Raw genomic sequence first — 144,179 nt, 5'->3', positions numbered from 1 at the left:
AACACTCATGTAAATGTAAACAACTCTTTTTACCTTATTCCTAGTATATATCCTTTATAGTATAATAATAAGACATTATATCCTTTATAGTATAATAATAAGGTATTAAATGGACCCCAATGGAAATAAGTCACTCTGTTTAACATTTTTGGGTTATCCCAGGTTCTCTACACATATGCTGCTATGTATGATAATCTATGTAACTGTATTTGTACTTGAATAAACTTACTTACTTATAACCACCTTCCACCTTCTTGCATATCATTTTAATCAGTGTGGCGTGTGTCAAGTACGTCATTTTTATTCGCTATTCGTCACACATAAGTTCACATCCTGCATTCAGTCAGTACTCAGCTAGAAGCCTGGTAGTTTATTGTCAGTGTGAGTGAAGGGACTTCCGCTCACCTTGAATAATGACTACCACTTGTAAATGTCAACCAGAGTGAGTTGTAAATGTCAACCAGAGTTGAAAATATCAGCCAAGGTGAAGGGGAGGTTGGCCTGCAAGATAGTTCACTTTGTAGCTAAAATTCATCTTGAAGTTCAGTTCCTGTCTTGCTATCAGCTGATTAACACACACAAGAGTTGTGTCCTCGGTATGGTGGTATGAGTTATAACCTGTGAGAGTACTCTTCTTGCTCTCTCGTTTATTAACTTGTTTATAATATGGTATCTGTCAAAATCTCATGTACATACTGTATCATTGTTGGTGAGAATATTCGAGTACTTTGTGTATGCTTTTGTCCTTAACATTGTTCAATTGCTTTATTGACTGTTCCCTTGCTGTCTTTATTACTATGTGCAACAATCCATATATCAGTACATGTGTTAGTAACAACCATCCTTAAACACTGTTGAGCATTGCTTGTAGGGATGTTAGCACCATCGTGGTATGGGGTGCCCAAACCATGTGCTGGGCTGAGGGCTGTCTGCTGGTTTCAGAGTGAGGGAGTGGGGCTCAGGGAAAGCTACCTCACATGTAGAAACACCCTCGACCCTCAGACCCTCACTTACCTCATGCTGGCTTGCATCATACTAGAATCCATCCTTCTGAATGGATGTACAATGGCTACAGCGGCGAGAGTATTATTATGCTCCATCCAAACTCTATTCACAATTTAGCTTAACTGTTGTGAGGTTTGTAACATTGTGGTGCAGTTAGAGCAATACACAACTGCTCTGCCGGTGTTAATGGTAGAGTTGGTCGTGTCGTTATCCTCGCGTATCCTTCCAGCTAGACACCTACATCTTGACCGAGCTGTGCTCTGCGGGCGAGCTGAGTGTTGGATCTAGAGGTCAGCATCAGTGATTTTCACATTCCTAAGCCGTGATATGGTAACAGTTACATAGTTATTGAGGAAGAGTTGAGCTCCATGGAGCTCAGCTCTTCTTCAGGCTGAGGGACTGACTACCTCAAATACTTTTTCTCCAATGTTAATGGACGGATTACATCATCTTTACTTCACCACTTCTACTGCCTCTGTATTTGACTGAAGAAGCCTACTGTGTAGGCGAAACGTTTCAGCAATAAAGATAAGCAACTGTTGCACATGTGTCTTAAACTTCAGCTTGTCGGTATTTTATACCATTTTAAATAAAAGTTTTTTTTTATTTTTGATTACCATGTTGGCTGCTTTATAAGCTAGCCCCTGGCCGTGCTAGGTACTGCTAGGTACTGCTGACTCACTGGAACTACCTGTGCACCTGATGTTTTCTGTCATAACATCCTGACTGTAATCCTTCACAGGTACTTGTCAAGAGTAGTGATCCAGCTTACCTTTGAAAGCTTCTACATATGTTCACGCAGTGTCTCTTACACAGATAACTCCGCACATAGGACAAAGGAACTTCTGACAACGTTTCAGTCCGATTTGGCCCATTAGTTTCTCTCTCCTTTGTGCGGGTTATTTGTGTATCGTTCCAGTCGCGGTATTGCGCCTTCTTGTTCTTCAGTATCTGTTACATCTGCCGGTAGCAGGTTGAAGAGTCTTGGACCACGGATATTGGCACTCTTCTCTATTATTGTACTCGTAGCTCCCCTGTAAAGTTATAATTGATGACTTCAACACTATAAACGATTACCATGACATAACTTACTTCAGTTCGTTTGCCATCTTAACTGATGACTTAAAACACCACCTACAGTGGTACCCAGGCTATTGGGCATCCAGATACTTATAGCAGTAGCTGGGTAACAGTGCACTGGAACTGAGTGAGGGGTCAGTTTCTGGCACTGTGCAATACTGTCAGGTGCCTCCCTACACCTCTGCAATATGCAGGAAATGGCTATTGTTGTTATCATGGCTGGCATCTCTCTCTCTGTCTCTCTCTCTCTCTGTCTCTCTCTCTCTCTCTCTCTCTCTCTCTCTCTCTCTCTCTCTCTCTCTCTCTCTCTCTCTCTCTCTCTCTCTCTCTCTCTCTCTCTCTCTCTCTCTCTCTCTCTCTCTCTCTGTCTCTCTCTCTCTCTCTCTCTCTCTCTCTCTGTCTCTCTCCTCTCTCTCTCTTTCTCTCTCTCTCTCTCTATCTCTCTCTCTCTCTCTCTCTCTCTCTCTCTCTCTCTCTATCTCTCTCTCTCTCTCTCTCTCTCGCTCCTTCCCTCTCGACATTCCTGGCATGCAATAGAGACAGAAATGGGCCATACCTTCCCCCAATATAGCAACTTGCCGTGCAAATATAGACATTTGGCACGCGAATACAGCGAAGCGACATGCAAATGTATGCCAGATTTGGAGAGGACAGTGAACTACCTTCCTGGAGGTGACTGGCACTACTTACTACCTTCCTGGAGGTGACTGGCACTACTTACAACCTTCCTGGAGGTGACTGGCACTACTTACTACCTTCCTGGAGGTGACTGGCACTACTTACAACCTTCCTGGAGGTGACTGGCACTACTTACTACCTTCCTGGAGGTGACTGGCACTACTTACTACCTTCCTGGAGGTGACTGGCACTACTTACAACCTTCCTGGAGGTGACTGGCACTACTTACTACCTTCCTGGAGGTGACTGGCACTATTTATTACCTTCCAGGAGGTGACTGGCACTACTTACTACCTTCCTGGTGGTGACTGGCACTACTTACTACCTTCCTGGAGGTGACTGGCACTACTTGCAACCTTCCTGGAGGTGACTGGCACTACTTGCAACCTTCCTGGAGGTGACTGGTACTACTTGCAACCTTCCTGGAGGTGACTGGTACTACTTGCAACCTTCCTGGAGGTGACTGGTACTACTTGCAACCTTCCTGGAGGTGACTGGTACTACTTGCAATCTTCCTGGAGGTGACTGTCGCTATTTACTACCTCCCAGGAGGTCAATAGCACTACTTGTAAGACGGTGCTCTGCAAATCTCCAGTACTCTGGCAGCGAATATGCAGCAGTAGTCTGCAAATTTCCGTACAACGTGTGTGTGTGTGTGTGTGTGTGTGTGTGTGTGTGTGTGTGTGTGTGTGTGTGTGTGTGTGTGTGTGTGTGTGTGTGTGTGTGTGTGTGTGTGTGTGTGTGTGTGTGTGTGTGTGTGTGTGTGTGTGTGTGTGTGTGTGTGTGTGTGTGTGTGTGTGTGTGTGTGTGTGTGTGTGTGTGTGTACTCACGTCCGACAGCGTCAGTATCAATGTCTGACAGCGTCGGTATCAACGTCTGACAGCGTCAGTATCAGCGTCTGACACTGATAGATGTTCAGCTCTCCAGTAAACTTATTTTCCTATATCTCTTCCCCCTCTCTCCTCTCTCTTTCCCTCTCTCCTCTCTCTTCCCCCTCTCTCCTCTCTCTTCTCTCCCCCCTCTCTCCTCTCTTCCCCTCTGTCTTTCTTCCTTCCCTCTCCTCTTTTTTTTACACAAGGTTGGACAAGGTTAGGTTAAGTATCCCTAGCTTTATTGACAAGCTATTTACAAGTTAAGGATTCCTAACTTTATTGACAAGCTAAGAGCTGTTACCTACATCAGCTCATTTGAAAGCATTTTTATTGTTATAAAACATACAAGTAGGGAACAGGATGAAATTGGAGCCATTTGTGGGCCAGCATTTTCATCTGATCAACTGACTTTATCTCGTTGCCATCATAATGCTGTACGACGGTGTTCCAGACTCGAGTCATCCTGGGGATAAATGATCTCAGATGAAGTGATGTTCTGAAGAAGGGTACAGCCAGAGTGAAGTTGCTGCTTTCTGTCCGTCTTGTGGTATAGAAGCTTGCTTCATGCTGTCCTCGAAGTGGATCCAAGTGTGGTATTTTGACAATGTTGGCCTTGTACATAACAGTAAGGCCACCCACATCCCTCCTATGTTGAAGGCTCTGCTGAAATGACAGATCTATCCAGGATGGGTCCAGGCGAGAGATGAGACGTCTTGCTCCGTTCTCTACTCTGTCAAAGCAGTCGCAGATGAGAAGGAGAAAGGGCAGACAAAGTTGTGCCTCATACAGAATCTTGCAACCCCTACTGTCAGGCAGATGCGAGATACATCGAAGTGCTGTAAGCTTCCTGGCTGCCTTGTTTGCAATATTTACAACGTGGTTCTTAATGGTCAGTTTGGGGTTACATTTCACCCCAAAGTTATCAACTTCTTCCCCAGGTACCAACACTCTCCCATTCATACTTACTACTGCTCCGGCATTACCATTATGGTGCCTAGAGACCATCTTCATTTGTGTTTTCCCAGGTTCCAGTATTACTTGCCATCGGTTTCCCCAAGCTGATATAGCTCTTAGCTGGTGATTGATGTAGCTTAGAGCAGCTGGCATGTTTTATCTTGGATTAGTAAATGTCAGAGTACAGCCGTCTGCATATGCATGGGATTCGGGGATTAGATGAAGGAGGTCACTGAAGTAGACATTCCATAACAATGGTCCCAGCACACTTCCTTGTGGAACACTTGCCCCAATAGGATGTCTTGCTGATTCTGAGATCTATCATGAAGGTAATCACTGAGGAGACGTAACATAGAGCCTATAATTCCCAGAGCTTGCAGTTTTGCTAAGAGGCCCTGGTGCTACACTCGGTCGAAAGCGCCAGCAATGTTCAGTGCTGTCATACAGCTGACTTTGGATTCATCCAGTGACTGGTGCCATTTAGTGGAGAGGTTTAACAACAGATCAGCAGCAGAGTAACCTGTCCTGAAGCCATATTGGCGGTCACAAAGTAGTGAATGTTAGTTAAAAAATTCTGTCATTTGTCTTGAGATTATTGTCTCAAGGATCTTACCAGTGATTGACAGGAGTAACACTGGTCTGTAGTTGCTGATTTCTGCTCTGCTCTTCTTTTTGTAAACAGGGACTGTTCCCCCTCTCTCCTCTCTCTTCACCTCTCTCTTCCTCCTCTCTCTTCTCTCTTCTCCTCTCTCCACTCCCTCTCTCCTCCCCTCTCTCTTCTCCCTCTCCTCTCTTCCCCGTCTCTCCTCTCTTTTCCCCTTCTCTCCTCTCCCTCCCTCCTCTCTTCCCATCTCTCCTCCTCTCTCTTCCCCTCTCCTCTTTCTTCCCCTCTTTCCTCTCTCTTCAACCTCTCTTCTTCTCCTCTCTCCTCATTTTCATCGTCATCTTTCTCCTTTCCCTAACTCTTCTCCTCTTTCGCCTTTCCCTCCTTCTCTTCCTCTTTCTCATGCTCTTCTGTTTCCTCCTCCTCCTCGTCGTCTTCGTCGTCGTCTTCTTCCTGCTGTGCCACCTTGTGGTTGCCGACCCTTCATCACAGTTTTAGCACCTCCCCTTACTCAAGAATTTATTCTTTCTTCTTTTATCTCAAGGCAGACTCTCTCTCTCTCTCTCTCTTTCTCTCTCTCTCACTCTCTCTCTCTCTCTCTCTCTGCTCTAAATTTTCATTACAAGAGAGTACAGACGTTGTAGTATACGTTGTTCACAACACAGACGTAAAGAGTGAGCTTTACCTTTAGCGCCCGCGCGTTTTTCCTTCTGTTGTGAAGAGCGCTAAACCCGTGTGGGCCATTCAGTTGCAAGAAGGAGTGGTGGAGGGTCGATCCTCCGTTCGCCTCCGGCCAGCCGCTGCTCAGCCGAGTTCTCTCTCTCTCTCTCGGTCTGTATATATCACACCGAACACTGGAATACCTTAACATCTAATGTTGCAAGCCCAGGAATCATTTACTTTAAGAAACACTGAAAAATAATGAAAAAAACTGATTTTTTGTATTCTAAACCCAAAACCTACACGCAGAAAAATGCCCCAGTCACGGTATTGTGCCTTTTTTGGTCATGTTCAACGTGTCCTCGTTAGTGTCATCTGGACACAGTGGTGGACGGGGGAGAGTGTCATCTCCTGGACACAGTGGTGGACGGGGGATAGTATCATCTCCTGGACACAGTAGTGGACGGGGGAGAGTGTCATCTGGACACAGTAGTGGACGGGGGAGAGTGTCACCTCCTGGACACAGTAGTGGACGGGAGAGAGTGTCACCTCCTGGACACAGTAGTGGACGGGGGAGAGTGTCACCTCCTGGACACAGTAGTGGACGGGAGAGAGTGTCACCTCCTGGACACAGTAGTGGACGGGGGAGAGTGTCACCTCCTGGACACAGTAGTGGACAGGGAGAGGTGTCACCTCCTGGACACAGTAGTGGACGGGGAGAGTGTCACCTCCTGGACACAGTAGTGGACGGGAGAGAGTACTCCTGGACACAGTAGTGGACGGGGAGAGTGTCACCTCCTGGACAGTAGTGGACGGGAGAGTGTCACCTCACAGTAGTGGACGGGGAGAGTGTCACCTCCTGGACACAGTAGTGGACGGGAGAGTGTCACCTCCTGGACACAGTAGTGGACGGGAGTGTCACCTCCTGGACACAGTAGTGGACGGGAGAGTGTCACCTCCTGGACACAGTAGTGGACGGGGGAGAGTGTCACCTCCTGGACACAGTAGTGGACGGGAGAGAGTGTCACCTCCTGGACACAGTAGTGGACGGGGGAGAGTGTCACCTCCTGGACACAGTAGTGGACAGGAGAGAGTGTCACTTCCTGGACACAGTAGTGGACGGGGGAGAGTGTCGTCTCCTGGACACAGTGGTGGGCGGGGGAGAGTGCCACCTCCTGGACACAGTAGTGGACGGGAGAGAGTGTCACTTCCTGGACACAGTAGTGGACGGGGGAGAGTGTCACCTCCTGGACACTGTGGTGGACGGGAGAGAGTGCCACCTCCTGGACACAGTAGTGGACGGGAGAGAGTGTCACTTCCTGGACACAGTAGTGGACGGGGGAGAGTGCCACCTCCTGGACACAGTGGTGGACGGGAGAGAGTGCCACCTCCTGGACACAGTAGTGGACGGGAGAGAGTGTCACTTCCTGGACACAGTAGTGGACGGGAGAGAGTGTCACTTCCTGGACGCAGTAGTGGACGGGAGAGTGTCACTTCCTGGACACAGTAGTGGACGGGGGAGAGTGTCACCTCCTGGACACAGTAGTGGACGGGGGAGAGTGTCACCTCCTGGACACAGTAGTGGACGGGGGAGAGTGTCGTCTCCTGGACACAGTGGTGGGCGGGGAAGAGAAATTAATTCATTCCTTTGAAGACTTCACCAGTAGGCGCTAGTGCACCACCACCCACAGGAACGGCGGTATCGTGCACAATAAACTGACGCGCTTCGGCGGCAAACTCTTAAATGTAAATGTAATCAGTGAGCTGTTGGAGCTCTCAAGTTCGTCCATGCTACATTAAAGCGCTGACTTACTCTCTGGAGTCCAGTTCTCTAGTCCGTCCAGGCTGCATTACAACACTGACTTACTCTCTGGAGTCCAGTTCTCTAGTCCGTCCAGGCTGCATTACAACGCTGACTTACTCTCTGGAGTCCAGTTCTCTAGTCCGTCCAGGCTGCATTACAACACTGACTTACTCTCTGGAGTCCAGTTCTTAGGTCCGTCCAGGGTACATTAAAATGCTGACTTACTCTCTGGAGTCCAGCTCTTAAGTCTGTCCAGGCTACATTACAACATTGACTTACTCTCTGGAATCCAGTGTCGCAGTCTTCGTCAGCTTGAACTAACGCCAGCGTCATTATTACCAATGGCAGTTTGCAAGAGAAGAAAGAGGATTTGTGGATGCTACCTGATATTTTAGACATTAAAGGAGATTTAGATGGAGTTTCCAACTTCCCAGCGTGGGCTAAACGACACACGAGCGCACTAGATAACTTTATTAACCACCGCCACGCAGTGAATGGGTTTACCAAGGCGGTGATACCGTGTGGGCGAAACGTTCTCAGTAATGACTCGCATTATACTGCATTTATGTCTGTTTTGCCACTTAATAAAGGTATCTACTGCAATATACTGGTATGCGGAGTTACTAGTAATACTACTACTGCTGCTGTTATTACTACTACTATTATTATTATTACTACTGCTTCTACTACTATTATTATTATTACTACTACTTCTACTACTATTATTATTATTACTACTGCTGCTACTACATAACTGACCACCTATTCATTTCACCATTAACAGCACAACAATATGAAATTAGGTATCTTAGTGGTGAGAGTCATGGTTCTCATCAGTCAGTTCTGGGGTTCACTTCTTATGCCGAGAGAGATAAAAGAAAAACAGCATCACTCTTGAACGTGATAACATTGATAAGGTTATCTTGGTCATCCTCCTTCATCTTAGTTCTCATTCAGTGTTATTTTAAAGACGTTCAGTATTGTTTTTGTGTCTAGATTTTGGAGCTGGAATGGCAAGTTTATTATGCACCTCCATATCCATCCTGTGGTTGGTAATACAAGAACATATCCATCCAGTGGATGGTAGTACAAGAACATATCCATCCAGTGGATGGTAGTACAAGAACATATCCATCCAGTGGATGGTAGTACAAGAACATATCCATCCTGTGGATGGTAGTACAAGAACATATCCATCCAGTGGATGGTAGTACAAGAACATATCCATCCAGTGGATGGTAGTACAAGAACATATCCATCCAGTGGATGGTAGTACAAGAACATATCCATCCTGTGGATGGTAGTACAAGAACATATCCATCCTGTGGATGGTAGTACAAGAACATATCCATCCTGTGGATGGTAGTACAAGAACATATCCATCCTGTGGATGGTAGTACAAGAACATATCCATCCTGTGGATGGTAGTACAAGAACATATCCATCCAGTGGATGGTAGTACAAGAACATATCCATCCAGTGGATGGTAGTACAAGAACATATCCATCCAGTGGATGGTAGTACAAGAACATATACATTGTGTGGATGGTAATAAGAACATATACATTGTGTGGATGGTAATAAGGACATATACATTGTGTGGATGGTAATAAGGACATATACATTGTGTGGATGGTAATAAGAACATATACATTGTGTGGATGGTAATAAGAACATATACATTGTGTGGATGGTAATAAGAACATATACATCCAGTGGATGGTAGTATTAAGAACATATCCATCCAGTGGATGGTAGTAGCAAGAACATATCCATCCTGTGGATGGTAGTACAAGAACATATCCATCCAGTGGATGGTAGTACAAGAACATATCCATCCTGTGGATGGTAGTATTAAGAACATATCCATCCTGTGGATGGTAGTACAAGCATATCCATCCTGTGGATGGTAGTACAGAACATATCCATCCAGTGGATGGTAGTACAAGAACATATCCATCCAGTGGATGGTAGTATTAAGAACATATCCATCCTGTGGATGGTAGTACAAGAACATATCCATCCAGTGGATGGTAGTACAAGAACATATCCATCCTGTGGATGGTAGTACAAGAACATATCCATCCTGTGGATGGTAGTACAAGAACATATCCATCCTGTGGATGGTAGTACAAGAACATATCCATCCTGTGGATGGTAGTACAAGAACATATCCATCCAGTGGATGGTAGTACAAGAACATATCCATCCTGTGGATGGTAGTACAAGAACATATCCATCCTGTGGATGGTAGTACAAGAACATATCCATCCAGTGGATGGTAGTACAAGAACATATCCATCCAGTGGATGGTAGTACAAGAACATATCCATCCTGTGGATGGTAGTACAAGAACATATCCATCCTGTGGTTGGTAATACAAGAACATATCCATCCAGTGGATGGTAGTACAAGAACATATCCATCCAGTGGATGGTAGTACAAGAACATATCCATCCAGTGGATGGTAGTACAAGAACATATCCATCCTGTGGATGGTAGTACAAGAACATATCCATCCAGTGGATGGTAGTACAAGAACATATCCATCCTGTGGATGGTAGTACAAGAACATATCCATCCTGTGGATGGTAGTACAAGAACATCTGGATACATAAAACACCTGGTGATGATTATCTTCATCTACCTTGTCTGTTGTGGACAGTGGAACAGGAAGGAAGTGAAAAGGGGGGGAGAGAGCCTTTTGTTTTACTCTCCAGTCTTCTTCATTGGTCCAGACACAGCAGAGACAGTAATCCTTCACTCTCCCTTCTTCTCTTAACCTCCCTTCTCTTCCCTCATCCCACAGATCCCTCATTCCCCATCTCTCACCTCGTTCCGGTAATCCCTTTTCTCTTCTACACCTCATCTTCGCCAAACCTCCTCCTCCTCTCCACACACATCTTTATCTAAATTCTTTTTCCCAGCGTCTTTATCTTAAGCCTCCTACCCCTGCCTCGCACCCCTGCCTTCTATCCCTGCCTCCCACCCCTGCCTTCCACCCCTGCCCATGTACCCAATTTCCCTATCAAACTTTTACGCCTCCTCCCTAAACTTCCCTGCCTCTTCAAACTCCCCCTCCCTCCTATCCCTTTCCCCACACACCTGGTCCCATCTGGTCTGAAAAAGACTTTTAGCTGAGTGGGAGGGAGGGTGTGTGGCAGGGGAAAGAGGGGGAGATGCTGGGGTGTTGAGAGGAGGGGAGACTGGATGTGGGAGGTGATTGGGGACTAGAGGAGAGGAAGTAACATCCTCCCCTCCCCTCTCCTAAGGAAGTACTCCTGATTCTGGGAATTTCCGCTATGTCAACACCGGCGCTGCTGTTGATACCTTTTGTTATCGTGATTATCATGTCTGTTGGGGAGGGGTGCTCTCTCTCTCTCTCTCTCTCTCTCTCTCTCTCTCTCTCTCTCTCTCTCTCTCTCTCTCTCTCTCTCTCTCTCTCTCTCTCTCTCTCTCTCTCCCCTTCCTCTCCCTCTCCCTTCCCCACATCTTCCTCGTCTCCCTGACAGCCTGGTAGTATTAAGGTGTGGAGGATATGACTGTGTCTGGCCATATATACTGCTTATTGAGCCCGGGATTGTGTGTATACGTGTGTGTGTCTCAGTGTATGTATGAGTTCTTGAGTATACATGTGTATGTGCATGTATATATGTTTATGTACTCAGCTATCTGTGTTTACGGGGATTCGAGCACTATTGACCGGACCACACCTTATCAGTGTACCGGTTTGATGCAGAGTTGAAAGTCACGGATAAAAATAACAGGGTTTAGTAATAGTAGATTCTAATTTATATTTATATATATATATATGTATATATATATATATATATATATATATATATATATATATATATATATATTTATATATATATATATATATATATATTTATATATATATATATATATATATATATATATATATATATATATATATATATATATATATATATATATATATATATATATATATATATATATGATGTTCCTGGAACCTCACAGTTCACTTGAGGTGGAATGTAAGGGAAGAGGTATAACAAGAGTTCCCTGGTCCCTCCAGTACAAGTCATAGGGAAGTTCCCTCTAGTACAAGAAGCCATAGGAAAGTTCACCTCCGGTACAAGTCATAGGGAAGTATTCTTTTTAAGCTGATGATGGTAAACGCAATGCAGTAAATGAAGTGTTAATTGAGGTAAACACTACACACAGTTTCAAGAGTAGGTATAATGATGCTGTGAAGGTCAGGAATCATCACAAGTGGTCAGTTAAGAGGCTGGGCTAAGAGCTGAGGCTCTCCAGGAGTCAGTAAAATCGACCTCAAAGAACTAAGAAGCAGTGCCAAGAGGTGTGAGTCGACCCTGCAGTCAGAAATAGGTGATTACAAGAAGGTAAACACAGAAGTAGCCCCGTCAGTGTTACTTACATTACCAGTAGTCAGTTACTTACATTTCCAACATCGAGTTACTTACATTACCAACAGCGAGTTACTTCACCAACAGTGTGTTACATTACCAGCGGGTGCAGTACACTGCCGCTCTGGGAACCATCCCGCCGCTGCAAACCATCGTCGCCTCTTATTCCAAGATTTACCAGGTTTGAGATAAGCAGTCTTTGTTTTAGAGATAACGAGGCACGTACCTTCTGCCACGATAACCGGCATGTCGGAGCCTCGTGAGCCGTTATCTCGGTGTTTTGCACCATATTGCCGGGTTCTGAGATTTGTGAATAATTAACAAATACTCGAAAATTACTGGTGTATCACTTGACTTGCAGAGAGACACAGGGGGGGGGGATGGGAGTGTTAATATTATTGCATTTATATGGGTGCGGAGCGGCGTTACAATAGGGGTCACACAGCGCTTGGACTGAGTGAGAGGATTCCCGGAGGATACCTGAAGGACGTTTCCGGCCCCTGCGGCCCGGTCTTAGACCAGGCCTCCTGATGGATCAAGGCTGAATCATCCAGACTGTTACTGATGATCGCACAGCCTGGCTGGCCAGGAACTGATCTGAAGAACTTGTCCAGTTCCCACTTGAAGACATCCAGTTGTTTGTTGGTACTTCCCTTAATGCACGGACGAAGGACGTTAATGAGTCGGGGAGCTCTAATAACACTCTTCGAGTTTTCTCTTAATATACTCGTGGCGCCACCTGCTTAATATACTCGTGGCGCCACCTGCTTAATATACTCGTGGCGCCACCTGCTTAATATACTCGTGGCGCCACCTGCTTAATATACTCGTGGCGCCACCTGCTTAATATACTCGTGGCGCCACCTGCTTAATATACTCGTGGCACCACCTGCTTAATATACTCGTGGCACCACCTGCTTTATATTGTAAGTACTATACAACGTCTGCCACGTCTCTCGTGTTCATACTGAGTGAGTTCATTATTCAGCTTTGGGGCCAGTCTCTATAGGATTTTCCAGTTGCAAATTATTAGGTACCTTTCTCACCTACGTGCTTCCAGTTTATACAGCTGTTTCGAAAATTTGCAGCTAGGAGATCCTGTATGAGATTGATGATTTCGGATAATGCCACAAATTTTGTAGCAGGTGCTCAACATTTGATAGAATTAAATAATAGTAACGATGTTCAATCTCTGTTAACCCAACGAGGGTGTACCTGGAAATTTATTACTTCTAGAGCCCCTTGGCAGGGGGGGGGGGCTGTACGAAAGACTGATAGGCACAGTGAAGAGGTGTCTCCGTAAAGTACTACACCGGAAGAGATTATTTTGGAAGAATTCCGTGCAGTGTTAGTGGAGGCGGAGAATCGTATAAATAATAGTCCTCTCTCGTACATGAGTGATACACCTGATGCAGATGTATTAACACCTTCTCACCTAATATGTGGGAGGAAATTGGAAGCTGCCCCTGTCTATAGAGATAATCTGGAAGAAAGTGATGAAGATTACAATGATGCGGCAGTGTTGTGTGATAAATTTAAAATGTTAAATAAAGTAATTGATCATTGGTCTAATGTGTGGTGTGAGGAATATCTTCTTACACTACGTGAACACTTTTATGGTGCGACAGAGGCAGTAAATCGACAGACCATTCAACCAGGTGACATTGTGTTAATTGATACTGAACAACATTGAACATTGTGGCCTCTGGGCAAAGTATTGACATTGTACCCAGATGCACAAGGTGTTGTCAGGAATGTCAAAGTGTTGTGTCGTGGCCAGGAAAGTTTACACACAATTAATAAATTGATTCCCTTGGAATTAGGTGCTCAATCAAACGTAAATGAAAATCTGAGGGAAAGTGACACGAGTGATATGGAAGATAACGCAGACCAAGTGATGCCGGAAGATGAAATCGTAGTAAGATCTACTAGGAGAACAGCCACTCAAGCCAGAACTGGCTGGAATCGTCTCCTAAAGGAAGGAGTAATTTGAGTCGTTTAGCAACGAACTCCGCCCGGTCGCAGTGTGGAAAATACTGTATATTTTCCGGAAATACGGTAATTTATAGGTAAATAGATGCCCTATATTGTATTTAATAAAAGTGTATTTTTAAAAAGAGACAGTCGCCATTTTGGTTTTTGAATTGGATACAACGTTAGTGTAATGGGAAGAATTTTTCGTGCTCTAGAGGTTAAAATTGGACTGACACCTCTCAAATAGGAGACGAAATTGTTGGATGTGCATTCCTGCATAACTTGAGATATCAGGCGACAGGACAGGACAACTCCAGGAACCTCAGATAAGCTGTCTAATTTATGTTTAATTTCTGGCCAGTAAAATTTTCATAAATGTAGGCAAAAGGGGGGGTCCTGTACATGACACATTAATCTCCAGTCAAATTGGTGAGTGTTATGATTAAGATATATTCTCCTTCTGTTATGTATAAGTGTGTATATATAATTCTTTTTTAATTTTAATATACAGTCCACAAATTTATATATTTACCAGCATTCCTGGTGATGTATAATTCATTTAATTAATAGGTCCAGAGCAACTTGTGTATATGACAGTGGTAGGTATCGAAGGGGGACATTTTTTGCGACCTAGGTGTCCCAAATTCCTACTTGTCTAACTGATAAATAATAATTATCTATGTTCATTTACTGTTATGTATATAATGATACATTCAGATAAATGCAATTTTCCACAGTAGATGTACGTAGGTGAGCAGGATACACTGCATGGGACAAGTATCAGGAGAGATCCATGAAGCCTATCCTAACTATGTGAAGGCAGGTAGGACAGTTTTCATGGGACAGGCAGCAGGAGATCCATGAAGCCTATCCTAACTCTGTGAAGGCAGGTAGGACAGTTTTCATGGGACAGGCAGCAGGAGATCCATGAAGCCTATCCTAACTATATGTAGGTAAAGAAGATAGACATCATTGCATAAAGCAATCAACGTACTTAGTTTTATATTTAACAAAACAAACCATGGGAATAAACAGAATCGTAATTCTTGGATACAAAAACTACAATAACGTGTATATATATATATATATATATATATATATATATATATATATATATATATATATATATATATATATATATATATATATATATATATATATATATATGCAAAACAACCACTTGCATATTCTGAAATCACCTGTTTACTGTGATCTTATTGCATATATATATATATATATATATATATATATATATATATATATATATATATATATATATATATATATATATATATATATATATATATATATATATATATATATACAGCATTTAGCGTGAAAATGTTAAATACAAAAAAAAAGTTGTGCATTGAATTTTGTACCATGTTCACCAGCGTATTTATATATATATATATATATATATATATATATATATATATATATATATATATATATATATATATATATATATATATATATATATATGTATGTATGTATGTAGATAGCGAGAGAGAGAGAGAGAGAAGATAAAGAAAGAGCTAGAGGGTACAACAGTGACAGAGGACTCAGGAGGGACATAAGTAGAAAGGGAGCTGCCTGAGCACACGCCGACTGACACACTAATCAAATAAATGGCTGCCCGAGTCCCCGGCTTTGCGGCTTACGAGAGAGAGAGAGAGAGAGAGAGAGAGAGAGAGAGAGAGAGAGCAGTCGTGCAAGACGAAGAACAATAAGCTTAATCTAAGCAGTGATCAGAAGAGCCATGCATCACGAAGATAACATATAGAGACAAGATTAACTAGAAGGTTGGAAGGGTAGGCAAGATGTCTTGATAGGAAGAGTGCTGGCACTCAGGGTGAGAAACAGCAGTGCCAGGGGGCCCTATTACCAGGCACTCCTCACAAGGTTGTAATTAATGTGCGTCATCACTGAACGACAGGGCGCTGCTCACTGATTAAAGACCACCTCACCCTTACAGACCTTATTGCGCGCTGCGTTCAAGTTGCATTCTCACACCGCTTGAAGTTTTCTTTTTGCCGCTAAGGGGCTCTTGATCCGGGGAATTGACCCTGATCTCCTCTTTCTTGGATCGAACCTGAAGAAATACTCAAATGATTCAACAGAGTGAAAGTTCCATGTTCGAGACTTGGGAGTGATGATGTCAGAAGATCTCACATTCAAGGATCACAACACTGTTGCTACCACAAGGAAACCGATAGATTGGATAATTAGAACTTTCAAGAGAAGAGATGCTTAGCCAATGCTGACACTCTTGAAGTCAGTTGTTCTCTTCAGGCTGGAATACTGCTGTTGTATACTGACGACCACCTTCAAGGTACGAGAGATTGCTAAGCTGGAAAACGTACAGAGAACTTTTACTATTCGTATACACTCAATCAAGCATCTGAACTACTGGCAACACTTGAAGACCCTTCAACTGGAACGTCTACCTGGAGGTTATTCCGGGGATCAACGTCCCAGCGGCCCGGTCCACGACCAGGCCTCCCGGTGGATCAGGGCCTGATCAACTATAATGTTAGGTCTAGCTTTTTGTGAGAGTGGCAGGGAGTGGGCATCGACGAAGTGACGGTTCGGCGACCTACTCTAAGTTCCACCTACCCCATCCAAATTACTCGCAGGTAATAATTCAGGTAATACCCTGTAGACCTCCTGTAGGTAATTTACTCACATGGTAATTCACACCTATTCCTCATACCCAGTTGAGTTAGCGCTTCCCCGTGATAATAATAATAATAATAATAATAATAATAATAATAATAATAATATTAATAATAATAATAATAATAATAATAATAATAATAATAATAAAGCAATAACAATAATAATTCCTTGGAGGAGCCTGTTCAAGTGTTCCCATGATTATTATAGTCACTGAAGTCATAAATTTTGACTATTTAACCTAGGATGACCCCAGAGCCACACAAGTATAGTTAATTTCCCAGGAGGTCATTGATGGGTGTGGTCCAGCCACTTGCTACTTTATTCTCTTAGCCTGCGCCTGGTTACCTGCTCAATTCAATTTAAAGCATATCTACTGCATGAGGGTCATGAAGGCCGTATATAACCTGTACACCACCTGTCACAATAGTTTAATCCCTAAAATATGGATTAGTGTAAACTTAACATTACACACAGGATATATGCACTGGGAGATGTTTCATTGTATATATTCTCAGTTTCCTTTAATCCTTATTTTAGGGGTTAAAGTAGTCTTGTCTGGTGGTGAAAAAGTTGTATGCAGTCTTTAATGACCCTCATCCCAAAGATAGGCTTTTAAACCCCCGTTACTCAACACTATATCAGCAGCTAGCTGCTCGTTTTATGATATTATTTTATCTTTGGTTAACCGTTAACCCTACGTAGATATTGCTTATTTTACGCTAATTTAGCCTAATCTAGCCCAGAGTAACAGATATTCATTTCTATAGAGGCTTAGATTGTGCAGAAATCAACGAACTGTGTAAATGTGTATGAGAAGTGAAGTCAACGGGTTGAGGGAGGTGAAGCAGCAGTGTCGCCATGGTAGTTCCAGCAGAGGCCCACCACTCCACCAGGAGCTTAAGGTTTTCCTCTTTTACGGCGTATCTAAGCGCTTTATTAACCCAAGTTTCCGCTCAGAACGTAACGCGGGTGTTTTACGTTCTGCAAGATGTGTGTTATGAGTGCAGAGCGGCAAGAGGAGGACTGGGAAGGGTTATATCTGGCAGGAGTGGCTTGTTACCTCACACGTCGTGTATCAGGATGTAGCTTCGTTCATCTGTTGATTTTACATTAAATATGGATAGTTATTAGCTTTAACTGTGCGGGTGGATTTATTTTATTAGTGTTTAGTTATAGCATTGAACACATTTGTAATTACATATAATTATTGGATTGTAGCCAAATAATTCGAGTTATTAGGCTTAAAGCCTATCTACCATATGGGATATATATATATATATATATATATATATATATATATATATACACACACACACACACACACACACATTTTGTGTATATCTATGCTGAGGGTTAACTTCAATCCCTATTTTAGGCATTAAATTATTCTTGTCTGGTGGTGAAAAAAGTTACCTGCAGTCTTAATGACCCAGTTGCAGTCGATAGGCTTTAAACTGCAATTAACTAGCCAACGAGGATCGTTAAGGTTGCGTGTAATCTGTGAAGAAGTTAATGTTCTATACCCAAAATAGAAATTCAATTTAATGTAAATACCGAGATATATACAAAATATATTCATGGTGAAGCGCTGAACCCATAAGGCCATACAACTCTGGGAAATGGGGTGGAAATCCAGTTTGATCCGAGGAAGAGAAGGGTACCTGTTTCTTTGATCAATATATATATTTATATATTATATAAATTTATAATATATAAAAATATAGGGAAGTAGCACGTCTAGAACTTTACTGGGGACCCTCATCCTCAGAGAAGACAAACGTACCTCAGGGAAAACCTCAAGGTTCTCCCCGGAGCTGTCCCCTCAAGGAAGGTTCCTTGATGTTGGTGAGGGGCTCTTGATTTAGGGAATTGGATCTATGCTCCAGTTCCCCGAATTAAGCCTGAATGCCTTCCACATCCCCCCACCCCCAGGCGCTGTATAATCCTCCGGGTTTAGCGCTTCCCCCTTGATTATAATAATAATAATCCCCGGAGCTGTTTGAATATTTTCTTCTATCACTCCCCATATTTTATATTACATGTGAACTTTATTAATAGACAGAATATAATGTACATACACTGCATACACATCAAAAGGTATATTTCTCTGAACATACAAAGCGCATTATTATTCATATTAATTTGATATTTCGTTGAGCATTGCTGTGAAACCTTTTCGGGTTCAGCGCTTACCTTGATTAATAATAATGTTGGAGCATGTCAAGCGTCACTGAACGTAATGTGTGAATTTTACTTTTTATGCGTATTAAATATTAGGCATGTAAGTATTAAAATAGCAAGAATACGTATCAATAGATGTGTATATCTTTGTATAGTATATACACTTTAGTTTACTTCAGTTAACTCGTGTGGAGAGTGTTTACTTCAGTTAACTCGTGTGGAGAGTGTTTACTTCAGTTAACTCGTGTGGAGAGTGTTTACTTCAGTTAACTCGTGTGGAGAGTGTTTACTTCAGTTAACTCGTGTGGAGAGTGTTTACTTCAGTTAACTCGTGTGGAGAGTGTTTACTTCAGTTAACTCGTGTGGAGAGTGTTTACTTCAGTTAACTCGTGTGGAGAGTGTTTACTTCAGTTAACTCGTGTGGAGAGTGTTTACTTCAGTTAACTCGTGTGGAGAGTGTTTACTTCAGTTAACTCGTGTGGAGAGTGTTTACTTCAGTTAACTCATGTGGAGAGTAGGTCATTTTGAGAACTTAAGCAATATTTTTTTTCTAGTATTGAACAAGTTGCATGCACTCTTAATAACAACATTATAATGAACGAGCACTGCAGTATGAGACACTTGAGCGACATTTGGGTATCATTTTTGAGGAAACGTTTCACCAGCCAGTGACTTCTTCAGTCCAATACAGAGAAGACTTGGAGGAGTTTGAGGTAATCAGTCTTTCGGGCTGAGGGACTGATTATTTCAAATTCATCTTCTACCGTTTTTCTCTGTATTGGACTGAAGAAGTCACTAGCTGGCGAAACGTTTCCCCAATTAAGATAAGCAAATGTTGCACAAGTCTATCTTCAACTTGTAGGTTTTGTAAGCCATTACACAACAACACTGCAGTATGGTGAGTGGCCCATACTAGGCAGGTCAGCACCCACTCATGTACCACTCCAACATATATTTAAATCAGATTTACATTTAATTCGTAAGCTGGAGTTTGGAAATATTAATATTAAAGTTCACATCAACAACGTTAATGTTCTCTTTAATAACAAGGAAGTTTTTCCTTGGTGCAAAATTCAAATTTAAAGTTAGAGTAATATTCAGTGGAAAATAATAGTAATGGGCAGCGTATCAGGCAGGACTATTGCTAATAAATATCTAGATAAGTTTTTATGTATCAAATTATCATTAATAACATTAATGGCGTCGTAAATGAAGCTTTTTTTTTTTTCCTTGTAATACGGAATTCCAGTCTAGAAATTATGGTTTAGTATTCTGAGTAATAGTAATAATAATAAATAATTGTATATAAGAGGAAGAGATTGATAAATTATATGCTGTGAAATTATATTGCGTTCGCCTATTTTGATTTTTTCTATTCAGTATTTTGCAGAGGTGCTGGGTCCTTCAGCTAGGCTGTTTGATATTTGTTTCATTATTTGCGTGGAATTTCTTCATAGCAGCCTTTTACCCAACACTGGAATATTTCCAGCAGAACTGAGTTTTCTTGCACATTGGCAGTTTTGTCCAGGATATGACTCTCAGGTGGACTGGAGTTTCTAACACATTTGCATAGCAATTTTCCCCCGAATGCTAACAGGATTTAGGGAAACCGGGTAGCTGGACTTGTGTCCTGGAGGCGGAAAGTTCAGTGACTGCACTCTGGAGGAGGGGTGAGGATGTTACACTTCAGATAGTGATCTGAAGCGTCATGTTAGCATGCCTTTGGCAAGACAGTGGTTAAATGATGATGAAGTGTTTCCTATTTTCTTGGGTCTCCCTACCTCTGTGGGAGACGGCCGTAGCTCGGTTGGTAGTGCACTCGGCTCACGCATTGAGGTCCGTGGTTAGATCCCCGGTACAGGTGAAAACAATGGAGCGTGTTTCCTAAGACACCTGCTGTTCCTGTTCACTTAGCAGTAAAATAGGTATCTGGGTATTAGCCAACTGGTGTGAGTGGCATCCTTTGATATACCTTTGAAGAGTTTCGAGAGCTTCTCTACTCTGAGCCCGGCCATGGGCCAGGCTCGTCTGGTACGTGCCTGGTCAACCAGGCTGTTGCTGCTGGAGGCCCTCTGCCCCACATATCTATCACAGCCTGGTTGATCTGGCACCTGGTGAAGATACTTGTCCAGTTTCCTCTTGAAGACTTCTACACTTGTTCCAGCTGTGTTTCTGATATCTTCTGGTAAGATGTTGAATAGCTTGGGACTCTGGATGTTGATACAGTGTTCCCTTATTGTCCCCACCGCACTTCTGCTCCTCACTGGGTTTATTCTACACTTCCTCCCATATCTCTCACTCTAGTAGGTTAATTTTGTTTCCATACAACATAGTTGTGGGAAATGTTCTGCATAACCAGGGGCTTTTTATGTAGTATGTCACTGATGTTAGCTATTGCCTGTATAAGCTGTGTCATGTACTTATTATCTGTATGAAGAACTGGAAGCAATTGCACAGTTTCGAGTAAAGGTAGGATAGGTACATCAGGCCAGGAATAGTGTGCGTGTGACCATTCCTGAGCGAGAAACTGGACCAGGACTCGACCCCTGCAACCATATACAAATTACTTCACACACACACAATACTGATAGGCCAGCTGATCCTCTCTCCCAGTAATTTATTTGTGACCTCATTGATGAATATTTCAAGCATAGTCATGAATGTAAATAAAATATATACAGTTTACACTCGGCTATAAAACGTTAATTCTGTATGTTTGTGATGAGTGTATGTAGAAAATTAGATATAAAACTTTATGTTCGGTATTCATTTCGAAACTGGGTGCATTTTACATTTGCGGAGCATTTAAAACAAACTCTTAATTTTTTAAATCAATATTTTATATAGCCGTTAACATCGTTCTGACAAAAACTCATTTAGTGTCTGATTCTCTCTGGCCAATTTTTTTTTTTTCCATTTTGATAGAAAAAAAACACCGTGGTAAAAATTCTTGTTTCAATACCGCCCTCAAGAAAAAACCAGCAGGCACAGTTAGCTTAAGACCTTCCCGATCCTTAGAGCTAGCAAGAGTACAAAAATAAGTACGAATGAGTAATATCAAGAGTATGTTTGGCTTGGTGAGGGAACGCTGACCCGCGTTCATGTCAACACTATCTCTTCTAGACCAGAATGCCAAGTCTGTGTCTTTTCTTCAAGACTAGAATGTCCAGTCTGTCTCTCCTCCTAGACCACAATGTCCACGAAACTCATAAAAACTGTTGCTGTGCCATTGACGTTCTACTTGGAGAATAGCTGTATGACCCTTGTGGGTTTAACGCCTAGTTCTCACAGTAATAATAATACCGGAAAATAATCGACACAAACCTTTGCGCAAGTTTTTTTTTTTCTATATCCAGTAGGTGGACAAAAGTTATTCAGCCCCTTGAACAGCCATAAACTTGGACAGCTGTTCCATTCATTTAGCGCAGGTTTAATTTTGTTATTCTGACCGTTCAGGAATATTAATACATTTATTCTCTGTATTGTGTTATTGCTCTTGCGCCCTCTGGCGTTGAAGGCGGCAATTGCTTGCGAGGAGAAGTGAGAAAGGAGAGGGAAGAGTGAGAAAGAATATAGAAGTGAGATAAAAAAAAAACGTTAAAAGAAAATTTCATATTCAGTGGTGTAAATTCCCATTTGTATAGATTTTCTGAAGTTCATTACATAAAACATGCTGGTGGAGTGAGTAACTTAGCATCTTGGCTTACTAGGGCTTGGAATGAGAGCGAGCGACACACACACACACACACACACACACACACACACACACACACACACACACACACACACACACACACACACACACACACACAGACTGAAACTCAAGCTACCTGCAGCTACAGCATACAAGCTACCCTTAACTACCACAGCTAACACTACCAACTACCTCCAACTTTCAGAGCTAAAGGGTAAGCAGACCACTTCACTCTGGTTCAAATGGAGTGACCCGCATTGAAGTACACTTTACCCTGTCTGGCATTCGAATGGGATTTTGAGCAGGAACGGAAAAGCCTTTGGGAATTGGAATGGATATGGGCACTGGATTAGGAGCCGAAATGGTAATGGGAACAAAGCTGGGAATGGGAATGAAATTGACTGAGAAAAAGACTGCGCTGAGATTATCAGCCACTTTGCGCATACCACAAATAAATAAATGACTGTACTAGCCAGTTATTTGTGATCATTTATGGAGAAGTGTTAATGTTTCTTGTAGCAGTCATAAGTTACACTAATGCTTGTGCTCCTTCCCCTGCAGGTTGTTTAAAATACGTCTGCGTCGAGATGCGTCGCTCTTCACCGATGATGTCGTCTTCGAGTCCACGGAAGGGCCCGTCGACTTCGACCTCGGCAAAGTGTACTCTGGCAGCCTCGAAGGTCAGACACTCATTCTCTCCACAAGTTTTCTGGTGCTCTATTACGTTATTATATTCAAAGAGAAGCGCTAAACCCGTCTGGGTTGTTGATCTTTAATTAAGTGGACAAGTTAACACGTATCCTACAATGTTACGTTAAACATACCATACCACGGGTGGGATTTGAACCCGCGGTCAGAGAGTCTCAAAACTCCAGACCGTCACGTTAGTCACTGGACCAGCTAGCTTCAATAAGATTCGTCCAACTAGGTATATTTCTACACCATAGGAAGGTTAGCATAGGCACCACTGTGTCCACAAATGCAAGTTTTTACAGACGAATCTCCAGCTAGCATGGCCGTGACGAACTCGAGCTCAAGTCCCCTCAAAACCGTCAACATGACTCATGACCGCGGGTTCAAATCCCGCCCGTGGTATGGTTTGTTTGCAATCGTGTCATTACGATTTCGTGAGTCATGTTGCATTAAACATATTTGTAATGATCGTTTTATTATTTATATGATGTGGGTTTAGCGCTTAGTTATGATTATTATAATTTATATCATGCGATAAACCCTTATGGATAACTAATGTTGAAGGTATTACTGAAATATCTGTAATGTTATGGTGCAGAGGCGGTGGTAACGAAGTTAGTAAATTTGTAATTACTGTGTTAGATATTAGTTGTCAGAGGCACTTGTGTGTGTACTCGCCTAGTTGTGGTTGCAGGGGTCGATTCACAGCTCCTAGCCCCGCCTCTTCACTGGTCGCTACTAGGTCACTCTTCCTGCTCCATGAGCTTTATCATACCTCTTCTTAAAGCTGTGTATGGATCCTTCCTCCAAATCATTTCCCAGACTATTCCATTTCCTGATAACTCTGTGACTGAAGAAATACTTCCTAACATCCTGTGATTCATCCGAGTCTTCAACTTCCAACTGTGACCCCTTGTTACTGTGCCCAATCTCTGGAACATCCTGTCTCTGTCCACCTTGTCAGTTCCTCTCAGTATTTTATATCTTGTTATCATATCCACCCTCTCTCTCCTATCCTCCAGTGTTGTCAGGTCGATTTCCCTTAACCTCTCCTCGTAGGACATGCCCCTTAGCTCCGGGACTAGTTTTATTGCAAACCTTTGCACTTTCTCTAATTTCCTTACGTGCTTGGCTTATTGTGGATTCCAAACTGGTGTTGCGTACTCCAATATAGGCCTAACATACATGGTGTACAGGGTCCTGAACGATTCCTTATTGATATGTCGGAATGCTGTTCTTAGGTTTGCTAGGCGCCCGTATGCTGCAGCAGTTATTTGGTTGATGTGCGCCTCAGGAGATGTCTGGTGTTAAACTCGCCCCAAGATCTTTTTCCTTGAGTGAGGTTTGTAGTCTCTGGCGGTCTTCTTTGCCCTTCCCCGATCTTCATGACTTTGCACTTGGTGGGGTTGAACTTCAGGAGCCAGTTTCTGGAGCAGGCCTGCAGCCTGTCCAGATCCCTTTGTAGTTCTGCCTGGTCCTCATCATCTGCAAACAGGGATACTTTTTAAGTCTATTCCTTCCGTCATGTCGTTCACAAATACCAGAAACAGCACCGGTTCTAGGACTGACCCTGTGGAACCCCGCTAGTTACAGGCGCCCACTCTGACATCTCGCCACGTACCATGACTCGCTGTTGTCTTCCTGACAGGTATTCCCTGATCCATTGCAGTGCCTTCCCTATTATACCTGCCTGGGCCTCCAGCTTTTGCACTAATCTCTTGTGTTGAACTGTGTCAAACGCCTTCTTACAGTCAAGAAAACGCAATCTAACCCCCCCCCCCTCTCTTATCTTACTGCTTTCACCCTGTCATAGAACTCCAGTAGGTTTGTGACACAGGATTTTCCGTCCCTGAAACCGTGCTGGCTGTCTTTGATAACCTTATTCTTTTCTAGATGCTCCACCATTCTTCTGATAATCTTCTCCATGACTTTGAATAGTATACATGTCAGTGACACTGGTCTGTAGTGTATGCTTCGTGTCTGTCTCCTTTTTAAAAAATTGGGACTACGTCTTCTGTTTTCCATACCTTGGGTAGTCGCCTTGTTTCGATGTATTAGATGATTGTTGTTAGTGGTACACATAGCGTCTCTGCTCCCTCTATCAGGACCCATGGAGAGATGTTATCCGGCCCCATCGCCTTTGAAGTATCTAGCTAGCTTAGCAGCCTCTTCAGTGAACTTCTTCCTCGGTTGTATGTTTTGTGTCCAACAGTTGATGATGTACCCACTTCTCCGTCTCTCTGGAGTGTTTTCTGTCTCCTCTGTGAACACTTCTTTAAAGCTTTTGTTGAGCTCCTCACATACTTCACGGTTGTTTCTTGTGATCTTCCCTCCTTCCTTCCTCAGCCTGATTACCTGCTCTGTGTGTTAGTTACCATTTTGTCCTAGGCACCTGTTGATTAGACACTAGGCCTGTTGTATGTGTGTGTGTGTGTGTGTGTGTGTGTGTGTGTGTGTGTGTGTGTGTGTGTGTGTGTGTGTGTGTGTGTGTGTGTGTGTGTGTGTGTGTGTGTGTGTGTGTGTGTGTGTGTGTGTGTGTGTGTGTGCGCGCGTGTGTGCACATGGCCCATGCGGGCTTAGCACTTCATTTATATATTATGTTGCAGACGAGGAGTTAGCGAGGGTGGAGGGCGTGGTGACCAGAGAAGGGTTATTCGACGGTCACGTCTCCACGCCTAGCGAGCTCTACTATGTGGAGCCAGCCACCAGGTACCTGCCGGGGGCCGAGTTTCACTCCGTCATGTACAAGGCGTCGGACGTGGTCCATCCGTCGCTTTCTCGCTGTGCGTCGCAGAAGCTGCATCGACAGGGCCGCGTCCACTCTCCATGGGGGCCGCCCACCCCTCGCCCACAGGGGCGGGAGGGACCACCTGTACAAGTTCCCCACCGGAGTTCGACGACTTCGTCTCATTCTTCCATTTCGTCCAGCGCGGCAGCAACCAGGGGGGCCGCCGCCCCCTCACCTCCGCCACAAGGTGTCAACCCCAAACTTATGGCTGTGACTTATAGTAAAAGTTTGTATGGCCCTGGAAGGCCAGTGCCTGGCAGTGCAGCGTCTGGCGAATCTGGTACAGCTACCTCCTCCTCCCCCGCCGCCGAGGCTTCAAAGTCCTCAGCGTCACACAGACAACCTAGCCGTCTTAGTTATTCACCTACAAACAAAACTATTTTTGATAAAAAGCCGTCGTCTTTTGTAAACGAGTTCAAAGAGCGTGAGGGCGCAGCCGGGGCTGTTCCTGCCGGTGCTGATAGAGGGACACACTTTCCCCAGCACGCCTCCACAACCTCCGCCCCAAACAACAACACTTCGTCCACCTATTTCTCCACCATGCACCTCCACCACAGAGGGGCTCTCCAACACGATACCAACAATCACCACCATCAGCTGGACTTCCAGCTGGTGTACGAGCCAACGGGGGGAAGCGGGAACCCGCACCCGTACCACCATCCTGCTCCCTTCAACTTCACCAGGAAGAGTGGAGGAGCGGCCACACCTGCCCCTCTACGCCACACTCGGTACACCACCACCACCACACACAGGAGGAAGAGGTAAGGAATCTGCCAGTATTTATAACATATATTCACACTGTCTTGTGAACGCTTATCTCGTTATCAGAACTTTACTCTCAGAAACAACCAAAAGGCACAATACAGTGACTGGAACAATATACAAATAACCCACACGTAGGAACAAGAAGCTTATGACGACGTTTCGGTCCAGCGTCGGATCGAAATGTTGTCATAAGCTTCTTATGTGCGGGTTATTTGTGTACTTTCCTCTCAGACCGTCTGTGCTTTATTTTAACACAGTATGATATAACCTTTTTATACGTCCTAAAATAATGGTGTCGCAGGTCGAGCGTGGACCCGCAGAAGACCACGTGCATGTTGTACCTGCAGGCTGACCACCTCTTCTATGAGAAGATCGGCTCCGAAGAGGCTTGCATCGAGACTATCACACGACACGTACAACGGGTCAACAATATTTACCGCGTCACAGGTTAGTAGTAGCCTTGTACCCACCGCTTCATCCCTCGTTCACATAGCTCGCTCATGTATCATTCATTCTTGTAGCTTGTAGATGATTTCTGGGATCATTGCTCTCGCGGCCCAAATTCCCTTCCCTAGCGCTCTCTCTTATTTCCATTGACTTTGCCCTTACCTGTCCTAGCGCTCTCCCTTACCTATCCTAGCTCTTACCTTCCCCTGACTGCCTCCACATTTTCCCTCAACTGACTCGCTCTCGCGTTTCCTCATCACCGGTCATTTACTCCCCTCGCTCGCTTTCAGCCCTTCCCCTCATTCGCTTTTCTCCTTTACCCCCTGGCTGTTTCCATTTGCTAACTCTAGCTTTGTCGCTTCCCCAAACCAGTGAGTTGCATTCCCTGTCTCTGTCTCTTCTTTCTGTTGTCTTCCTACACCCTGTGTAGTGCGATGGTTTCTCTTACTATCATAAGAATTAATGCGGCAGTTCAAGGTGTGGGTTCCGCCCACATGTGACCTCGTCTTCAACTTACTGTCATCTTCTACCCTTCACACAGTAACTGCTTATTCTCTCGTCCTTGCCCCTAGGATCCTGTATACTTAAGGGTAAGTTCTACCCTCCTCTTTAACGCCTTTTGAGGATGATACAGCCAGAGGTGGGAGGTGATCTTAGGTTGTAGGCCTTTGACTGCACGTAGAAAGTGAAGACCGCAGTTCACCTATACACAAACGTCGAGACTACTATTTATTTCCCCCAACAAAGATTGAATTGAATTTTGAATTGTGTAAACAAAAGACACTTTTTTTTTTGGGGGGGGGGGTGAGCATGGACGATGGGACAGCTTTAGTTAGGTTGGTGAGAAGAGTGATTGAGGGGGAGCAGAAAGTGTTAGCCAGTAGCTGGGTGCTTTTGAAGGGCGTGTGATGGGCGTCATAAAAAAAATGAAATAAGGCAGGTGAAATTGCCGACCTAGAAAATGTACAGAGAACTTTCACGGCGCGCATAACGGAGATAAAACACCTCAATTACTGGGAGCGCTTGAGGTTTCTAAACCTGTATTCCCTGGAACGCAGGAGGGAGAGATACATGATTATATACACCTGGAAAATCCTAGAGGGACTAGTACCGAACTTGCACACGAAAATCACTCACTACGAAAGCAAAAGACTTGGCAGATGATGCACCATCCCCCCAATGAAAAGCAGGGGTGTCACTAGCACGTTAAGAGACCATACAATAAGTGTCAGGGGCCCGAGACTGTTCAACTGCCTCCCAGCACACATAAGGGGGATTACCAACAGACCCCTGGCAGTCTTCAAGCTGGCACTGGACAAGCACCTAAAGTCAGTTCCTGATCAGCCGGGCTGTGGCTCGTACGTTGGTTTGCGTGCAGCCAGCAGCAACAGCCTGGTTGATCAGGCTCTGATCCACCAGGAGGCCTGGTCACAGACCGGGCCGCGGGGGCATTGACCCCCGAAACTCTCTCCAGGTCCAGGTAAACCTCGAGATACATACCGTACTGTCGACATTTTGTATTAGTCTCGCTTCCTTTTGGTCGCCATTTAACGTCATGCTTTGTTTTGCTCGCCATTGTGATGTCACGCAGTGTTTTATACGCCATCTTGGACGTCGAATAGCGTAAACATGGATCCATAACATTTTTTTTATAATATTTCTACAGGTACATGTACAAGGTATAAAAGTCTAGCTGATATCAATGACATACTACTATATAGATTATTAGTATTATTATAATCAAGGGGGAAGCTCTAAACCCGGAGGATTATACAGCGCCTGGGGGGGGGGATGTGGAAGGCATTCAGGCTTAATTCGGGGAACTGGAGCACAGATCCAATTCCCTAAATCAAGAGCCCCTCACCAACATCAAGGAACCTTCCTTGAGGGGACTACTATATAGAAAGCCCCTTCTTATGCAGAGCATTTCGGGCAAATTAGGTCAATTTTGTATCCCAGGATGCTACCCACACCAGTCGCCTAACACCCACGTACGTATTTTACTTAGGTGAACATGGACAGCAGGTGTCTTAAAGAAATGCGTCCTAATGTTTTTGGAAAAATAATTGAAGAGAATGGGAGCTGTTTACTTTGAATATTTAATTCTGTATTTTTTTCTTTGCATTAGAATACCGCTTCAGAATGATGGAGACAAGGTAGTGTGTGATTTGCATCTTGTGTCTGTAACATCCCTCCACTCTCATGAGGAAAACATGTGCACATACTGTATACCTTAACTTATCGGTATGTATACCTTCCATCTAGTAATACTTGTCACTACGAAAGCAAAAGACTTGGCAGACGATGCACCATCCCCCCAATGAAAAGCAGGGGTGTCACTAGCACGTTAAGAGACCATACAATAAGTGTCAGGGGCCCGAGACTGTTCAACTGCCTCCCAGCACACATAAGGGGGATTACCAACAGACCCCTGGCAGTCTTCAAGCTGGCACTGGACAAGCACCTAAAGTCAGTTCCTGATCAGCCGGGCTGTGGCTCGTACGTTGGTTTGCGTGCAGCCAGCAGCAACAGCCTGGTTGATCAGGCTCTGATCCACCAGAAGGCCTGGTCACAGACCGGGCCGCGGGGGCGTTGACCCCCGGAACTCTCTCCAGGTATTGCTAGTCTCTGGTACATATTATGGGCCTGACCTACTTCCACTAGGCCGGGGGGGGGGCTCACATTTAACCACGCCTACAACTGTTGCATCTCTGTCTTCCTCCATCCTCGTATCTCTGTATTAGATTGATAAAGCTCCGGGGTGGGAGAAACATCTCTGTTAAGATACCTTCATCTTCATTAGTGAAGATGAAGTTAATGGTCTCTATTAACTACGAGTGTTCTGGTCATCCCCATTTTTTTCAGGCGTGGCACACAACACCTAAATTAAAACTAACCATTAGCATTCAAATTGTGCTCAATATAATGCTATATTACATAGATATGATATATAACACACTAATATATTACAGATATGGTTTCTGAATAGAGGTACATTACAAATGAGGCCTTTTAAACAGTGATACATTGTAGATGTGGTCTTCTAATCAGTGATATATTAGAGAAACTATTATTTCTTAAACAGAAAGTGAAGCCAAATTTGAAGGAAAACGTGTTGTGAAGACATGATCTTATTGCTCGCATTATTTTTATTTTAGGACCTCGAAAAAAACAGGTCCTCGTGGAACAATGTCACTTTTTTTTTGGGGGGGGGGGGGTGAAATTTATCAATGGAAAGGTTGGGCTTGAGAGAGGCCTGCTTTGCATGGACCAGTAGACCTAGGGCAGTATTTCTCTTAAACTTTGTTCTCGTGGCAAGACCTGGATAAGAAACACTGCCCGAGGCATCTCGGTAAATTGGATCTCCTGGGGGCTGGATGATCCATATTGTTGATAGTTTCTCTTCTGTCATTCGTGTGTAACATGATGCTGGTGTTGCCTGTGGCGCTGCTCTCTCTCTCTCTCTCTCTCTCTCTCTCTGGCTTCACCTTCCCTTGCTTGTCTCCCTCTGCCTTCCCCTACCTCGCAAGCAGTAACCTATATACATTTAAAAAATACGCTGGATAAATACTTTTCTGTAACTCGGCGACTTCCATTGTTTGCCTCGCCTAAACCCATCTATAAACAAACAGCCTCGTTTGGCTCCAAAGGTCTGTTGCCGTTTTTTTTTTTTCCGTATGATCGTAGCCAAAGTTTTGATAGAAATCTCCAATACTACTTTCATCTCACTCTCCCGCTGTTATTACATGCTTTTTTTTGTTCTTTCGTATTGTTTTTAATACCATTTTCCCCACTTCCCATTGCTCTAAATTCCTCTCTGCTATTTTTTTTTGTTTTGTGTGTTGTGATAGTGGGTTGCATGTCGTTCTCCACTGTTGTTGTGTCAGCCTTTGCTTTTCCTCCTGACTTCTATAGTTTGTCTTGATTCTTGGTTTTCGTTAGGGTTTAGCTGCAAACTCAGCATTGATAATGATATTAATACTATTATTATTATTTTCGAAAACAAACGCTAAAGTCATACGAGTTGTACATCAACTCTGCTTTATTAGTGTCTGGGTTTAGTATACCCGTTTCTTTCCATTTTTCATCGGTTCCTTCCCTCTCTCTTCCTTGCTTTTTATTCCTCGGTTCCTTCCATCCTCTTCCCTGACCTTTTCTCAGTTTCTTACTACTAGATATCCTTGTGTCTTGTCTTCATCTCCTCTCCTCTGTAGCTTCTTTTCCCGCACGTCCTTACTGTATACCTTTTTCTACACCTATTTGTAACCCCCCATCCTCATCTCCCTCGTATATCAGTTAGTTTAATATGTTTATCATGCGCCCCATACCCATCCTGTGGGTGGTAGTCAAAAGATTACAGAGGTGCATAATGGGTCCAGGGTCTGGGCCCCAAAGTGTTGATAGCTGAGCAAGTTACAAAGGTAATGAACTCTAGGTAGATCTGGTCACAATCATGACAAGTTACACCGCACCTCGTATATCAGTGGTAGCATATTCGGTTCACAACTGTAGGACCTGGGTTCTGTCCTGAGACAGGTGATGTTGGAGTATGTTTTCCTTCACATGTTGTCTCAGTTTACCTGTCAATATATAGATAACTAGGTGTAAGTCTACTGCTGTGGGTCATATCCCGGGCAAGAGGATCAAAGGACCTCGGTGGAAATGTCACACTGTTTCTCTCTGGTTAGCCAGGGTTACTAACCCTCTGGGTGATTTTTTTTTCAAAAAGTCTTCTCTTATCTTCTCTCCATCTCTCTAGTCTTTCTTCTCCTTCCCTCTTTATATACCTTCTATATACTGTACCTTCTCCCTTCTCTCACTATATATCGTTTTCCCTTCCCTTCCTGTATCCCCTTATTTTTGTCCTCCCTCACGCTGTCTCCGGCCACCACCATTACTGGCAAAGGTCGGTGAAACGATATCTGCTTCTGGGATGGTTGAAAAGAAGGGAAGGAGTGGGGGAGGCAGGTGCAGTCATTAGTCTTCACTTTAGCCAATGGTGGCCTTTAGGATAGGCGATGCTCGACTGGACACCACTTGACGCTCAATACGAGGGGATAGGAGGAAAGGGACGAGCAGGATAAGACAAGTAACCCGAGGTGGTACTGGGAATGGGTTGGTATAGAAATGTGTGAATGGAATGGCACAAAAAATGGGAGAGGGGTGAGGCTGTAAGGAATGGTGATCGCTCTCCTTTTCTTTTTCTATTTCTTCCCTTTCTCTTCTTTCCCTCTGACTATTCTTCCTCCCATTCTCACACCAACCTCTCCCTCTCACACCACTCTCCCTACATGGCAGACTTCGATCTGGACAACGAGGCAGACGAGATAGGCTTCATGATCAAGCGCATCAAGGTACACACCAGAGAGGCCCTCAAGGACCCGTCCTACAGGTTCCCCGGTAACTACGGGGTCGAGAAGTTCCTCGAACTTTTCTCTGAGGAAGATTATGACGCTTTCTGCCTTGCCTACATGTTCACCTACAGGTAGGTCCTTGTGTTCTGTGGCGAGTGTCTAGGTAAGACTGTATATACTCTTGTAATGTTTTCTTTGCCACCTATGCTTGCACCTATCAGACCACACCACCGAGAACGCACTAACCACTACCTCTTCCTCCTCCTTTAGGGACTTCGAGGGGGGTACGCTGGGGTTGGCATGGACGGGAGACCTGAAGAACGCTGGTGGAGTTTGCGAGAAGAATGGTCACTACCGCGGAAGTCTCAAGGTATGTTCCTGAGGGTGGGTGGCTGGGTTTGAGTTTTGGAGTTCAGGTGGCTCGTTGGATTTAGGAGGGAAGGGTAGAGGTTCCTAGGCTTTCCACACAGATTGGGGCTAGTGTGTGCCTAAACTCTCTCGCCCTTCATCTGAGCCCTTCCTATTTTTTTCAGTCTCTCAACACTGGCATCGTTACACTACTGAACTATGGCAAGCATGTACCCCCTGCCGTCAGCCACGTCACCCTCGCCCATGAGATTGGTCACAACTTCGGCAGTCCTCACGACCCAGAGTCTGACATCCGTTGCACCCCTGGAGGCGAGGATGGCAACTACATCATGTTCGCCAGGTAGGCAATGTTTGGTCATGAGATTGCATGCACCTTGTCAGATAGGCAGATCCTGCTCTTCCTCATATACATCAATGATCTTCCAAACGTATCCCAACACCTGAAACCCATTCTCTTTGCTGACGACACGACTTATGTCATCTCTCACCCTAATCTTGCCACCCTCAACACCATTGTTAACGAGGAGCTGATCAAAATATCGACTTGGATGACAGCCAATAAACTTACACTTAACACTGACAAAACCTACTATATTATGTTTGGTAGCAGAGCAGGAGATGCACAAATTAACATTAAGATCGACAACACTCTAATTACCAGACACAATGAGGGCAAATTCCTAGGCCTATACCTTGACAACCTGAATTTCAGCACCCATATCCAACACATAACCAAAAAAGTATCCAAAATTGTTGGGATCCTCTCCAAGATACGATACTACGTGCCGCAAAATGCCCTTCTCACACTATACCACTCACTTATTTATCCATACCTCACCTATGCAATTTGTGCTTGGGGATCAACTGCAGCAACACACCTAAAGCCAATAATAACAAAAAGCTGTAGTAAGAATAATCACTAAATCCATCCCTGGCAACACACCCCCCCCCCACTCTTCATAGATCTAAACTTACTCCCTGTTCAGTACATCCACACTTACTACTGTGCAATCTACATCTACAGGACCTTAAACTCCAATATCAACCTTGACCTAAAACGCTTTCTTGATAGTTGTGACAGAACCCACAGGCATAACACCAGACACAAACATCTCTAAGACATTCCCCGTGTCCGACTAAACCTTTACAAAAATTCAATGTATGTCAAAGGCCCTAAAATCTGGAACACCCTACCTGAGAACTCTAGAACTGCAGACACATTCATCACCTTCAAAACTACCATTAGAAAACATCTTATCTCCCTGATACATCCCGTCACCTAACTACACGAATACCACCTGGTGGTTCACACTTACACTCACTCACCCATTTGACCATAAACAGAAATATTAATCTCAATCTTAAAATAATGAATCCTGTGATACTCCAATACTGAAACTATGTACTGTGCCAAAACAAAAGCATTCACATTGCTAAACTCACAAACTAGTATTTAGTCACTTAGCCATAATACCAACTTACCTCATAATTTGTAATATTTTAAAATTAAGAATTAAACTAAGTCTGCCCGAAATGCCTAGCCATGCTAGGTGTTCTAGTGGTACACTCTGTAATCATTATTTTACTACATGTAAACCACACAATAACCAAATTCTGTAAACTCAGCATTGTAGTCCTTATAGAGAATAAACTTTGAATTTGAATTTGAATTTAATTTGAATTGATAGGTATGATAGGCTAGGGAGTCATATTAGCCATGGCCATCTGCTGGAACTTTTCAGGGAAAATTAGGGTTTCCAGGGAAGGAAGGAGGCAAGGACATTTGGCAGGTCATCAGTATAGTTATGCTTTCTTGACAGAAGCCTGATCCAATGGGTGCCCCGTTTATCCAGTAGATGCCAATGATATTACTGTGCCCTTAATTCTCAGTTAGACTGTGTAATACAGTTTGTGCCATCACTGTATTCTCACTGTCTTGATGCCCCACAGAGCTACGTCAGGGGACAAGAGGAACAATAACAAGTTCTCGCCGTGTTCTCTGCGTCAGATCAACAGTGTGCTCAACTCCAAGGCGCGGGACTCCAAGGGATGCTTCACGGAGCCTCAGAAGGCCATTTGTGGCAATGGGGTGGTGGAAGCAGGCGAGGAGTGTGACTGTGGCTGGGAAGAAGACTGTGGTGAGGCTTGCTGCTACCCCATGAAGAACAACCCAAAGAAAACTCAGAAGCCATGTACACTCAGACCAAACAAGGTCTGCTCTCCGTCCCAGGTGAGAAGTTTGCTCACTACTCCTCCAAGGTCAGCTGAACTGCCTTTTCCTCTTTGATTTTACGTCTTTGCATATCTATAATGTCCTCGTATCCATGTATTTATCATGTTTGTCTTGATATTTATTTGTGGGACTAATTTGTTTCTTGATGCATTTTGTGTGTCTACACATTTATTCCTGAAGAAACTTCTATAATAATTACCAAAGTAATTGCTAACTTGTTTTATTATATTTGATATATACCAAAATGATCTTATAGGGAAGTGGTATTCAGTTGTGCCTATAGTTTTATATTTTTATTATTCTTACATTCAGGTAAATGCTAAACCAGTAAGTGTCATATAGCACCTAGGGAATGTGGGGAAATTGGGCTTGATTCGAGGAAGGGGAAGAGTACTTTAAATTCCTAGAAACAAGAGTGCTTCATCAGCATCACCCCCCTTTCCCATGAAGGGTTAACATACGTACAATCTCCCAGAATAAGTCTTTGAGCAAACACTGCAAAAAAACATCGACGAATTTCAGCTTCATAGTCTGTGGGCAGTACTGAGGCTGGTCCTACATCAGGCAGCTCAGATGGTACTGTAGGAGGCTGCACTTTGTATTCCATACAACCAGGAAGGCTACTTATACACAGTGTTAATTTTTTTATATTAAATGTGATATTTATGGCAGGAAGAATATCACTTTGATATCACATTTCCTGAACTTGTTTCCCTTCTGCAAATAGCAGTAAATAGGTACCCAGGTCAAAGGGAGCACTGGGACTGATGTCTGTGGTTTGGCAGTTGCCCACCAGCCCAATGCTCTCTCAGCTGCTCCTCAGGATAAATTATTATGTTAATGAGGGGGCTCTAAACCTGTAGAGGTGCTGGGAAAATGGAAGGTAATCAGGTGGAGTTCAAGGAAAGGAAGTGAAGTCCAATTCCTTGGAATCGAGAATCCCTCACTAGCGTCTAAGAACTTCCTTAAGAGTACAGAGGATAGAGCATGGGGTTGACAACTTCCAAACCACAGGTTGATTCCAAGGAATCCTTTTGAATTCTTGTACTAGTTTATTACAGAATTTCAGCACAGGTGTCCAGGTGTTAGCTGACCAATACAGGTCACATCCTGGGGAAGGTCTGGATACAGTTTATATTAGATACAGTTGGGTTGTAAAATGAGTTGAAGTAGGGTAATGGCTCTTCATGTGTAAATTTAGTGTTGTGAAAAAACTCAATCTTTGAACTTGTATTGATTAATGTCAACCATTGCTGCATTTTGTTGAGTAGAGGTCAGTCTACTTGATTTGTCTTGGCTCAACTTTGTTCCAATGCAGCATCCTGTTTTCCTTGCTTCTTGGAGGATCATAATTATGTCCATGGGGGAAATTTTAATATAGAATCATATAGCACCTGAGGAATTGGTGGTAATCAGATTTGATCCAGGAAGAGGGAGGGTGGCTCCAGTTCTTGGATTAGTAGGAACATCCTCTTCCTCCTTTAAGGACTTGATAAAATACTACATACTGTGTATCAATTCTTTAACTTACCCTTGTTGGGGTAAAGTTAGAAAAAGATTAGAAATCATTATTAAGTGTTAGACTGGTGCTAATTTTGGTTGTTTCAGGGACCTTGCTGTACTCACGACTGTCGCTTGAAGGAAGGTGACAAGTGTAGAGATGACAATGGGTGTCGGGACTCCTCCTTCTGCAATGGTCGTGTCCCTGAGTGTCCCCCTTCCACCAACAAGCCCAATAAGGTAAACCTACTTCCCTTCTCTCCATTCCTGGCAGGCCTGTAATTATTTGTGAATATGTATACTTTAACTTTTGTCCTACAAAGTTTACCAATCTTCAGTTTACAGAAGAATACTTGCTTATCACAATTCTTCAAAGGCTTACCACATGCATATCCAGTACATATCCATTATACATACAAATCCTAATTTTTTTATCTTTATGGGAAATATTTCAATTGTTCAATCTGTCATGCCTTAGGTGTACTGATATCACAGTTCAGATGACCCTCCGAATTACAACAAATCTAAACTTTGCGTTAGAGTGCAGATGCTGTACCTTCCGTGTTCAGGACTCAAGTCCAGCTAACCCATTGCCCAGAATCTAATAAATATTACCTTGCTCACACTACAACAGCACATTAGGGCGGGCATAAAAAACACTTATCTCTGCTCATTCTAGTCTGACAGGCTCACACAATCCTGTTGACTGTTCAAGTCCTTAGATCTTGAAACCTCCACCCATTCCCTCCTACCCTTCCTGGGGTGAACCCCCCTACCTCTCCTACCTTATACCCAAAATTTATATACTCTCTTGGTCATCCTAATTTCCTCTACTCTGAATGCCCAAACCATCTCAATAACCCCTCCTCAGCCTCCTCACTTGTACTTTTAGTAAACTTGCATCTTTTCTATTCTCCACACTACTAATTCTCTGCATAATATTCACACCTAACATCACCCTCATTACTGCCTCCATCCTCCTCCTCACTGCAGTGGCCAAAGCCCATGTGTCACACCCATATTAATATTGGTACTGCTGTACTTGGGTACACTTCCTTTTTGCTGCCATGGATAAACTTCCATTACTTAGATTTTTTCTTGCTCTAATCACCTTTCAGCACAGTTTTGAACCTGCCTCAAGGACATGAAAAACTTTTGTGTAACATTTTTTTTGAACCTTTTATTTTTTTGTTTTACAGAGATAGCATAATTGTAGGTAGTAGGCTGGTAGACAGCAACCGCCCAGGGAGGTACTACCGTCCTGCCAAGTGAATGTCAAACAAAAGCCTGTAATTGTTTTACATGATGGTAGGATTGCTGGTGTCCTTTTTTCTGTCTCATGAACATGCAAGATTTCAGGTACGTCTTGCTACTTCTACGTGTACTTACACTTAGGTCACACTACACTTACATGTACAAGCACATATATACACACCCCTCTGGGTTTTCTTCTATTTTCTTTCTAGTTCTTATTCTTGTTTATTTCCTCGTATCTCCATGGGGAAGTGGAACAGAATTCTTCCTCCGTAAGCCATGCGTGTTGCAAGAGGCGACTAAAATGCCGGGAGCAAGGGGCTAGTAACCTCTTCTCTATATATTACTAAATGTAAAAGGAGAAACTTTCGTTTTTCCTTTTGGGCCACCCCACCTCGGTGGGATATGGCCGGTGTGTTGAAAGAAAGGAAGGATTGCTGGTGTCCATTTTTCTGTCTCATGAACATGCAAGGTTTCAGGTACGTGTTGCTACTTCTACTTACACTTAGGTCACAGTACACATACATGTACAAGCATATATATACATACATACCCCTCTGGGTTTTCTTCTATTTTCTTTCTAGTTCTTGTTCTTTGTTTATTTCTTCTTATCTCCATGGGGAAGTGGAACAGAATTCTTCCTCTGTAAGCCATGCTTGTCGTAGGAGGCGACTAAAATGCCGGGAGCAAGGGGCTAGTAACCCCCTTCTCCTGTATATATTACTAAATGTAAAAGGAGAAACTTTCGTTTTTCCTTTTGGGCTACCCCGCCTTGGTGGGATACGGCTGGTTTGTTGAAAGAAGAAGAAGAAGAAGAAGAAGATAGCATAATGACACTTTTCCTGTAGATGTCCTAAGTAGCAAAAGTTGTCATGTTGTAAAGTATTGATAATAAATTGTAACTGATACTGAACATTTTTATCACAACAGACTATCTGCAATGAAGAGTTCGTGTGTTATAAGGGAGAGTGCAGTGGGTCTATCTGCTTGGCATATGGCCTGGAATCTTGCCAATGTGAACGTAACCTCGGTGATCCCATCACCAAATCTTGTGAACTCTGTTGCAAACTCCCTGGGGAGAATCAGCTTTGCCTGTGAGTTTATTCTCAAGTGTTCCAAGCAAAGAATATGTAGAAATCACTTTAAACTGTTAGTCATATTGTGTTCTCTGTCTTGATCTCTCATTAATAGTAAGCAGTTCAATGAAATTGTTACACTATATTTAATTATATTTGTAATAATAATATAATCCAGTTAGGCACTAAACCTGAGAGGGTCATACATTGCTGCAGAGGGATGTATGAAAGAAGGAATGTGCTTAGTTTATGAGGGAAAAAAAGGGCAGGAGTGTGCGAGGGCATTGGTTAGTAGGGGTAAGGGAGTGTGCAAGAGGAAAAGTAATATCGCAGTTAGTGCAATAAGTTTTTGTAATAGACCATAGAAGACAATTCCATTCCTCAAATATGCAAATACCTTATGCCTGTATTCTGTTATTATATTTATGGGAAGTGCTAAACCCACAGAGGTCGTGTTCCCTGGGAAGGGAGCGGTAATTAGGTTTGATCCAAGGAAGAGAAAGTTAGCTCTGATTCCTTGAATCAAGAGCCCTTCAGCACAAATTCCCCACTTGAAGGGTTTGTTCTTATAGTTTCTCTGTTAATAACACTGATCCTTGGATATCCTCATCTAAAAGTTTACATAAGATTGTTTTTCCTTGCAGATCCTCATTTGAGTGGAATGTTCCACCATATGACATTCCAGATATGTATGCTAAAGCTGGAACTCCTTGCAACAATTACAAAGGGTACTGTGATGTCTTCAATAAGTGCAGAGAGGTTTGTAAATTATCTTGGTTTAAATAATAGATCTTTATAGTTGAAAAGCATTACTGTATTAACCTGCCTTATTATTGATACAGAATTTTATATTCACACACAAAGTTGTAAACCCATAAGTGTCAAATCTCCAGATTAATAACTTTCATATTTAAGTTTTGATTTACATTGTTGAAAACAGAAGCTGTAGTTAGTTATGTGTGAGTCTGGACATACATGTGTGCATATATGAATTTCACCAATACATCGCGTATGTACTCAGATTTGCACTCGGCTGTGCTTGTAGGTGGTCTACACTCTGCTCCTGGTGTTACCCCTTGACCTTAAAAACTTTGTGTGTGTATGTTTTTTTTTTTTTTTTTTTTCCCCTGCCTTGAGGATAAAAAAATGATTCAGTGAAAATATGCATAGTGATATAACAGCATATTTTAATACTGTTTGTATTCATAGATGGGAGAGTGTTAAACCCATAGGGGTTGTACAGTTCCTGCAGAAATTGAAGGTAATCAGATTTGATTTAGGAAAGAAAGGGTAGGTTTAATTTCTTGGGGGGGGTCAAAAGCCTCTCGCTGATTTCAAGGAACCTCTTGTGAGATGATACAACATCTTAGAAAGGTACATGTGAACGAAGGCCACTCTAACTAAAGGCCAAATTGCTAAGACCTGATTTATAGCTATTAATTTCCTATCAGGCTATGGTGAACATTTCCTTCACGAACGTTATTTTCAAATATTTTTTACCTTTCGGGAGGCCTCTAGCTGTAACAGTATTGTTGTTCCCATAGGTGGACCCCTCAGGGCCGCTGGCTACACTTCGAGGTCTACTCCTTAGTGACGAGTCTCTAGCAAATCTCCAGAGGTGGATCGTCGAGCACTGGTATGCTGTCCTCTTCGTCATCCTCGCAATCATGGTGCTACTGGTGAGTCTTGTTAATTTCATGGAGGTCACGGTGATGTTACCTATGTTGGTAAAGATGCTGTTCTTGACTCTGATGTCGTGGTAGGTTTGGTGTGCTTTGGGATGTTGAGCAAGATTATGGTTTTATCTTGGGTCAGATTTTCTTCGTGGAAAAATTAATTTCTCAGAAGATTACAGAATTACGTAATCAAAATTATTTTTAAGATAGGGAGTTTCTCTTCCTGGCTTGCTTAAGTGTTGTGTAAAAATTTTTTAATATACATGTATATGACTACCGAGACAAAAGGGGTTCTTAGAGCCGACAGATAGATATTGCCTACATTATGCTGAGATGTGCAGATGACATTGATGTGGTATGGACCATAGGTGATTAAATGTGTATGCTTGGAACTGAATAATATTACTCATAAAAAACTGAAGCCTTAAGGGTCAAACAGTGGTGCCTGAATTATTACTATACAGTATTCACAACAAAGTCTTAATCATGTGTATTAAGTGCTGCCTGGAAGTGAGCACATCATTATTATACAGTACATACTCACAAAAGAACGAACCCATAGTGATCACACAGGAGGTGAAGTGTAGTGTCTTTAGGTACGTGCATACATAGTTCTTTAAGCAGTCTTTTATTTATGATTATTTATGATTTTCAACTTTATATGGCAGGTGATAGTGGTGGTGAGTTGATATAGCAAATTGGTGTCAATTTAAAATAGCATATGGTCAGTGCACACTAAAGGTGGGACCACCACAGAGGAAGGACAAAATCAGCATGTCAAGGCAGTGAAGAAGACACTTGAAATGAAGGTGGCATGCTCTGTTATATATGCTGCAGCCAATCAGGCCTAGACTGCGGGAGTAGTTAAACTCCCGAAACAGGTCATGGGTAAAATCACAGATTAGAAGAACCTGAATATCCTCGACCACATGCAAGTCTGGTGTGTGTGAATTGTATAGGAGCACAAGTAGTGATGTTTAAAACCAGCAGTGATGAATGGAAAACAACCAAAAACTTGCTGATCAGCATTGAGGGCTAATGGAAAATGTTTAGCAATACAGTAGACCCCCTATATCCACAGATTTGGTTACTACAGTTTCAGTTATCCACATTTTACTGTGGCTCCAAAGTAACCCTTAATTTTGCTTAATAATGGCCCCAAAGTGCAAAAGTAGTGATGCTGGCAGTTCTTCAAAGCCTAACAGAAGATGTGAAGTGCTTCTCATCAGTGAAAAATTGCTAATTCTCAACTTACTGTGCATAATATATCGATTTAACTTTATCGTAGGTATGTAAATAAAAACGACTTTTATGTAGTATAAGGTTCATTACTATCTACGGTAAGTCTTGGAATGTATCCCCTGCAGATATGGGAGGGACTACTGTACTGTCATTGTCTACCCTATATAATTTATGTACTTGTTCACATGTGGTGCTACTGAAGCAGGTGCCAGACCTTAAATTCACACTTGATGAGATTACTTTATTGGTGAGGACTTTGGGGTGATTGCTGAGCTGTTTCATTTTCTCTCATTTAGGTCTGCATGGCTAGATCAGTCTTGGTGTTACGTGCTCAGAATTTGGCATGTCTTTTTCAGTGTATACTATTTGTACTTCATTTTTCACTAGCATATATGCAGACAAAATTGATTGTCCTTTGTGGGTGAATTTTGGTAATTGATAATGATCTGTAAGTTGAGTTAACAATTCATCTAATAGTCTCCTGTCATGAGTTTTCTCTTGGCATGATGGCATGTAAAATACTAACTTTTACAATACTACTAACTTTTGTTTAAATCTGCTTCACTAATTAATGAACTAATATTGTATCTCAAAGCATCAGCAACTTTCATCATTTAAAATTTCTGTAGCCACATTTTCAACTTATAATGACTTTCCAGCCTTAATGTATTGCATTACATCTCTGTTGCAAAAATGTAGTCTACTTGTAAGTTTTTTTTTTTTTTTTTTTATGACTAGCTTTTTCCTGGCTGTTGAGTTCCTTTTTGCTCCATGATGTCCCAGTCTCTATCCTAACCTTTCCACAGTGCCATCAGCAACTAATTCCTGCCTAGCTAAACATGGTAAAAGTAAGTTTGCTAAGTTTATGTCCCATTGCCTGTATATACTCACCAGTGTGTGTTTGCTGGGGTTGAGACTCTACTGCTAGCCTCAACAATTGGACCTTTTTTTAGACTGGGATCACCGATTTCCGACCTCTTGTGCCTTATTATTTCTACTCTCGAAGCTGTTTATTGAGTTTTCTTCTGCCACTTCATTTTTCAAATCATTCCACTTCTCAACTGCCCTGAGACATAAGAAATATCTCCTTGCATCTCTGTGTCTTGTCCGTTTTTCACCTTCCACCTATGTCCTATTTGCCCTATCAATTACTTTTAAGATTTGTATGTAGCAATCTTGTCCTCTTCCAAGGTCTTCAGGTTCAGTTCTTTCAACTTTCCATCATTTCTGGTACTAGTCCAGTTGCAAATCTTTTAAATTTTCTGCACGTGCTTGATCAGGCATGGGCTCCAGGCTAGGGTCATGCACTCGATGATTGGCCTAACACGTATCACATAGTCCTGAAGGTTTTCTTTTTTATATTCCTAATAGCTGTTCTAAGGTTTGTACTCAGCATAAGCATCTGTGGATTATTAGTTTCTATCTCTCGTTAATTTTTACATCGTCAGGAAACTGACACAGAGCTCGGTCACTTTAGTAGGTCGTTTGTGTATATTAGTAACCATAGTGGTCATAACATTGATCCTTGCAGAATCCCACTCATATCTCTATTTTATCCTGGTGTCTTATTCCTTACTGTTTCACTCTTCTGTCAGTTTGATCCACTTCAGTGCTCTGCCTTTTAAACTTGCTTCTTAAAATTTCTGGACTAATCACTGGTGTGGTATTGTATCAAATGCCTTTCTACAATCTAAAGAAGTAAAATCCACCCAACCTTGTCTTTGTTTTATCCATGTAACTGTTGCCGAATTCCAGCAAACTTGCAAGACAGTATTTTTCATCCCTAAATCCATGTTGGATTTCTTTAGTCTTCTCCAAGTGTCCCAATATTCTTTTACTTACTATTTTTTTGGAAGTTTTGACAGAAGGGCCCTACTTTACAGCATTTCGTTAATGCAGTGTTTTTTTAATTATACACATTGTTTATTTATTCTGACTTCCTACAGTAAATATATTCACCACCTACTATATCCTAAGGATGTAAATATTTTAAGGTAAGTAATGTGTGTACTGTAGATGAATCTTGTTTTAGGTTTTGCTCTCTTAATGGAAGATAGTGTAAACATGTTATCAGGCTTTTATATGCATTTGAAAGTTTAAAAAAAAAAAAAAAAAAAAAAAAGGCTTTCACTTTACAGCAGGCAGCCTGGAACCTAAACTGCTGTAAAAATGGGACCCTCCTGTACTGGCCTGTAATGCAGGACCTCTGGTCAGTTGTGGCTTATTAAACATTTTAGTTCATATGTGCCTTGTGCATAGTGAAGAGATAGGCAGGGTATCAACAAATAAGGTAACCCTGTTAACCAGTTTCCTCCCCATATCTCACATTTTGAAATTTGTTCACTTTTTTCTTGGAATTTTCACCACCTTTATAATCTTTCTAGTTTTAAACTGTTTACTTTTTTTATGGATAAATTTAACTTTTTCACCATCTCTTGTATAGATCTAAGCTATTGGTGACAGTGTCAATTGTGTTTCAAACTTGAGTTCTTTCAAATTAGCTGCAAGTGGTAAATTTGGGCCTAGACACAAGAGAATGGATCTGTGTATCGAGTGTGCCGTCTAAAAAAAAAAAAAAAAAAACCTGCCCCATGCAGTGCATGATGAGAAAAGCAAACCTCTGCCCATGTTTGGTTAGGAGCAATTTTGAGGTATTTTCTAGGATGTTTATTGGTTTTATTAGCCTTTTTTTGGTATCAGTTAATAGAATGGTTGATTTCACGCCAAGAAGTAGCCTAAAGGAGACTAATTTAAAGAACCAGCATATTTCCCATCATAACTCTTTAATTGTCAAGGAGCCTAATGGAATTATGCCTGTGGCTCTTTTTAAATTATTCTTTAAATCTTTATTAATTTGTTATCAAAATGGTTATACTATTTGTATAAAATACATACTTCTATCACATTCAGGGGAGTGCTAAACCCCTAGGAGTTGTATATGTAATATTGGGGGGGAGAGTACTAAACCCATAGAGGTCCTATGCCTACAGGTAATGGGAGGCAATCAAGTTTGATTCAAGGAAGGGAAGGCCAAGTCCAATTCCTTACATAAAGGAGCCTCCCATAAGGGGGTCATACAGTGCCTAGGAGTGGTAGGCAGAATGTGAGGCAGTCAGGTTTGATATAAAGGGAGGTTAGGTCCAGTTCTTGGATCAAGAGCACTTTCCTTGAAGGAAATTAAAATTTATTCCAAAATAAACATATTTTATTTGAATCGCAGAAAAGCTAAATTTGTAGAGGTCATATATAGCACCTGGGGAATGGAAGACATTGTTTCGGTCTAAGGATGGGGAGGATAAGACCCAAAATAAAGATTGCTTATTTACCCTTCCATTTTCTGTCTGTTGCTTTCTTTTTTAGCAGTTTTTCCAAGTTTCATATGATTCAGATTTTCTACAGATTGCATGCTCGTTATGTAGTGATATATCCTTCATTCCATGTTTTATCATACAGTTTTTCCCACCTAAACTTTCCTTTAACTGACTTGAAGCTACTCTTTGAATGACTTTAGAATGTCCCTGAGTAGCTCTTGAGTGACAGGTGTATCTGATTAAAATTATTCATGCTCTGGTATATGAATTCTTAGTTTATACCTTTGACCTAGCATTCCCGTAGTCTATTTTTCTACTTAACTAAGAACTACTCCGTATCTCAGCATGCTCCTCTTGAGAATATCTCAACATAGGCTTCTCAACTATAACCTTTGCAGATGCCCTTGATTGGTATCTGCACCATGGATCCAACTTACAAGGAGGAGCTAGAGCCCTCCTACTCCTACTCTTCCTACTACTACCAGGGTCAGCAGGAGTGTTCAGCTGGTGTGGAGACACCCCTCATGGGTAGGGTCTAGTGTGAGCCACAATGCACCCTCACCCACCCACTGTCTGCCACTCTCTCCACAACTAGTGCCAGAGCTTTACAGTCTGATGCACCGCTAAAGACACTCCAGGCACTACTGACAATAAAAAAAAATTAACTATTGAAAGAAATTACTGATTTTTTTTTTTTACTTCTGATTACATTAAGGAAATGCCTTACAGACAAAATTTTAAGATGCAGAGAGAAATTTGAAAAAGATCATTAAACTACTCTTATTTAAGTGGATCAACTTCTCTTACCAAATTTTGGGATCATTGTGTCAACCATCCCTTACTGGCCTCTCCCCATCATCAACATTAAACAGGTCACACAAGGGAAGGGTTGATTAGTCAGCCTCTCCCTCCCTCTAATAAATCCTATCCTGATGTCCTTGTGTTTACATCACCCTGAGAGAGGCAGGATATGAGCTGTTGACTCCTCCCTCTCCTCTCCTCATCTAGGCTTGCCATCTCCCATCCTCTGGGAAACAGCAATTCCTCACTCTTCACAAAGCACTCTGAGAATTTTATGGGTTATTGTACTGATTTTTGAACATACTGCAGTTTGGTTTTACTTGTAAATTACTAAGATGTTCAATTAACATAGTCTTATCAATACGTACTTCAGCACCCATTTGGCTAGGCTATTACATAAGCTGTGGCAGGATTATTTAATTTCTAATTGTCATATATTTGTGATCTCAGTCATTTGTATGATTACATTTGTGTGACCATGCCACTCTTGAAGTTAGTCGCCTGAAGCATTCACATTAGCTAACCAATTGTAGTGACATTCACAAGACCAAAGTCACTTTAGAGTGTAAATTGACACTGTATGGCAAATTTGCAGTAATACATGCCTTTGTGATCTTACCAATTTTCTTTTTTTTTTTCCCCTGTGGTTAGAGTATCGTGAGAATACCCTCTTGTAGTTGTATATTCTCATTTACAAACCTGTTTCTAATGTGGACTATATTCAGTGCATGGGGAATGGAGAAAATGAGGTTGTCCAAGAAAGGGGACGATAGGTCCTCCTCCCTTAGATCAAGAGCCCCTCACTAGTGTAGTATTTTGCTAGCATAATAAAACTGAAGATAATTTGGGTTCCACCAGACTAATACCAGGAAGCTAGTTTTTGTTTACTATAAAGTTCCCTAGTGACAATTGTCAAAGCATGGTGAAATCTCCTTGGTGCAATGCTGGAGTGCATGGCTCATTTCATAACCTCCTTATCTGTAAGTGGCCTATTTAAACTTGTTTTAAATGCAAGCAATCATTTTCTTTAAAACTGTCTTGTTTTATGAAAGTGTTTTCTTGCAAGTTAAATATTTTATGCAGCATGTTTTGAGCCTGCTTTGCTGGTGCCACATCTGAAGAGGCAAATCTCCAAATTGATTTACGTTTGTGCTGGTCAACACCAAGAATTTAGGGTTTTCAATTAATACATTCTAAACTTTTATCTTTAAGCAGGAATATTTTATCAGTGTGGTGTCTTGCCCTTCCTTTTTGAACTTTTGCATGTTGCATGTTAATGAGTATGCTGCATGTTGCAGAGGACGAAATCAAAATCCAATGACAAGAATGATTGTACTATGAAAATTTATATATACAGAAGTTTTAAAAAGAATGCAACATGCCATACAGAAAGTGAAGGTTTGTTCATAAAATTGTTGTTTCCAGCCACCTATGCTGTAATGTATTCTTTTGATATGTGCAAAAGTCAATTACACCTATGTACTGCAACATTTATATAGAACATTCACTTGCTAAACTTCTAGTATGCTCTTCATTAGGAGTGTTCTGTAAGCCTCTTGCATGATTTACATCAGGTGTGCTCCGTAAGCTAGTTCATTACTTGTGTTGTATATTAAAAATATCTGTTTGCATCCTGAATTCTGGCTTAATTAGATAATTGGTGTGGAAAGAGTACTTATACTATTTACTAAATTTCAGCAGTGTGCTTTCATGGATACTAAGCAAAAAAAATAACACAATTTATCAATAGCATTATTTCAGTTAGATGTAATGTATGCAATAACCTTTGTTTAAACTCGTGTAGGAAATAGTCTTTTGTATTGATAGTTTTGAGTAGTTGGTTGAGTTAAGTTGTTCTTTTGATGTGTGTAGATTTTTATATTTTTTCACTCACTCACTCACTCACACACACACACACACACACACACACACACACACACACACACACACACACACACACACACACACACACACACACACACCATATGGGTGCCTGGCAAACCTGAGAATAGCGTTCCAATACCTTAGTAAGGAATTGTTCAAGACACTGTACACTGTGTACATCAGGCCCATACTGGAGTATGCAGCACCAGTTTGGAACCCACACCTGGTCAAGTACATCAAGAAATTAGAGAAAGTGCAAAGGTTTGCAACAAGGCTAGTTCCAGAGCTCGGGTATGTCTTACGAAGAAAGGTTGAGGGAAATCGGACTGACGACATTGTAGGATAGGAGGGTCAGGGGAGACATAATAACGACGTACAAAATACTGCGTGGAATAGATAAGGTGGACAGAGACAGGTTGTTCCAGTGAGGGGACACAGAAACAAGGGGTCACAATTGGAAGCTGAAGACTCAGACGAGTCAGAGGGATGTTAGGAAGTATTTCTTCAGTCATAGTCATCAGGAAGTGGAATAGCCTAGCAAGTGATGTAGTGGAGGCAGGAAACATACATAGCTTTAAGAAGTGGCATGACAAAGCTCAGGAAGCAGAGAGAGAGGACCTAGTAGCGATCAGTGAAGAGGTGGGGCCAGGAGCTGAGTCTCAACCCCTGCAACCACAATTAGGTGAGTACACACACACACACACACACACACACACACACACACACACACACACACACACACACACACACACAGAGGGGTGGGTGGATTGCATTTTCTTAGACTGCAAGAAGGCGTTTGACACAGTACCACACAAGAGATTAGTGCAAAAACTGGAGGACCAAGCAGGAATAACAGGGAAGGCACTGCAATGGATCAGGGAATACTTGTCAGGAAGACAGCAGCGAGTAATGGTACGAGGCGAGGTGTCAGAGTGGGCACCTGTGACCAGTGGGGTCCCACAGGGGTCAGTCCTAGGACCAGTGCTGTTTCTGGCATTTGTGAACGACATGACGGAAGGAATAAACTCCGAGGTGTCACTGTTTGCAGATGACGTGAAGTTGATGAGAAGAGTTCATTCGATCGAAGACCAGGCAGAAATACAAAGGGATCTGGACAGGCTGCAGACCTGGTCCAGCAACTGGCTCCTGGAGTTCAATCCCACCAAGTGCAAAGTCATGAGGATTGGGGAAGGGCAAAGAAGACCGCAGATGGAGTACAGTCTAGGGGGTCAGAGACTACAAACATCACTCAAGGAAAAAGATCTTGGGGTGAGTATAACACCAGGCACATCTGAAGCGCACATCAACCAAATAACTGCTGCAGCATATGGGTGCCTGGCAAACCTCAGAACAGCATTCCGACATCTTAATAAGGAATCGTTCAGGACCCTGTACACCATGTACGTTAGGCCCATATTGGAGTATGCGGCACCAGTTTGGAACCCACACCTAGCCAAGCATGTAAAGAAACTAGAGAAAGTGCAAAGGTTTGCAACAAGACTAGTCCCAGAGCTAAGAGGTATGTCCTATGAGGAGAGGTTAAGGGAAATCAACCTGATGACACTGGAGGACAGGAGAGATAGGGGGGACATGATAACGACTTACAAAATACTGAGAGGAATTGACAAGGTGGACAAAGACAGGATGTTCCAGAGACTGGACACAGTAACAAGGGGACACAGTTGGAAGTTGAAGACACAGATGAATCAAAGGGATGTTAGGAAGTATTTCTTCAGCCACAGAGTAGTCAGGAAGTGGAATAGTTTGGGAAGCGATGTAGTGGAGTCAGGATCCATACATAGCTTTAAGCAGAGGTACGATAAAGCTCATGGTTCAGGGAGAGTGACCTAGTAGCGACCAGTGAAGAGGCGGGGCCAGGAGCTTGGACTCGACCCCTGCAACCTCAACTAGGTGAGTACAACTAGGCGAGTACACACACACACACACACACACACACACACACACACACACACACACACACACACACCACACACACACATATATATATATACATATATACATATATATATATATATATATATATATATATATATATATATATATATATATATATATATATATATATATATATATATATATATATATATATATATGCAATAAGATCACAGTAAACAGGTGATTTCAGAATATGCAAAACAACCACTCTGAAAGAATAGAGAAATTCCAAGCGCTTTCGTGACTACTCACATTATCAAGGAACTATGATAATGTGAGTAGTCACGAAAGCGCTTGGAATTTCTCTATTCTTTCAGAGTGGTTGTTTTGCATATATATATATATATATATATATATATATATATATATATTTTATATATATATATATATATATATATATATATATATATATATATATATACATGTATATATATATACAGTGGACCCCCGGTTAACGATATTTTTTCACTCCAGAAGTATGTTCAGGTGCCAGTACTGACCGAATTTGTTCCCATAAGAAATATTGTGAAGTAGATTAGTCCATTTCAGACCCCCAAACATACACGTACAAACGCACTTACATAAATACACTTACATAATTGGTCACATTCGGATGTAATCGTTATGCGGGGGTCCACTGTACATATATATATACATAAATGTACATACATTAAGGATATGATTAGAGATGGGATGAGATATGCCAGCAATACTGGACCTAGTGTTTAAGTATTTTTGACATAGGAGAAATGAATAAGAAAGCCCACTGGGTACTAATGACCATGCAGCATTGAACTTTGAGTACCTTGTGGAACTAAACATTAGAGGGAAAACTGGCAAGTGGAGGATGTGAGTAGTCAGATGTTAGAAGAAAATTACAGAATTCTTAAGTGCAGTGCAGTGGGAAAGGGAACTGGTGGGAAAGTCAGTGGGTAAGATGATAGTATACATAGTTGGGAAGTGTTGGGAGGCAAGGGAAAAACTTCATACCTAGATGAGAGCATGAAAAAACTATTGGAAGCAAAGGACAGATGAGAACAGAGAACCGAGCAGATTACCGAGAAATGAATATGCAAGGGTGAGGAGAGAGGCTGAGTGGCAATTTGAGAATACCATAGCAACCAAAGCTGTCTGACTCAAAACTTCTTCACAGCCACATCAGAAGAAAAAACAGCAAAAGAAAAGGTAAATAAACCAAAGAAGGAAGTCTGCGAAGTACTGAACAATGTAGACAGGTCCTCTCAGTGGAAAAGGGCACCAATCACAAGACATCAAGAGGACAATAGCAGCAGCAACAGATGCTGGGATGATGTAAAAAGTCACTATTAAGTGAAGCATCCAGAAAGCCCAGGGAAAAAAGTACATCTGCAGGTACTGGACACCATACATACAGGGGTGGAGGTGAGGGAAGAGATAAAAAAAAAAAAAAAAAAAGTAGCTGGATACATCGAAAGCAGCAGACCCTGACAGGGTGTCACCATGTATTCTGCGAGGAGGAGAAACAGCACTATCATACTGAGAAAGTGCAGAAGTATGCAACAAGACTTGGTTCCAGAGCTTAAAGGTATATGCTATGATGAGTGGATAAAGGAATTGAATTTAGCTACTCTGGAGGATGAAAGGACCAGGGAAGACGCATAACAACATACGAAATATTTGAGGAATTGACTGAGCAGACAGGGACAAGGTGCTGTTTGAGAGGCAGAAAACAGGTATTTGGGGACACAGCTGGAAGTTTAAGACATGACTTAGTCCAGGGTTGTAAGGAAGTATTTCTCCAGTCTCCGGGTGGTCAGGAAATGGAGCAACATTGAAGTAGTGGAGGCACTCTATACATAATTTTAAGAATAGGTATGACATATGTACACATATATAGGGTACATGGTTTCCCTAAATCATTTTGGGTTAGATATATACATTCATTTTCAATGTAATGGTACCTTAAATCCTTTATCTTAATGAAAAAGACTTGCAACATTACTTATAGCAAACTTTTTAACTAGATTATTAGACCCTTAGAGTTCAGTCTTTAATTTTATTGCATTTGTATAATGAACTTTTTTAATTGTGCCTACTCAGTGACTAGACAGTGTCTTTGCATACAATAATGACTGACTCTTTAAGCTGTAAGATACATTATGATACCCTGAGAAGCAGTCTCTTTTGGAGGTCAATGCTAGTTATGTTTCACTTTAATTAACACAGGTTGCAATTTTCCAGGTGGTGATCATCAAGGTATTCGGGAAGGCACCGGAGATTGTCAGGTTGAAGAGCCGGACTATCATGCATAAGAATTCAGGAGCATTGCAGTACTCGGTGCCTGTAACAGGTGCTACAGCAAATGGCACCATGGCCAATGGAGCCACTGCCAACGGTACAACCGAGACAACTGCCAATCACGTCATCCATCCAACAGTAGTCAGGGCCAATTTGCCATTTAAGCGGAAAGTGAACGAAGTGCGTAGAGCAGCCACAAAGGCCAAAAGAGCAGCAAAAAGTCAACTCAGCCGGCCACACAAGAAAGCCAGTAGACGTCCTGATGGTGCTGTAACATCTCCTGCGGAGTCAGAGAAGAGTGGTCCTGGTGCAACAGACGGGGCTGTGGTGCCTCATGATACTCGGATCAAGGACAGGCTTTCTAGTAGATTTTCAATTATAAGTTTCAAGACCTTCAGACCCAAATCTCTTAGTCCTGATAAACACAAGAATAAGAACCCAGACAAGCGTAAATCAAAGAGTAGCAATGATAAAAAGTCCAAATCAAAAAGTTCCAAACACCACCACAGAAGTCGAAGTCCAGATAAGAAGCGGAGAGCTGAGGGTCGTGGTGCAGAGAGCCCAGACAAACACACAAGGTCAAGAAGTCCAAACAAACGAGCAACTCTAGAGGATGATCATAGAAAATTAAGGAATCGATCAGTTAGTCCAGACAAAACCCGCAGATCATCCAGCCCAGACAAAACTCAGAGGCAGAAGGCACGTAGTCCTGAAAAACACAGGAAGACAGGTGAAGGAAACTGGTTAATAAACAAATTCCTTGCCGACGAGGAGAAAACTGCCAAACCAGTTGTCAATGGGTCACTGATGGGTTCATTGAATGGGTCACTCAGCTCTATTAATGCTATATTTGGTGGGCCCACAAACAGCCCCCAGATGGGACCAGTTAGAAATGGGTCCACTCGAGGTCTGCTACCATGTGACAGCAACAGAGGTAGTCCTCTAAGGGGCTTCATAAATGAGGCCTTTATTAGTTCCCCTCGAGGAGCTCGCACACACAGCTCTCTAAGGGTTACCAAATCAGTCAGTCCAGAGGGACTTGATTTTGACTTAGGGCCTAGTCAGTACCGTAGGTCTATTAGTATGGAGGCTTATAACAGGCCCCCAGCTAGTCCAGATAAGAGAAAGCGATCCATATTGGATGAAGGTCTGAGTCCTGATAAGAGAAGGCGATTTAGTAGTCCAGAGAAGACCCAGAGAGCTCTCAGTCCTACCAAGGAGCGGAGACTTGCCTGCCCTGAAAGGAATCGTCGCACCTTGGATCCAGAGAGGAGGCATTCCTCCATCTCGCCGCCATCTTCAAAGACCAACTCATATTCATCAGTGCCTGAGCGTTTACGTGAAAAGCTCTCACTCATCACTGCCAGTCCCTCGGGCAGCATTGCCTCTATCCTGCCTCCGTCAGAACCTGCAGACAATGCCAGCCTCCACTCTTCCAATCAGTCTACACACTCAAATCGGTGTCAGCCCAAAGACTGGGTCTGAGGTCCCGTAAATGGTGATAGCGTTCAGGATTTTAGTGACAAATTCTGTTCTGGTGTGGATGCAGTTCATTCTGCCACTCCTGGATAGCAGTGTCCAAATGTGCACTTTTGACAGACCCACTTGTGCTAAGTGTCAGTTGTGGCATGAACACAGGAATATAATTGTCACTTGTGTCAAACTCAAGGATGCTGCATCCATTTTGTGCCAACAACTTTTTAATTCTCATTATTCGTATAACTGAGATCTAGAAGCCCAGTATACATATGTGGTCCTTATTCCACTTGAGTGAATTTTCTGGATGAGATGAGGGGAGAAAGTTTAGTGAATACTTTGGACATGTGAAGAAGCGTGTGAACCCATCATAACCACACAGGGAGAACAAAGAATGCTCTCATTATTTTATTTAATAGGTATTTATTTGTTAACAAATATTGACAGTAAAATGTTGCCTGTTGCAGCTAATCCTGAGTTAGTAATAATTTTGCTTTGTGATAGTAATTTTTATGTCAATTCTAATAAGTTTGTCTTGCTCAAGACTTTAGGTACTAACAAAGCATCAGGAGTCACAATATCATCTGGTTTATATCTATAGAGCTTTACAACTTGGTTACAAAGCTCTATAGGCCAAACCAATTCTTGTACATTTGAGGACAAATGTTCATGGATTGCGAGCAACTGATTTTACAACCTGTCTTTAATATTTTAACAGCATATGTTTGTTATACCCTCATCTTTTTTGCTAATTTTGTATGTATCCAGTAGTCACCTCTTACTACTGAGCAGAGTGGGCCTTGCATTGTTTTTATTCTTCTTGTAATCTTGAAACAATTTTAGGCTTTCCTCCATATTTCTCATGTTCTCGCTGTTCTGTCATTGACTATTAGTATCAGTACCCATAGTCATTAACTGCAGTAGTTCTTGTATTATTGCATTTGTCTGTACCCATAATCATTCAACCTTGGCAGCTTAATTATTTTGCCTAATCTTTTATACTTCTGTGTAGCCCAATTTGCTTTTTTTTTTATTTTTCAAAAATAGCCCAGTTAACTTCAGCTAGAATGGTCCTACTGCAAGATCTCATCATGCATTCCACCACTTTTTAACCTTTCATTGTGTAGCTTGAGACTGCTGCATATTATAACTTGTACATTGTAAATTTGTGCAAGATATTTTAATACTTTTTGAAGGCTAATCTACTATCTAGTGTGCTTCTGATTACAGACTGCATTGTAGGAAGTGTTTACATATAGGTTAAAAAAAAAAAAAAAGTTTAATTGATCAGCAAATGGTACGATGATCCTTAGCTTTTCTCACTGTTATAAAATTACTTTAGGTGGTTAATGGGTTGTTCAGTAGGGGTGTGTTGGTGTCTTAAGCCACTGGAGTGTAGAGTAGTCTTTTATTGGTTGTACTTGGTCTCTCCTAGGGAGTACCATTGGGGAAACTTTAGCTTTCTTTGTGATTTTTTTTTTTTTAACACTGCTTGTCTACAACTTTCAAACTGCTGGTCAAGTTTGAAAAGTAAAAACTATACAGTATATGTATTTAATAGCTCATAAAGGATAGTCTGACACTCCAGATTTCAGAAATTAACTACTGGTATTGTTAAGTTAAGGAGCAACTATTAGAATGTCAGAGGATGTCACTGTTAATTTTTCTTCCATGCAGTATTGTTACACTGTAAAAACGGTATTTTTGGTGCTAGATGTTTCTGGCAATGTAAATTTTTTTTTTACTGCCAGATTTTATTGCAAGTGATATTAGGCTCTTAACCCTTCACTGGGCAGGCCAAAAAACATAGCAGTCCAAACTGTATTGGAAGAAGATCCAAAATGCCAAGTGTCCCATGACTGTATCCTAAAGATGTGCTGAGCCATCACACCAAAGATGATGGGTTACACATGGGATATATACATATATAAAAAAGAACTACACTTAGATAAAAAAAAAAAATCTACATGCAGAAGAATTAGAGATTCTCAGAATATTTCCTACTTGTTGCCAGTTCTGTAAAAAATTGCATAAGTTAAGACTGATTCTTTGGATATTTGTAGTGTGGATTGGGTGTAGCTCTTCTGCCAAATTGTTCACTGCTATAGAGTATAATTTTATATTAGAAAATACAAGCTCATTTTTTTTTTGTGGGGGGGGGGGAGAATGAATAGACTGAGGTATTATAGAATACTTGATTCGTCACGTTCTACAAGTATAAAAAAAATAGAATTAAAGTATGTACTATAAAGCTGCTGCATGTGTCTCTAAGTTTATAAGTGAGGTAGGTTTCCAAAATTTTTATTAATTTTGAATTCAATTGCTTCAACCACTTCGACACTTAATGATGACCATTATAAGTGGCAAATATAACTGCTCATTACTTTGTTGTTTGTTAGTAAATGAGAAGTCTTCTGTGCTTTAATAGTCATTCCTAGTTGATTTTAACCTTTTGGATTTTAACCTTTTGGGTATATTCATTCTTTATAATCCAGTATTATGTCAATTTTTCTACCTTCAAAAACTATTATCAAAAAGAGTGCTAAATCTACAAGGGTCCTACTTTCAAAAAATTAAGTCATTTTTAAAATTCAGAGTTAAAATCTACTTCTTGACTATTCTGCCTAACTTATGGTGCACTAACCAAGTGGACCCTTGAAATGTAGTCTTTCCCTGTTGCTACTGCTGGATGGTTTCTAAGTTTTTATTCTTGTTGTGATATATATAAATCTTTATTTAACCCAATGGTAAGTAGAGGTTTTTAGGGTTTTTCATATTTTCATCCCTGAGAAAACTTAGGATCAGTACCAACTGAGGATAATGTAAAGTATTTGTTATATCTAAGAAGTGATGACGTGTGTGTGGGAGACGGGACACTTCGCTGTGGGTTATGATGTACTTCAACAGTGTTACTTTCTAACATTTCATGAGCCATGTCTACAGCTCTTGAATGATAACAGCAACTCTTAAATGGGGGATAGTTTTAAAGGTTCTGGATTCATATCCGAACCATTTTTGAGTCAGAGCCCCAGGGCATGCAAGACTTATTTTTTGTTGAAAAGTTGTTCAATAAAACTTCCTGGTAAAGCATTACAACTAATAAAATATCAGAACCAGACACATGTATAAAAATTACAATCCTGTCTTTAGGTTCATTATTCTAGTATGCATTATTTTGAGTTGCCCTGCACTTATTGACAGTATATACCTAAAATAGATATGTAATAACATTCATGCGTGTTCTAGGCCCTCCTATGAATATAAAAATGTTGCTTGAGTAATGCATTTAGTTTCCTAGAGATTTTAAAGTAATTGGTAAATCTACAGTTATGGTTTGTCAAATTTCCAAAGATTTGAACAATTCCTGTCAACATTGTACTTTAAAATTTTTTTTTTTTTTGTACACGAGTTTGTGTAAAGAAATTTTTTATTGCAGATCAAACTAATGTCAAATTTAATATCTTAAAGTGCAACCAGGAAGAATCAGTAAGAATCACAGGGGTTTTTCTGAATAATAATAATAATAATAATAATAATAATAAAAAAAAAAAAAAAAAATTCTAGGACAAGCCACATCTTATGATGTTCTAGATAAAAATCATGTTTCAAGATAAAAAGTTCAGTTTCCTAAGTTAAATAAATGTAAAGATTAATGTCAAATGTTATTTAATAAAGTCTACTGCCATTACCCAAGAGGAATGAGGTTAGTGTGACTCCCCTGAGCACATTAGAGAGAGGAGCTTAGTACACGTCTTGCCCACCTCACCACAGCTACAACCACAACCAGCCCACCTACCTTTGCTACAATACATAGATGGGCTGGTGTGTTTTCATCCGCCATTCAAACTCCATTTTCTATGACATGCCATTAAATACTATTTGTACGACATTACCATTTTGACAATAAAATGATGGAAAAAACATTCAATTTCAGTTACCTTTTCAAAATGCTTCTGATTGAGAGAAATAGTTCATTTGTTTTTTGAATATCAACATAGATATGGGCATTGTTCGGTGCCACCGTTTAACTGGAAAATACCCTTGAGTGTCATGTTCCAGCCTGTCCTGAGCCTACACCAGACAAAACCCTACACCATCCCTTCTGTACATAGGTTATATTGGTAAATAACAAAAAGGCACAATACCGTGACTGGAACGATACACAAATAACCCGCACATAAAAGCTTCTCTCTTTTATGTGCGGGTTATTTGTGTAAGGTTATATTGGTCACTGGATGAGTGCAACTAATGTAAAAAAAAAAATGTATTGTCATGGAGATGAAGGTACTGTAGTTAAATTATGTTGTGACCAGGGCAGTTACTTGTGTAATTTTTGTGTAAAGTGATAAATGTGGATCATCAGCAATAAAAGAGAAGGGCAGAACCACCCCAACACTGCTGATACACTGATGCCTTTATGTGCACACTCACCCATGTGGCTTTTTTTTTTTTTTTTTTTTTAAATGCAGCAAAAATGAGGGCAAGTACAAAATAAATTGCATTAAATAAACTATTATACAATGATTTTAAAAGACAAGCAGATATGAGCACATTAAAGCATATTATTATGGTATAATACAGGATGATTTACCGTAGCATCAACTAAAAGTCGAGCAATGTGAATACACTTACTATAAATTGTGGTCGTTGCTGAATGTCTGAAGAGGCATGGTGTGACCCTGCTGGGTATAAGATGAAGTGGAGGGCTAGGGTTTCTGGGCTGAGGTGGATGGCTGGGGTTTGCAGGCTGAAGTGGATGGCTGGGGTTCCTGGGCAGAAGTGGATGACCAGGGTTCCTGGGTTGAAGTGGATGGCTGGGGTTTGTGGGCTGAGGTTGATACAGAGCTGTTACTTACAGAAGCCCTGAAGTATTGTCATGTGTGCCTGCTGTGTTTTACCCAGCAGTACTTTATTCAGCTGATAGTAGGGTATTATTGTTTGGTAAAACATCCAGTTTAGAGCAGCACTTCTAGATGTGTCATGGTCCTCTTCAGCAAAAAAAGTCCACAAGTTTAGCAGCAACATGGAAGTGCTCAAGTAGCTTTTGAAGTATTAACTGTTTCTCTGCAGGCTTTTCTTCCTTATCCTCTTCAACTGTCTAAGTCCCTTCTATCTGGGAATTCAGCTGTACTAACATTGCCTCTAGAGTTCTTTCTTCCTCTAATAGTTCACTGCCATCTTCTGACTGCATGTCTTGAAAGCCCTCACCTGGCAATGTCCCTGCCAGCTGAACAATTTCCTCAACTTGACACTCGACTGAGGGAAATCCTGTGAAATTATTCACCACACCAGGCCATAATTTTCTCCAGACTGCATTATTGTTGATTTTGGCACATTATCCCATGCACCTTTGATGTGGGGTTAGGCATCCACAATGTTGAATTTATGGCATAATTCTGGCACTCCAATCTTTGAGTCATTGTCCATTGCTGCAAGCAGTTTCTGCACCACTCAGCATGTCAGTATACTTAAATGACCTCATGATTCCTTGATCCAGTGGTTGTATCAATGATGTCATATTTGGTGATAAAAAAAAAAATTAAAATTTAGGTTCAAATTAAGCAACAGGTCAGGATGAACATGGGAATTATCAGGAACATAAGAAAGGAGGAGCATTGCAAAAGGCCTACCAGCCACTTCAACCCATTGTCACAAGTTCAGTCTTGGTTAGATATTTTTAGCAAGTTATTTATATCCACTTTCTTTATCTGTATCTTCCAATTATAAGCGTCAATTATATCCCCTCCCTAATTTTATGCTTTTCCAGTGAGTGCCACTTCAATGCTCTCAGTCCATTCTCATAGGAATGGTTTCTGACACATGGGATCAACTTTCTCATCCTATGCATACTGAGAATCTGTCCTGTGTCTTAGGCACAGGAGATCATTCTCTCCTTTTTCTCCTACAATCATTAATAAAGTATGTTGGGTATTAAGGTAATAAAAGGCAGCGTATGTGGATGTATTTGTCTTCAAGACAGTGCTAGAGATGCTACGTATGTGATCTTGAGAGAATCTTATGGTGCCACCTCCCTCTGTCATTAGATCATGGAGTAACAGCAAGTGTTAAAAAAGGTCAATATTTGTAGGCTAGCATTCCATCCAGCACAATCAGGAATTTATTTAATAAGAAAAACACCACAAAGAAACTAGCACTTGACATTTCTAACCACCATGTATGGGGTGAAACAAACCATGTATGAGGTGAAATAAACTCCACATGGGAGAGACTTAGATACTTGGGAAAACACATCAGGGAACACAAGTACACATGATGAGGAATTACACACATATTAAGGGCCAGGAGAAGCTTGAATGTGAGAATCTTTCAGTGCAGAAAAAACTTCAGGAAGAAAATGATGCTCGAGCCAAACAACAAAGAATCCCTCAGTCATTCATGATGACTATTTTGACTGTCAGATAACAGGCAAAGTGGTTTTGTTTTTCTATTTTAAGGCACTTAGTTTGAACATAGTCACCTGTTGCATTAGTGCACAGCAGAAGATAAAATAAACCCAAGGTACATGGGAGGGGAACTTGCACACTTGTGCCACAGTGAAAGCTGGTCATGTTGGAGGGCAAGATAGCAAGGGAAAGATTATAAAAAAAAAAAGCACTAAACCTACCAGGGTCAGAAAGGGAAAGAGCCATCATGAAAGGTAACAACCTGGCTGAAAAGTGGAGATACAAAAAATGAATTGCGAACAGGTAGAAATACAATACCAGGACACATGAAATGTGGTGGTTCAGTATATATGTGTACATGTGTGCATAATCTTCTTTATGACTTAAGTAAACCTTATTATGCATGGTCATCACTACTGTGAGCAGAATGCTATCTGATGGAAAAGCCTGAGAATACTTTGAGAGTGGTGCTGGGCATCGAATGTTCTGCAACCCACAAACTGAAGATCAATCTTTAAATGGCCTGGATCCTTATAAATTCACAACCAATAGAAATAACAGGGAAAGAGGCTAGGAGACTAGCAAGGTCTTGTGAGAAGAAAGTAAACATCAAGTCACAAGTGTTCTGAAGATTGGAGCATTTGATAATGTATTGAGAAAGCCAAGACTTGGCGCAAGATCTATGTGAAACAAAATAATTTTGCCATTAAATTTATAACATTACTACCCTGTAACAATCTACTGTCCAAATCAAAGATTGAATGAGTGTGTGATTTCCAGAAGTGAATGCACAACAAAGCCATCATCAAAAAAGTTTGGAAGACATTCTAGCTACATTTCAAATTGGAAATTTTTCATCACTAACCTCTCCTTCCTCTTTGTTGGAGATTTCTGGTCCTTCACGATGCTATTAACTGGAATATCTTTAATCTGGAACCATGACCTCTTTTAAATCCCCCCCCTTTTAAAATGGCTTATTCTGGAACTAGCCCAATGTTTAAGGAGGCATGTCTGTAATATAAAAAAAAAAAAAATGCCTTCAGCAACCTGAACAAAGTCATTCAGGATTTTTATACACAACATACATCAAATCCATTTTATGGAATATGTGGTGCTAGAAAATAACTTGCACCAGAAATTGGGGCTTCATTATGAGGAGCAACTTGAGATGACTGATTCATTCCAAATTTATTACAATTTCGTGATACTAACAGTAGAATTCAGCCACAAAGCACATTAAATGTGACTATTTCCATTTTTTCGTGAGTATTACACCTTGAAACAACTGTAATACAACTGTAATATAAAAGGATATTGTTATAGATATATGTTCTACAGCAGTATGGAAGGCACACAGGTATTATGGACACAATGTATATATACCCCAGAATATTCCCTTGAACCTAAATATACATGATAGGATATAAGATATCTATATAAAAGATATATAGATAGGAGTGAATGGAGATGAATGGTTTTTGGGACTTGACGAGCTGTTGGAGTGTGAACCTGGTAATATTTTGCGAAGGGATTTAAGGAAACTGGTTAGCCACACTTGAGTCCTGGAGGTGAGAAATATAATGCCTGCACTCATAAGAAGGGGTATGGAATATATGCTGTTTGGAATGACATCTAACCTGTCATATCTGTGCACCTCTGCCAAGACAGTGATTGGGTGTGAAAGATAGTGAGTGTTTCTTTTTTGGGTCACCCTGCCTTGGTGGGAGACGGCTGTTATGTTAAAAAAAAAAAAAAAAAAAAAATATATATATATATATATATATATATATATATATATATATATATATATATATATATAATTATATATATATATATATATATATATATACATATATATATATTGGCAGTTTGGAGGGATATGTTGTGTATCTCTATACGTATAAGCTTCTAAACTGTTGTATTCTGAGCACCTCTGCAAAAGCAGTGATAATGTGTGTGTGTGGTGAAAGTGTTGAATGATGATGAAAGTATTTTCTTTTTGGGGATTTTCTTTCTTTTTTTTGGGTCACCCTGCCTCGGTGGGAGACGACCGACTTGTTGAAAATATATATATATATATATATATATATATATATATATATATATATATATATATATATATATATATATATATATCTATATATATATATATATATATATATATATATATATATATATATATATATATATATATATAAAGATGCAATATCAGTATCCTATGGTGATGATTTAATGCATATACTAAGTATGAATGATACACAATCAATTTTAAAAGTATATATTACAATTAGTATTGAGATAACTAAGCCTCAGTTTTCATATACATACTTTCAAAATATAAACTATCATAAACTCCATTTTTACATGATAAAGGAATAAATTAAAAGTGAGCAGTCATCCGATCAATCTCCATTAAATCTTCAATTATATCATCAACTTTTGCACCTATCTTTGTTGCAATCTCAACTTTTTCTGGAGAAGGGAGGTGAAGAAAAGACCAAATGAGTTCAGCATCCAGAACAGAACGGGCTGGATTGGAGTTGAGCTTGTAACGACTCTGGAATGTGCGGCTAGCTTTTGGATTTAAACCTGAAAAAAAGGTGAAAATCACTACTAAAATTCCAAACAATAACACCATCTGGGGAAGATCTATGCTAAAACTTATATGATTGATAATAAAGCATGATACTTTTTTAGTATAATGTACAGGTGTTTCTAGTCAATTAAGTGTTGATGCACTATAAACTTCCGTACGGTATTATGCTGTAGTGTACTCCATTTGTTAGGATAGGACACAATGAATGTTATCTAAGATTTTAATGTCATTTTCTGACAACTTTCCTTAAGACTATATTGTAATCAATCTTAGTCCAGGCCTACAATAATAAATTGAATGAAGTAGGTACAATAAACCTCACAAGAAACCAAACTAATTCACAAAATATCCATATTTTTGGAGAGAAAACATTTCATAATGTTTTCCTCCATCCAGAGTCATTATTAATTCACAACTGTGACTTGTCAATGATGACTTGACTTGACAATGGTCGAAGATGAACCGAAATGTCAAAAATTTCCTCTGAATTGTTTCAGCCTTGGTATTATGACTTTTATTCTTTAAAATAATTGCCTTTTATTTAAGCTTTACTTCTATTACTGAACAGTACTGAATATCCATCTTACCAGCAATATGTGGGAGGTGTTGGACCAGCAGGTTATATACCATAGAAAATCGTCGATATGTCCTCTCACTAACTGGCAAAACATATCCAATAGAACCATCCAATGTAGCCATCATAGTAATATGCCGCTTTTCCATGTTCTGACCTACTCGACGATCACTGGATACATCTCCTATTCTGCAGCGGATTCTGAAAGTTATGAAAATTAAAATCGATCAACACATTCACGACTAAAATCCACTTAAAGTTAACTTACTCATTCTTGAACCCTACATCCGACATCTTTGCTTATTAAAATGGGTTGTTGAGACAACTACTGAATGATGTAACAGTGACTGCATTTCCTTCCATGAGTCATCCTACCTTGGTGGCAAACTGCTGGAATGGTAGTAGAGTATTATTATTCAAAATAAGTATACTAAGGTTTTTAACCCCAATAAAATATCTACATAAACATGCAATAAAGATATCAAACATATCTGGATCTCTCGTCATAGCTGATTACCATATTTGAGGAAAAGCTAACTGTGTGTTGGTTTGATGGTAAATACAGTAGACATGTTTCAGTTGCTGGGTGATGTGAGAAGGTACCTATATATCCTACAAGACCAGTCCTCCTTAAGTCACTACATGCAATATGAATAGCGCAGAACACAGCATAAGCTGATAATGCAGCTAAATATCACCACTGAAAATTTGAGGCAAATCAGATGACACTCACAAGTTATCACATGGGAACTAAAATCCCACTTTAATAAAACTGGCAAATTAGCATTACACAGATTCTGAAGAGAAGTTGAAAAGGTTGGTAAAGGATGTGTAATGTCACCATGGTTGTTTAATATATTTATAGATGGGGTTGTAAAAGAAGTAAATGCTAGGGTGTTCGGGAGAGGGGTGGGATTAAATTATGGGGAATCAAATTCAAAATGGGAATTGACACAGTTACTTTTTGCTGATGATACTGTGCTTATGGGAGATTCTAAAGAAAAATTACAAAGGTTAGTGGATGAGTTTGAGAATGTGTGTAAAGGTAGAAAGTTGAAAGTGAACATAGAAAAGAGTAAGGTGATGAGGGTATCAAATGATTTAGATAAAGAAAAATTGGATATCAAATTGGGGAGGAGGAGTATGGAAGAAGTGAATGTTTTCAGATACTTGGGAGTTGACGTGTCGGCGGATGGATTTATGAAGGATGAGGTTAATCATAGAATTGATGAGGGAAAAAAGGTGAGTGGTGCGTTGAGGTATATGTGGAGTCAAAAAACGTTATCTATGGAGGCAAAGAAGGGAATGTATGAAAGTATAGTAGTACCAACACTCTTATATGGATGTGAAGCTTGGGTGGTAAATGCAGCAGCGAGGAGACGGTTGGAGGCAGTGGAGATGTCCTGTCTAAGGGCAATGTGTGGTGTAAATATTATGCAGAAAATTCGGAGTGTGGAAATTAGGAGAAGGTGTGGAGTTAATAAAAGCATTAGTCAGAGGGCAGAAGAGGGGTTGTTGAGGTGGTTTGGTCATTTAGAGAGAATGGATCAAAGTAGAATGACATGGAAAGCATATAAATCTATAGGGGAAGGAAAGAGGGGTAGGGGTCGTCCTCGAAAGGGTTGGAAAGAGGGGGTAAAGGAGGTTTTGTGGGTGAGGGGCTTGGACTTCCAGCAAGCGTGCATGAGCGTGTTAGATAGGAGTGAATGGAGACGAATGATACTTGGGACCTGACGATCTGTTGGAGTGTGAGCAGGGTAATATTTAGTGAAGGGATTCAGGGAAACCGGTTATTTTCATATAGTCGGACTTGAGTCCTGGAAATGGGAAGTACAATGCCTGCACTTTAAAGGAGGGGTTTGGGATATTGGCAGTTTGGAGGGATATGTTGTGTATCTCTATACGTATATGCTTCTAAACTGTTGTATTCTGAGCACCTCTGCAAAAGCAGTGATAATGTGTGAGTGTGGTGAAAGTGTTGAATGATGATGAAAGTATTTTCTTTTTGGGGATTTTCTTTCTTTTTTTTTGGGGTCACCCTGCCTCGGTGGGAGACGGCCGACTTGTTGAAAAAAAAAAAAAAAAAAGAAAAAAAAGAAAAAGAAGGAAATAAAAACTGAACATAGGAAATAGAAAGGCATTGAGTAAAAAAAAAAAAATCTAGGTAATTGAAGGATGTAAATATGTTTGGATAGTGGAAGTGAACTTTTTGGTGGATGGGTCTAAGAAAGATGAGGTGAACCATACAACAGACAAAGGAAAAAAAGTGGGTGGTGTGTCAAGGATCTGTGGAGAACAAGAATTTTATCCATATACGTAACAATGTTAATGAATGGGTGTGAAGAATGGGTTTCAAATGTTGCAGCAAGGAGGAGGCAAGTGGCAGTGGAGATGTTTTATTCAACGGCAATGTGTGGTGTAAATATTATGCCGAGAATTTGGAGCAAAGATTAAAAGGTGTGGGATCACCAGGAGTATAATTCAGAAAGCTGAGAAAGGGTTGCTGATGGAGTTTGGACATTTCAGAGGCTGAAGCAAAATAGGATGATCAGGAGGGTATATAAATCTGGAGTGGTAGGAGGGAGGTGGTAAGGGTCATCCCAGGAAGGGTTGGAGAGAGTAAAGGTTGTTTTGAGTGCTAGGGACATGAACATCCAACAGGCTTATGTAAGCATATTACACTGGATTGGAGGCAAGTGGTTTTTATGACATGTGCTGTTGGAGTATGAGCAAGGTAACATTTATGAAAGAATCCATGGAAACTGGTTAGCTGGACTTGAGTCCTGGAGGTGGAAATTAGTGCCTACACTCCACAAGAGCAGTGGGAATGTTGCATTTGGCAGATAATTTGAATTGTGATATCAGCACACATCTGTAAATTATTATTATTATAATCATGGGGGAGCGCTAAACCCAACACATCTGGAAATACAGATATTTAATGAATGATGGTGACAGTGTTTCCTTTGGGTTATCCTGCTTCGACAAGAGACAGCTGTTGAGGTAAAAAAAAAAAAAAGTTAAAAAACTAGTAAAGCCAATTAGCAGATGTTGCAGTACAGAATACAAGTTACTGTAATTACTGTTATACTTAGGGGGAAAGTCAACAAACCCAAACATGGATAAAGTCAGAAAATTATCAGGGTTAGTAAAATAACCTGTACCCTAGCCATGTCATTATCCATAATTAATGGAATGTCTTTATTGCCAATTAAGTTATTTTAAGGTAAAATCTTTCCATTTTTTCAATGAACTGGCTGTATCCTACCAAGGCAGGGTCTCTCTCCTTGTGTATACTACTAAAATAGAAGTACTTTTTGAAAAGGCAATTGTATTTTACTGTGAAACAAATACCTTACTGGTTTTACCCATACATCATAAGTTTTCTTAGAGTAAATTTAATTAACTTCCTATGTGAGTCTTACCTAAAGAAACAATTTACATGAGAACCCAAATGAAAGTCTCCTTTCCGTATGAGGCGCGTCCCACCTGCACTCTCATGAGACTCTGGATTATATGTAAACACCACTAAATTTCTGTCGGCATCACTAGCTATGAAAGCCAAAGAAGTGTTGTCCACAAGATACTGAATACCATAGACCTGGAGAGGCTTTAAGTCCTGTAGTAAAGAGTAGTCGTTAGTATATGAATTAGTATTATGGTACCTTATATATAGTATTTTTCAACATCAACATTTGTTAAAAATAAATAGTAAAAATATATGTTCAATCATTTATCACAATTTTTATTTATGAAGAAGAGGGAAGATGCGGAGTACTGAGGGAAAAAATTATCCAAGAATATGCATTAATTAATATTGAGAATTAAAAGGCAATATCCTTGCTCTTTTTATACAAATCAAAGGAAATTAAAGAAAACTCTGAAATTCTATAGCTTTTTACCCTGGAGACAAGAGAGAGTGTTCTGTTCTCTTCTTGGAAACGTAACAGAAGAATAGACTTGCAGATGTCGGCAGCAAGAATAAGACTCTTAATGCAGGTCAACTGGTGCACGTAGATCTGAGTATCTATAAATGCTATGCCCACCAAATCTGTGTTCTTCAACTGCCAGATATACACCTGAAAAGATAATATAAGTTATTTTTAAAAGCAAAGCATTAAGGTTAAAAAACTGGATGTACTGCATGTGAGACATCCAAGCTAATTTGTAGACAAAAGACAAATATGCATGTGTGCAACTTTGTTTTTATTTTTTTGTTAATCAGTAACAAAAAAGAAGTAACAACAATGATACAAAGAGACTGAATTAAACTATGCTTTCACTTAGGCAGTTTACTGCCCACAGGTGACAGGGCTGGCAATAAACACACGTGTGTACATGCGTTCTCCATGGGGAAGTGGAACAGAATTCTTCCTCCGTAAGCCATGCGTGTCGTAAGAGGCGACTAAAATGCCGAGAGCAAGGGGCTAGTAACCCCTTCTCCTGTATAAATTACTAAATTTAAAAAGAGGAACTTTCGTTTTTCTTTTTGGGCCACCCTGCCTTCGTGGGATACGGCTGGTGTGTTGAAAGAAAGAAAGAAAGTGTACATGCGTGTGTGTATGTGTGCGTGTTTTAAAATGTCATCCTTATTATGAGTACAAAGGTGAACTGAGAAAAGAACTAAAAAATGATAGCCAGAAGAATTAAACTGTTAATATGAAACTAAAGTTATAGGGATATGAAAGCATAGGCAACACCTCAATACAGGCAGTAAGAAAGCCATAATCAAAAGCAGGAACTGAGTAACAATAGCAACATTATCTCCTAATATTTTCACTTGCTCAGTATATATCATTCTAAATCTGTCTCAAACTTGCTTCCACTCACAAGTCCCCTCACCTTTTGTCCAATGGCTGACACAAGGAGGCCACGGCAATGAGCTAAAGCCGTGATTGGTCCCTTCTGCTCGCCTTCGTATAGCATTTTTAAACGATTTTTGGTGAGTGGCTGTCCTGGCTCGGGCACAACATCAATAACGTCGAAAATCAGGATGCGTCCTCGGCAAGTAATATCTTCACCAAAGCTGAAAATTAAGAGCTTAGTTCAGATTGTACAAAAAGTAAGATAAGACATTACAGAAATGTAGAAAATTTACAAGGAAGAAATACAAATGAAAAGAAATTATATACTAGTAAACAGAATAAGAGCAGAGTCAGAACTAGATGGATAAACAATGAGAAGAATTTTGCCTCCACTCTCTCCTATCTAACGTACTCACATGTTAGATAGGAGAGAGTAGAGGCAAGTGGTTTTTATGACTTGACGTGCTGTTGGAGTGTGAGCAAAGTAACATTTATGAAGGGAGTCAGGGAAACTGGTTAGCTGGACTCGAGTCCTGGAGGTGGGAAGTACAGTGTATGTGCACTCTGAAGGAGAGGTGTAAATATATTGCAGTGTTTTAACTGTTGTGTCAGCATGCCTCTGGCAAGACAGTGATTGAGTGAGTGATGATCATGAAAGTATTTCTTCTTTTTTGGGTCATCCTGCCTCGGTGGGCAATGGTCAATGTGTTAATAAGATAAAATTAATCAAGATAGATGTTGACAATTTCATAAAACTAATTAACATAAATAATTTAGTTACCATAAGCAAAATATAACTGAATGATGAGTCTTCAGAATTACTAATAAGAATGACGAAATTTACCAAAACCAGATATGATACTGGGTTCAAGATTAACAAAATTAAAAGTAGGGGTGCTGTAAATACTATTAGAGAACAATATATGAACATCAGAAAGACCAATACTTTTCAACTTTCTACCAACAATATGAGAAATATTGCTGAAACAAATGTGCTGGTAACAGTCTTCAAGAGAAAGCATTACAGGTTTCTAATTACTATTATAATCAAAAGTAAGCATTAAACCCACAAGGTTCATACAGCTACAGGTTCCTAAAAGTGCTGTGATGGTTTTATAAGTTTGTGGCCTACAAGTAGCAAAAATATTTCTAAGAAGCCCAACCTCAGACTAGGCTGCAAGAGTAGAAAAACTATATAGAGACTGGTGTTATGCAGGTTTCTTCATTGCAGGGTAATATGTATAGTGGAGAAATGTGCCATAACTTTATAAACTATGTGATAATTCTTCTTCTTTCAACGTACCAGCCGTATCCCACTGAGGTGGGGTGGCCCAAAAGGAAAAACCAAAGTTTCGCCTTTTAAATTTAGTAATATATACAGGAGAAGGGGTTACTAGCCCCTTGCTCCCGGCATTTTAGCCGCCTCTTACAACACGCATGGCTAACAGAGGAAGAATTCTGTTCCACTTCCCCATGGAGATAACAGGAAATAGACAAGAACAAGAACTAGAAAGTAAATAGAAGAAAACCCAGAGAGGTATGTATATATATGCTTGTACATGTATGTGTAGTGTGACCTAAGTGTAAGTAGAAGTAGCAAGATGTACCTGAAATCTTGCATGTTTATGAAACAGAAAAAAGGACACCAGCAATCCTACCATCATGTAAAATAATTACAGGCTTTCGTTTTACACTCACTTGGTAGGAGGGTAGTACCTCCCTGGGAAGTTGTTGTGTACCAACCTACTACCTATAATGTGATAATTGTAAACCATAATTTTAGAAATATAGGTAGTAGGTTGGAAGGCAGCAACCGCCCAGGGAGGTACTACCGTCCTGCCAAGTCAGTGTAAAACAAAAGCCTGTAATTGTTTAACATGATGGTAGGATTGCTGGTGTCCTTTTTTCTGTTTCATAAACATGCAAGATTTCAGGTACGTCTTGCTACTTCTACTTACACTTAGGACACACTATACATACATGTATGTACATGCATATACATATATACATACCCCTCTGGGTTTTCTTCTATTTTCTTTCTAGTTCTTGTTCTTGTTTATTTCCTCTTATCTCCATGGGGAAGTGGAACAGAATTCTTCCTCCATAAGCCATGCGTGTTGTAAGAGGCGACTAAAATGCCGGGAGCAAGGGGCTAGTAACCCCTTCTGCTGTATATATTACTAAATTTAAAAGGCGAAACTTTCGTTTTTCCTTTTGGGCCACCCCATCTCAGTGGGATATGGCTGGTGCATTGAAAGAAAGAAAGAACGGTTTGAAAAAATACTGAAATCATACCAATAGGTTGTGCCAAGGGCAAGGTAGCCCCTAAGACCAGATCTGTCTCCCTCATAGGCTAGGATAACATTCTTGAAGCAAGTGACATGCTCCCAAGGTTCTAAGTAGTAGTCTGTGTTGGGGATCATCTGCAAAAGAAAATCTTCATTAACATAAGTCTATAACAAGAAAATGTGCACTTGGAAAAAAAAAAAAACATTAACCCTTTCATTGTCCAGATCCCCGAAATTAATATTACTCTCAGAGTCTACTTTCGTTTTCCTTTTTAGGTGGCTTTGCCTCAGTGGAATAACACCACTGTGTTAAAAAAAAAAAATAGATGCCACTATGCAAGAGGAAGAAGTAGACAAATTACATGACCTTTTAACTCAGCAATGAAAGCTTACCTGCCAGTTGACAGGAGAGAAGAGCTGGATTGAGAATATAGGTGCCTGCACTTGGATGAATCTCTCATCTCTCTCCTCAATAACTTCCTCCTAAGATGGAAAGGAGATTAAAGTACACACGTAAAATGTACTACATATAAAAATATTGGGAAAAGTATGGGTATGTAGACACAATATGTAGAATAAATGTTTATTGGACAGTTTTGTTCAAGATAATGCTTTATCAAGTCATGATTGGGACAATATTTCATTTATGTTTAAGGGAGAGCTTTAACAAGTCATGACTTGATAAAGCTCTACCAAGAGCAAAAAATAATCCCAATAAAAGCTTCTCCTGCACATTGCATCTTTATACACATACCTATCAACATTATGTCTGTACAGTCATGGGAAAACCATTAAAAGGATCCAGTAATATAATTAACAATATTTAAGTTGGAAAGGATACTAAGTATGCAAGAAAGATTGAAGATTTTTCCAAATAAAATATTATACTGCTCTGGTGATATAATTATCACTTGAAAAAGAGAATGCTGTGAAATCTAGCTATGAGTCAGTAGAACATACAAACACCAAATTTAATAATAACATAGGGTGGACACATTACATAAAAGAAGTCAAAAAAATCACATTACAGTGGACCCTCGTTTCTCGTAAGCATCAAAATTCGTAATTTTCACAAATCGTAACTTTTTTTGTCAAAATATTGACTCACGAATTGTCATTTGACTCGCAAATAGTCGTTCGTCCCAAACGCATACAAGTGGCCTGAACAGCCCCACACACCATTCACAGTCAGTGCGCCATTGTTTATCAGAGAATGACTGTTACCCCATGTGTTCATATGATACATTTCATAATATTCCATTCCTTTTTGTGCTTACAACTGCTAAATAAGCCACCATGGACCCAAAGAAAGCTCCTAGTGCCAGCCCTTTGGTAAAGGTGAGAAACACGATAGAATTAAAGAAAGAACTCATAGCAAAGTACCAAAGTGGAGGAGGAAGAGAGAGGGGAGAATGTGCCTTCTTCAGTGATTCTATGATATGTACGATAATAAAGCAGGACGAGTCGATAAAGGCTATAGCGCCAGCCAGCGATAAAGTGTAGCATTAACAGTGTAGCAAGTAAGTTAAGTGATTAATTGATAGAAAAAGGATAGCACGAAACTAACTCCTCCAATGTTATTGGAGGTACTATAAGGGCCACTGACAACACTGCCACCTCTGATGCCGCCTTCACCATCACTATGTAAGGCTTGTGCACTCAGTGGCCCTTATACACCCAACAACAACACAACACAACACCATTTGTGACATACATAATGACATATTTTATTCATTCTAGTGTATATGTCATGTTTCTAAATTATTAATATTGTTTATTATATCATATTAGGTGTAGGGTTAATACGTATTAGTGTCATATTGAAAGACTATCTTGTCCTGTCTCCAAACTCACTCCCCTGCCACCGCCACAATTCCTAACATACATAATGACATATTTTATTCATACACCAACAGGAGTCTTCAATAAAGGTAAGTGTGATATTATTTTTTATTCTTCATGTCTCATTGTTTTCTATGTATGTAAATCTATATTTCATGTAAAAAAAAATATTTTTTTTTTGTTAATACTTTTGGTCTGGAATGGATTAGTTGGATTTACATTATTTCTTATGGGGAAAATGGTTTCACAAATCGTCAATTTTGCCATTAGTCACACTCTCTGGAACAGATTAATTACAAAAAATGAGGGTCCACTGTACTGAAGAAAACTGAACGAGGGAATTGATAAAAATGAGATACATGTATAACATATAGGGGAACAACAGAGATACCTCATTTGAATCACTCCCTCATAAACTGGTTACAGAATGAAATGAGCTGTAGAAAAGCAGGAGTTCATCAGATCTTACCTTATCATCCCCATTAAACTTCCAGATCTTGAGGGTGGGTTCCGAACTTGAAGTGACAACACAGTAGGTTTTTGTTTCCAAATGATGAACAATAAAATGAGGAGTACATCTTAGTGGAACCTTGCGCACTGGCCAAGGAGCATCATAGGACAGGATTGTGGGTAGCAAGCAGATCCGTAGAGAGTCCTGCAACACATTCCATGTATATAAATTAAAGCATGAAATTTATATAATTTTATAATGGAGTTTTACTGGGAAATGAACTTCATTCAATTGTACCTCTTTAAAAAAAAAAAAAGGACCATTTCTGGAACCAATCCATGGCCCTGAACAAAGCTTGTCTGTAATAAAAATATGAGCACTTCATACATTTACGTAGGTTACAAAACTAATTATTATTATTATTATTATTATTATTATAATTGTCCATGGGGAAGTGGAACAGAATTCTTCCTCCGTAAGTCATGCGTGTTGTAAGAGGCTACTAAAATGCCGGGAGCAAGGGGCTAGTAACCCCTTCTCCTGTATACGTACATTACTAAATTTTAAAAATAGAAACTTTAGTTTTTCTTTTTAGGTCACCTTGCCTCGGTGGGATATGGCCGGTTTGTTGAAAAAATAATAACAGTAATAATAATCCTAGAGAGTAGGCTGGCAAACAGCAACCACCCAGGGAGGAACTACTGTCCTGCCAAGTGAGTGTGAAACAGAAGCCTGTGATTGTTTTACACGACGGTAGGATTGCTGGTGTCTTTTTTCTGTCTCATAAACACGTGGGATAACAGGTATATCTCACTACTTCTACTTACACTCAGGTCACAGTACACATGCATGTACATGCACATACAGTAGGGCCCCACTTATACAGCAGGTTAGGTTCCAGGCTACCGCCGCAAAGTGGACATCGCCGCAAAGCAGATCGCTATTTTTTCCACTTATTATAAATGCATGTAAATGCCAGATAACAAGTTTACACTAACATATAAGAAGTTAGCAATAGAACTAGGCATTAAAAACCATAAAAAGTATAATACACATACAGTACACTCATTATTTACCTCAAAATATTTCTAGTCTTAATGTAGGGCAAAAGGTGAGTAGTATTTATTGTAAGAAATCAGGTGTGGTAGGTATGGTAGCCCTATGTCCACCCCACCCACACATAACATACTACGATGCTTAAAGCACCCTAGAATGATAAAATGCATATACAGTACACTCATTACTTACCTTAAAATATTTGTAGTCTTAATGGTCTTAATGTAGGGTGAGAGGTGAAAAGCATTTATTTGTAGAAAGTCAGGTGTGGGAGAGGGTAGCCCGCCTGGCCACCCCACCTACTACGACATTTAAGGCGCCCTAAAGCGATAAAATGCATATACATGTACAGTACACTCATTACTTACCTTAAAATATTTGTAGTCTTAATGTATGGTGAGAGGTGAGTAAGCGAGATAAAAACGAATAAATGAGAGACAGAGAGAACGAGTAAGAGGAGAGAGCCGCAGAGTACGTATGTAAACAAACGCGTCTGGTTATGGTTGATACACGTTCATACAAACACCTTACATTGTGTACAAGTTGTCTGCACAGTGGTACAGTAGAATAAATAAAGAGCAACACTTACATTCTCATGTAACATCATTTTTAGAAGGAATGATGCTCTGACAAGTTAGTACAAAATAAATAAACAGCAACACTCCCATTCTCATGCAACACACCATTTTTAGAGTGAATGATGATATTATTATTATTATAAGCACAAAAAAAGAAGCACTAAACCCACAAGGGTCATGAATAGCTATAGATAAGGGCATACAAAAGGAATATTTTTCTACAGTTAAGTAACTGGTGTTTAAATAGAGAAAATGTAATTCTTCCGACACTCCTACAAACCGCTTGATAAACAAATCTCATATTTGTCAATTTTTATACTGTGGGTGTATGTATCATGTTTATATGTGATGTAGCGTGTTTATTATATAATTTTGAAAAAATATCATAGTTGGATTAATGGAAATGTCTATGTTAACATAATATATGACATTTAAAGCGCCCAAGAGATTATTAAATGGCGTCAAGAGTAGAAAGACTCTTAGTGATTTTAATGTGTACCTGCACACCAGCATAGTGTGTAAGTATATTTAGATACAGGTACACATAAGTACATATAATTATCAGAGTAGTATATATAAAATATGATATAACTTTAAAACACTTGAAATTTTGGAAAATTTCCAGACATAATAGAGAGATGTGCTCACTAAGAACATAAACAAACTAGGTGGGGCGCACTGTATTAGAAAGACTGGGAGATGTATAGCAAGTTTTAGTCATAATTTGAAATTACTGAATTAGCGGAACGCCATAAAGCGGGGCCTTACTGTATATTTACACACCCATCAGGTTTTCTTCTATTTTCTTAAGAGTTATTCTTCTTTAATTCCTCTTATCTCCGCAGAAATGTGGAAAAAATTATTCCTTCAAAAGCCATGCATATCATAAGAGGCAACTTAAATGCTGGGAGCAAGGGGCTAGTAACCCCTTCTCCTGTATAAATTACTAAATGTAAAAAGAAAGACTTGTTTTTCTTTTTGGGTCACCCTGCTTTGGTGGGATATGGCCAGTTTGTTAAAAAAATTAATGATAAATAATAAATGAATCATAACTGAAGGAGACCTCCATGGGGAAGTGGAGAAGAATCCTTCCTCCGTAAGCCATGTGTCATAAGAGGAGACTAAAATGCCGGGAGCAAGGGGCTAGTAACCCCTTCTCTTGCATAAATTATTAAATGTAAAAAGAAAAATTTTTTACAGTTTACTCCTTTTTATGGGTTAACCTGCCTCAGTAGGAGATGACTGGTGTGTTGAAAATAATAATAATAATAATAATAATAATAATAATAATAATAATTGTAGATGAATAGTTCAGAGAACCGACATGTTGCTGAATTAGACACATGTGCAACTCTTGGGTATCTTTATTGAGGAAAACGTTTTGCCACACAGTGGCTTCATCAGTCCAAACAAAGGAGAGACTTGAAGAACAGGAGGAGAATGAGGTAATCAGTCCTTCAGCCTTGAGTCGATGTGGTCAGTCCATCAATCTTGAATAGAATACAGTATATGAGCGGAGAAGCAGCTTATAAACCATAGACAGGTGAGGGGCAGCAGTCGTAGGTGGTATCACATTTGTCCAATGTGGAAGTAGGTCGTGCCCAAGGGTTAGGCAAGTGAAGAATTCCCAAGTGTTAAGTTCCCAAGAAGTTGCAGTGTCTGACAGGATTGTAGATGAATGGTTCAGAGAACCGACATGTTGTTGTATTAGACACATGTGCAACTCTTGGGTATCTTTATTGAGGAAAACGTTTCGCCACAAAGTGGCTTCATCAGTCCAAACAAAGGAGAAACTTGAAGAACAGGAGGAGAATGAGGTAATCAGTCCCTCAGCCTTGAGTCGATGTGGTCAGTCCATCAATCTTGAATAGAATACGGTATATGAGTGGAGAAGCAGCTTATAAACCGTAGACAGGTGAGGAGCAGCAGTCGTAGGTGGTGTCACATTTATTCAATGTGGAAGTAGGTGGTGCCCAAGGGTTAGGCAAGTGAAGAATTCCCAAGTATTAAGATCCCAAGAAGTTGCAGTGGGACTGATTACCTCATTCTCCTCCTGTTCTTCAAGTTTCTCCTTTGTTTGGACTGATGAAGCCACTGTGTGGCGAAACGTTTTCCTCAATAAAGATACCCAAGAGTTGCACATGTGTCTAATTCAACAACAATAATAATAATAATAATAATAATAATAATAATAATAATAATAATCTGTATTTCAACACGATACAATGTTTGTAGAGAGATGGGTGGCATTTATGTGTGCCTGTAAAAAGCCCATTGCAGAGCATTTTGGGCAAACTTAAGCCTAATCACACTAAAATGGCAATAACTAATATATATATGGTTGCTAATAATGACAAGCCTTAGTTACAAAAAAGGAGAAGAGCATAAATTTTGTGAAGTGTGTCCCTAGTTACAGAAAATGGGAGGATGAGTTTGACTAGGATGTGCCAAGTATGGTGGACAGGAGTAAAAATAGACACACCCCAGAACCCAAGAAGCCATCTTCCCTCTCAAACACACAACAAAAACAGTTCCTCTACCCACTGGCTTCTGGTGAGCTGCCTTTCCCTCTAGAATGTTAATTCAGTGTGTCATTTACCATCAATACTGACAATATAATTGTGTAAAATTGTGGTTTTTACCAATAGAAGATTCAATCTGCCTGTTGCTCAGATTGTGTAATAAAAATAAAGGCCTTAAAATGTCTCCAAATAATGTAAACTGCACCTCAATTTAATTATCTAATACACTCACTCGAAAGACATTTGTAATCAAGACATAAATACAATTGTCTGCATGTGGGAATACTGGAACATACCAGATTACAGTACTCTATAGTACTTCATTAAGTGACACTCAATATGATTCAGCAAATTTGAAAACAATTTGGATATTTTAATGAAGATGCACTGAACATAAAAAGAACATTATCTGTAATTCTGGTAAACATGCATAGTGAAATATTACAGTATTATCTTGAAAATATTGTCCACAACTGAAAAATCTAGCTAGCTGCTTTCACCAGGAAGAAGATATAATTTCACTAGATAATGTAAGTACATAATATCTAATTTTTTTACTGTTTTACATACATACATACATACATTAGACACATAGGCAACAGTTAGGCAACTTTATTCCGAAACGTTTCGCCTACACAGTAGGCTTCTTCAGTCGAATACTGTGTAGGTGAAACGTTTCGGAATAAAGTTGCCTAACTGTTGCCTATGTGTCTTACCTACCAACCTGTCAGTATTGTATACCATTTTGATGTTCACATACATACATACACACAAATATATATATATATATATATATATATATATATATATATATATATATATATATTTTTTTTTTCAACAAGTCAGCCGTATCCCACTGAGGCAGGGTGACCCAAAAAGAAAGAAAATCCCCAAAAAGAAAATACTTTCATCATCATTCAACACTTTCACCTCACTCATACATAATCACTGTTTTTGCAGAGGTGCATAGAACACAACAGTTTAGAAGCATATACATGTACTTATAAAGATACACAACATATCCCTCCAAACTGCCAATATCCCAAACCCCTCCTTTAGAGTGCAGGCATTGTACTTCCCATTTCCAGTACTCAAGTCTGGCTATATAAAAATAACCGGTTTCCCTGAATCCCTTCATTAAATATTACCCTGCTCACACTCCAACAGCTCATCAGGTGTCAAATACCATTCGTCTCCATTCACTCCTATCTAACACGCTCACGCACGCTTGCTGGAAGCCCAAGCCCCTCGCCCACAAAATCTCCTTTACCCCCTCCCTCCAACCTTTTCGAGGATGACCCCTACCCCGCCTTCCTTTCCCTACAGATTTATACGCTCTCCATGTCATTCTACTTTGATCCATTCTCTCTAAATGATCAAACCACCTCAGCAACCCCTCTTCAGCCCTTTGACTAATACTTTTATTAACTCCACACCTTCTCTTGATTTCCACACTCTGAATTCTCTGCATAATATTTACACCACACATTGCCCTTAGACAGGACATCTCCACCGCCTCCTCGCAGCAGCATTTACAACCCAAGCTTCACACCCATTATAAGAGTGTTGGTACCACTATACTTTCATACATTCCCTTCTTTCCCTCCATAGATAATGTTTTCTGTCTCCACATATACGTCAAAGCACCACTCACCTTTTTTCCTTCATCAATCCTATGGTTAACCTCATCCTTCATAAATCCATCTGCCGACACGTCAACTCCCAAATATCTGAAAACATTCACTTCTTCCATACTCCTCCTCTCCAATTTGATATCCAATTTTTCTTTATCTAAATCATTTGATACCCTCATCACCTTACTCTTTTCTATGTTCACTTTCAACTTTCTACCTTTACACACTCTCCCAAACTCATCCACTAACCTTTGCAACTTTTCTTTAGAATCTCCCATAAGCACAGTATCATCAACAAAAAGTAACTGTGTCAATTCCCATTTTGTATTTGATTCCCCATAGTTTAATCCCACCCCTTTCTCCAACACCCTAGCATTTACTTCTTTTACAACCCCATCTATAAATATATTAAACAACCATGGTGACATTACACATCCCTGTCTAAGACCCACCTTTACTGGGAAGTAGTCTCCCTCTCTTTTACACACCCTAACCTGAGCCTCACTATCTTCATAAAAACTCTTTGCAGCATTTAGTAACTTACTACCTATTCCATATACAGTGGACCCCTGACTTACGATATTAATCCATTCCTGAGAGCCCATCCTAAGACGAAATGATTGTAGGTTGAATTAATTTTTCCATAAGAAATAATGGAAATCAAATTAACCCATTCAAGACACCCAAAAGTATGAAAAATTTTTTTTTTACCACATGAAATATACATTTTCCTATGCACAAAAAGGATACATGCACAGTAGTAGAGTAGTACATGCACAATATATATTGTGCATGTACTACTCTACTAAATGAAGAATAAATGACACCTTTATTGAAGATGTAGTGATGAGACACTGCTTGTGTCCTGGGAGTGCCTTTTCCTCCTGAGTAATATAGGTCCTGGTTCGTATTTTCCTCCAGAAAAGGCCTCATCACACTGTGTATGCCACTACGATTCTTAAATCTCTCAAACCAACCTTTGCTGGCCTTAAATTCACCAATATGAACACTATTTCCTGGCAGTTTTTCCTGTTCACCTGGGTGTTAGTTGACTGGTGTGGGTCGCATCCTGGGAGACAAGATTATTAAGAACCCCAATGGAAATAAGTTAGACAGTCCTTGATGACACACTGACTTCAATGTAAACACTTGATCTACATATCTCCTACCCACTCTAAAACCTCCTTGCTCATCTGCAATCCTACATTCTGTCTTGCTTCTAATTCTTTCAATAATAACCCTGCCATACACTTTTCTTGGTATACTCAGTAAACTTATTCCTCTATAATTTTTACAATCTCTTTTGTCCCCCTTCCTTTTATATAAAGGAATTATACATGCTCTATGCCAATCCCTAGGTACCTCCCCCTCTTTCATACATTTATTAAACAAAAATACCAACCACTCAAACACTATATCCCCCTCCCCTTCTTTTAACATTTCTGTCATGATCCCATCAGTTCCAGCTGCTTTACCCCCTTTCATTCTATGTAATGCCTCATACACCTCCCCTACACTCACATCCTGCTCTTCTTCACCCCTAAAAGATGGTACACCTCCCTGGCCAATGCATGAAATTACCGCCTCCCTTTCTTCGTTGACATTTAAAAGTTCCTCAAAATATTCCCACCATTTACCCAGTACCTCTATCTCCCCATCTACTAACTTCCCTACTCTGTTTTTAACTGACAAATCCATTTGTTCCCTAGGCTTTCTTAACTTGTTTATCTCACTTCAAAATTTTTTTCTTATTTTCATCAAAATTTCTTGACAGTGCCTCTCCCACTCTATCATCTGCTCTCCTTTTACACTTTCTCACCACTTTCTTCACCTTTCTTTTACTCTCCATATACTCTGCTCTTCTTATAACACTTCTGCTTTGTAAAAACCTCTCATAAGCTACCTTTTTCTCTTTTACCAAACCCTTTACTTCATCATTCCACCAATCACTCCTTTCCTCCTGCACCCACCCTCCTATAGCCACAAACTTCTGCCCCACATTCTAATACTGCATTTTTAAAACTATTCCAACCCTCTTCAACCCCCCCACTACTCATACTTGCACTCGTCCACCTTTCTACCAATAGTTGCTTATATCTCACCCGAACTTCTTCCTCCCTTAGCTTATACATTTTCACCTCTCTCTTACTTGTTGTTCCCATTTTCCTTTTATCCTATCTACCTCTTACTCTAACTGTAGCTACAACTAAATAATGATCTGATATATCAGGTGTCCCTTTATAATCATGTACATCCTTTCAGAATCTTTGTTTTTTTCTATTCAGAAGTGTAGCCTCCTTCTATGAATCAACATGGGTCCTGCCACTGTTTTCAGTCTTTCTTCACACCTTAATTAGCATGGGTAGCCATATTGCAGTATGTCTTTGCAGTATGTATTGCTTTATGCACACTGTACCTTTTCTATTTTATCTATTGTTTTATGCACACACACTATACTACTGCCACATATCCCAATTCTGGTCTGATATATATAATAAACATTTTGTTTTCAATATTTCTTTATCAATGCACAGTACAGTGGTACTTCGGGATACGAACTTAATTCGTTCCAAAAGGCTGTTCGAGTGCTGATACTGAACAAATTTGTTCCCATAAGGAATAATGTAAATTAGATTAAACCGTTTCAGATCCCAAAAAATACACTTACAAAAGCACTTACATAAATTGTTCGCGTTTTGAGCTGTTCGTATCCCGAGGTACCACTGTATTACCATACAGCATATACAGAGAGATGTGTCAGACAGCACGAAGGGAAGGAAAGGAATGTCAGATTTGATGAGAGGGTGAGAGTGAAAGGGAGAGTGGGACAGAGGGAATGAAAAAGAAGGGAGGTTAGGGAATGGGGGAGAGAGAGAGGGGGGAAGGGAAAGGTGACTTTTTTTGTGTATTATACCCTGTTTCTGATTGAGTGTTAAAAAGTGAACGAATTTAGATATGGAGTGTCATAGCTCAACAAGGCACATCCAATTATAGCACTGGTGTCTATATGAACGTAGGTTCAGAGTTCCAAACACTCGAGTAATGAAAAATTTTCAGGAATGTATGAATGTTTTAAATTGGAACTGTACTGTAGATGCTATTCCCTACAGATACTGTACAGATTTAGTTGTAATCCCAAATCCAATTACAAACATAATTTTTTTTCCAACATGCCGGCTGTCTCCCACTGAAGCAGGGTGCCCCGAAAAAGTAAGAAACACTTTCACCATCATTCACACATAATCACTGTCTTTGCAGAGGTGCCCAGATATGACAGTTTAGATGTCACTCCAAACAGCCAATATCCCAAACCCTTCCTTTAAAGTGCAGGCATTGTACTTCCCACCTTCAGGACTTGAATCCAACTAACCGGTTTCCCTGAATACCTTCACACTCCCTGCTCACACTCCAACAGCTCATCAGGTCCCAAAAACCATTTGCCTCTATTCACTCCTATCTAACACACTCACACATGCCTGCTGCATGTCTAGGCCCTTTGCACACAAAACCTCTTTTACCCTCTCCCCCCTGTCCTTTCCTAAGATGACCCCCTACCCTTCCTCCCCTCCACTACATATTTATACACCCCCACCAAGTCACTCTATTTTGCTGCATCCTCTCTAAATGGCCAAATTATCTCAACAATTAAATAAACTACTCTGACAGATTATCTTATCATCATGGCTGAGAGTGACCATGAGTCCTCAACGAATGAATCTAATATGAGAAAGTTTTTCCGAGGAATTCTGCCACACTGGCCAAGCTCGTCACCACAAGGAGGTGCAACACCCATACACAGTGAAGCAGCAGAGACAGGTGAGAAAATTTTATGATTTATCTTCCAATAAATGCCCATAAAACTTGTAAAACTAGGTTTGAAATAAAAATTTTTTGAATATTTATTTAGTTTACTTTTACTAATGCCCTTGTTGTGCCATTTATTATAAAAAAAAAATGAGTGAGATATCTTTAATCTGGTGTTTGGGTCCCAGCATATATAAAAAAAAAAAAATTTCAACTTACCAACCGTATATCACTGAGGCAGGGTGACCTAAAAGAAAAACGTAAGTTTTTCTTTTTAAATTTAATAATTTATACAGGAAAAGAGGTTACTAGCTCCTTGCTCCCAACATTTTAGTTGCCTCCTATGACATGCATGGCTTAAGGAGGAAGAATTCTTTTCTATTTCCCCATGGAGGTAAGAAGAAATAAAAAAGAACAAGAACTATTAAAAAAAAAATAGAAAAAACCCAGATGGGTGTATGTGTACATATCTTCTTCTTCTTCTTCTTCTTTCAACAAACTGGCCGTATCCCACCAAGGTAGGGTGGCCCAAGAGGAAAAACACAAGTTTCTTGTTTTAAATTTAGTAATATATACAGGAGAAGGGGTTACTAGCCCCTTGCTCCCGGCAATTTAGTTGTCTTTTACGACACTCATGGAAGAATTCTGTTCCACTTCCCCATGGAGATAAGAGGTAATACACAAGAACAAGAACTAGCAAGAAAATAGAAGAAAACCCAGAGGGGTGTGTATATATATGCTTGTACATGCATGTGTAGTGTGACCTAAGTGTAAGTAGAAGCAGCAAGATATACTTCTTATTCTGTGTGTTTATAAAACAAAAAAAAAGACATCAGTAATCCTACCATCATGTAAAACAATTAAAGTTTAGTTGTTGTCCATATGTAAAGTATATACAAAGAATTGAGAGTTGACACTATATTGGTTTCGATTAAGCATATCTACTTTTTAACAGGAAATGAGGAAGTCAGCTGCAGAGATAAGTCGCAGCTCAAGAGAAAATCCTTACTCAGCAATGACAACAATGAATCAGAGGACTCAGAATATGAAGAGGTAAAAAAAATCTCCAAACCTTATACTTTACCATACAACTTAAAAAATCCAACATATTCATGAAAGTAATCTATTTTTTTTTTAAACACACTGACCATTTCCCACCAAAGTAGGATGACCTGAAAAAGAATAAACACTTTCATCATCACTCACTCTCCTGTTTTGCCAGGGATCTGCCGATACTACAATAATCTATATCTTTAGATTAAAGAATAGCAAATTGTTGCTGATCAATTTTGACAACTAAATTTTCAAAAGCTATACATTTATCTTTTTTAAAAATCCTACATGTATCTTTTTTTTTTAAACATATACAGGATTTGTCAGCAAATTTTTAAGGGAAATCATCTGGATATTGTTATCACAGCATTTAATTCCAATGAAACCTAAAATCTAAATTTCAAAAATAGCCCACAATCTGGAAAGGAAACTTGTAAGTGACATTTCAGTCCATGGAGGACCACTGACATGTTACATCACCGTGACCTGACAATGGCTCAGGCCAGACCAAAACTCTGTCAAAAGTTATTTATTCCAGTGTGTGGGTTATTTGCGAATTATTCCACTCATAATATTGTGACATTCTAAAACCTAACTCCTGCATTTATAAATTTGCTACATTTAAGTATACAGTATACCATTATACAATTCAACAAATATGGCTAACATACAAGTTATTTTTTTTTTTTAACATGCTGGCCATCTCCCACTGAGGCAGGGTGACCTGAAAAAGAAAAACTTTCACCACCATTCACACTATTACTGTCTTGCCAGAGTTTTGCAATATCTTATTCCTCCCTACAGATCCTTCCATCATGCAAAAGGCAGCGTATAACGGTGTCAGCCATGAGTCGCCTCTTTGCCAAGTTTAGCCTCCATGACAGAGAACCCACAGACATACCACCTACTTCACAAGGAGAAAAGGATGGAGAAACTTATGCATCTCGTTCTGATGATAAACTTAAATCTGCCGTTTCATCAAAAGCATCTCAACAGAATCTAAATTCTTCAAAAGATACAAGTGTGGATACCTCTACAGGTAACATAAATAACAACAATGAAGACATTCCTAATATGAACAAAAACTCAACCGAGTTGAAGCAAGTGAAACGTGACAACATTACCACTGATATTAATGAAACATCAGAACGGAAACGACAAAAGACAGACAAAATCACACCGGTACACGAAGAAAAGAGTGAAGAGCTTCAAAAGAAAGATAATACAACATCCGAAGACACTGGAAAGACTAACAAACGACAAGCCGAGGTAAACGAGAGTGACGCCGAAGGAGACGAAGAGCATGCATCCAAAGTAAAGCGCACAAGGAGATTAAGGAGAGGACTCAGACTGTGTACAAACATAACCTGTTATATTGAACAGGTTCTTTATAACTGAAATACAAATGAAGTGAATGTTCTTTAAGGTGTGTATGTGTGTTTCTGGTGTGCTCTGGTGATAATACGTAATTCATTTTCAGAACAATTGTGAGAATAGTTGAACGTAAGGTGCAAAATATGGTTTAAATAGAGTGAGTTGTCAAAAGATATTAGCTTTACTAATACAGTACCTGTATATTAGATCAGAGGTATTTTATATTATTGCCTCACAAAAAACTGCCTTGGAGACATGATGAAGTTAAATCTTGTAATGCAAGACACCTTAAGCATCGTTGTACAAAATAATATTTGTAATTCTGCCTTAAGAAAATCATAAATATTAACCCTTTCAGGGTTTCTGACGTACTAGTACGGCTTACGCACCAGGGTTTTTGACGTACTAGTACGCCTAAATTCTAGTGCCCTCAAATCTAGTGAGAGAAAGCTGGTAGGCCTACATATAAAAGAATGGGTCTATGTGGTCAGTGTGCGCAGTATAAAAAAATCCTGCAGCACACAGTGCATAATGAGAAAAAAAAAACTTTGACAGTATTTTTGGTTTAAAACAGTGACTTTGCACTGTATTTTCGATTGGTATTTATGATGGTATTCTAGTTTTCCTGGTCTGATTTTATAGAATGGAAGGCATATTACAGAAATTGAGACGATTTTGATTGGTTTTACAATGAAAAGTACCTTGAAATTAAGCTCAAAGTAGCAGAAATCTTTGATTTTTGTCAAAATTCAAAAGTAAACACATCATGCTACGCATCCAATACATGTCAACTGGTGAGTCTAATATTCTTTCACAAGTGCGCTGATATTATTTATACCATTTCTACACTAATGCAGTAGTCTGCATAACAGTAAATCTTCTATTTTTTGTGAGAATAAAAATTCAAAGTGGAAAGAAAAAGAATGTAAGAGGGGCCTGGGGACGTGACTAATGAACAGAGGAAATGTTATTTTAGTGCCAGGAATGTCTTTCTTGTTTATTCTGGACCCTATTTGGAAATTGGCATCTTTTGAAATTTGTGTGAAATTGGCAAAATTGCTAAATTCTGATCACTTTATTGGATAGTTGAAATCGGTAAATGGGTGGTTTCTTGTACTCATTCGATAGAAAAAATGGAGTTCTAGTGAAATAGTTATGATTTTTGTCGACTAGTACACTGAAATTAGCCGAAAATAGGGCTCAAAGTGGGCAAAATCGCCGCTGCATAAACATCGTCGAGACCGCTAACTTCACGAGAGCATAATTCCGTAAGTTTTCCATCAAATTTCATACTTGTGATGTCATTTTGATCGGGAAAAGATTCTCTATCTTTTCATAAGAAAAAATAATTTTTTTTTTAAATTTGTCAACCCTGAGAACAAGTCTGGGAGAGGGCCTGTCGACCCTGAAAGGGTTAAAACCAGAGTTCTTAACTATTTCTTTTATTTATTAACACATCGGCCAATTCCCACCAAGGCAGGGTGGCCTGAAAAAGAAAAACCTTCATCATCATTCACTCCATCACTGTCTTGCCAGACGTGTTTACACTACAGTTATCTTTTCCCAATTGTAATGACACCAAAAAAACGAAATTTGATGGAAAACTGCAACATTAACCTCGGCGCTGTTTACAAATTGGCGATTTCGCCCACTTTGAGCCCTATTTTCGGCTAATTCCATTGTTCCAGTCGCCCAAACTCATAGCTATTTCTTTAGAACTTCATTTTTTCTATCGATTGAGTACAAGAAACTGCCCATTTACTGATTTCAACTACCTAATAATGTTGTCAGAAATTTGCAATTTGGCCAATTTCACGAAAACTAAAAAATATGACAATTTCAAAATAAGGTCCAGAATGAACAATGCAGACATTCCAGGCTCTAAAATAACATTTTCTTTGCTCATCAGTCATGTCTCCAGGCCCCTCTGATATTACTCTTGCTTTCTATTTTGAATTTTTATTCAAACAAAAAATATTAGACTTACTATTATGCAGACTACTGCAATGCTGTAATAACTGTATAAATAACATCAACCCATTCATGACTGCATATTAGAATGGCTAGTTGGACATTTATTGGAAAATGGCATCATTTGTTTACTTTTGAACATTGGCAAAAATCAAACATTTCCCCTACTTTGAGCTCCATTTCTAGGTTCTTTTTATAGTAAAATCAATCAAAAACACCACTATTTCTGTAATATGTTTTCCATTCTATCAAATGAGACCAAGAAAACGAGAATACAACCATCCTTCAGAGTGCACTGCGTGCTCCACACTGTACTTCCCATCTCCAGGACTCAAGTCCAGCCTGCCAGTTTCCCTGAATCCCTTCATAAATGTTACCTTGCTCATACTCCAACAGCATGTCAAGTATTAAAAACCATTTGTCTCCATTCACTCCTGTCAAATACACTCATGCACGCTTGTTGGAAGTCCAAGCCCCTCGCACACAAAACCTCCTTTACCCCCTCCTTCCAACCCTTCCTAGGTCGACCCCTACCCCGCCTTCCCTCCACTACAGATTTATACACTCTCAAAGTCATTCTGTTTTGTTCCATTCTCTCTACATGCCGAACCACCTCAACAACCCCTCCTCAGCCCTCTGGATAATAGTTTTGGTAATCTCACACCTTCTCCTAATTTCCAAACTATGAATTCTCTGCATTATATTCATACCACACATTGCCCTCAGACATGACATCTCCACTGCCTCCAGCCTTCTCCTCGTTGCAACATTCATCACCCATGCTTCACACCCATACAAGAGTGTTGGTACAGCTATACTCTCATACATTGCCCTTTTTGCTTCCATGGACAAAGTTCTTTGTCTCCACAGACTCCTAAGTGCACCACTCGCCCTTATACCCTCATCAATTCTGTGATTCACCTCATCCTTCATAGACCCAACTGCTGACACATCCAACCCTAAATATATGAATACATTCACCTCCTCCATACTCTCTCCCTCCAATCTGATATCCAGTCTTTCGTCACCTAATCTTTTTGTTATCCTCGTAACCTTACTCTTTCCTATACAGTGGAACCTCAAAAATCGAACTGCTCCCAACTCAACCAATTATGTAAGTGTATTTTTGTAAGTGCTTTTATAAGTGTATTTTTGAGGGTCTGAAATGAACTAATCTAATTTACATTATTCCTGATAGGAATAAATTCTTTTGGTAACGGCACTCGGACAGCCTTCTGGACTGAATAAAGTTCGATATTTGAGGATGATGAAAGTATTTTCTTTTTGGGGATTTTCTTTCTTTTTTGGGTCACCCTGCCTCGGTGGGAGACGACCGACTTGTTGAAAAAAAAAAAAAAAAAAAAAAAAAAATTGAGGTTCCCTTGTATTCACTTTTAATTTTCTTCTTTTACATACCCTACCAAATTCATCCACCAACCTCTGCAACTTCTCTTCAGAATCTCCCAAAAGCACCGTGTCATCAGCAAAGAACAACTGTGACAACTCCCACTTTGTGTTTGATTCTTTATCTTTTAACTCCACACCTCTTGCCAAGACCCTAGCATTCTTAATTATTGTCAACTAAATATGTGTGTTCTCTATCTGTACACAAAATGAATGTACGTGAAGTGTGATGTATTTGGCAAAAACTGAGAAAAATTATTAAATTTTTTTTTTTTTTTCAACAAGTCGGCCGTCTCCCACCGAGGCAGGGTGACCCAAAAAAGAAAGAAAATCCCCAAAAAGAAAATACTTTCATCATCATTCAACACTTTCACCACACTCGCACATTATCACTGTTTTTGCAGAGGTGCTCAGAATACAACAGTTTAGAAGCATACACATATAAAGATACACAACATATCCCTCCAAACTGCCAATATCCCAAACCCCTCCTTTAAAGTGCAGGCATTGTACTTCCCATTTCCAGGACTCAAGTCCAACTATATGAAAATAACCGGTTTCCCTGAATCCCTTCACTAAATATTACCCTGCTCACACTCCAACAGATCGTCAGGTCCCAAGTACCATTCGTCTCCATTCACTCCTATCTAACACGCTCACGCACGCTTGCTGGAAGTCCAAGCCCCTTGCCCACAAAACCTCCTTTACCATCTCTCTCCAACCCTTTCGAGGACGACCCCTACCCCGCCTTCCTTCCCCCACCTCAACAACCCCTCTTCTGCCCTCTGACTAATACTTTTATTAACTCCACACCTTTTCCTAATTTCCACACTCCGAATTTTCTGCATAATATTTACACCACACATTGCCCTTAAACAGGACATCTCCACTGCCTCCAACCGTCGCCTCGCTGCTGCATTTACCACCCAAGCTTCACACCCATATAAGAGTGTTGGTACTACTATACTTTCATACATTCCCTTCTTTGCCTCCATAGATAACGTTTTTTGACTCCACATATACCTGAACGCACCACTCACCTTTTTTCCCTCATCAATTCTATGATTAACCTCATCCTTCATAAATCCATCCGCCGACACGTCAACTCCCAAGTATCTGAAAATATTCACTTCTTCCATACTCCTCCTCCCCAATTTGATATCCAATTTTTCTTTCTCTAAATCATTTGATACCCTCATCACCTTACTCTTTTCTATGTTCACTTTCAACTTTCTACCTTTACACACATTCCCAAACTCATCCACTAAACTTTGCAATTTTTCTTTAGAATCTCCCATAAGCACAGTATCATCAGCAAAAAGTAACTGTGTCAATTCCCATTTTGAATTTGATTCCCCAAAATTTAATCCCACCCCTCTCCCGAACATCCTGGCATTTACATCCTTTACAACCCCACCTATAAATATATTAAACAACCATGGTGACATTACACATCCCTGTCTAAGACCTACTTTTACCAGGAAGTAGTCTCCCTCTCTTCTACACACCCTAACCTGAGCCTCACTATCCTCATAAAAACTCTTTACAGCATTTAATAACTTACCACCTATTCCATATACTTGCAACATCTGCCACATTGCTCCTCTATCCACTCTATCATATGCCTTTTCTAAATCCATAAATCCATAATGTGTTTAAATATTTGCAATGATCATAGCAGATTATTAGTGTCTGTAAGTAATTATCCTAATTGGTTTCAAAGTGCCAATATCTGCTTAGATAGAGGAACAATGAAGAACTCAAAAGAGGCACAACCGTAAGTCTACACATCAACTTGCTATCCACCAAAACATGGTTTAGTAAACTGCTGGTGCTGTACATTTCACCATTTTTTGTATAATTAAACCTCTCTCTTTACATAATTTAGTAAGAGGCCCCCTCCCCCATTGTCATTTATGCTTGACAACCCAAATTTACCTGCTATGCCCTTTAAAACAACCTCTCCTGCTTTTATATTTATGTCACTCAACAATTATCCTCTTAATTGATTCCAAGCTCACCAAACATTTGCATAACATCCCAAAATCTCTCCTCTACACTCCTCTTGCCACCAGCTGCCTTAACAACTGCATACTGTAACCCACTTCTCACATTCCACCTTTGTCCCAATCAACATAATTCTTGAATCTAGACACTTATACCTTCTACTTTCTTTCCACAGTTGCCATTTAATGATATGGACACTACTTCAGATCCACTTCTTTTTGATATACCTGATTTAATCCCACTTACTCCTCCCCAAGAAAATTCTCTCATCTTTTTCAGCTTTGTTTCACTTAGTGCTATGAACTTCAGCTTCATTTCATTCAAAACACCAACAATCAATGTCTTCTTATATATTACAGCAAAGAATATTCAAAAAACCCATTTCAAAATTTTCTTATTTACCCTGTTAATATGTGATACAAAAAAAGGGGGGATTTACTAACCCTTGTTCCCAGAATTTTAGTTGCCTCGTCTGACACACACTGCTTATGAGGAAGGATTCTAACTCACTTCCCATGGAATTTGAAAGAAAACAATTAGTGCTTTATATCAAAATTTATACTAGGTAGTAGGTTGGTAGACAGCAACCACCCAGGGAGGTACTACCGTCCTGCCAAGTGAGTGTAAAACGGAAACCTGTAATTGTTTTACATGATGGTAGGATTGCTGGTGTCCATTTTTCTGTCTCATGAACATGCAAGGTTTCAGGTACATCTTGCTACTTCTACTTACACTTAGGTCACACTACACATACATGTACAAGCATGTATATACACACCCCTCCGGGTTTTCTTCTATTTTCTTTCTAGTTCTTGTTCTTGTTTATTTCCTCTTACCTCCGTGGGGAAGCGGAGCAGAATTCTTCCTCCGTAAGCCATGCGTGTTGTAAGAGGCAACTAAAATGCCGGGAGCAAGGGGCTAGTAACCCCTTCTCCTGTATGTATTACTAAATGTAAAAGGAAAAACTTTCGTTATTCCTTTTGGGCCACCCCGCCTCGGTGGGATACGGTCGGTGTGTTGAAAGAAAGAAAAGATCAAAATTTATAGGAATTACCAAACCATATTCGCATTTTTTGCCAACTCACCTTTCTATTAAAATAGAGAAAGCCATTCTGGCAGTTGACATTCCTGAAAGGAGCAAAGCACTTGACTGATCCATCTACACTCATAGGGTGGTAACGCAGCTCCCCTCGTACTGTCATGAATATCCAGTGTGGGTATGGTCCACAAATAAACACCTGAAACAAATATCAGAGTTCGTTATATTTTTTTTACTAATTTAATAATAACTTATAGGTAGTAGGTTGGTAGACAGCAGCCACCCAGGGAGGTGCTACCGTCCTGCCAAGTGAGTGCAAAATGGAAACCTGTAATTGTTATACATGATGGTAGGATTGCGGGTGTCTTTTTTCTGTCTCATAAACATGCATGATTTCAAGTACGTCTTGCTACTTCTGCTTACACTTAGGTCACGCTACACATACATGTACAAGCATATACGTATATATACAGTGGACCCCCGCTTTACGATCACCTCCCAATGCGACCAATTATGTAAGTGTATTTATGTAAGTGCGTTTGTACGTGTATGTTTGGGGGTCTGAAATGGACTAATCTAATTCACAATATTCCTTATGGGAACAAATTCGTTTAGTACTGGCACCTGAACATACTTCTGGAATGAAATAATATCGTAAACCGGGGGTCCACTGTATATACACACACACACCCCTCTGGGTTTTCTTCTATTTTCTTACTAGTTCTTGTTCTTGTTTATTTCCTCTTACCTCCATGGGGAAGTGGAGCAGAATTCTTCCTCCGTAAGACAGCGTGTTGTAAGAGGCAACTAAAATGCCGGGAGCAAGGGGCTAGTAACCCCTTCTCATGTATACATTACTAAAGTTAAAAAGAGAAACTTTCGTTTTTCTTTTTAGGTCACCCTGCCTTGGTGGGATATGGCCAGTTTGATGAAAAAAAATAATATCTCTTATTCAGAATAATGTGTGCATGGGGATGTCCAAATTTTAGAAAAATACAAATAGACAAAAAAAATTCTTTTGAGATGAAATAAATTCTGATTACTAATGATTTTGTTAAAATTTGCTTCAGTGAATGATAAGAAATGAAAGATTCAGCTTCAGATATTACAATTTACTCTTACATCCATAAACCATGAAGTTCTACATCCATGAATAATTATCATTTGCCAGTAAATTTAAGACCCCAATTATGCTTTTTTCTATATTATAAAATTACAGAAGGGAGCAAGGTGCTAGTAACCCTTTCTCCTGTATACATTATTAAAGTTAAAGAGAAACTTTCGTTTTTCTTTTTGGGCCACCCTGCCTCGGTGGGATACACCTGGTGCGTTGAAAGAAGAAAGAAAATTATAGAACTCATAAAAAGCTAAAAGAATAGCAACCTTCAAGATTGAGGTGGGTTTTTACCCATGTATAATGCTAATGTACTCAACTAATCATTTGTAAGGTTTGAGTCATAGCTCCTGACTCTATCAATCACTTATTAATTGATTTTGCTGACCTCTGGCCTCCAGGAGCCAATCATAGTTATTCTTGAAACTGTCATCACCAGGGGAGATTCAGCTGAACTCATATTCACATCTGTATTCATATCTATAGAGAGTCTGAGTTACACTAAGTCTAGGGTCAACCAAGACAAAAATGTCCTGCTCTCTTACTTCCTGGTGCTGGTATTCAGTATATGCTGTAACTACGCCATTTAATGATACAACTAGCATCTCCATGTTTGTGTCTTAATGTATACATGCACACTCACACACACATATATCCATACCTGCCATCTTATTTGTTCAGAAGATAGAAAGAAAAGACCAACAATCTTGCAGTGAAAAAATCTGACAAGTTCCATTTTCAACTTCATATGACAAGGACAGTAGTAGCTCCAAGTGTGGTTGCTATTTACTGACCTATACCTACTAACAAGCTGGAAATTGCAAGCACATACCAAGTCTACTTTACTAGTTCTTACCCCACTGTATACACTAATGCTGCTAAAGGGCTGCAACCTCAATGCTCTGTCAATTTTCCTCTCTTGGACTCCTTCTTCTTCCATTCTCTTTTTATTCCTGCTAGAACGTTTCTCACGCAGGATCAAGTTGTGTTCAATCACCCTCATCCTGGCAACACAGAAGTCTTAACAAAAATGAAAATATAAGGAAATATTTAAGAGATGTAAAAGAACAAAAAGGCACAATACTGTGGCTGGAACAATACACAAATAACCTGCAAATAGAAGAATAACATTTATGGCGATGTTTCAGTCCGACAGAATTCTTCCTCCATAAGCCATGTGTGTCATAAGAGGTGACTAAAATGCCGGGAGCAAGGGGCTAGTAACCCCTTCTCCTGTATACATTACTAAAGTTAAAAAGATGAACTTTCGTTTTTCTTTTTGGGCCACCCTGCCTTGGTGGGATATGGCTGGTTTGATGAAAGAACAAGAAGGTTCAGTCCGACTTTGTCCAAGTTGGACCAAAACATCGTCATAAATTTCATTCACCTATGTACAGATTACTTGCATAGAAATGTAAAACTTATAATAAAATATATTCTTGTTCTGGTTAATGTGACATGATTTTTGCTTAATTAAGAAAAATTTTCATGAGTAATATTTATTGAAGTGGATAAACCAAGTAAAATATAAAAAAGTCTTATCGCAATGCGATGTGGAAAACAGATTAGAAAACAATTTATTTTATTTAGGTCAGTAATCTTTAGACAATGCTTTAACCATAAAAGCCAAAATTTTTGTATGCATGTACAAAATAATGTAAAGTTATAGTACTTATAAATGAAACCCAAGAAAACAGTAATTATAGCACTCATAAACAAAACCCAAAAAACGGTTAAGATGACTAATAAATACTGTACACAAAAATATAAAATGATGGTTGTACATATATGTTTGTTAGGACAGTTACTGAGCCACTTACGTATCCAGGGTGGCAGAAAAGTTTTCAAATAAGCCTGCCAATAGTAATCCATACAGGTTTACCGCTTTTTTGTAAATGTTAATTATGACAGCAGGTCATATTTTAAATCTCCATTTAAGGGAAAATATCAGTTTCCAATTCTGTTTAGGCTAATTTCATTAAATTGTAACCATGCCAAATTGTTGTCAACCCTATTTTATTCACAAACATCCCATCAAATTGAAAAATATACCTTACCTGTCACCATTTTCACAGGTGATAGTTAAAATAAACAATAATAAGTCTCAGGGCTTGCCCTAGTGGCTTCAACCCTTTACTGGGCAGGCCAATATATTTATTAGCCTGCTCAAGGCCAATAAGTATAGTGGCCTGCCCAGTACAGGGTTAAAGCCGGTATGCAAATTAACTGAAATCAGTGGTGTGCAGAGGGGGAGCTGGCCCAGGGCATCCAAAGGGGGGGCATCCAATTAGAGAGGGAAATATGATAGTAATTTTTAAATTTCAGCAGTGATAAATAAATTTTTGTAGGTTCATTGCACTACAGAGGTGGTAGTTAGCCCTTTATTCCTTTAACATGGTGTACCCTTTCTGTCCAAAGAAAATGGTGCCTCCCAATTAAAGATGAACAAGAGAAAAATTAAAAAACGAATGTTCAGATTTTGCAAATTACTATTATGATGATGATGTGGCAGCCATTCTATTTCCTCCAGCTCCTTCAAGCTGGAGGGAATAGAATTCCCCCTAATCCTAAAGATGCTCTGGAGTCTTTACTGCAGTATGGGAGGGATGTCTTTCCGACGCTGTGTGTTTCATACAGATTACTGCTTACAATTGCATTTTCAGTCGCAAGTTGTGAAAGGTCATTTTCAAAACTGAAATTAACAAAAACATATCTGAAGTCTTGAATGTCACAGGAGCGACTGACCAACCTGAAAAAGAATTTCTCACAGCTGATGTTAAAAGTGAAGTAGTTCAAGTGTTTTTTGACAGGAGGTATCATTTGGGGAAAAGAGCTAAATAAATTTGGTTGATTTATATTTCAATCGAATAAAGTGTTTATTTCATGTTTCATCTGTTTACCTGGAGTTTACCTGGAGAGAGTTCCGGGGGTCAACGCCCCCACGGCCCGGTCTGTGACCAGGCCTCCTGGTGGATCAGAGCCTGATCAACCAGGCTGTTGCTGCTGGCTGCATGCAAACCAACGTACGAGCCACAGCCCGGCTGGTCAGGAACCAACTTTAGGTGCTTGTCCAGTGCCAGCTTGAAGACTGCCAGGGGTCTGTTGGTAATCCCCCTTATGTATGCTGGGAGGCAGTTGAACAGTCTCGGGCCCCTGACACTTATTGTATGGTCTCTTAATGTGCTTGTGACACCCCTGCTTTTCATTGGGGGGATGTTGCATCGTCTGCCAAGTCTTTTGCTTTCATAGTGAGTGATTTTCGTGTGCAAGTTCGGTACTAGTCCCTCTAGGATTTTCCAGGTGTATATAATCATGTATCTCTCCTGCCTGTGTTCTAGGGAATACAGGTTTAGGAACCTCAAGCGCTCCCAGTAATTGAGGTGTTTTATCTCCGTTATGCGTGCCATGAAGGTTCTCTGTACATTTTCTAGGTCAGCAATTTCACCTGCCTTGAAAGGTGCTGTTAGTGTGCAGCAATATTCCAGCCTAGATAGAACAAGTGACCTGAAGAGTGTTTACATATTCAAAATATCTCCCATTCTCATAATATTTCTCAGTACTGGGCCTTATACTTGAGTCTTTGGGGCATATAATCAAGGAATTGGCCCTGGGCATCACCAGATCTCTGCACGCCACTGACTGAAATACCTTATTCCAGTCTCTGACCCAAGGAAACCTGGCCAAATATAAAATAAAACAGCTAGAAATGGAATATTTCAGTAAAGATGAGCATAATATTCAAATTACCTTATTTTGAGTTGTGTAGGAGTCAAATTTTCATAAAATGGAAACACTTCATACATGAGCAAGTCTTCATCAACTCTAGCCATCAACACTGGCCGCAGGTTCCTGTTACCCATTCCAACCAACAGCACCTGATGAATACAGTATATAGAAGAACTGTAATGTCAAAATTCTCCAAATGGTAATTTATACTTTGTCCTCCCCATTACACAAAGCAAGTTTTTTCTACCTATATCATATTCATCTGCAAAATGAAAACAGTTTGCTAAATGAAAATATAAGGCATGGACATGCTGACAGCTGACTATGGCTTTACAGGCAAAACCAGAGACGGCCGACTTGTTGAAAAAAAAAAAATTAGGAAGAGTGTGATTATTATTACAAAACATTGAGTGCTAATTTAGTACCTGTAGTCTCAATACTATGAAAGTCATTATATTCACTGCAAAACTGAAAATAAATATGGGTGTAGAATTAACCCTCATTTAAAAAAAAAGTTGAAACTCAAAGAATACAAAAAATTCTACATCATTTTCAGAGGAATATTTCACAAAGGAGTATTGTTGTTGTTGCCAGGAGAATCATGCTTACAGGATCTCTAGGTTTACTACAATTCCCTGGCCCAAGTAAGTCTATGGCAAGACAGTGCTAGTGTGAATGATGGTGAAAGTCTTTCTTTTTCAGGTCACCCTGCCTTGGTGGAAGATGGCCAGCATGCTAAAAAAAATGGTATGCCACAATCACACCAGTAGGGTATGTGGAAACTAAAACATTATCAAAAACTCAGTGCAGACTAACCTAAATAACCTCTAAAGATCAAATGAAACAAGTGTGGTGGGGTGACCACAATAGAGGAAACACATTCACCAGCATTTATTCAATTACTATCGTGCCAAAAGTGTGCTGGCATCACACATAATAGGGCCCTCTTCAGTTACAGTTTAGTAATACAAAACATTAAAAAAGGCACAAAATCCATGAAGTACCTCGTGGATAATAGGAGGATTGTCTGTCGTAATTGGGATCTCTGGTCCTGCAACATTTTGGCTGCTATCCACTAGTACTCTGTGACCTAGAAAAATGTATTCATTTATTAGAAAAATAAATTTCTTTACAATACAGTGTTAATAATTATGGAAAATGACACATGCATCTCTCTTCATTAATTTACTGCCCTGAAATAACCAAATACACTCTAAAGTTAAAACTAAATGATACATAACCATATACAAATATATTTGATCAAATGAAACTACACTAAACCCGATGAGAGTCCTAAATCACTTAAATTTTAACAAATCAAAAAATACCCTCATTCTTGGGCTCCCCCCCGCCAAACAACTGCTAGACTCTTTCAGGAGACAGTAGTCACATTTAGTATAAAAAAACTTTTAAAACAAATGCAGAGGAATTTTGCAGAAAACATTAGTTGATGGGAAAAGAAGTAGAATTCAAACCATTTGGCACGGTGATGAATCTAGCAACACAAGTCTCAAACTATAATTTAAACAACAGAAAATTTAATTAATTACTGCATATATATACTAAGTGGATCATCGTCTTAAGTTTCAGTGTCCTATGCGCAGGTTATCTGCGTACTGTATTTTTTTTTCTCAACGGGGAAGTGGAACAGAACTTTTCCTCCATAAGCCATGCATGTAGTAAGAATGTAGTAAATGCTAGGAGCAAGGGGCTAGTAATCCCTTCTCCTGCATCAATTACTAAATTTAAAAACAAACATTCATTTTTCTCTTTAGGTCACCCTGCCTTGGTGAGATATGGCCGGTTTATTGAAAAAGTTTTTTTTTGCATCTACTTACGAACCACTTTCTTTCTAGACTCAACAATCTAGCTACCTCCTTCTCCCTTTCTGTTCTATGATTCATGTCATTTTTCATAGACCCGTTTACTCATAAATATGTGCGCATTTCAATAGTCAACAACCAAACCAGTTTGGGCGTTTGAATGGACGCAGGCAGTGTTTCCTGCGCATTTTCTAAGATAAAATATTCATAATTATCTAAAAGCATTAAGGAATTTTGTAGGTAGTAGGTTGGTAGACAGTAATCGCCCAGGGAGGTACTACCGTCCTGCCAAGTGAGTGTAAAACGGAATCCTGTAATTGTTTTACATGATGGTAGGATTGCTGGTGTCTTTTTTCCGTCTCTTAAACATGCAAGATTTCAGGTACGTCTTGCTTCTTCTACTTACACTTAGGTCACGCTACACATACATGTACAAGCATATATATACACACCCCTATGGGTTTTCTTCTATTTTCTTTCTAGTTCTTGTTTATTTCCTATTATCTCCATGGGTGAGTGGAACTGAATTCTTCCTCCGTAAGCCATGCGTGTTGTAAGAGGCGACTAAAATGCCAGAAGCAAGGCCCTAGTAACCCTTTCTCCTATATAAATTACTAAATTTAAAAAGAGAAACTTTCGCTTTTCTTTTTGGGCCACCCTGCCTTGGTGGGATACAGCCGGTTTGTTGAAAAAAAAAAATTAAGGAATTTCTGAAAAATTCATTAACTAATTATAGATTCTGGGATTTCAAATCCAAAATCAAAAAATATTCTTCAACATTTCCAAAGGAAAAGATCTGAAGTAAAAGTAAAGGAAAATAACTCACCAACATAGAAATTTCTGACACTGTATGAAAGTCTGAAATCTGGGAGCGTGTAGATGTCAAGTGTACCATTCTCTCTCACTCCAACCAGCCAATATGTTGGACGAATTTCCTTTTGCCATTTTTTCCACCTGAGAAGTAAGAAAATACGAATAATCATAATCATAATCTTTATTTCAGCATGTACAGAGGTGGATGACAATGAGGTGTAAATGCAGAAAGTCCATTGTTATGCAGAGCATTTGAGGCAATGAAATTTTATTTGCTGTTAAGAGCATGAGCAAAAAAATCTCTATTATTGGATTCAGGGAAACTAGCCAGCCAGACTCAAGTCCTGGAGGTGGGATGTACAGAGAATATACTCTGGAGGATATGTAGGGATCCTGCACTTGGATTATCATTTGAATTATGATGTCCACACACTTATGGCAAGGCAGTTGATGAATGAATGATGGTGACTACTTCTTAAGTTCATTCTGCCTTGGTGGAAAACAGCCTACATACCTTTACCTTTGACGAGTTTTAAGAGCTTTTCTACTCCTGAAGCCTGGTCATGAGCCAGGCTCATCTGGTGTTTACCCGGTCAACCAAACTGTTGCTGCTGGTGGCCTGCTGCCCCACATATCCATCACACTTGTCCCGGCAGTGCTTCTAATATCTTCTGGTAAGATGTTGAACAATCTGGGACCATGGAGGTTGATACAGTGTTCACTTATTGTGCCCACTGCACCCCTACTTTTCACTGGGTTTAATTTGCATTTCCTCCCATATCTCTCGCTCCAATATGTTACGGCAGTGTGCAGATTCGAGACAAGGCCCTCAAGTACTGTACTTACCAGGCATATGTTATTACGTACCTCTCCTCTGCTCCAGTAAGTACATATTTAAGACTTTAAAGGAAAAAAATAAATAAATAAATAAATACTGGTATTAACCACTTTTCCTGTATAAATTGCTACATGTAAAAATAAAAAAGAAAGTGGGATATGGTTGGTGATGAGTAAAAAAAAAAATGGGACGTGTATCTTGAAAGCCAATTCTTCTTAGCCTGCTTATTATATATAGTCCGTGGTGGAGAAAAATATACAATGCTATCCAAATCTCACGGAGATACAATTTCATTAGGAGACACCATGTAATGCGATGTTGGATTAATTATTCCAAGAGGTTTTGTGGGCAAGGGTGCATGAGCGTGTTAGATAGGAGTGAATGGAGACAAATGGTTTCTGGGACCTGACAAGCTGTTGGAGTTTGAGCAGGGTAATATTTTGTGAAGGGATTCAGGGAAACCAATTAGCCGGACTTGAATCCTGGAAATGGAAAGTACAATGCTTGCACTTTAACCCTTAAACTGTCCAAACATAGATCTACGTCCACGTGCGGGGGGCTCCGAACGTAGATCTACGTTTTTTTACACGCTTTCAATTGGGGAAAATCAAGGTCGGAGCGCTACGCATGTGAACATAGCTCTACGTTTCGACAGTTTAAGGCTTAAAGGAGGGGTTTGGGATATAGGCAGTTTGGAAGGATATCTAAACTGACATTATCTGATTGCCTCTGCAAAGACAGTGATTATGTATGAGTGATGGTGAAAGTGTTGAATGATGATGAAAGTTTTATTTTTTTTTCTTTCCTTTTGGGTTTTTCTTTCTTTTTAGGTCACCCTGCCTCAGTGGGAAACAGCTGACATGCTAAAAAAAAAAAAATCTAATTACTACAATTTCACTATATCATATTAATCCCAGATTTTTAATCACTATGTTCAGGAACAATTAAAATAAAATTAGAGAGGAAATTTAAAGCAGAAAGTTGTAACAAAAATTTAATTTCTTTTAATGCAAAACCCTGTCCCTAATCATGTTCATTAGAAATATTCCATGGTCAAGTTGTCAAGAGCACCATGCAAAGTTTAACAGGATACAGAATGATAATGACAAAAGCTTCCCCAATTACCTGAGAGATTAATTATTTGAAATTAATACCAATATTAAATAATATAATTTCACCCCATTTCCTTGTATATGGAGCACCTCTGGTGAAATTTTGAAGTAAAAAATGCAAGACGTGTATATCGACCCTCAACTTACCAATTGTTCTGGTTCTTTTCCTGGCCAGCCTGTGGGTCAAAGGTCTTTGGAGGATCGAACACTGAGATGTCTGTGTTGCCATACAACATCTCATCTTCATCATCTAATTCCCTACAAAATTAAAAATATTAAATTACGTATGTCATAAAATGAACTTACGTATTCATAAATAACCTGCACACAGGAGAATGAAATTTATGACATTTTGGTCCGACCTGGACCAAAATGTTATCATAAGTTTCACTCTCCTATACCTTTGAAGAGTTTCAAGAGTTTAACTACTCTCAGAGCCCCGCCATGGGCCAGGCTCGTCCAGTGCTTGCCTGATCAACCAGGCTGTTGCTGCTGGAGGCCCACTGTCCCACATATCCATCACAGCCTGGTTGATCTGGCACCTGGTGAAGATACTCGTCTCTCTCTCCTGCACTCCAATGACCTATATCCAGGTTATTTGTGAATTGTTCCCTGTCACATTATTGTACCTTTTCATTCAAGATGACCTTATGCAATGCATTAACATAAAACTTTACCATGATTTTTCAATCAGATTAACTCTTAGATATAGATATGATCAGATATTAAATAAGTTTAATTTGTGTAATTTGCACAGTTTTTCACTCATTAAATTATATCCAAATACTGTATTACAAATTCTCTGAGAACTCACTTCTTAATGTCTGCATCTGTTCGGAAGATTTTGGGATCCTTTTCTCTGTCCTGGGGATACCGAGTTGTGAACAGGCCTGAGACATCGCAATATGCACATATAGTTTGCATGGGATATTTCTGGAAAATAAAGAGTAAATATTAATATTCTAGCAATAAAAATGGCAGGTTATCTAACCTAATTCATATTAATATTCAGACCTCCAGCAAATGAAATTCCAGAGATACTTTTAGGAAGTCATAAAAATGATTAATCTTCTTAAAATTGCTCTTGTAATGTTCTTTATTAAGTCTTTTTGCAAGTGGTCCACACACTCTATAACACAGATAATCATTAACCCTTAAACTGTCCAAACAGATCGACGTTCAAATTCGTAGTGCTCCAAAAGTAGATCTACGTTTTTTTACATATTTTCAAATATAACAAAAAAAAATGTAGATAAAAGTTTTTTTTACACATTTTCAAATGTAAAACAAGAAAGAAGATCTATAATTTTTTACATACTTTCAAATGTTGAAAAAACGTATATATACGTTTGGATCATTTAACCCTTTCAGGGTCCGTCCCGTAGATCAACGGCTTTACGTTGAGTGTCCAAACCGTAGATCTACGCCAAAATTCTAGTGCCGTCAAATTTAGCACGAAAACGCTCATAGGCCTACATGTGAGAGAACGGGTCTGCGTGGTGGGTGCGCGCCATAAACAAAAAATCTAGGCGCCCGCATAGCATTGTGGGAACGCCGGCTCAGTTACCCTTGTTCACCATGCCTCATCGCAAGTCAGCTCTCACTCCCCGGGAAATTGGGACTCTCCTCTTCCTATCTGATAGTTCTGACACTGATGGAAGTGGAAATGAAGACGAATTCTACGGCTTTGATCAGTTAGTGACCGAAAAGAATGACCAGGATATCGATAATAGTGCAGAAAACCCTGACGATCCTCAACCTTCTACCTCTGGTGTGGGCACTCATGACTCATGGTCGGTTGTTCCTCATCGCAAGAGAAAACTAATATTTTCGCGTGGCCAGGCCTCTGACTTCAGTAATGATGATGATAGTGACGTGGACTGTGATTTTATTGCGCTCGACGATCAATCGAGTAGTGATAGTGAGGAATCATATTCACCAGTGAAGCGTCGGTATGTTCGCCGCCGCATGCGCTCGGGTAGTGTACCCTATGCTGTGCCCAGGGGACGGAGTACATCCCGTGGCCCAACACCAGTTTTAGGTAGTGATAGTGAGGATGATGTGGCTACACTTGGCATGGATAGACCACAGGCATCAGTGGATGGTGTTAGTGGTGATGGTAGTGGCACCGCCATGCGTGACTCACCAGGCCACGCTGGGACCCATGCTGACTCGTCAGTTCAAGGATAAAGCGGAGCGCCAGCCACCAGCCCACCACAACCACAACCACCCGCACAACCAGCCTATGATGTCCAGTATCCACCAGCAAACCGTATGTGGGATTGGCAGCAAAATCCCAATTTTGTTCCCAAGCCTCACCACTTTGATGACTCTCAAAGTGGAATTCTACCTACCTGTCCCCTTGGAACCACGGCCAATGAACTGGAATTCTTTGAATTATTCTTTGACCAGCCATTGATGGAAATTATTGTCAGGGAAAGTAATAAGTATTTTGAGTACACCATGGCAAATACGATCTTATCACCACAGTCAAGACTACACAGGTGGAAAGAGACGACTGTTGCAGAAATGTATTTGCTTTTTGCAACAATAATGCTTATGCCTCACGTCTATAAGCATAATATAAAAGCATACTGGTCCACAGATCGGCTAATTTCTACCCCGGTCTTCAGTGAAATCATACCAGTGAACAGGTTTATCTTACTCTTACGTATGTTGCACTTCTCTGACAAAACCAGGCCTGACAGAAGTGACAGGTTATACAAGATTAGAAATGTTTTCATGTATCTCAAACAAAAGTTCAGGATATACTTTTATCCATTCAAGAATCTTGTAACTGACGAGTCTTTGATTTTGTTCAAAGGTAGACTGTCATTCAAGCAGTATATACCGAGCAAGAGGAAACGCTTTGGTATAAAACTGTTTGTACTCTGTGATTGTGACAGTGGCCTGGTGTTGGATATTGTTGTATACACGGGTAGTAAAACATTGAAAGATACCAAGATGTTATTGGGTATCTCAGGTGACGTAGTGAGAAACATGATGGCACCTTATCTTGGTAAGGGGCATACATTATATACCGATAACTGGTACACAAGCCCATTACTCAGTGATTTCATGCGAGTGAACAAGACAGATGTGTGTGGCACAGTGCGTTCTAATCGTAAACATATGCCCAGGCTCAACGCAGGTGCTCGTGGTGATGACGTGCAGGTGTTTACTGCCAATGACATCATGGCATTACGGTGGCATGACAAACGAGATGTCACATTGTTGACAACCATTCACCATAATGAAATGCAAGACAGTGGCAAAGTTGATCGAGTGACTAATGAACATATTCGAAAACGAGTGTCAGTGATTGATTATACACAAAACATGCGCTTGGTTGACAAGTGTGACATGCAGATTGGTTTTGTTGACTGTGTTCGTAAGAGTTACAAGTGGTACATGAAACTTTTCTTCCATCTCATGGACATTTCAATGCTCAATGCATATAATATGTAACAAATAAAGACTGGCAACAGATCACCGTATGGTGAATTTTGTTTGTCTGTTGTCAGACAACTCATAATGAAGTACCAGGTAACAACACCTGCTATACAACATGGTCCTCGAATTCCTCAGGATATACCCAAGTGTTTGAGGAGAGAAGGTGATCATTTCATAATACAGCTTCCTTCAACTCAGAAGAAATTTGCTCAGAAGAGATGCATTGTCTGTGCACAAACAAAACGACGGCAACAAAGACGCAAAGACACTCGGTTTATGTGTGAGGAATGTAAGGTGCCTCTGTGCATGGTGCCTTGTTTCAAGGAGTTCCACAAGCTCCAGCAGTTCTAAAACCATGTCCAGTGATTGTAAATATGTAAATATATGATAGAACATTAGTATTATACAATATTTGTGCATGTTTATTGTAATAAACAAGTGGTAAACAATAATATGATAATAACTTTAGTGCAGTTATTGTGTTCAATACAGTGAGTTTATATATATACATTATATACAGTATTGGTCTCTCAGGCCCCAAATGTTAGTAGGAATAGAAAAAAATTGGAAAAGAAAAGAAAAAACAACTAAAACTACAAAATAATGTAATGCGCGTATGTGGAATTCGTCGATGTTGCCACCACCACATCATTTTTGACAAACTTCTTGGCACTGTATCTCGGTAAGTACTGATCAGATTTTTTTTTTTTGTCTTATTACCTTCACAAAAATATGCTCTTTAATTCTGTAAGAAAAAAATAATTTTTTTTTTTTTCAAAATTTCTTGGACACTGGAGCACCACTTCAGATTTTGGCCTTTGACCCTGAAAGGGTTAAGGGTTAATATCATCACATCTTCCATTTTTGGAAGCATGGTATGCTAACCCTTCATTAATTCAGGCACTGAGGTTTATAGTAAAAAGAATATGAAAATAAATCTTGACATACTCCAGTATTTATTGGCTTGCTAGTGGTAAGCTTTGGTGGTAATAAGCGGGTTGTGACCAAGGTGAAGATCATTAGAGTGCCATCTTTAGCGAGGACTGCCAGGTAAGGATCAGCTAAAGTTGCAGCAACAAGAGGAGCACCAACATCAACTGGAACATGTTGGATCTGCACCGTACCTTCCAAAAGCCTTACACCACCACTAGTCACCTGAGAATGAAAGACCGATTAATTTTACAACAAAGAACCTCATAAAAATAAAAATACTTGAAAACCAAAATACAATACATGCTAACTCTATAACAGAAAACCATCTTCAAGATACTATTACAAAATAATGAGAAAACTTTGATTGGCAAACAAACTCAAAAGTACAGTATACAATGCCAACAAGTTGATGAATAAGAACAAATTGATGAATATAACACATGTGCAACACCTGGGCATCTTTACTGGCAGCAGGCTTGTAACTCAAAGATTGTTTATATGGAGGCATGAGTACAGAGATCTTACATTCAGAACTGTCCATTATTATTAATGTCCACTGTATAAATTGATTTTGAATTTAACAGACATCTGAAAAATCCTAGGTAGTAGGTTGGTAGACAGCAGCCACCCAGGGAGGTACTACCGTCCTGCCAAGTGAGTGTAAAACAGAAGCCTGTAATTGTTTTACACGATGGTAGGATTGCTGGTGTCTTTTTTTTCTGTCTCATACACATGCAAGATTTCAGGTATGTCTTGCTACTTCTACTTAGGTCACACTACACATACATGTACAAACATATATATACAGACTCCTTTGGGTTTTCTTCTATTTTCTTTCTAGTTCTTGTTTATTTCCTCTTATCTCCATGGGGAAGTGGAACAGAATTCTTCCTCCGTAAGCCATGCGTGTTGTAAGAGGCGACTAAAATGCCGGGAGCAAGGGGCTAGTAACCCCTTCTCCTGTACATATTACTAAATGTAAAAGGAGAAACTTTTGTTTTTCCTTTTGGGCCACCCCGCCTTTGTGGGATACGGCCGGTGTGTTGAAAGAAAGAAAGAAGATCTGAAAAATCAGAATTGTCCATTGATTCAATCACTGAATAGCAATATCGTCATTCAGTTTTAATTGACAATCAGCATTAACAAATACCCCTTTGCCCATTAAGGTTCACTCTACATAGACTCCTCCAAAATATCTGCAAACATTTAGGAATAGTTAAGCAGTAAAGCTAATATAAGCAGCTACAAATCTGGGCTAAAAAGTAAAGAAAGACTAAAGCATGGTTGAAAAAATATTTTACACTCATCAAATGCCTATAGCACTAAATCGAAATTTAAGGAAAAAAATAGCTTTCCTTTTTTTTTTTAACATGTTGGTAATTTCCCACCGAGGCAGGGTGACCCAAAAAGAAAGAAAAACCCAAAAAAGAAAGAAAAAAACTTTCATCATTATTCAAGGGAGATATACTGTAGTGTTGTTTAACCCTTTGAGGGTCGACAGGCCCTATCCGAGACTCGTTCTCAGGGTCAGCCAAATTTAAAAAAAAAAAATAATAATTCTCTCTTATCAAAAGATAGAGAATCTTTTCTCAATCATAATGACACCAAAAGTTTGAAATTTGATGGAAAACTTATGGAATTATGCTCTCGCGAAGTTAGCGGTCTCGGCGATGTTTACGCATCAGCGATTTTGCCCACTTTGAGCCCCATTTTCGGCCAATTCCACTATACTAGTCGACAAAAAAATGAATATTTCGCTAGAACTCCATTTTTTCTATCGAATGAGTGCAAGAAACCACCCATTTATCAATTTCAACTATCCAGTACAGTGGTCAGAATTTAGCAATTTTGCCAATTTCACACAAATTTCAAAAGATACCAATTTCCGAATAGGGTCCAGAATAAACAAGAAAGATATTCCTGGCACTAAAATGACATTTCCTCTGTTCATTAGTCACGTCTCAAGGCCCCTCTTATATTCTTTTGCTTTCCACTTTGAATTTTTATTCTCACAAAAAATAGAAGATTTACTGTTATGCAGACTACTGCATTAGTATAAAAAATGGTATAAATAATATTGGCGCAGTTGCAAAAGAATATTAGACTCACCAGTTGACGTGTATTGGAACCTTGGCATGATTTGTTTACTTTTGAACTTTGGTAAAAATCGAACATTTCTGCTACTTTGAGCTCAATTTCAAGGTACTTTTCATTGTAAAACCAGTCAAAATCATCTCAATTTCTGTAATATGTCTTCCATTCTATAAAATGAGACCAAGAAAACTAGAATACAACAATAAATACCATACGAAAATACAGTGCAAAGTGGCTGTTTTATTCCAAAAAAACGGTCACAGTTTTTTTTTCTCATTATGCACTGTGTGCTGCAGGATTTTTTTTATACTGTGCACACTGACCACATAGACCCATTCTTTCATATGTAGGCCTACCAGCTTTCTCCCACTAGATTTGAGGGCACTAGAATTTAGGCGTACTAGTACGTCAAAAACCCTGGGTCGTAAGCCGTACTAGTACGGCCGAAACCCTCAAAGGGTTAATATATGTATGAAAGAGGGGAAGGTACATAGGGATTGGCAGAAAGCATGTATAGTTCCTTTATATAAAAGGAAGGGGGACAAAAGAAATTGCAAAACTTATAGGGGAATAAGTATATTGAGTCTCCATGGGGAAGTGTCGTAAGAGGCGACTAAAATGCCGGGAGCAAGGGGCTAGTAACCCCTTCTCCTGTATACATGTATATTACTAAATGTAAAAGGAGAAACTTTCGTTTTTCCTTTTGGGCCACCCCGCCTCGGTAGGATACGGCCGGTGTGTTGAAAGAGAGAAAGAAAGAAAAGATAAAAGGAGAAACTTTCATTTTTCCTTTTGGGCCACACCGCCTCGGTGGGATACGGCCAGTGTGTTGAAAGAAAGAAGTATACCGAGTATACCAGGTAAAGTGTATGGTAGGGTTATTACTGAAAGAATTAGAGGTGAGACAGAGAGCAGGATTGCAGATGAGCAAGGAGGCTTTACAATGGGTGGGGATGTGTAGATCAGGTGTTTACATTGACGCACATATGTGAACAGTATTCAGATAAAGGTAGGGAAGTTTTCATTGCATTTATGGATTTAGAAAAGGCATATGATAGAGTGTATAGGGGAGCAATGTGGCAGATGTTGCAAGTGTATGGAATAGGTAGTAAGTTACTAAATGCTGTAGAGTTTTTATGAGACTCAGATTAAAGTGGGTAAGAGAGAGAGAGAGAGACTACTTCCCAGTAAAAGTAGGTCTTAGACAGGGATGTGTAATGTCACCATGGTTGTTTAATATATTTACAGATGGGGCTGTAATAGAAGTAAATGCTAGGGTGTTGGGGATAGTGGCGGGATTAAATTATGGGGAATCAAATACAAAATGAGAGTTGACACAGTTACTTTTTGCTGATGATACTGTGCTTTTGGGGGATTCTAAAGAAAAGTTGCAAAGGCTAGTGGATGAGTTTGGGAGGGTGTGTAAAGGTAGAAAGTTGAAAGTGAACATAGATAAGGGTATCAAACGATTTAGATAAAGAAAAATTGGATATCACATTGGAGGGAGGGAGTATGGAAAAAGTGAATGTTTTCAGATATTTGGGAGTTGACTTGTCAGCAGATGAGTTTATGAAGGATGAGGTAAACCATAGAATTGATGAAGAAAAAAAGGTGAGTGGTGCATTGAGGTATCTGTGGAGACAAAGAACATTATCCATGGATGCAGGGAGGGGAATTTATGAGAGTATAGTGGTACCAACACTCTTATATGGGTGTGAAGCATGGGTTGTAAATGCTGCAGTGAGAAGGCGGCTGGAGGCAGTGGAGATGTCGTGTCTAAAGGCAATGTGTGGTGTAAATATTTTGCAGAGAATTCGTTGTGTGGAAATCAGGAGGTGTGGCATTACTAAAAGCATTAATCGAGGGCTGAAGAGGGGCTGTTGAGGTGCTTTGATCATTTAGAGAGAATGGAACAAAATAGAATGACTTGGAGAGCATATAAACCTATTGGGGAAGGAAGGCAGGGTGGGGGTCATCCCTGAAAAGGTTGGAGGGAGAGGGTAAAGGACATTTTGTGGGCGAGGGGCTTGGACTTCCAGCAAACGTGCGTGAGTGTGTTATATAGGGGTGAATGGAGACAAATAGTTTTTGGGATCTGACGAGCTGTTGGAATGTAAGCAGGGTAATATTTTGTGAAGGGATTCAGGGAAACCAGTTAGCTTGATTTGAGTCCTGAAAATGGGAAGTACAATGCCTGCCCTTTAAAGTCTGGAGGGACGTCTAAACTGTCATATCTGAGCTCCTCTGAAAAGACAATGACAGCTTTCCTTACCTGTATAATATATCTGTTATTGCCAACATTGCCAGCAAAAACAGTCCTTGAGGTAGTGTTGAAGCCCGACTCTTCCAGTTCATTGATCTCTTCTTCTGTGCGTAAAATGAGAGATGAGTCAGATCTTGACAGAATAAGATACGAGTGATCCTGAATGCCACCTTCTCTTCTCCGACGCTCGTCTGCTTTACCAACAAGTGTCCACATATCTTCGACTTCAGGCAAGTCAAATGTGGTTAAAACCTGTTCAATGGTACCATTCGTTTAAGATATAATTATTACTTAATAAAAAAAAAATTTCAGTAAATAAAGCATCTGTAAATCATTCTCTATAAATCGTAATATTTCAGTAAATTTCAAACACAGTTATTGAGTCTCCTCTTGACAACTTCACATTATTCCAGCAGCATTTCTGATATGTTCTGGGAATATGTTGAATAGTTTAGGCCTTCAGATGTTGATGTAGTGTTCTCACACTGTGCCCATGGCACCCCTGAATTTCACTGGGCATATTTTACATTTCCTCCCATATCTCTTATAACTTTTATTCTGTACAAGTCAATAATAAGTTGTAGCTAAAACTGTATTCACTCCACAAGCACAAAATTATAGTAGGTTGGTAGACAGCAACCACCCAGGGAAGTACTACCGTCCTGCCAGATGACTGTGAAACAAAAACCTGTAACTGTTTTGCATGATGGTAGGATTGCTGGTTTCTTTTTCTGTCTCATAAACACGCTAAGATAACAGGGATATCTTGCTACTCCTACTTACACTTTGGTCACACTTCACAGACACGCACATGCATATATATATATACATACATCTAGGTTTTTCTCCTTTTTCTAAATAGCTCTTGTTCTTTTTTATTTCTTCTATTGTCCATGGGGAAGTGGAAAAGAATCTTTCCTCCGTAAGCCATGCGTGTCGTATGAGGCGACTAAAATGCCGGGAGCAATGGGCTAGTAACCCCTTCTCCTGTATACAATTACTAAAAAAGAGAAGAAGAAAAACTTTATAAAACTGGGTTGCTTAAATGTGCGTGGATGTAGTGCGGATGACAAGAAACAGATGATTGCTGATGTTATGAATGAAAAGAAGTTGGATGTCCTGGCCCTAAGCGAAACAAAGCTGAAGGGGGTAGGAGAGTTTCAGTGGGGGGAAATAAATGGGATTAAATCTGGAGTATCTGAGAGAGTTAGAGCAAAGGAAGGGGTAGCAGTAATGTTAAATGATCAGTTATGGAAGGAGAAAAGAGAATATGAATGTGTAAATTCAAGAATTATGTGGATTAAAGTAAAGGTTGGATGCGAGAAGTGGGTCATAATAAGCGTGTATGCACCTGGAGAAGAGAGGAATGCAGAGGAGAGAGAGAGATTTTGGGAGATGTTAAGTGAATGTATAGGAGCCTTTGAACCAAGTGAGAGAGTAATTGTGGTAGGGGACTTGAATGCTAAAGTAGGAGAAACTTTTAGAGAGGGTGTGGTAGGTAAGTTTGGGGTGCCAGGTGTAAATGATAATGGGAGCCCTTTGATTGAACTTTGTATAGAAAGGGGTTTAGTTATAGGTAATACATATTTTAAGAAAAAGAGGATAAATAAGTATACACGATATGATGTAGGGCGAAATGACAGTAGTTTGTTGGATTATGTATTGGTAGATAAAAGACTGTTGAGTAGACTTCAGGATGTACATGTTTATAGAGGGGCCACAGATATATCAGATCACTTTCTAGTTGTAGCTACACTGAGAGTAAAAGGTAGATGGGATACAAGGAGAATAGAAGCATCAGGGAAGAGAGAGGTGAAGGTTTATAAACTAAAAGAGGAGGCAGTTAGGGTAAGATATAAACAGCTATTGGAGGATAGATGGGCTAATGAGAGCATAGGCAATGGGGTCGAAGAGGTATGGGGTAGGTTTAAAAATGTAGTGTTAGAGTGTTCAGCAGAAGTTTGTGGTTACAGGAAAGTGGGTGCAGGAGGGAAGAGGAGCGATTGGTGGAATGATGATGTAAAGAGAGTAGTAAGGGAGAAAAAGTTAGCATATGAGAAGTTTTTACAAAGTAGAAGTGATGCAAGGAGGGAAGAGTATATGGAGAAAAAGAGAGAAGTTAAGAGAGTGGTGAAGCAATGTAAAAAGAGAGCAAATGACAGAGTGGGTGAGATGTTATCAACAAATTTTGTTGAAAATAAGAAAAAGTTTTGGAGTGAGATTAACAAGTTAAGAAAGCCTAGAGAACAAATGGATTTGTCAGTTAAAAATAGGAGAGGAGAGTTATTAAATGGAGAGTTAGAGGTATTGGGAAGATGGAAGGAATATTTTGAGGAATTGTTAAATGTTGATGAAGATAGGGAAGCTGTGATTTCGTGTATAGGGCAAGGAGGAATAACATCTTGTAGGAGTGAGGAAGAGCCAGTTGTGAGTGTGGGGGAAGTTCGTGAGGCAGTAGGTAAAATGAAAGGGGGTAAGGCAGCCGGGATTGATGGGATAAAGATAGAAATGTTAAAAGCAGGTGGGGATATAGTTTTGGAGTGGTTGGTGCAATTATTTAATAAATGTATGGAAGAGGGTAAGATACCTAGGGATTGGCAGAGAGCATGCATAGTTCCTTTGTATAAAGGCAAAGGGGACAAAAGAGAGTGCAAAAATTATAGGGGGATAAGTTTGTTGAGTGTACCTGGTAAAGTGTATGGTAGAGTTATTATTGAAAGAATTAAGAGTAAGACGGAGAATAGGATAGCAGATGAACAAGGAGGCTTTAGGAAAGGTAGGGGGTGTGTGGACCAGGTGTTTACAGTGAAACATATAAGTGAACAGTATTTAGATAAGGCTAAAGAGGTCTTTGTGGCATTTATGGATTTGGAAAAGGCGTATGACAGGGTGGATAGGGGGGCAATGTGGCAGATGTTGCAAGTGTATGGTGTAGGAGGTAGGTTACTGAAAGCAGTGAAGAGTTTTTACGAGGATAGTGAGGCTCAAGTTAGAGTATGTAGGAAAGAGGGAAATTTTTTCCCAGTAAAAGTAGGCCTTAGACAAGGATGTGTGATGTCACCGTGGTTGTTTAATATATTTATAGATGGGGTTGTAAGAGAAGTAAATGCGAGGGTCTTGGCAAGAGGCGTGGAGTTAAAAGATAAAAAATCACACACAAAGTGGGAGTTGTCACAGCTGCTCTTTGCTGATGACACTGTGCTCTTGGGAGATTCTGAAGAGAAGTTGCAGAGATTGGTGGATGAATTTGGTAGGGTGTGCAAAAGAAGAAAATTAAAGGTGAATACAGGAAAGAGTAAGGTTATGAGGATAACAAAAAGATTAGGTGATGAAAGATTGAATATCAGATTGGAGGGAGAGAGTATGGAGGAGGTGAACGTATTCAGATATTTGGGAGTGGACGTGTCAGCGGATGGGTCTATGAAAGATGAGGTGAATCATAGAATTGATGAGGGAAAAAGAGTGAGTGGTGCACTTAGGAGTCTGTGGAGACAAAGAACTTTGTCCTTGGAGGCAAAGAGGGGAATGTATGAGAGTATAGTTTTACCAACGCTCTTATATGGGTGTGAAGCGTGGGTGATGAATGTTGCAGCGAGGAGAAGGCTGGAGGCAGTGGAGATGTCATGTCTGAGGGCAATGTGTGGTGTGAATACAATGCAGAGAATTCGTAGTTTGGAAGTTAGGAGGAGGTGCGGGATTACCAAAACTGTTGTCCAGAGGGCTGAGGAAGGGTTGTTGAGGTGGTTCGGACATGTAGAGAGAATGGAGCAAAACAGAATGACTTCAAGAGTGTATCAGTCTGTAGTGGAAGGAAGGCGGGGTAGGGGTCGGCCTAGGAAGGGTTGGAGGGAGGGGGTAAAGGAGGTTTTGTGTGCGAGGGGCTTGGACTTCCAGCAGGCATGCGTGAGCGTGTTTGATAGGAGTGAATGGAGACAAATGGTTTTTAATACTTGACGTGCTGTTAGAGTGTGAGCAAAGTAACATTTATGAAGGGATTCAGGGAAACCGGCAGGCCGGACTTGAGTCCTGGAGATGGGAAGTACAGTGCCTGCACTCTGAAGGAGGGGTGTTAATGTTGCAGTTTAAAAACTGTAGTGTAAAGCACCCTTCTGGCAAGACAGTGATGGAATGAATGATGGTGAAAGTTTTTCTTTTTCGGGCCACCCTGCCTTGGTGGGAATCGGCCGGTGTGATAATAAAAATAAAAAAAAATAATAAGGGAACACTGTATCAACATCTGGGGTTCCAGACTATTCAACATCTTACCAGAAGATATTAAAAACACAGCTGGAACAAGTGTAGAAGCCTTCAAGAGGAAACTGGACAAGTATCTTCACCAGGTGCCAGATATGTGGGGCAGTGGGTCTCCAGCAGCAACAGCCTGGTTGTCCAGGCAAGAACCAGACAAGCTTGGCCCATGGCTGGGCTCCGAGAGTAGTTAAACTCTTGAAACTCTTCAAAGTTATAAAGGTATACACAAAATGTGCAGAGACAACCCTCCTAAGTCTGAGATCAAATTAACATTTTTTTCTGTTTACCTGTGGTTTGATAGATCTTTGAAGGATAGATAAGGCTCCATTTTTGCCATGGCCAGATGTGGTAACTAACTCCACACAAGGATCCACAGAGTTCTCATATTCCTCACTTAGAAAAGCTGGCTCTCCCATTGCTACATCACCACAGGGACCAATATTCAATAAACTATCCATCACCTGAAAAAAAAAAAAGTTCTGCCATTGTTTGCAGCTAAAGAAATCAACAGAAGGATGGAATATATAGCAAATTGTCGCATTCAGTCAGTTAGTTCTAATACAACAGCCTATGCCTTAACATTTTACATATAGTAGACCAAAAGGGCTGACAATCACTGGTATGATCAGCTAGACAAAACTGGGGAAGAGGCTGTAAAACCAATAAGCTTTACCAGATCATCTTAACATTAGCATTACAACAACCAGGTTCCCCTCAATTCATGCAAATTTGCTATTATACATCATCTAATCATTACCAGTAATTCCTTATATGTGATGCACATTGGCTGTATGCGACTGGTACAATAATACAAAGAACGCTAAAGATTCTTATTATGCAGAATTAAGCGCTTATGAACTGACTGAACTTGGTACAGCCAGCATATGCTGGAATGCACGTACAGTATAAAACAAATAAATAATTCATATATGTGAAATAAGTTTGCTGTCAGTGATGGAGAAATCACTAAACCTGTTGGGAATATAGCACCTGGGAAATGGGTCACTCACATCAAACAATATAAATTATATTTTTGTAAAATAAACTTTAAAAAACTTAAGAAACATAGTTTGTCTTTCTTGTTTAACTCATTACAAATACTTCAAGTTAATAACTTACAAATGTGACACTTCAATTTATTTCCTATTCATTCAGTTGTCTGCCATACTCTCCTCTATTTAAACTGTAATTTATATTTAAATACAGTGGTACCTTGACTTATGAGTTTAATCCGTTCCGTGACCTAGCTCGTAACTCAATTTGCTCATACGTCAAATCAATTTTCCTCATTGAAATTAAGTGAAATGCCATTAATCCATTCCAGCAGAATTCCTGCTCTCAGGAGGCAGGAGGAAAATACTTCAATATAACGCTAATATCAACTCTACGGCTTATTTACCTATCAAAATTGATCTAATATGACATAATAAACAATATTATTAACATAGAAACATGAAATATAGTACTCTAGAATGAATAAAATATGTCATTATGTGACAAGTGGTGGTGGCCACTCCCGCTCCCGCTCTAACCATATCTTCCCCTTCTGAAAATGGAGTGTTTGTGAGGCTAACTGCACTAGATCACTAGTTTCATAAGGAAACATAATAGAGAATGTAAATAAATAAACTGGTTTTATAAAGTGTACATATTTACCTTGAAGAACAGATGCTGGCAGAGGTGGAGGTGGAGGGTGGAAGAGATAGGCTACTTGCTACACTCTTAATGCTACACTTTATCGCTTAGCTGGAACTATAGCCTATATCGACTCCTGCTTTAGTATTGTACATATCGTAGAAGTACTACGCTGGTACAGCCTAGCCAAGTCCACAACCCACACACCTCACTCGTGTTTATCTATGATTTCATTCTTTAATTCAATGGACATCATCCTGTTTTTCTTCTCGGCACTGTCCTTTGCACTTACTTTCTTAGGCAAAATAACTGCACAAAACGAAAGCATAACACAAGAGAAATGCTTCCACGGTGAGGTAAACACGTGCACTGCTGAGCGAATGTTGTGGTGTTCACTGCACCAACTAGTGGCGGCGTTCTGAAGCTCACTCGTAACTCAGATTTTGACTCATAACACAGAGCAGAAAACTGACCGAGCAATGGCTCGTAACTTGAAAATCTCGTATGTTGGGGCACTCGTAAGTCGAGGTTCCACTGTACTGAACTTCCTTAATCAAGCAATTTAATATACAACTGAAGTATTTCCAAGTTTAGACAGCAAAAAAATCGAAGTTGTTTATCTGCATTGGAGAAGGTATTAATGTTTCTCACTTCATTACTAGTAACTCTACCACAAGCTTCTTCCCAACAAAATTTTCTTGCATTAGAGGGATGCATGCTGAAAATATTGACTACCTTCCTCTCATTATATTACTCACACTGCAGTTGCTCATACCTTTATCATATCTATTTTCAACTTGCAATTTTTCCCATAATAGCTTTCAAAAAAGAAAGATTAACCTAAAAATCAAAAAAGAAAATTCATTCACCATCATATATTAAATAGCTGTCCCCAAAAAAACTTAATTAACTGTTTCATTCAACATGTGTCCTAAAAAAAAAAGAGAAAATTCATTCACCATCATTCATCCAACAACTGTCTTGCCAGAACTACAAATTTCCCACCTACAGAACCAAAGTCTCACTAAGCATTTTCCCTAAATCCTATCACTCTCCAATAACATGTTAAAACCCCAAAAGACAGCTACTTTCACAGTATATTGCAAAACCTTCACAAAGAGATTTTTTTTTTACCTCAAAGTTGTATGAAGCCAACTGAACAGTCGAGGTATCTTCATGCCCATATACCTCTAGGGCATCATCGTCTCTGATGTCCTCAACATTACTGGCAATCCAATCACCTGCAAATAAAACAAGCTAAACTGTAAACATTGCCTAAAAATACAAAGATGAGTAGCTTTCAGATATTCATGTTACAGGATAAAGGCATGATTGGAAGTGCCCAAAATTGAAACGACAACCTAGGTTTATCAATTTCATGAAATTATAGCAGTACAGGTCACAAATTTATAAAGAAATTTAAAATTAAATTTAAAATTAAATCTGTTCTTATGAACACAAGAGAAGGTTTGTGATTTTCTTATGTAAGAGTACACAGAGATGGCAAAAGAAATACGTAATGAATAAATAATGTGAAAAAATAAAAAAATACGGAAAAATATCTAACATTAATTTATTAACCCTATATGCATCGTAACTTTCGTTTTTCTTTTTGCGCCACCCCGCCTCGGTGGGATATGGCCAGTGCATTGAAATAAATAAATAATTATGTACAGTACACAACTAAGATAACATACTGTAATTAAAATCAAAATGAAATACAAATCGAGCAGTAGAATATACCTACCTAATGTATCAAGCTTCTTTCGCTTTGTTGGAGGTTCTTGATCAGCTGGGACATTGCTTTTGGATCTCATGGGGTCACTTAGCTCTTTCTCAGTGTAACGAAGGAGGAGAGAATTTCCTAGACGAGACCCCAAAAAGAGGTACTGGTCTTCGCACATACACATCTGAAAGTCATTCTGATTTTCTAATTAAAGCACAATAAACTAATTAAAAATATATATGCATTCCAACACATTATACTAGATAGAAAGGTAACTCCAACCACAAATTAAGTACATGCAAGAAATATTATAAAGTTGATGAACCTGATCTACTGTAAGTTGAGAATGAAATATCACTTCACCTTTGATATATACCTTTGATGAGTTCTGAGTGTTTTTCTACTCCCAGAGCTCGGCCATGGGCCAGGCTCGTCTGGTGGCTGTTTCTGATCACAACCTGGTTGTATATAAGATATACAGCAGATCATTGATTGGCTTATCCATGCCCCTTTGGGGAGATTAAGGGTGTAATGTATTTTCAACATTGGATGATTTGCATTTTTTTTATGATCACTTTGTGTTGCACATTTCCTTTTCAGCATTATTTGCTTAGGGGCCACATTGAACAAAACTGCTGGATAATGTTGAAAGTCAAACAACAGATCACTGGATCCAATGAAAGCCAAACAACAGAGAGGAAAGCACTAAACACATCTCAGTCATATGGTGCCCCTGGGGAAGGGGAGGCATTCAGGTTCAATCCAAGGAAGGGAACCACAAGCCCAATTCCTCAGAGCAAGAGCTCTGTAATGGCATCAAGGAACCTCCCTCGAGAGGAATAATCTACCATATAAACCTGCATGAAGGGTTGGAGGGAGGGGGTAAAGGAGGTTTTGTGTGCAAGGGCTTGGACTTCCAGCAAGCATGCGTGAACGTATTTGATAGGAGTGAATGGAGACAAATGGTGTTAAATACTTGACGTGCTGTTGGAGTGTGAGCAAAGTAACATTTATGAAGGGATTCAGGGAAACCGGCAGGTCGGACTAAAGTCCTGCAGATGGGAAGTACAGTGTCTGCACTCTGAAGGAGGGGTGTTAATGTTGCAGTTTTATAACTGTAGTGTAAAGCACCCCTCTGGCAAGACAGTGATGGAGTGAATGATGATGAAAGTTTTTCTTTTTCGGGCCACCCTGTCTTGGTGGGAACCGGCCGATGCGTTAATAAAAAATAATAAAAAATAATAAAAAATAAACCTGCATGAAGATACACTTGACAGTGCTGTACAGCAGGACCCCCGTATCTGCGGGGGCTAAGTTCAAGGACCTGCCATGGTTACCAAAACTGTGGATAGTAGCAAACCCTATAGTATATAAATCCAATACAGTGGACCCCCGGTTAACGATATTTCTTCACTCCAGAAGTATGTTCAGGTGCCAGTACTGACTGAATTTGTTCCCATAAGAAATATTGTGAAGTAGATTAGTCCATTTCAGACCCCCAAACATACACGTACAAACGCACTTACATAAATACACTTACATAATTGGTCACATTCGGAGGTAATCGTTATGCGGGGGTCCACTGTACATACCTATTATAAAGTTTAATTGATAAATTATGCACAATAAGTGGAGAATTATCACTTTTTCACTGATGGAGAGCACTTCACAGCTTCTCTTAGGTTTTGAAGAACTGCCAGCTTCTCTACTTTTTTGCTTTGGGGCCATTATATGCAAAATTAAGAGGTATTTTTGGGTCAAAGTAAACTGTGGATAACTGAAATCACGGATACCAAATCAGTGGATACAGGGGTTCTACTGTACTTCTAAGATTGTCATGTCTGGTGTACTATTGCTAATGATCATTGGGTATTCTCTTCATAACAGTATATCTGTAACACTGCCACTCTTCATATCCATGCCAATTTATAAAAAAAATTACAAAGAAAATTATGAATACACACACTACATGTTAACACTGATGCTGCAGCTTTGTCAAAGTGGAAACTGCGAACAGATCGCATGGAATCAGCCACTAAGGTGAGGACATACAACTCCCCTCCTCTCAGAGAGATGACAACCCTATCTTCTGTGAGGAATTCTCCATATGCACAATCTAATGAGATCACCACACCTTCTTGCTTCCCTGTGAACAAATTAAAATACTGTAATTATAATCCATGTGTATTTAGAATAAAACAATCACCTCACAATTAATCCAAAATTTGGAGATACAGGATGGTTCAGAACAGGCTGAAGAGTCATCCAAAGAGTCCTCTCTATATTACGAATTAGTTGTGAATTGTTCTATTACTGGTATTCTTCTAAGCTATCACCAACCAAAAATATATATATATGCCATTATTCTTTTATTATACATATACACTAATTTATTTTAATTAATAGGTCAAATGTTTAACAATTTCAAAATAGTTAGTACATACTTAATGGGAAGTTTGTGTTCTTATCTCCCATAGAATTGAGTGATACTCCATAGGGAGGAACTGACTGAGTGAGATACGTGAGAGAATTTGCAGCAAAAAGCAATACACCACCAATGGGCTTTGGCACAGGTAAAAGCTTTTGACAGTCATGTGGAAGACATGACAACGACCAAATTACAGGATGAAGGCGCTGCCGTATATTGAGAGAGATGGCTGCTAAGGCGCAAGTGTCGTGACGTACAGCTACTCTCCTGATGAAAAAAATTACATTAGAAATTTTTATTTTCTAGTGATGCTCCTCACTTTACAATGATTCGACTTACGATATTTTAACTTTACGATGGTGCAATAGTGACACATATTCAACAGTCATCAAGATTTTATTACTTGGGAGACAGAATCAGAAATGGATGAAGATCTTTACCAGCTTGTTGGTACTGAAGCTGGTATTTAGTTAGTTACAGCAATTATTTGTTTACTTACTAATTCAGTGACAGTAGTTATTTATTTATTTATCATATATATATTCACATTCAACTTACAATATTTTCAACTTACAATTGGTTCATCAGAACGTAACCCCACCGTAAGTTGAGGAGCACCTTAATTTCAAATTTATTCAGAAACTTAGTGTATTTATGTATTATAGTAATCATTTTGTCAGTATATATCATGAAATGTTATTCAACACTTGACTCTTCAACATCTTTCACATTACCCTGGAAAAGTTTTGATAGGTTCATAAAGCAGCATCAAAGTTGGGTCATAATATCCATGGAGGAACTGCATGTCTATAATGTTATCGATACTAGGTGTTTCAAAATCCTTTGGGTCAATAATGTACGACTGCAGAACTGGACCTCTTACATGTGACGTGCTATATTCAACATCATCTGTAGTGAGGTCTCTTCGAAATGGTAAAATTACAATTTTTCTACCATATATTAACATAGCTGCACATCGGCCTTCCGGATCAACTCGAACCAATGGGAGAACCACAGTTTGAACCCATCCTCCCTGAAATAGCATTTATATACCAGGTAAGAGACAGAATTTAAAAAAAATATATTTTATATTATAGACTCATGCTGAGTACAGGAAAATAAGCCATGTAACACACACACACACACACACACACACACACAGTATGTACATCATGAAAAACACAATCATGCATAAATTATTGAAGCAAAGCCATCTTTATTAATATGTTGCATTTAGCACAATATGCTGACTCACAGTGACATTAATGGTCTAAAGTCTGATACGATTAATGTATTTCACATCCTCCATCTCCTATCTTTATTCTATCTTCCTTAAATTTTTTCAGTACATAATATGACATTAATTTTGTCTCACACATTCATGCCAACTTCAAAAATCATTTAAAATCTTACCCTGATATCCTCCTTCTCAAAATAATGAAGTGATACAGTTCTCAGGTAGTGATTATATGGATCGTACTCTACCAGGGACAGCTTAGCATCCCGAAACCCCAGAAGTAAGGAATCTCGCAGAGGGGAAAGTGACACTGATGCCATTGTTGCTACATTGTCGTGCAATTTGTATGTTGCCATGCATTCTAGTTTCACCTTTGGAGGACAATTATCTGAAAGGGATAAATGTGTAAAATATGTCAATTATTCAATTGCCAAAATCGAATGATTATAGCTCAGCATTTTTTGGGGTTGAAATTTTTCTCTTATTATAACTGGAAATTACCATGATGGAATTACTTGCTTGGTCAATTACATCCCACAAATGTGAAAAAATACTAAACATACAGATTTCATTGAAGTTTAAGATAATTTTGATAAAAAATATTTAATGTCTGTTCCCCTGGTTCCACAAAGACAAAAGACATATACAAAATTACTTCCTGTGTGAGAGAGAACCCAAGGTCAAATAAGGGAAGGAAGTCTTTGCAAGAGGCTAGAATAACATGGAAGATTTAGAAAACGAAGGCAGGAAGAATTGCAAAATGAAGAAAAGAAATCAGCAAAGTATTAAATGTAGAAATTGTTTGCATCACTAAGCAAGGAAAAAAAAGACTCAGAGATTTAGCAGTTTTATTATTATAACTTTTATGAGCACTAAACCCATAGGGGTCATACATACCCTGAGGGGGGGCAGAATGAGTGGCATTCAAGTTCGATCCAAGGAAAGAGAAATCAGGTCCAATTCCTTAGATCAAAAACCCTTCAATAGCATCAAGGAACCTCTCTGGAGGGAAACAGCCTTACAAAGTAGCAGAGGCAGCAGAGGAAGGCTGCACACCACTTTGGAGTGTATGTAGGGTAATAAACAAAAATGTACTGGTAATAAACAAAAAAGCATTGGAGGATGAGCCAAGGAAGAAAGGAAAAGGAAAGATGTAGGAGTGTTCAGACTTCAGAGAGAGCACCAGTTTTCCTGGTAAGAGAAACTCTACCCAGTGTGACCCATGAAATGTACTGAGCTAACAGTCCCATCACAAAAAGATGACTGTCCATGGAAAAAGAAAGTCCACAATTCAAATTATCAGCATCACCTTTTATATTGACTTAAGAGAACCACTAAATGCAAAGACTGACCATTATGGTACACCCCAAAGGCCCTATCCCAATAGTAAGGTAACAAATTATACCTTACCTATGATCCCTCCTCGGTCATCCTTTTTATTTGATTTTGGTGGTACTTCAGCCACTAATCGGAACACCCTGATGATGTTGGCTCCTGCTACAACGAGAGACTTCTCTCGATGGTTGAAGAAATTACAGTACAAGGACAACTCCACCCCCAAGGCTGGGTGAATTATCTTGCACAAATTATACATTGCTGCCTTGTAGCTTCACTACCTGAAAAAAGATAATATCTACTGTATTTACCAACAAACCAAGTTCACTGCTTCCAGCATTTATCTGGGACAGGTCATAGCATCCACATCCAGGACCTGTTCCTTTTTATCATTCTCTGAGGCAATTTTTGGCCCACATCAGTTCACTGCCTGTGCTCACTCTTGCATACACTTGTAAATCAGTCTCCAATTTCCCCTGGAGTTAGAATGTTTTATGTGACCTAATTAATTGTTTAAGTATAGTGCTACTAACAACAGCTTCTGAAATAAATGGTGGTGCTAAGAGGAAGAAGAGGAAATGCTAAGAAGAAACCTGAACTTATAAGGAAGGTTGAATATAGTGTTTCAGTGTCACATGAGTGTGAGGAATATGGTGTTAAGAAAGTGTGATATTTGTAAAAGAAAGGGTAAACTTACAGCATATGCTCATAAGTTTACTGCAGATGTTCACCAAAAAAGGTTCAACAGTTGGTCCTAGAAAGCATTAGAAAACAGCCCAAGATAAACTTGAAGAAGCAGTATATAAATGGTACATTCAATAATGTTTTATTAGTGTTAACGTTCATAGGGTTGATCCTCACTTTTCTGATGGTTGGCTTTGGCGCCTCTGACATTGACATTGCTTGGCTGATGTAAAAACGTAAGGCAAGGCTGGTAGTGAACCCTCGGATGAAGTTAAGCCAATCCGAGGTTAAGCCATTCAGAATAATGTTAAATGATCTGATAGACAATGAGAAGGTCCTTCAATCTCAATTGCATAATGCTGATGAGACTTGTTTCTTTTGTTATTCACTCAATTCCAACACTCTAGCTTTTTAGCATGAAGAAAGACACCAGGCCATAAGTTCAACAAAAACCACTTTCAGGGATCAATACTAGGCCCCTTGTTCACAATATACATAAACAATAAACAGCACTAAAAAATAGCAATATAAACAAGTTTGCCAATGATACTAAAATATATGGACAAATTCAGCTGAGGACACTAGAGTAGTACAGAAAGATCTAGATAAGTTGACACCGTGGTCAGAGAAGTGGGAGACAATGCACACAAATGTAAGGTTCGATTCCTGAGGAAAAAAAAATAACTATGGCAACTAGTGGTGGACCTACATTTTTGGATCCCTGAAGCTTGAACTGTTATGGGGTCACCTCTGTAGCCAGCAACGGCTAGCCTACATTATACTTTAACCCTTAAACGGTCCAAACAGATCGACGTTCAAATTCGTAGTGCTACAAAAGTAGATCTACTTTTTTTTTACATATTTTCAAATATAACAAAAAAAATGTAGATAAAAGTTTTTTTTACACGTTTTCAAATGTAAAACAAAAAAGGAGATCTACATTTTTTTATATACTTTCAGATGTTGAAAAAACGTATATATACGTTTGGACCATTTAAGGGTTAATAACCTTTTAATTTTTATTTTAACTATTATTTTATACTGAATTACAGTATATTATTATTATTTTAACCCGTAAACGGTCCAAACATATATATACATTTTTACCGCTAGTGCCCCAAATGTATATACGTATACGTTTTATTTGTCATACATTCAACATTGCCACGATAAGCCTGAGTCGCCTAGACATGAGAGAATGGGTGTGTGCACTCACTGTGTGCCATATTAAAATAATTGGGGATGCCTGGGTACCATATACTCTTTTTTCCTATTAAAAAAAAGATTTTTTTTTCTCAAAAAAAGTTGGGGCATTACGGTAGAGAACGTATATATACGTTTGGACCGTTTATGGGTTAAAAGCCCCTTCTCATACAGTAGGCTCAAGATTTTTAAGCAGTGTGAACTAAAGTCACTTCTGGGCCCCTCCAGGATTAGGGGCCCTGAAGCTCAAGCTTCATTAGTTTCATAGTAGATCTGTCCCTGATGGCAACTACAGGAGGGGGCCCCACTTATACAGCAGGTTAGGTTACAGGCAACTGCTGTAAAGTGAAACATAGCCTTTCTTCGCTTTCAAATGCATATATAAGCCTGATAACACGTTTACACTATCATATATTAGGTGAGCAATAGAGCTAGGCCTAAAAAATGCATATCCAGTTACACACATTACCGACCATAAAACATTTTCATTCTCAGGTTATAGTGAGTGGTGACTATTTCTTGTATGAAATCTGAATAAATGAAGAATGGGTGTAACTGAAAACCGCTGCATTAGCAAAATGCTGTAAAGCGAAGAACTATAACACAGGGCATAAACTAAATAATGTAAATTTCAAATTGAATGTGAAAAAAGATTTATGGGTTCTAGTTAGCATTAATCTAAAGCCAAGACAATAGTGTGTATGTTTGCAATATAGCCAATAGAATTCTTGGCTTCATATCAAGAAGTATAAATAACAGAAGCCTTTAGGTTATTTTTCAATCTTATATGTATTTGGTAAGGTCTCATTTAGATTACATTGCACAGTTCTGGTCCCCATATTACAGAATGGACATTAATATGCTGGGAAAAATACAGAGGATTAGTAATTAAGCTTATTTAGGTAGAGACACACATAAGAACAGTTACACAAATTTAGGTGATTACACTTATCATCCATAGTAACATATCTGTAAATTACCCACCAGGATAACCCAAAAAAGCCAGCTGAAGTGACTTATTTCCATTGGGGTCCTTGATGGCAATGATGATCAAATGTATCAAAAATATTTCTTACATAGACCGAAGGGACCAAACTTTCAATCTCTGGAAAAACGTAGAATATGGGTGAGAATGAAGTGTTGAATGGAAAAAAAAGGAGTAAATAAAGGGAATACAAATAACACATCAACAATGTTCAACTGAGACTCGCAGCAATGGATTCAAGTTGGCAAAAGGTTATTGCAATCAAAACTAAGCACTAAACCTACAAGGGTCATATAGTGCTGTCAAGTTTGAGAAATAAAGATTTAAGATACAGGGAAGTAACTGTTGGGCAAAAAGAGTTGTTGACGAGTGGGAAAACCATCATCATAATCACAGGGAAGCGCTAAACCCGTAGGATTATACAGTGCATGTGGGAGGGATGGAAGGTATTCCAGGTCAATTCAGGGAACTGGAGCACAGATCCAATTCCCTAGATCAAGAGCCCCTCACCAGCGTCAAGGAACCTCCCTTGAGGGGAGAGAAAAAAAAAAACCTCGTGAAACTGTAAATCTAAATTGGACGGGTACATGAGTAAATGTAAGTTTGACCTGTCTAGCATGGGCCAGTAGGCCTACTGCAGTGTTTCTTCATCCTTGTGTTCTACATGAACCACAATGGATATAACTCACTTTGTCCCACTTTTTGGGGTTATCCTGGTGGGTAATTCACAATGTTACTATGTATAGTAATTTGCGTAACTGTATTTATGTATACCTGTATCTAAATAAACTTACTTAAATGTAATGGAAAAAAAATTTAAGGTTAACTTCTCTTCCAGTTAATTTTTATTTCAAAGATCACCAATAGAATAAGTCAACTTTTTTTTTTTCCTTCCCGAGTGTCTGGGTAATTTAAGACGTCGCTGTGTATCACGTAAAGACAATTTTTAATCATTCAAAATGTGTAATATTGTATCCCAATAAACTTTATTTCCGCATTTTCAAAAAAAAAAAAATCCTGATAATAAAACTGGCAGAGATAAAGCCACAGACGGCCTACCTCTCCCCTTTTTATTACCCCAATACACACTAAACTAACCAGGAACAAGTAGGTAAAGAAAAGATAAGAAAATACCTGATATATTTATTATTGAAGCATAATAATGGTGAGAGAGCTGACCCACGCCGGCCACAACACAACCTTGTTATATCCTACTCACGTAATATATTATTATTACTTGTATATCTTATATGTTAATTAATAGAACTTTAATACACCAATTTTGTTGATATTAATTTGTGTGAAATTATCGTTATTAGTTAAAGTTTGAGTGAGTAGAGATGATTTGTTGGTGAGGTCAGGGGTGTGGTTTGACCTGGTCACTGGTCAAAGCATCTCCTGGTTTCCATTATATAAATTCTCAAACATGTTCAAAATAATAAAAGGAGCTATATTTAAAAATGTCCTAAAATATGAAGTTTGTTGTAATGTTGGTCACTATTATATAACCTGTACGAGACTGCTGGTTGAACACTGCTTCAGAGAAAACTTGAGAGACAGACAGAGAGGATAAACTATTTAAGTTGTATTTCGGTAATATAATCATTTACTAGTATAGTTTAAAAATAGTTTTAGGGCACACATGTCTTATGAGCACACATTTATAGTATATTATATACATTTAACCTAAAATACTCCAGGTAAGTGAAACACTGTGACTTCTTTTACCCCTTCATCGTGGCTGCATGGCTGGTTGGTTAATGGTTTAATTGGATATATAGAATGTAATGAACATTTGTTAGGTAAGATAAGATAAGATTTTATTCGGATTTTTTTTACCCGGAGGGTTAGCCATCCTGGATAACCCAAGAAAGTCAGTGTGTCATCAAGGACTGTGCATCTTATTTCCATGTGGTCCTTCAATCTTGTCCCCCAGGATGCGACCCACACCAGTTGGCTAACGCCCAGGTACCTACTTACTTGCTAGGTGAACATGGACAATAGGTGTAAGGAAACAAACCCAATGTTTCCACCCGGCCGTCAATCAAACCACGGATACTCAGTGTGTGAAGCGAGAACGTTGCCTACCAGGCCACGGGGCACCTCTACCAGGTTATATGGAGACAGAAACACAGAAGGTTGATTGAGCTGCATATTTCGACCCCATTCTGGGATCCTCTTCAGCATGTGTAAGCAAGTTTATTAAGGTATGTACACATAGGTATATATATAGAGCATAAATTACCAAGGATAATCCCCCCCCCCCCCAAAAAAAAAAAAAAAAAAATCAGTGACTTATTTCCATTGTGGTTCTTGAGTACAATACAATCAAGTTGATAATTACAGCACATGTAGAACAGTTGGGTATCTTTATTGTTGAAACGTTTCGCCTACACGACAGGCTTCTTCAGTCAAATGCAGAGGACAATAAATTTGGTGACAGCAGCAGCAGTAGTGGTGAGGTAGAGATGATGTGATCAATCCATCAACCTTGAATGTTGATGGATTGATTACAGCTTTACTTCACCACTGCTGCTGCTGTCGCCATATTTATTCTCCTCTGTATTTGACCGAAGAAGCCTGTCGTGTAAGATAGATAAAATTTTGTTCGGATATTTAACCCCAGAGGGTTAGCCATCCAAGATAATCCAGGAAAGTCAGCGCGTCATCGAGGACTGTCCTATTTCCGTTGTGGTCCTTCAGTCATGTCCCCCAGCATGCCACCCACACCAGTCCACTAACACCCAGGTACCTACTTTGGTCCTTAAGTCATGTCCCCCAGGATGCCACCCACACCAATCCACTAACACCCAGGTACCTACTTTGGTCCTTCAGTCATGTCCCCCAACATGCCACCCACACCAGTCCACTAACACCCAGGTACCTACTTTGGTCCTTAAGTCATGTCCCCCAGGATGCCACCCACACCAATCCACTAACACCCAGGTACCTACTTTGGTCCTTCAGTCATGTCCCCCAGGATGCCACCCACACCAATCCACTAACACCCAGGTACCTACTTTGGTCCTTCAGTCATATCCCCCAGCATGCCACCCACACCAGTCCACTAACATCCAGGTACCTACTTGCTTGCTAGGTGAACACCCTGGAGAGCGAAGCGCTGCCATAATATAAGTCACATTAGTTGCGCTTGTGTCCTTTTACTTTACAGGTATTTACCGCTAGAAACACCCAGGTACCTACTTACTGCTAGGTGAACACTCAGGTACCTACTCACTGCTAGGTGAACGGAGACATCAGGTGTAAGGAAACATGCCCAGTGTTTTCACCCGGCCGGGGATTGAACCACAGACACTCAGTGTAGGCGAAACGTTTAAGTAATGTAGATACCCAGTTGTTGTACATGTGTCTTACTCATCTACAAACTAATAAGCCTGGCTAAGAAGAGTGAGGAGATGTCTACTAGTGTAGTGAGTAGCAGTAAGCTGAGTGAATAACAGGTACGGTGTGAATTAAGTCTTACTGATTCCCAAAGCGTTACAGAAGCATTCTTAGCAAGAAATTAAACTTAATTGTAGATGTGGAAAATTTTGGATTTTCCTAAATTTAGCATGTGTAAATTTGAATAAAACAATAATTGTGTAATAAAATATGATGCTGATTTGACCCTTTCGAGAAATTTCGAGTGAAGGGGGTGTAGAACAGCTGCTGAGTGGCGCAGACGGGGAGACGCCATTTGGAAATTGTGGGCATTGGTTGTCGTGGAAAATTCAACTAATAATCTGGCGTCTTCGTGGCCAAATTGGGATTTTTCAGCTTGAATTTGTAATTAGGAACCCGTGTTAATGTCCCCTGCTGAAGAACTGGGACAGGAAATTTGCGGGACTTCAACAATTACTTGTGGATGGTGGAAGATAAGGGATATGACCATCACTCACAGGGAAGTGTACCATTAGTTCTTGCATTTAGATCTCGAGCTGGCCAGTGTGGGGGTCTAGGTCTCAGGCAGGTGTTTTGGTGCGATCCATGTACAGTAATTAAATGGTAAGTGGTAATACGAATTTCTTTTGTGTACCCAGAAAGCCTAATCATATACAGTCCACAACTTTAATTTACCAGAGTAGCTGGTTCTAATATTGCAATTATTAATTTAATGTCAGGCCTAGTTTATTTTTATGGGAGTGGTAGGGAGTGGGCATCAAGGGAGTGACAGTCTGGCGACCTACTGTGATTAAATACCACTTACCTCACCCAGATTACTTGTAGGTAATAATCCAGGCAATAACATGTAAACCTCCTGCAGGTAATTTACTCGCATAATAACAATTCATAGTAGAGATTGGTCTTGTGGTTGAAGTTGCTGGAGACAGTGGTGAGTGGAGGTTCAAGGCTGCTTCTTCAGACGTCGTCTTCCTTGGCAATTAGGGTCCCAGTGAAGTTAAGTCACTCTGACCTTTTTTTGGGGGGGAGTTATCCTAGGTAATTTACACTATGTATGATAATTATAATTATGTATACCTGTATCTAAATAAATGTACACCATTCCTATTAAGTGGTTGTGAAAATTAAGATGAATTTTGCAGGGATTGTTAAGGTTGTCGGTTCTGCCAACATACCAGTGTTCTGAAATTCATTTGTAGATTTTGTCACAGTTCTTACGAGGGTGAGTAAATTAGTAAGCTTATTTAGGATTAATTACACGTAAGTACAATTAAACAAGTTATTGGTGATTGCAATTGTCGTATGTAATAACATATGGAAGAAATCACAATCGTGTGATTGCAAATAGTATGCAAGAATTCCACAGTGAAAATAGGAAATAAAGCCTGAGCGCTTTCACGTGCTTATACATGTCTTCAGAGTGTAGTAACGCATGTGTAAATTGCCTGGGATAACCCACTGGCCTACTCCCACCGAAGTAGACTGACCCAAAAGAAAAGGAAACGCACATTGTAATCTTTATAAATAATAAACTTTTGATTTGATTTGATTCACCTTCATTCATTCCATTACTGTCTTGCCAGAAGTGTGCTGACAACACAGTTCATATGGTCCTCTGAACAGGAACATCCCCATCCCTCCTTCAGAATGCAGGCACTGCACTTCCCACCTTCAGGACTCAAGCCTGGCTAACCAGTATCCCTGAATCCCTTCATCAGTGATGCATAACTCAGTCACTTCAGGGATACACTAAGTTACACCAAGAGAGAGAGAGAGAATTCAGGAATCGTTTGACAAAAAACAGGGACAGTAAGACAAGGAAGTTAAACAGAAGCTGCAATGCTTTGATTGCAACAATTAACAACTAATTCGCAAACTAATGAATCTTGACGACATTTCGTTCCATCCTGGACCATTATCAGGAAGACAGTGAGATAAAAGTTAAATAGAAATGTTTGACTCGATATACTAGACTAGATAAGTTATTAAACATTGGAAAACTAATAAAAAACTAGAAAATTTACACAATTGTAAAGAAAATGCTAGGCATGTTGCTATATGTTAATGCCAACTATAAACTCGATATATTGTAAGAGTTTCCAAGGAGAGACTGGAAACTTATGGACGGAAAGTTAAGAAAAAAGAAAATTAATGAGAAAAGTGTAGACAGAGAGAAGGCAAAGACTGAAAGGCAAAAGCAACCAGGAAGAAAAAAGTAAGAGACATTAATTCCGGCACATATTAATGACAATGACAACAATAGTAACAATAAAAAATCTTATCCCTGGCCCTCATATTGGCACTACAAGGGTCACGGCTGGAGAAAGTGCCACTGACCTCCACAAACAATTATAACACACACACACACACACACCATATCATGTATTTTCAATGTCAGTAATGTGGTGGTTCACTTGTTTTGTTAACCCTAGACGATATAGCGAAGTTTGTGTGTGCTTATCTAGTTGTATTTTCTGGGGTAGAGTCTCAGCTCCTGGCCTCTTCTGTTAATTACAAGTGCCGGCCTTATTTTTTGTTTGTTCTGGCTTCCTGGGCGCTAAACTTCAGACTGTTAGTGGAGTCTTGCTGCCTCCGCCATGTCCTCTAGTTTACTGCTCATATTTATCACCTGTGTTGCCGTAATAACCAACATGGAGACACAAACTCAGGAGACTGACTGATCTGTATATATCGACCCACCTTCTGGGGTCCTCTTCAGCAGATTGGGAGAAAGGGAGGTTGATATATATAATGGTACATACTGTATTACTACTATAAGCTATTAACGTAAAATTTTAGGAAAATGACAATGAGAGTCAATATTATCTCAGGAGCCGCACAGAGTAGTTTGGGAAGGTCGCATGCTGCTGGAAGGTTGCATGCTGCTGGAAGGTTGCATGCGGCTGGAAGGTTGCATGCTGCTGGAAGGTTGCATGCGGCTGAAAGGTTGCATGCGGCTGGAAGGTTGCATGCGGCTGGAAGGTTGCATGCGGCTGGAAGGTCGCATGATGCTGGAAGGTCGCATGCTGCTGGAAGGTTGCATGCTGCTGGAAGGTTGCATGCGGCTGGAAGGTTGCATGCGGCTGGAAGGTTGCATGCGGCTGGAAGGTCGCATGATGCTGGAAGGTCGCATGATGCTGGAAGGTCGCATGCTGCTGGAAGGTTGCATGCGGCTGGAAGGTTGCATGCGGCTGGAAGGTTGCATGCTGCTGGAAGGTTGCATGCGGCTGGAAGGTTGCATGCGGCTGGAAGGTCGCATGATGCTGGAAGGTTGCATGATGCTGGAAGGTCGCATGCTGCTGGAAGGTCGCATGCTGCTGGAAGGTTGCATGCGGCTGGAAGGTTGCATGCGGCTGGAAGGTTGCATGCGGCTGGAAGGTTGCATGCGGCTGGAAGGTTGCATGCTGCTGGAAGGTTGCATGCGGCTGGAAGGTTGCATGCGGCTGGAAGGTTGCATGCGGCTGGAAGGTCGCATGATGCTGGAAGGTCGCATGCTGCTGGAAGGTCGCATGCTGCTGGAAGGTTGCATGCGGCTGGAAGGTTGCATGCTGCTGGAAGGTTGCATGCGGCTGGAAGGTCGCATGCTGCTGGAAGGTCGCATGCTGCTGGAAGGTTGCATGCGGCTGGAAGGTTGCATGCGGCTGGAAGGTCGCATGATGCTGGAAGGTCGCATGCTGCTGGAAGGTCGCATGCTGCTGCAAGGTCGCATGCGGCTGGAAGGTCGCATGCTGCTGGAAGGTCGCATGCTGCTGGAAGGTTGCATGCGGCTGGAAGGTCGCATGATGCTGGAAGGTCGCATGCTGCTGGAAGGTCGCATGCTGCTGCAAGGTCGCATGCGGCTGGAAGGTCGCATGCTGCTGGAAGGTCGCATGCTGCTGGAAGATCGCATGCGGCTGGAAGATCGCATGCTGCTGGAAGGTCGCATGCTGCTGGAAGGATGCATGCGGCTGGAAGGTCGCATGCTGCTGGAAGGTCGCATGCTGCTGGAAGGTCGCATGCTGCTGGAAGGTCGCATGCTGCTGGAAGGTCGCATGCTGCTGGAAGGTCGCATGCGGCTGGAAGGTCGCATGCGGCTGGAAGGTCGCATGCTGCTGGAAGGTCGCATGCTGCTGGAAGGTCGCATGCTGCTGGACGGTCGCATGCTGCTGGAAGGTCGCATATGCTGCTGGAAGGTCGCATGCTGCTGGAAGGTCGCATGCTTCTGGAAGGTCGCATGCTGCTGGAAGGTCGCATGCTGCTGGAAGGTCGCATGCTGCTGGAAGGTCGCATGCTGCTGGAAGGTCGCATGTCGCTGGACGGTCGCATGCTGCTGGAAGGTCGCATGCGGCTGGAAGGTCGCATGCTGCTGGAAGGTCGCATGCTGCTGGAGGGCCGCATGCTGCTGGAGGGCCGCAGTTTACACATTTCTGATATTGATCAATCAACCTGTTGAGTTGTGTCTCCATGTGGGTTATTACTGACCATAGACCAGTGTTCATTACATTAAGTTTTTCTACTTATTATTTGCGTTGAGCTGCAGTTCCTGGACCTGGTTTATTAACCTTCTATTGCTGTGTTATATTTTTACCTGGTTGCCTCTGTCATACCTACTCTTAAAGCCCTGCATTGAACTTAGCTCAACTGCATCTCTAGTTACCTTTGTTTCCTCACTCATCTGGGTAATTATCATCACTTTGTGTTCCACTCTCTTTGTTTTAACCATAATAAACAATTTGTTTCTGTTTACCCTTCATATTCCCGGAAGCATTTTGTATGTCGTAACCAAGTCTCCTCTTGTTTTCCTCTTCCAGCGTTATAAGGTCTTCCTTAACTCATGGTTCTCAAGCCCAGTACCAGCCTGTGGGCTCCACACTGGTGCTGCGTATTCAAGAAGCACTCATACGTACGTGAAGCTCACTGAATGATTACCTCATCAACCTTCTTACATTTGCTCATGTTCCAGTTCCTGGGTAAACTTTTATCATCTTGTATATTCTTATCATATCTCCTCTTTACGTGAATACAAAGACTGCATATTGTGTCTTTGATGTAGTGTGTGATGTATACATGCGCTACAACATCTCTCTTGTGGATATATATGAAAGGCGATCTTGAAGTGTGTCAGTGTAGTGTGTGTGTCTTCCTGTATCATGTATGTCAGCTTCCGGTCTGTATCTTGTGTAAGCTGGCGTGTGTGTGTATGTGTGTGGGTGAGTTTGTGTTTATGTATGTTAGTCTGGGTATATATGAGTGAGTGTACTCACCTATTTGTGGTTGCAGGGGTCGAGTCCTAGCTCCTGGCCCCGCCTCTTCACCGGTTGCTACTAGACCCTCTCTCTCCCCGCTCCATGAGCTTTATCAAACCTCGTCTTAAAACTGTGTATGGTTTCTGCCTCCACTACGTCATTTTCTAGGCTATTCCACTGCCTTACAACTCTATGACTGAAGAAATACTTCCTACTATCTCTCTGACTCATTTGTGTCTTCAACTTCCAATTGTGGCCTCTTGTTTCTGTGTCCCCTCCCTGGAACATCCTGTCCTTGTCCACCTTGTCTATTCCACGCAGTATTTTATATGTCGTTATCATGTCTCCCCTGACCCTCCTGTCCTCCAGTGTCGTCAGGCCGATTTCCCTTAATCTTTCTTCATAGGACATTCCCCTTAGCTCTGGAACTAACCTTGTTGCAAACCTTTGTACTTTCTCTAGTTTCTTGACGTGCTTTATCAAGTGCGGGTTCCAAACAGGTGCTGCATACTCCAGTATGGGCCTGACATACACGGTGTACAGTGTCTTGAATGATTCCTTACTAAGGTGTCGGAATGCTGTTCTCAGGTTTGCCAGGCGCCCATATGCTGCAGCAGTTATCTGATTGATGTGTGCTTCCGGAGACATGCTCGGTGTTATACTCACCCCAAGATCTTTCTCCTTGAGTGAGGTATGCAGTCTTTGGCCACCTAGCCTATACTCTGTCTGTGGTCTTCTGTGCCCTTCCCCTATCTTCATGACTTTGCATTTGGCAGGATTAAATTCGAGAAGCCATTTGCTGGACCAGGTGTCCAGTCTGTCCAGGTCTCTTTGAAGTCCTGCCTGGTCCTCATCAGATTTAATTCTCCTCATTAACTTCACATCATCTGCAAACATGTGTGCATGTGGGTGAGTTTGCGTGTATATGAGTGTGTGTGTGTGAGAGTTTGCGTGTGAGTGGGCTTGTGTTTTACCACACGTCCATTACTGGTGTGTGTCCTCGACCTGCTTATATACACACAGTGTTACGTCTTGTCTGCGTCTTGCTCTGCTCACTCACCCTCCTAATTAATGCCCTTGACTCTCTCTATTTTATACAAGTGTCCCCCTCTCTCTGAGTCTTCCCCGTCTCTCAGTTGCTTCTTCCAAGGAACTACCCGTGCGGGTCATTCAGTGCAAGCACTGGTGTAGGTTCCATCCTCACTCACACACACACACACACACACACACACACACACACACACACACACACACACACACCCGCACTTGATAAAGCACGTCAAGAAACTAGAGAAAGTACAAAGGTTTGCGACAAGGTTAGTTCCAGAGCTAAGGGGAATGTCCTATGAAGAAAGATTAAGGAAAATCGGCCTGACGACACTGGAGGACAGGAGGGTCAGGGGAGACATGATAACGACATATAAAATACTGCGTGGAATAGACAAGGTGGACAAAGACAGGATGTTCCAGGGAGGGGACACAGAAACAAGAGGCCACAATTGGAAGTTGAAGACACAAATGAGTCAGAGAGATAGTAGGAAGTATTTCTTCAGTCATAGAGTTGTAAGGCAGTGGAATAGCCTAGAAAATGACGTAGTGGAGGCAGAAACCATACACAGTTTTAAGACGAGGTTTGATAAAGCTCATGGAGCGGGGAGAGAGAGGGCCCAGTAGCAACCGGTGAAGAGGCGGGGCCAGGAGCTAAGACTCGACCCCTGCAACCACAAATAGGTGAGTACACACACATAGGCGGAGCCAGGAGCTACGTCTCGATCCCTGCAACCACAATTAGGTGAGTACATACACACATTATATAAGAACATAAGAAAGAAGGAACACTGTAACAGGCCTATTGAACCATGCGGAGCAGGTCCATCCCCCCCCCCCCGGATTAGCCCAATGACCCACCCAGTCTGGTCACCTTCACTCAAAGATGGAGCACGGCACCAGACACAGCAGCACAAGCTAGTCAGGTCCAACTCACACCCACCTACACCCACTCATGTATTTATCTAACCCATTTTTAAAGTTACACAAGGTTTTAGCTTCTATAACGGTACTCGGGAGTTTGTTCCACTCATCCACAACTCTATTACCAAACCAGTGCTTTCCTATATCTTTCCTGAATCTGAATTTTTCCAACTTAAAACCATTGCTACGAGTCCTGTCTTGGCTAGATATTTTCAGCACGCTGTTTACATCCCCTTTATTTATTCTTGTTTTCCATTTATACACTTCGATCATATCCCCCCTAATTTTACACCTTTCGAGAGAGTGCAGATTCGGGGCCTCAGTCTATCCTCATAGGGATGATTTCTGATACATGGGATCGTCATTGTCATCCTCCTTTGTACGTTTTCCAGAGCATTTATATCCATTCTGTAATACTGTGACCAGAACTGAGCAGCATAGTCTAAATGAGGCCTAACCAAGGATATACAGAGTTGATATATATATATGTATATTATATAATATATATATATATATATATATATATATATATATATATATATATATATATATATATATATATATATATATATATATATATATATATATAATTATATTTATATATATATATATATATATATATATATATATATATATATATATATATATATATATATATATATATACATACATATATATATATATATATATATATATATATATATATATATATATATATATATATATATATATATATATATATATATATATATATATATATGTCGTGCCGAATAGGCAGAACTTGCGATCTTGGCTTAAATAGCAACGCTCATCTTGCCATATAGGACAAGTGAAAATTTGTGTATGCTATAATTTCGCCAAAATCATTCTGAACCTAACGAAAAAAATATATTTAATTGTGTTTGTTTAGTACTAAATTATTGTAAACGTATTTAAAATATATTTAGTTGGGTTAGGCTAAAATAAATTACACTTGTTATAATAAGGTTAGGTAAGTTTTCTAAGATTCTTTTGATCCAAAATTATAAATTTTTACATTAACATTGATGAAAAAAATATATCTTTAAACATATAAGAGAAAATTTCAGAAAGGACTTAATTTTAAATGAGTTCTTGCTAATTGACCAGTTTTACATATTCGGCACGACATATATATATATATATATATATATATATATATATATATATATATATATATATATATATATATATATATATATATATATATATATATATATATATATTACTTCCTTATCCCATTTCTTTCTTGCCTTATACCTGCCTCCTCTTTGGTCCCATCTTTCCCTTCACTTCTTGTCCTGGTCTTCCCTCCCATCGCGTGTGGCGACCCCTCCCTCCCTCCCTCCCTCTCTCCCTCTCTCCCTCTCTCCCTCCCTCCTCCCTTCCTTCTTCCTAACTCTCCCTGTGACCCACTTCTCCAGACTCATGTGGCACCGAGTATAAGGTGCCATCATAATCGCTCCTCTCAGGTGCCATCAGTGTACTCACCTAAATGGTGTGTGTATGTGTGTGTGTGTGTGTGTGTGTGTGTGTGTGTGTGTACTCACCTAGTTGTACTCACCTAGTTGAGGTTGCGGGGGTCGAGTCCGAGCTCCTGGCCCCGCCTCTTCACTGATCGCTACTAGGTCACTCTCCCTGAGCCGTGAGCTTTATCATACCTCTGCTTAAAGCTATGTATGGATCCTGCCTCCACTACATCGCTTCCCAAACTATTCCACTTACTGACTACTCTGTGGCTGAAGAAATACTTCCTAACATCCCTGTGATTCATCTGTGTCTTCAGCTTCCAACTGTCCCCTTGTTACTGTGTCCAATCTCTGGAACATCCTGTCTTTGTCCACCTTGTCAATTCCTCTCGTGTGTGTGTGTGTGTGTGTGTGTGTGTGTGTGTGTGTGTGTGTGTGTGTGACCAGGAGGACGTGGAAGAGGGGAGATGAGAGGATGAAGGAGGGTTTAGGTGGAATGAGTAATAACGTGGGAGGTGGAAACAGGTAAAGGGAGAAAAGTAAGAACAACAAAAACAAAAGGAAGAAGAATAACAACAAGCAGAGAAAGGATGATCCTTAATCCTTGACGTACTCTTAAGTAAGTTTATTTAAGTACAGGTAAACATAAGTACAATTATCATACCTCGTAACATGTGTAAATTATCCTCCAGGATAACCCAGAACAATGACTTATTGAAACTGAGGTCCAGTACACGCTACTCTCAAACAAAGGAGTCGAACCCATGATGTTTTGGCGCGCCTCATGGTGAGCGAAAACGCATGACGCTTTAGATCACTAGACCACACAATCCTTAACAATGTCGTTCGATGGTGGGTACAACATCTAGCTTGGCTGGATGCGCCACTGTTAAGGATTGTCTGGTTTAATGGTCTATAGCGTCATGTGTTTTCGCTGAACATGAGGCGGGCCAAAACAGCATGGGTTCGACTCCTTGGCTAGTGCAGTGTTGTTATTGATCAATACCACTCGTTTCGTGGGTACAGAAATATATATATGTTGTTTCTCGAGACATCTTTGACTAAACAATCGTGGTGTCATTCCTAGGCTTTGTAGGCTGACTGGTTCTATCCCTGGAGAGAGGGATGGTTGTAACCCTGCTCAGTCATGCGACTATCCCTGGAGCGAGGGATGGTTGTAACGCCACTCAATCATGCGACTATCCCTAGAGCGAGGGATGGTTGTAACACCACTCAGTCATGCGACTATCCCTGGAGCGAGGGATGGTTGTAACGCCACTCAATCATGCGACTATCCCTGGAGCGAGGGATGGTTGTAACACCACTCAGTCATGCGACTATCCCTGGAGCGAGGGATGGTTGTAACACCACTCAGTCATGCGACTATCCCTGGAGCGAGGGATGGTTGTAACACCACTCAGTCATGCGACTATCCCTGGAGCGAGGGATGGTTGTAACACCACTCAGTCATGCGACTATCCCTGGAGCGAGGGATGGTTGTAACACCACTCAGTCATGCGACTATCCCTGGAGCGAGGGATGGTTGTAACACCACTCAGTCATGCGACTATCCCTGGAGCGAGGGATGGTTGTAACACCACTCAGTCATGCGACTATCCCTGGAGCGAGGGATGGTTGTAACACCACTCAGTCATGCGACTATCCCTGGAGCGAGGGATGGTTGTAACGCCACTAAATCATGCGACTATCCCTGGAGCGAGGGATGGTTGTAACGCCACTAAATCATGCGACTATCCCTGGAGCGAGGGATGGTTGTAACACCACTCAATCATGCGACTATCCCTGGAGCGAGGGATGGTTGTAACGCCACTCAATCATGCGACTATCCCTGGAGCGAGGGATGGTTGTAACACCACTCAATCATGCGACTATCCCTGGAGCGAGGGATGGTTGTAACGCCACTAAATCATGCGACTATCCCTGGAGCGAGGGATGGTTGTAACACCACTAAATCATGCGACTATCCCTGGAGCGAGGGATGGTTGTAACACCACTCAATCATGCGACTATCCCTGGAGCGAGGGATGGTTGTAACGCCACTCAATCATGCGACTATCCCTGGAGCGAGGGATGGTTGTAACACCACTCAATCATGCGACTATCCCTGGAGCGAGGGATGGTTGTAACACTAAATAATGCGACTATCCCTGGAGCGAGGGATGGTTGTAACACCACTCAATCATGCGACTATCCCTGGAGCGAGGGATGGTTGTAACGCCACTCAGTCATGCGACTATCCCTGGAGCGAGGGATGGTTGTAACGCCACTCAGTCATGCGTCTATCCCTGGAGCGAGGGATGGTTGTAACACCACTCAATCATGCGACTATCCCTGGAGCGAGGGATGGTTGTAACGCCACTCAGTCATGCGTCTATCCCTGGAGCGAGGGATGGTTGTAACACCACTCAATCATGCGACTATCCCTGGAGCAAGGGATGGTTGTAACGCCACTCAATCATGCGTCTACCCCTGGAGCAAGGGATGGTTGTAACGCCACTCAGTCATGCGACTATCCCTGGAGCGAGGGATGGTTGTAACACCACTCAGTCATGCGACTATCCCTGGAGCGAGGGATGGTTGTAACGCCACTCAATCATGCGTCTACCCCTGGAGCGAGGGATGGTTGTAACACCACTCAATCATGCGACTATCCCTGGAGCGAGGGATGGTTGTAACGCCACTCAATCATGCAACTATCCCTGGAGCGAGGGATGGTTGTAACACTACTCAATCATGCGACTATCCCTGGAGCGAGGGATGGTTGTAACGCCACTCAATCATGCGACTATCCCTGGAGCGAGGGATGGTTGTAACACCACTCAATCATGCGACTATCCCTGGAGCGAGGGATGGTTGTAACTCCACTCAATCATGCGACTATCCCTGGAGCGAGGGATAGTTGTAACGCCACTCAATCATGCGACTATCCCTGGAGCGAGGGATGGTTGTAACGCCACTAAATCATGCGACTATCCCTGGAGCGAGGGATGGTTGTAACACCACTCAATCATGCGACTATCCCTGGAGCGAGGGATGGTTGTAACGCCACTCAATCATGCGACTATCCCTGGAGCGAGGGATGGTTGTAACGCCACTCAATCATGCGACTATCCCTGGAGCGAGGGATGGTTGTAACACCACTCAATCATGCGACTATCCCTGGAGCGAGGGATGGTTGTAACGCCACTCAATCATGCGACTATCCCTGGAGCGAGGGATGGTTGTAACACCACTCAATCATGCGACTATCCCTGGAGCGAGGGATGGTTGTAACACTAAATAATGCGACTATCCCTGGAGCGAGGGATGGTTGTAACACCACTCAATCATGCGACTATCCCTGGAGCGAGGGATGGTTGTAACGCCACTCAATCATGCGACTATCCCTGGAGCGAGGGATGGTTGTAACACCACTCAATCATGCGACTATCCCTGGAGCGAGGGATGGTTGTAACGCCACTCAATCATGCGACTATCCCTGGAGCGAGGGATGGTTGTAACACCACTCAATCATGCGACTATCCCTGGAGCGAGGGATGGTTGTAACACCACTCAATCATGCGACTATCCCTGGAGCGAGGGATGGTTGTAACGCCACTCAATCATGCGACTATCCCTGGAGCGAGGGATGGTTGTAACACCACTCAATCATGCGACTATCCCTGGAGCGAGGGATGGTTGTAACGCCACTCAATCATGCGACTATCCCTGGAGCGAGGGATGGTTGTAACGCCACTAAATCATGCGACTATCCCTGGAGCGAGGGATGGTTGTAACACCACTCAATCATGCGACTATCCCTGGAGCGAGGGATGGTTGTAACACCACTCAGTCATGCGACTATCCCTGGAGCGAGGGATGATTGTAACACCACTCAGTCATGCGACTATCCCTGGAGCGAGGGATGGTTGTAACACCACTCAGTCATGCGACTATCCCTGGAGCGAGGGATGATTGTAACACCACTCAGTCATGCGACTATCCCTGGAGCGAGGGATGGTTGTAACACCACTCAGTCATGCGACTATCCCTGGAGCGAGGGATGGTTGTAACACCACTCAGTCATGCGACTATCCCTGGAGCGAGGGATGATTGTAACACCACTCAGTCATGCGACTATCCCTGGAGCGAGGGATGATTGTAACACCACTCAGTCATGCGACTATCCCTGGAGCGAGGGATGGTTGTAACACCACTCAGTCATGCGACTATCCCTGGAGCGAGGGATGGTTGTAACACCACTCAGTCATGCGACTATCCCTGGAGCGAGGGATGGTTGTAACACCACTCAGTCATGCGACTATCCCTGGAGCGAGGGATGGTTGTAACGCCACTCAATCATGCGACTATCCCTGGAGCGAGGGATGGTTGTAACACCACTCAGTCATGCGACTATCCCTGGAGCGAGGGATGGTTGTAACACCACTCAGTCATGCGACTATCCCTGGAGCGAGGTGAAATATCAAGAAAAATATCTTGAGGTTTGCGAAGGATACAAAGATTCTGTGTAAGATAGGAAATAAATATATTAGCACAGAGAAAATTCTCTAACGGACGACAGACATAGAGCAAGTGGAGCGATAGAGCAAGTTGAGCGATAGAGCAAGTGGAGCGATAGAGCAAGTTGAGCGATAGAGCAAGTGGAGCGATTGAGCAAGTAGAGACAGCAAGTGTAGTGATAAAGGTAGGATGGAATTAATGTGAATAATTATTGTTAGGTAAAAGAAATGCAAGAGAATACAAATCATAGGAGGAACGTAAACTCTGAAATATAACATTAAAACCGTCGAAGAGAAAAAAAACCCTCGTTGGACAGATATCTCAAGTCAGTACCTGATCAGCCAGGCTGTGGTTCGTACTGTGGACTACCTGCGGCCAGCAGTTACAGGCTGGTTGATAAGGCTCTGATCCAGCGCCAGGCCTGGGCATGGACTCTGCCGCGGGTTCGTTGACCCCCGGAACACTCCTCCAGGAAGGAGTCCTCAGTAACAAAAGACTGTCGAACATTAAAATGGTATAAAATACCGACAGGTTGTTAGGTAAGACACATATGCAACAGTTAGGTATCTTTATTATGAAACGTTTCGCCTACACAGTAGGCTTCTTCACCCTTAAGGGTGATGGACTGATTACATCGTCTTCAAGTATCTTCTGCTTCTATCAACTTTTCTGTACTTGACTGAAGAAGCCTACTGTGTAGGCGAAACGTTTCATAATAAAGATACCTAACTGTTGCATATGTGTCTTACCTAACAACCTGTCGGTATTTTATACCATTTTAATGTTCAACCTGTCAGACACTGCAACACAAGGGTATCTTGGTACAGACCTGCATGGAAATAAATGGTATAAAATACCGACACAATGGAAATATAAACACAAATGCAGTATAATGTGATCCTTTATTGACAACGTTTCACCCACACAGTGGGCTTTTTCAAGTCACACACGGATCTACCTGGGGTTGGAAGGTACGCAAGTATTTATAGTCAGAATGTTGAGGTCAGGTGAAGAATGCTGCATCTGATGATCTACCGGGTGGGGTTATAGAGTCTTGGGTAGCTTGGCAAGGAGATTGGACAAGTTGTGAGCAGACCTTCTGCAGTGTTCTTATGTGGGATAGCGATGAAGAAGTTTCTTGGCGAGTGGTTCAGCTATGTTATAGAAGCCATTGTTCTGGTTGAAATTGTTGGATAGGGAGATAAGTGATGATTCCAGGATTCTTCTGTATTGAGTGTTGTCTTCTGTGGCTATAAGTCTTGAGTTTCTGTAGTTAATTAAATGGTTGTGTGAATTGCGATGTTGTACACAGGCATTCCTTGTATCGTCAGTCCTGCTTGCATATTGGTGTTCTGAAATACGTGTTTGGAGGTCTCTTGATGTTTCGCCCACGTATAATTTGTTGCAGTCATTACAAGGGATTATGTATACCCCTGCAGAGGATGGAGGCTTGTCCTGTCTACTACTGGTGATGTCCTTGATGGTCGTGGTTGTGGAGGTAGATACTTGGAATGATGTTTTGGCAAAGATGTTGGAAACATGTTTGGCAATGGAGTTGGTGGGAAGGACTATGTATCTCTTCTCGGCAGTGTCTTCTCTGGGTGTGTTGAAGATGTTTAATGCTCGCCGTCTGCAGTCTCTGATGAAGTGACGAGGATAGTGGAGTTTAGAAAATACTTGTTCAATTATAGTGCATTCTTCCTCAAGGAACTCGTTGCTGCAGATTCTGAGTGCACGCAGGAAGAAGCCTATAATTACACCACGTTTGGTTTTGGTGTCGTGGTGAGAGTAGAAGTGGAGAAGATCGTTTTGGTTGGTGGGTTTTCGATAGACTTTAAAACGAAGTTCGTGGTCAGCTTTGCAGAGCAGAACATCAAGGAAAGGAAGAGTGTTGTCGACTTCTTCTTCAAGTGTGAACTGGATTGAAGGCTCGACCTGGTTGAGCTTGTCTTGGAGAGCTTGAACGTTGAAGCGTTTAGGAGTTATGAGGAGAATGTCGTCAACATAACGGAGCCAGGTGACAGACGAAGGAATAATGGTGGAGAAACGTTCGGCTTCTAGATGTTCCATGTATAGGTTCGCCAGGACTGCACTGAGTGGCGAACCCATGGGTAGTCCAAAAGTCTGCTGAAAGAGGTGATTTTCGAAAGAGAAACACGTAAAGCCAACACATAGTTCAACAAGGTCGATGAAATCGCTGGCTGGAATGGGAAGATCAAGTGAATCGTCAATTTTCCTGCGCAAGAGATCGATGGCTTGTGTAGTAGGTACTTTGGTGAATAGGGAAGTCACGTCAAGGCTGGAAAGTTTCTTGTTCCTGATGTTGATGTTGCGAATGCGATTGAGAAGATCACCTGAGTGTTTGAGATGTGCTGGACTGATAGTGCCCAAGAGTTTAGAGAGGTGTTTGGCGAGAATTCCTGAGAGCTGGTGGGGAGCACTGCCTATTCCCGAGGATATGGGCCTCAGTGGGATACCAGGCTTGTGAGTCTTTGGCAGGCCGTACATTCTGGCAGGTCTGGGGTTGCTGGGCATGGTGTGCAGAAGTTTCTTCCCTTGTTCTGAGCCCCTCAGAATGCGGCGAGTCCTTTGAAGAAAAGTTTTAGTAAGGTTGTCCACTTGGTTAGTTGTGAGAGGTTTGTAGGTATCTGGGTCATTAAGTAGATTGAGCATTTTGTTCCTGTAATCGTCAGTGTTCATGATAACAACACCACCTCCTTTATCAGCGGTGGTGACCCTGATGGTCGTGTCTTCTGCTAAACCTTTGAGTGCATTGATGTAACGTCGAGGTATGACTGGGGAGCTGCGTGTTGAG

At 40.3% G+C, this 144,179-nt stretch overlaps 3 protein-coding genes across 5 annotated transcripts in view; 2 read left to right on the top strand and 1 right to left on the bottom strand.

Annotated features, from left to right (window-relative positions):
* Positions 1-57,761, top strand: part of Kul (Kuzbanian-like) — a 571,846-nt gene extending 514,085 nt beyond the window's left edge. The window contains exons 1-13 of one of the 2 annotated variants that reach the window (XM_053782457.2): positions 17,561-17,628; positions 23,163-23,281; positions 25,901-26,843; positions 27,149-27,294; positions 32,593-32,779; positions 32,919-33,018; positions 33,182-33,357; positions 34,968-35,247; positions 36,859-36,990; positions 38,935-39,098; positions 39,725-39,839; positions 40,625-40,759; positions 52,171-57,754. In XM_053782457.2, the coding sequence (XP_053638432.2) occupies positions 17,585-17,628; positions 23,163-23,281; positions 25,901-26,843; positions 27,149-27,294; positions 32,593-32,779; positions 32,919-33,018; positions 33,182-33,357; positions 34,968-35,247; positions 36,859-36,990; positions 38,935-39,098; positions 39,725-39,839; positions 40,625-40,759; positions 52,171-53,712 (4,083 nt within the window). In that variant the 5' untranslated portion in view covers positions 17,561-17,584 and the 3' untranslated portion in view covers positions 53,713-57,754. Of the gene's footprint in view, positions 1-17,560; positions 17,629-23,162; positions 23,282-25,900; positions 26,844-27,148; positions 27,295-32,592; positions 32,780-32,918; positions 33,019-33,181; positions 33,358-34,967; positions 35,248-36,858; positions 36,991-38,934; positions 39,099-39,724; positions 39,840-40,624; positions 40,760-52,170 lie in introns of those variants that run through there. The other variant, XM_070092101.1, reaches the window with a different exon arrangement.
* A 4,610-nt stretch (positions 57,762-62,371) lies between these two features.
* On the bottom strand, positions 62,372-125,977 carry Cpsf160 (cleavage and polyadenylation specificity factor subunit 1). The gene is made up of 26 exons (XM_070092100.1): positions 125,893-125,977; positions 121,962-122,167; positions 120,728-120,939; positions 120,049-120,347; positions 119,331-119,581; positions 118,851-119,032; positions 116,908-117,070; positions 116,295-116,401; positions 113,813-113,986; positions 109,284-109,526; positions 104,933-105,139; positions 101,346-101,464; positions 100,679-100,789; positions 98,595-98,722; positions 96,950-97,035; positions 95,967-96,094; positions 93,076-93,223; positions 91,152-91,304; positions 72,682-72,867; positions 70,764-70,853; positions 70,378-70,505; positions 68,120-68,303; positions 67,180-67,356; positions 66,703-66,896; positions 63,291-63,478; positions 62,372-62,696 (listed from the first exon to the last, which is right to left on the bottom strand). Exons 2-26 carry the CDS (start codon positions 122,143-122,145, stop codon positions 62,488-62,490), a joined length of 4,251 nt encoding a protein of 1,416 aa, XP_069948201.1. The 5' UTR covers positions 122,146-122,167; positions 125,893-125,977; the 3' UTR covers positions 62,372-62,487.
* Positions 76,748-86,235, top strand: LOC138853734 (protein starmaker-like). 2 transcript variants are annotated; one of them, XM_070092099.1, is made up of 4 exons: positions 76,748-76,850; positions 82,120-82,269; positions 83,213-83,310; positions 84,115-86,235. In XM_070092099.1, exons 1-4 carry the CDS (start codon positions 76,751-76,753, stop codon positions 84,706-84,708), a joined length of 942 nt encoding a protein of 313 aa, XP_069948200.1. In that variant the 5' UTR covers positions 76,748-76,750; the 3' UTR covers positions 84,709-86,235. The 2 variants fall into 2 exon arrangements, with proteins under 2 accessions (XP_069948200.1, XP_069948199.1); XM_070092098.1 differs by lacking the exon at positions 76,748-76,850 and adding an exon at positions 76,880-77,349.
* Positions 125,978-144,179: the final 18,202 nt, after the last annotated feature.

This window comes from Cherax quadricarinatus, chromosome 38 (genome assembly GCF_038502225.1).
Source record: "Cherax quadricarinatus isolate ZL_2023a chromosome 38, ASM3850222v1, whole genome shotgun sequence".
NCBI classification, from domain to species: Eukaryota; Metazoa; Arthropoda; class Malacostraca; order Decapoda; family Parastacidae; genus Cherax; species Cherax quadricarinatus.
The sequence above is the reverse complement of the archived record's forward strand: the minus strand, read 5'-3'. Positions and strand labels throughout refer to the sequence as shown.

Excerpts from the sequence above, each read along its gene's own strand:
- LOC138853734 (XM_070092099.1), top strand. The coding sequence starts at position 76,751 with ATGGTGGACAGGAGTAAAAATAGACACACCCCAGAACCCAAGAAGCCA. Across the intron at positions 76,851-82,119 it reads CCTCTACCCACTGGCTTCTG|ATTATCTTATCATCATGGCT; the intron begins GTGAGCTGCCTT and ends CTACTCTGACAG. Across the intron at positions 82,270-83,212 it reads CAGTGAAGCAGCAGAGACAG|GAAATGAGGAAGTCAGCTGC; the intron begins GTGAGAAAATTT and ends ACTTTTTAACAG.
- Cpsf160 (XM_070092100.1), bottom strand. The coding sequence starts at position 122,145 with ATGTATAATTTGTGCAAGATAATTCACCCAGCCTTGGGGGTGGAGTTG. Across the intron at positions 120,348-120,727 it reads TTGAGAAGGAGGATATCAGG|GGAGGATGGGTTCAAACTGT; the intron begins GTAAGATTTTAA and ends ATGCTATTTCAG. Across the intron at positions 93,224-95,966 it reads CCTACACAACTCAAAATAAG|GATGAGGGTGATTGAACACA; the intron begins GTAATTTGAATA and ends CTGTGTTGCCAG.